Here is a 144179-nt window from a genome sequence, read left to right on the forward strand (position 1 = left end):
TGTTGTGTTTTTTTTTTAATAAACTACAATGAATAAAAATGATTTGGTCACAAGACTGTGTCTAAGAATGTTTTATTAGAATTTTTCAGCAATAAAATATAAGAATGTGATAACAAATGGTAAATGCTCACACCAAATCATTTTATAAATGTTATGTAGTAGAAAACCTAAGAAAAGGTTGATCATGACTGACTGTTCATTAAAATGTTTTTTTTCTTGCTTTCTTTTTTATTTAAGTTGCTACTTTTATATCTAAATTGTAAAAATCTGTAATCATCAATTTTATACCTCTTATCCCCATATACTAAATTATGTCATGGATGAAGATCCCATACAGATATTTACTAATAAATGATAAATAAGTTTACTAGTAGATTAATCAAGGATTTCATTTATCAAAATAAATTTAAAGGTTAAATATATTTTTAGTTTCTAAATTTTGATGTGAATCTGAAATTAGTCTCTGCTTGAAATTACGATATTGTTTAGTCTCCAAACTTTAAAAATAAATTAATATAGTTTTTTTTTAATTCAACAACATTAATTTTTTTATGTATCAAATGACATTTTAGATTGGTTTTTGAAATGTAGACATGTTCCTTGTACTCGTGAAAATTAGTTACTGACCCCAATATACAAGGAAGTTTGTGAATCAAATTACTTTTTTTTTTAAACATGCACTAGTTTGAAATGTTTCACTAAAATCGAAAGTTGTTGAATCTTCAGTTTTACTAAAGTTGAAACATGTTGAATCATGATGTAAGTAAAGATGTTGGTGAGGCTATAAATAAGGATCAAGAGCGTAATGATGATAATGATGGTGGAATTGAGGATGATGAGGAACATATTGTTACTAATGATGATGAGTCAGATGAAGACGTACAACTTGATGATAGTGAAGAAGAAAGATATGTAACCAAAGATGATGAATTTGGTATGGAAGATACATACCATATAAAGATGCAAGATGTACTAAAACGATGGTAATAATTGACCCAGAGAAGGAACAAAAGGAAAAAATTAGCGCGTGAAGATATTGGTGTTGGTTCCTCTTACACAAACCAAAATGTTGGCAACCATGAAATAGATGAAAACTACAGTACCAATGATTTGAATAGTGATGTGGATAGTGATGGTCATGGTGTGCAAAAATGGCTAATGTTTAGTGTTGAAGATACACTAGTGCACATATGGGATTTTACAATAGGCATTATGCCTCGGTTCCCTCCAAAACGGTGCATATCAAAACACGGTGGCATTTTTCAAATTTTTGTAAACTTTTATGCCTCGGTTATTGAGGGAAACGGGGAATATAACGTTATATGCCTCTGTTGGCGACAACCTGAGGCCTAATGCCTCTTAAAAATTTTAAAATTCCTGCACATTTAATTTTTTTTAAAATAGAAGAGGGTTTTATGCCCCAGATATTTGCAGACCTAAGGCCTAATGCTTCTTGAAAATTTTAAAATTTCCACACATTTAAATTTTTTTAAATACATTTCTGCATAAGGGGACTTCATGCCCCGATTGTTTGCATACCTGAGGCAAAAAGTTTTTTATGCCTTGGACAATTTATAACTGAGGCAAAATGGTTATTTTAGGGCACAAATTGGGACAAATCTTCTTCTTCCTCGTGTTTCAGCATTTCGAACTTCCTCCACGAGCCTCCGCGAGCTTCCCCTGCATCCTTCATTGCCCACCAATCTGCTGCGCTACTGCTACTGTTCTGGGACGAAGGAGGTTGTTGCTACTGTTCGAAACCACAACTGCTTCCCTATAGTTCGAAACCCATACTGTTCGAAACCACAACTGGGTGCAGATCTAGTTTTCTGGTGGTCTACGTTTCGCAACGGCATGCCTGTTGCGTAGCATTGGTGTTCTGGAGGTGCTCGCGGTGGTCTGTAGTGGTGTCGTAGGTCATTAGTGGAGTTGGGTTGGTTCCGTTCGTGTTAGGTTGTTTGCCCATGGTGGTTGTCGCTACTATTGTGGTGGTTGTAACATCCTGATAGGATATTACTTAGAGAAAATAAAAATAAACAACTTAATGAAATAAATACCTCATTTATTGTCAAATCATTTTCCCCAAAAAGCGAGAAATGTTTTTTAAACTTAAACATATGTTCGCGATATAAGATAAATAGTTCTTACAATTTCAAAAGCCAAAAGCAGTAAAACTAATAATTAGATTACATTAAAATTTTATATATGAAACAAAGAAAATCTTTATAAATTCCCATGTAATCTGCTCCCGCTCTCTGTCGCTAAGCATCTTCTGGCTCACTTGTGACATCATCTGCTCCCGGATAACAAGTTACATGATCATCGCCACACATAAATAGATAGGGTGAGCTATGCACATAGATAAGATAAAAATAATTATGAAAGAAACCCCACCCATTTATCTCCTAATTATTTATCTTTTAAAACCAAGAAAACACCCACTTTCCCACACTCATAACCTTTATGAGCTTATGCATGTATTCTTGATCATGGGACTTTCATGTGCTTCCATGAACCTCCTCGCTCGTAGTCCTACCTACGAGCCTATCCCGCTCGTAGTCATGCTTCACGGACTCCCTTGCCCGTCATCCGAACTCCTTGCTTGGACTCGGACGCGCATACCCGCCTTTCCTACTATGAACTCCCTCGCTCATAGCATTATCAAGTTGAGCATGAAATGAACTCCCTCGCTCACTCATCCCAACAAGAGTACCTTTGGTGAACTAAATCGGTCACGTTCCGCATGCGGTCCATCCAACATGAACTCCTCGCTCGTGACTCACAAAGCACATCTCATATGACCTATGGACTTAGTCCGTCAAGCCCAACATCACAACCAAAGTTTTCAGTCGCAGTCGTATCCGCACGGTGCTGCCAAAGCGTCGTCGGGCGAAACCCAAGCAAACAACTTAGCGCATCATTCCGCGCTGTCAGGCGCCAAGTGAGATCAGTGGCCACTGCCATTGGTTTAGATGTCTACCGCCTAGCGGCTCACCCTACGCCGCCAGGAGCCATACCAGTAGCGCAATGCTATTGGTTTTTGGCACATTAAATAGGTTTTAACGGACCCCAAGCCACTCATACACATATTATCATACAATTATACTTAAATAGACCCCAAATCATACTCCCATAACAGAATTTCAAAGCATCATCATTCATCATTTCACAATCCAAGCTATGCTTATACTTAAATATAATGCAAGTAATCATGAATTCATTCATTGTCCATTAATACTTGTTAACTCCTTTTGTGCTCAACATCCCAAGGAATACATAATTATATTACAGATATACAATTTACCATATTCAAATAAGTAACCCTCTAATTCTTTCATGCATTTGACTTCCTACGACTCACCATTATACATACTACATTTAACTTCATCCCATGTTCAAATTAATACGCCCTTTGATAGCTATCCCAATTCACGAACAACAGATTCTCGAGCCAGAACCCCAAAGAACGCAAGTCACAAAACCACTCAAAATGCCACTATTCTGACGTGTCGCCAGGCGGTGCATGGCCATCTGGTTTCTGCCAGGTTTCTCCCGCATCTAGTATGACTTGCAACACCACAATTTCAATGTCCACATTCAGTCCGACATGCTTTCACATGCACACTACATCCAGGGTTCATAATATAATTATGTTATCATTAATTCCACACAAACATTGCGCCACTCATAAACATCATCCATCCACCAACGTGAACCCTAAGTCCCAAATTCATTCATAGGTTCATGCAATTTTCCACCAATTAAGCAATTGCAGATAGTACACATCACCTCCATCACACACGCATCCAAGAAAACCAAAACCAAACCTCACATTAACACCAAAAATCCAAAACACGAAAGAACTGGGCAAGTCAACTTGCGTTGTCTGGCAGACAGCACCTAGCCGCCAGGCGGTGTATGGAGAAACCCTGAAAATTGGGTTCTGAACGCATGAGTCGCCTGGCGGGCCTTCAACTCTGCCAGGCGGTTTCTGGAATTTTCCAGAAACGCGACAAGATTCAACGAAAACGCCGAAAAACACACCTCATTCATCAAGTATAGCACGAAATCATATAATTGGCATACATAACACAAAATTAAACTTCCCTAACCAGAAATCCTTGCTTAAAGTTTGAGAAATTGGTTGTTCCTTTGATCACCAATGACTTGCCTCAAGCTTTCTCCCAATTCAGCCTCTTATTGCACTCAAATCTCACAATAAGGTTTGAACACACAACCATTCAATTACCAAGTATATGCACAACCATCAAGCCAAATCATGTTTCTTACTAATTCATATAATCCTAACATTAAGTGGTCACGCATCATGATCCATCACATTATAAAAAAATAATACAAATAAAAACACATAAATGGCATGCATAGGACTTGAACCCAAGTCCTCTCCCACAACCAAAGTACTCTCAACCACTTGACCTAGTACTTTTCCACGTCACCCAACTCAATATTTAATGCCATAAATGCTCTCACCACCTTCATTTATTAATTAATTATGTATCTAATTGATTAAATTTCACGGGTCTTACAATGGTGATGGCAACATTCAGGTGCAACTCTCGATTTGGTTGCGTTTGTGGGAGTTGCGGTGTTGTTTGGGTCGTAGTCACGGTGGTGGGCTTGCTCGTAGTGGTGGTTGTCACTTGTTCGCAACCACATGTTTCTACCTCGATTATAGCCAGACCTGGGGCAAAAATATCATTTCTAGATGTGAATCATGCCTCGGTTAGGAATCGGAACATAAAGGTAACCTTTTTTCCTTGATAATATATGCCCCGGTTCTTCAACCGAGGCCAAATGACCAAAATAACCAGGGTAGATACTCTTTTTTGCACTGGTTATGTGCAAGAATTTCAAATTAAAGTTGGGGATGGCGTTTTGTTTGTTGAAGGAGTTCAAACAAGCTATTGTGGAACATTCAATTTTAAATGATAGAGAAATTCAGTTTGTGAAGAATGACCATATCAAAGTGATGATGGTTTGCAAAGGAAGTGTGAGTTTGTTATTTTAGTGAATAAAGTAGGAGACAATCATACTTTTTGAGTTAAAACACTAATTGATATGCATAAATGTGGGAAAGTGTTTGGGAACAAGAATGCAAATAAAGATTGGATGTCAAAAGTATTGATGAACAAATTTAGAAATTTTGGAAAGATGACAACAAATAAGATAATTGATGATATAAAAAAGTTGTATAATATTGGGATCACAACTTGGGGTGCTTTACAAGCAAAAGAAATGGCCATGGAAATACTTTAGGTAGATGGTTAGAAATAATATCCATTGCCTTATGATTAGGTGGCATAATTGAGAAGAGTTTGTTCAAGAGCAACAAGTAAGATCAAAGTGAATCAACCCAATCCCATTTTGCAACCAAGGTTGAGAAGTTTTCATGTGTCTAGATGGGTACATGAAAAGGTTCTTGGGTGGTTGTAGGCCCTTTATAGGTGTTAATGGCTACCACCTAAAAAAATTATGGTGGGTAGTTGTTAGTGACAATTAGAAAAGATCCAAATGATCAATATTTTTCCCTTGCATTTGTTGTGAAGGAAAATGAGAGCAAAGAGATTTGGATATGGTTTTTGACATTGTTATTGAATGACATTAGGGATATCCAAACCAATTGTTGGTTTTAATTTTATGATCAGCAAAAGGTACACATAGTTACACTTAATTGCAATGTGATATATAACATACAAAAAAAATCATCTTCATTGTTTGTTCTAATACAATTTGTTCTTACCGTAGATTTGGTGGGAAGCCTTTGATGTGGATGAATGATCTTCAACATTTAAACCTTTAGTGCATAGTGATGGTGTAACATCCCGACTGAATATTTCTAATTTAAATAAAATAAAGTAAAGTAATATTAAATATGTCATTATTATTCAAAGTTCTTTCCCAAAACGTGGAAAAATTAAAACCTTACTCAAATGTCTCGAAATTCAAAACCATAAAGTAAACTCCATGTTTACATAGTTCAAAAATGATCAACTAAATGTTTATAAAATAGCCAAATATAGTTTATAAAACTTCCCAAGCTGACCCCTCTCTGGCTTTAAGCGTCACCAGCTCCATCTGAAACCATGTCTGCTCTCGTGTAACGAATTACACGATCATTGTCAAACACATACAAAAAGAGTGAGCTCGTGTAACAATATAAACGTATAATTTAATACATAGAAGTTCACCCCAAATTACTTTATTTCAGTCGATGCTTAACCAAGAAACCTTATTGCCCTAAGGTTTCCAACCCACAATTTCATGACCATGGACCCAACATATATATATGCTTCCACGAACCTGCCCACTTGTGGTCCTACCTCTATGAACCTCCCCGCTCGTAGTCCAACTCTACGGACCTTCCCGCTCGTAGTCCAACACACGTGATATAACATTTACGAACCTCCCTGCTCGCAGCAACCCTCAAGTGTGAGCACAGAACATACGAACCTCCCCGCTCGTATCCTCACATGAGAATATCATAATATGAACCTCCTCGTTCATATTATCACGTGTTCACCACCAGCCATGAACCTACCCGCTCATGACACAGTCAAGCACCTCTTGGTCCAAGCCCACATCGTAACACATTAAAACGAAATTAAAAAAAAAAAAAACACACTGCCTTATACAAGATACACATTCAAGATGGTCTTAGGGATTCCAATGCTTCCACGAACCTACCCGCCCGTGGTTCAACTCTACGAACCTTCTCGCTCGCAACCACCCTCAAGTTTAAGTACAGAACATACGAACCTCCCCACTCGTATCCTCACACGAGAACATCATAATATGAACCTCCCTGCTCATATTATCACGTGTTCATCACCAGTCATGAACCTACCCGCTCATGACAATATCAAGCATATCCCAGACTAGGACCAACACAACAAGTCATGCAAAACATATCACAAACACACCCTACCATTGCACCATCGCCTGGCGTAACTAAAGCGCCACCAGGCGAAATGGAAGTGCAGACCGCTTGGCGGTTCCACAACACCGTCGGGCATCACGACACACAAAACTTCCCTATTTCTGGTTATTGCCTAGTTGTTCACTCTGCACCTTCAGGAGCTACACCAATAATGTGATACTACTTGTTTTAGGTACTCTAACTCAATTTCTAGCATCCAACAATATACAAACCAGGAAAAACACATAACCATTACCCCAAAATATCGCACGGACAATAAAATAGTAATAATAATAATAGTAAAATAAATTAATTATAATAATAATATCAAGGACAATAATAATAATAATGATAAGAATAATAATAACAACAATAGTAGTAAAATAAAATAATAATAATAATAATAATAATAATAATAATAAATGTGTTGTGTTTAGAATAAGAACTCTAAACACGCACCCTAGAGGTCGAATGCAACTAAAGCCAATTAATTAAATACCAACCTAAATTAATAAAATTACCTATGCAATCCCCATTTATAAACCACTTTCTATAACTATTCCCTTCCCCTATTATATAATATATTAAAAATTACTAATTATATCACATCATAATTTCTATAAGAAAATACTACCAAAGAAAATTATTAATTATTCTAAAACCTTAACTACAGCATACCAAAAGTTTAGTCACTACCAAATCTTAATACCCAAAAGCTACAAGTCATATATAATATCAAATACAACAAAAAATAAAGAAAGTAAGTCCCACTTCTAACCTTCTTTATATATATATATATATATATATATATATATATATATATATGTATATTTATATTAAAACAAACTATTTAATGTAATTGATACTCTGCACCAAAGTTCATAATTTGTTTTTTTTTTTCCTTTTAATATTATATAAATTACTATATGATGAATGTTGTAAAATGTCCTCCTATAATATTATAACATACCATAACACCACATTTATCTACTTTTCATATAACTAAAAAAAATGAAAGTTCTAGAATGCAACCCCAAGTCACGCTACTGTAAAAGAAAAACATAAACCTTAACCTTTCCTTTGCATCATTCACTCACAAATCAAGAAAACCTCAATGCATTCATGCTATATTAGATTTCGTATCACTAAAATTCATTAATCACATACTAAACATTCAAATGAAAATTTAATGATACTATATCACCATTACAATCAAAATTTCTAAAATATAAAACAAATGCATCACATATTTTTTTATTGTAAACAATAATTCAATCAAACAAAACTTAAAATTTTCTTTCATGGGAAGAGATTAAACTAGTCAGCTCTCTTTACCTGGAATTCCCGCTCCAATTGCGCTCCTAACATTCCTTTTTGCCCATAATTGATCTACCTTTAGCTTCTCCCACTTGGCACTCTTTATAACCTTTTCACTCTCTCTTTTGCTCCATTTTCAGTGCTCTCACATTCTCCATTGGCAGTTGTACCAAAAATCCCTCCAATTTTCACTAACTCTACTTCTAAATTTCATTTTTCAGCCCTTAAAATATTTTATTAACATTAAAATATGAAAATTAAAACAAAAGTAAAGGCGATCAAATGCCATTAACATGGTGGTTTCTCAACCCTTCTAGCTTCTCTCTATGATGGCTAAGGCCTCTATGGCAGCTAGGATTTTCTGACCATTCTCCCTCATGCCAAAAAAAATAATTGGCAAAAAGAACCTATCTCACATCCCCCAAGATTCAAACCCACAACCATATAATTTCAAAATTTATTAAAAATAATAAACAATTAAATTAACACATAATTGGCATACACATGACTCAAACCCAAGTTCTCTCAACACAACCAAGTACTCTTAACCACTTGAGCTAGTACTATTTCTTGTCTTATTTCTCCACATTAATTAACTTAAGGATTTCTATCGTCGTATTTATTAAATAAATATTTATTTATTTATTTTTCCCGGGTCTTACATTCCCCTCAACTTATAAGATTTTCGTCCTCGAAAATTGCACATACCAAGAAACAGTTGGGAATAGGATTGCCTCATGCGATCCTCCATTTCCCATGTCGCCTCTTACGTAGCTTCGTCCCAAAGAACTTTCACTGTCCAAATCTCATTCCGCCTCATTCGCCTCTCACGTAGCTTGGTCTCGCTGGTGGAAGTAAAGGAAAAATCCACGTACAAAAACTATCTAACGCTCAATAAGAGTAAATGTATAATATAAAAATATAAAGTACTATTAAATATTTCTTGTGACAAAAGGATATATTTATAGACCTTTGGAGTCCATGAATATATAAAAATATTAATGAGTTCCTATAATAACATCCTTACAAATAATAACTGATAGACATTTATAAAAGCACATATTTTCAATATTTCAATATTTCAGGGATTATTGTTATTATAATGGGTCTTTTACTATTAATCTATTAAATGGTGTTAAGTTAGTTTTTAAGCAAATAATATTAGTTATGCTTTTTATATCATGTTTATATAATCCAAATTATAAATATTATTTCACACCTCATCAACTTAAGTACAACAATAAAAAACTTGTATGTAAAAAAGAAGAAGTAAAGATTGAAATGGAAAATAAAATTAACTTTAACATGAAAACTAAATAAAAAATAAAAAATAAAATGTGAAGATTGAGATGTAAATTACAATAAAATTAGATAATCGTGCGTGTATTTTACAAGAGAAATCAGTTAGTTTCCTTTATTTTATATTCTCATTCCCTAAAACAATGATTTCAAATTTTTGTAAAAGATGAATGTAAGTTATAATATATTTAATACACACTTTTATTTGCAAAAAATTAAGTTGAGTTCGTTAAAAGCTAAAAATAAAACTTATACTTGAAGTGAATTTTGAAATGAATACATTCCATATAAACTACTTTATTTAATCTACCTTGAGTACTAAATTAAAATCTAAACATATTTTTACTGTGAAAAAATTGTTCTAAAATGTTTAAATATTCATCCTCACTAAAATTTTACAAAATATCAACAAAAGTTTTCAAAGTAGCTAGAAGAAGTTTGAGTTTCGCTTTACAGAATTATTAACTGCTTCATCTCAACACTCGAGTGAAAATCATAGGAAGAGCCAATTCGACGTTGGTAAATAATCAAATCAATTTCACTTCTATAATATGATGAAGTTAAAGTAGACACATTAGTTGAAATAAAGTCAATTTTTAGATACTTACAAATATGTCCTAGCAGCATCCATTTCTCGGTCAAACTTGATTGAAAAGAGGCTACTTGAGAATGCTCTTCATTTGGTCCTAGTGATCTGAATCAATAAATGTTTTTCTCATATTAAGATGATCTTGTTCATCTATAGCATTAATATGAAGAAAAGGAGAGTAATAAAGTCTATATTAACCATTTTGCCAGAAAAAGAGACATGACCCTGTAACTTAAGAATAACACTGATCTACTCAATATAGCAAGCTTTGATTGCAATACTCAAAAATACAATAGCCACAACATCATTGTCTACTAACAGAGAGATTAAAGAGTGGCTATACACTTATGAAAGGTAGATAAATGCATACTGTTCCAGAGCATGCAATCCCATTTGTATACTTGATTAGTATGCCAGTAAACATAAGCATTGTCACTAAAACATGGTAGAGTTCAGTATAAATTTGAAGAAAATAAAGAATCAGAAGTCTTGATCAAGAAGTTGCAAAATAAAAATACCATAATTAAAAAGCTACACTTTTAAGAGAACCCTCAAAATCAAAAACTACATTTTCATTATCTGCAACACTTGAAAATATGAATAAAGAGCAAGCCAAAAAGTATATTAGATTTTTATCTGCTAAATTACTGATTACTTAATCCAAAGATAGCAAATATTGGTCATCTAATAGAGCAAACATTTAAGGAGTGTCAAACTTTCAATTCAAATTTCAAATATGAAGAGTAATGAGTTAATGTCGTGGATTTTCTTCTTTTGTTCAAAAGAAAAAAAAAGGTGCCAGCTTAAAAATCTGATCCATAACATATGCTATCACTTTGAGGTTTATAAGACGATTCCTATTCCCTAGTTGAAGCTCATCAACAAAGAAGCCAACAAAAAATGGGTGTTTCACCATTGGAGCCTTGCATTCAGAGACAACATTAACCTACAATTAAAATCACAGTTGCATTTAGAGACCACGTTAACCTACAATTAAAATCCACACTTGCATTACATTTATCCTACCCAAAAAGAATAATCAGACATAGTGGAACATAATAGAAGCAGAAAAAAAAATATCCCTTCTAGGAAGCATGCCAAGCAGGAAAATAATATTGTAGGATTCTAGCAAAACCCTTGACAACAATGGCACTCAAAATAACAGAAAAATGTCCCAAGATCAATTGTTATGGCACCCAACCTTCATATGCAATTCCTCCTTCTCCGACCCTTTCTATGAATCCTTTTGGTAAAGCTCTTCCATAGACTCAAATCCATTAGGAGGCTTATTGATGAAAGAAACAAAAAACTTGTTAGTTCCAAACCAAGCAACAATTCTTTTAACTGATTATGTGGTAACGAGCTTTCGCTTCGGTATGCACAGAAAGCAACAAAACCGTGTTTGAAACCCCCAAGCCATGTAACCCATTTTCCCTCCAATGTAGAGTTTGGTGGCTTAGTCAAAAGAGACACTGGAAGCAAAACAAACTTTTAGGAAAGAAAAATAAGACAATAAAAAAGTTAAAATTGGAATTTTTTTTTTCATATAACTTCTTTAAATTTTAATAGCTACAAAAAAAAACTCTCATTGAAAGCAATAAAAGATTAGTGTGATGAGAGTGCCTTGGTTTTGGGAATGACTATCTTGGTGTAATAGGTCCTTGGTGGCCTTCACCTAAAGCTCCATCGCAATCCACCACATCCATCACCAAGAGATATGTGGTACTGCTCGTAGGTTACACTATAATTAATGTGCACAATAAAACCCTTGGAATAAACAAGTGTTAGAGCACCAACAAAGGCCAAAGTGCATATCTTACCGATTATGGAACGAATTAAAAAAATAGTTTGCATAAAAAATCCCTAACACCTGTTTTGCAAGAAATCCCCAACTTTTGAAGAATGAATAAAAGATTAGTGGTCAAGAAAAATTAGATAGTACAGTCTCATATGGTGGAAATTAGATTAGGATTTCAAAAGCATCAAACCATTTTACATAAAAATCAAATCTTTAAAAACTAGGAAAATAATAAAAATCAAAGAGTTTAAAATTCAAACGTAACAAAAACAATGTTGGTTCTTCTACTTGAGACCCTCCTCTTCGACTTTTAAGAGCTCTTTGAACTTTTCTTCTTCTCTTTCTCAAACATTTTATGCATCTCAAAATGAAAATCATTAAGGCAAATCTAATAATAACTACATTTGTTGAAGAAAGAAATCAAATTTTTGAAATGATGAAAAGGCATATAGATTTCTGAATTGTGAAAAAGCATATTTGAGAGAAAAGTATATAGGAAAGAAGCGAGAAGAGGATGAGGTTTTCATGTATGTTGGATATGGTGTGCAATAGGGTTTGTGATAATAAATAATGTCACAATTAGAAAAAGATGAAGATTTTGCATTTGGAGAATGGGAGAGGTGTGTGTGCACAGAGAAATGCACATGATGAGAGAAATAAATGTAAGGCGTTGAAAATTTCAAAATTCAAATTTTGAAATTGTAAAAGTTTTATTTGTAGAGAAATAAATGTAAGGCGCTGAAAATTTCAAAATTCAAATTTTAAAATTGCAAAAGTTTTATTTGTAGAGAAAAGATAAAGATCTGGTTCTTGCCAAAAGCTTTATGCTTTAAGCTTGTTGAGGAAGACAAATACTTTGGTAGAAGACCACGTGTAAGAAGGATCTTTTACCGGATGTTGCATTGAGAGGTGAGGAGGAAAATGAGTGCTGCGTGTCATAAAATAAGAGTGAGTAGAAATTTCTACTTATAGTTAAATACTTGTGTTTTGATTTTTGTTGTTGTTTGAGGTGAATTTTTTTGCCTTTTATGATGGTTTCAATTGTAATATGTATAGATTCAAAAAATAATGTAAACATGGTCAAATAAAAAAATAAAGTTACAAAGGATGAATTAAGTTCAAGTGTGTAAAATTAAATAAATGAATGAACAACAAAGTTTAGTTTAAATATATGATTACAAGAACATGAATGAGACATAAAAGATTGAAATTGAAGAAATGTAAAAAATATAAATGACTTGTAGAGAGAAACAAGAGATAAAAAAAACATGATTTATTCTTATTTATAATTTTTTTCACCTTTACACCTTAGATGAATATATATATATATATATATATATATATATATATATATATATATATATATATATTCTCTGATAGAATATGAAGTGCACTTATACAAATTATGTCTTGAATTGTTTTTCTTAAATAAGTTTGTTTCCTAAGAAAAAATATATATAATTTAATATATAGCTAAATTTTTAATATATATCTGAATTTTAATGTTCTTTTTTAAATCTCGGTATTCAAACTAAATTTATAATAATATATGAAGAATTTTTTTTTTCTGTTCATATTTTATAATATTAGTTTTACCCTTAATTATTTTAAAAATAATTTATTTTTAATTATTATTCTAAAACATCTTTTACTTTAAATTATTATTTTAATTTTTTTTTTACATATCTTACTTTTTAATTTTATATTTAATAACTATTTTAAAAATTAATTATATATTTATTAATGATGTTAACTATTTTTTTTTGAAAATAAAAAAATCAAATATGTATATGTTCGCTGATTGTTACTAATGAATGTTATTTTTAATTTGCACTCGGACACGTGCAATCTATTATATTATTATTTATTTATTATTTATAAAAACAGGTTTGAGTTGTGACTGGGAAATTTGAAAAGTATTTGTCACCTACCGATCCCCGCCTCTTGTAGAGTTCGCGTTTTTGTCTCATTCAAATTTATACCCTCTCTCCCTCCTCCTTCAGCTATCGGTATCACTCACCTCAATTGTTCACAAATCAACCTAAACTAAATTATCACTCACACAAATTTGCTATTCCTCTTTCCCTTTTTAAATCCAATCGATCCACCTCTCTCTTTCTCTCTCTCTCTGAATTGACAATGAGCAAAGGAACTAAGAGGAACGCGAAACAGACTGAAGAGCCCAAGCAACGCAAGAAGCGATCCCCTAAAATTAAGCCTCCCAAGCAAGACGAGTACTTCGAAGACAAGCGCAATTTAGTACTGCTACATCCTAATATTTCAATTTATACTTTTTCTTTTTTAAGTTGATTATGTGTCTTTGTCGAGGGTTTGAACTGTAGCTTATGGTTCTAGATCCAATTTAGTGGTGGTGATATTTGTTTCAGACTGTAAAATTGTTCGGCTAATGATTTTTGCATTTTGGTAATAAATATTTGTTGTAGGAGGACTTGTGGAGGGAAACGTTCCCTGTAGGAACAGAGGTTTGTTTGTTTATTTCCTAGATCTTCTTCTCTCACAACATCATTTCTGTCACGTTTTTTTTCCTCTTCTGAATGCCTCTTATGTGATGCCAGTGGGATCAATTGGATTCCGTGTATCAATACAAGTGGAATTTCTCTAACCTGGAAGTGAGTATTGTTGTGAACCTAAACTTTCGCTTTAGATTATGGTGAATTTACTTAAGCTTTTGAGATTAAATATTTAATTTGGTCAAAAATTGAGTTCAGAATGCATTTGAAGAGGGTGGTGTGCTGCATGGAAAAAGGGTGTATCTCTTTGGCTGCACCGAGCGTAAGTAGCATGCAAACTTTAGTGTTTTGTTATTTTGCTAGGGCACCGCTTGAGCTTGATTTGTTGCCAATTTCCTTTTATTTGCTGTTTCATCTTACTGATTATCGTTCTTGATGTTTCCAGCTCAACTTGTGTGGTTCAAAGATGAAAGCAAAGTTGTCTGCATACCTGTTGTTGTAGCTGTAAGTTGTCAAACTTGGTTCTGTTATCTGTTGGCTAAATTGATTGGGGCTTAATTTTTTTTTTTGTTTGGACGAAAATTAGATTGTGAAAATCAGGAATAGTCATTTGTGTCTAAACCGTGTTGTTCCTTATGCAATGTAGGAAGTTTTATATTAGTCTTGCTGTATTTTTATTTTGTATCTTTATAAATAAATAAATATAATGTATCTCATAAATAATGTCTCACAAATTATTCCTAAAATTGAGATGTGGTACCAGTGCTCCTGTTCTTTAGGAGCCTCTAATCTCAACCCTAAGGTTCAACCTTCATTGCTACGAGACAACCTAACTGTAAGGTGCAGCTTACACTGCTGTGGGACTCAGATCGTCATTGCTGCCTTCGTTGTTGCGTGATTCTCATCTTCTCGTCGTGCCTTGACCGCACCTACTTGTGATGTTTGAATCGTTAACAACCCTTCCCTGGAAGTCAGAGACAACAAGTCTCAAAATGTTGGAGAATTGCGAAATTTTCATTCTGCTTATCGGTTAAATGGAAAGAATTAAATGGTCGGAACTCATTAAGATCATCTTGAAAGGAAAAGGAAAGGTTGGTCCTTGAAAAGGAGAAAGTCGTAGGGCTTGAAGTAAAGAAAGCAATAGAGAGCCGATGCTGAAAACTCCAACTAACAAGAGTTCAACAATGGTGATCGAAGAGGAACAACCATGGTTACTAATTACAGGAAAAGGTGGATTTCCCAATAAAGAAAAAAGGAATGAAGGGATTTGGTGTATCTACTACAATAAACCGCACCACACAAGAGAGAACTGCTAGAAAATTACACGTAAAACCCCTAAGCCGAGAGTGAGGGTGAAAAGGAGGAAAGAATATGTCCAATTGAATCATGAGGAGATAGAAAGGGTAAGATATCTCCTCAGTAAATAGGAGAAGCCCACGTAGACGTGGTCCTTAACATTTTGTGGCAAGTTTCCTAGTTCTCTTGGATTTCATATTTCTTATACACCCTTTTGACCATTATTTGATGGTGGATTCTGAAGCCAATGACCATGACATCACTCCCTACATACTTCACATATTCTCCATTCTTCATAGATGATTATACACGAGTGACTTGGATTTTCTTATTGAAACAAAATGTGTTTAGCTTTGTTTTCTTACGATTTGTCTAATGATTAAAATCAATTTGGGATTATTATAACATAATTAAGTCTTAAATCTGATAATGCAAAAGACTATTTTAATTTTGTGATCTATCTTTATGTCAAAAGGAAAGGATAATTCATGAATCTTCATGTGTTCACAAACCCAAACAAAATGGAATTGTAAAAAGAAAGAATGGGAACTTAGCTGACCAAACTAAAGGTCTTCTTTTTCGAAACAATATTCCAAAAATTTTTGAACGGAAGCTATACTTATTGCTACCTAAGAAATAGGTTATCTTCTAAAACCTTAGCCTCTAGAGAGTCTCATGAAAATCTTCTCCTCATTTTACCCACATTTAGCAATAAACTCCAACCTAGAATATTTGGTTGTATCCTTTGTACAAGTTTTCAAAGTAATGCAAGGGGGAAATATGATATTGTGGAAGTGTGTATTTGGAGGTACTCAATCACAAAAAAAGGATATGAATTTTTCACCTCATAAAACAAATTGTCCCCGTTGAAACTAGCTTCTAAATGGGCTAACATGATTGATGAGAGGAAAGATTCTAATACTGAATAGGATGATGAGCCAATTCAGACCATAAGGAAACCTGGTCGGAGTAGAGCAAAGAAAATTAATACTAAATCATTCAAAACAAGGATTTCTAGAAAATGAGTTTTAAAGGCCTTTTTTGGAATGTGAGAAGTTTGGCTAATGTTCAATTTATCAATTTGCTGAGGAATTTTCCTTTTTCATGGTATATGGAGTTCAAAGTATCATGGGCTTATTATTAACCATCCACGTTTTTACTTTGTTTATGTAATAGGTATTTTTTTGCCTATGTGTGTGATGTAATTTTATCATGAGTTTAGTATGGCCTCCCCATGTTCTTCTTTTCTGTTTTTTTTTTCTTTCTTAATAAAATCTTCATGTAATGGCAGTGATGCCTAGCATGAGCCTATTTAGAGATGTCACCTTCAAACGAACAAGAAAACCACTTCAAGCAACCAAATCTTCTGGGAGAGAAAGTAAGAAAGGAAGACGAGTTGTTGCTCTTACTTCCAAGTTTTGAACCAGAAATTGGAACAAACATTAGCACTAGCATAGTTGTCCTTGAAGATGTAAAAGAAATTGGAACCAACACCTGCAGAATTAGCTTCAACAATAGAACTTGCACCTGATGATAGGAAATTTGGGAACAATCTAGAATTCAAGAAGAGAAAAGGTCATTCTAGGATCTTTCTATTCCTAAGAATCCAACCCAATATTATTACCATTGTGTTTGTTTCAAACAATGAAAACATAAAGAGAAGTCCGAAAAACAAAACCTTAAAACAAACAATGAGACATGTTTCTTTAACTTTTCTTGAAGAAAGTTACACATGGTCAATTATGTCATAAATATTTTAATAAATTTTATGCTGGAAAATAAGGTGGAATGAACCTAAGGTTAACCTGGTACGACATTATAGAATTATAGAACAAAACATATCAAGGTGAATAGTCACTTTATCAAACAAAAAAGTTAGACAATGACTTAATTTGCATTCTATATGTGTCCACTTAGAGTCAACTTGCATATATACTTATAAAGGGGCTGAAATGCAATAGCTTTGAAAGAATTATATCCAAATTGGGATTGACAAACATTTATTTCACCAATTTGAGGGGAGTGTTAAAACTATGATCGTTCCTGATGCATTTTAGGAAGTTTTATATTAGCCTTGCTGTAATTTTAGTTAATACTAGGGTTGGATATATAAAAACAATCCCATAGTCACAAGGATTTGTTCCTAGAACAAGCTTTCTCTATTTCCCAAAATTGTCAACAGACTCCTATACATAAATCTAATGTATCAGTTGAAATGAATCAACAGTATCTATAAACTAATATCTCACAGATTATTCCTATACTTAAGAATTTGTGTTTTCCAGCAGTGAATGTGTTGTGCGTCACTCCTTGTGGGGCATGGCCCTGAGCATATACATATGGTTGGAAATTCCATTTTACAGACTTTGAGGCGTAAATGTTGTTGGAATCAGTTTTATGAGATTTATATCGATTTTGACTATTGTATTTTTTTTTTCAATTTTATTTAAATGTAAGATATTTCACTTCCTTTTGAATTCAGGTAGTTTCACCTTTCCCACCATCAGATAAAATCGGGATTAACTCCGTTCAGAGAGAATCTGAAGAAATAATACCCATGACACAAATGAAAATGGACTGGGTTCCATATATCCCCCTGGAGGACCGGTATTTTTCTAAATTTTTGCAATTTTGGAGGTTTCGTTTACATATTACTTCATAATCATCTCTGAATATCAATATAATTTTGTTGTCTTACAACAGAGCAAGCCAAGTTGACAGATTAAAATCTCAAATATTTATCTTAAGTTGCACCCAGAGAAGGTATGACGCTCTCTGTCCTTTCCTTCAGTCTGTATCAATATCCTGTTTCAGTTCAGTCTTTTTTTACTTTTCAAGATCAGTAATGCACTATTATTAAAGATGTTTGATTTGTTAAAAGTTCCAATTTAATAGATTTACTTTGAGAAGTTATGTTTCTTATAAGAAACATTGCCTCTTGCAACTTTATATGTTTGAGTATCTGAATCCCCTGCCACCTTTTTTCCTTTGTTTTTGTTGTCTCTGTACTTGTTTGTTAGTTTCTATTGCTTTCCATTTTGAAGGTAAATTTGGTTACCTAGAACTAATCATTTTATTTCTGTTTGATTTTGCATCCATTATATTATTTTTTAACTTTATGTAATTCCTTGGTGCTTTCTTAAGTGATTGATGTAGAGTTAAGCCCGCTCTTTATGTCAAGAAGAGTACCCCCACCTCAAACTGGAGTCTTGTGTCTCATTTGATAATGAACTTCTACTTATGTGTCAATCCCGCTGAATTGGAAAAGGTGGTCCTTCCTCATTTTCCTCATTGGAGGAGATACTACTCTTTAAAGCCAGGCCTTTAAAACAAGGGTCGTGCTTCTGATTAAAGTAGTAGTTGTGTGTCTTAAACAGTAAACATGGAAAGCATGCTCTCTCACTGGTGCAACTGTGCTTGTATTTGTTGGATTGAACACTACCACTAAACTAAAAGTTATAACTGATAGTCAGGACACAACTCTTTTTACTTAAGTATAGCAGTCTAAACACCATAATTCAATTATGACTCAGCTTACTTGACTTGCGTTACGTGACAATTGCTGTCATTTGCAATAGTGTTGTGTGACAAAACATTATTCAAAAGTCTGTTCTTGATATGATAGGTTCTGTTGCCAAGTTTTTCGGACTTTATATAATTATTCTAGATTCAGCTATATGCATGTAAATATTATAAAATAAATAAATGAGTATGCGATTTCAGTTGAATGGACACAAAGTAAAGTTAGTTGGGAAAACTGAAAGTCCAGTGCTTTAATATTTTGTGCCATTTTCACTGCTCTATATCTATGTGCAAGTTGTCCTCTATTGTAGCAACTAGCTGCTAGTTGAAACTTTAGATCAATAAGTGTAGCATGTTTGCTCATGACTGGCTTTTGTCTTGTGATATGGATCTTTGTGATACAGGGCTGCATTGAAACATCTGAAGTTGGATCGTGTGAAGAAATACGAGTACTGCTTGCCTTGTGAGTTTCTAACTCTAGAATAAAATTTGTCACATATGTATACTAGGTGTAACTTGTATACAATAGTTAGTGGACGGAACATATAGATAGTTATATCTTTTTACGGTTATGATTTGATTTGTTATATCCTTTATTTGTTATTTATGCAACAGATTTCTACCAGCCGTTTAAGGAAGATGAACTTGAACAAAGCACTGAAGTTCAAATAATGTTTCCAGTAGAGCCAAAGCCGGTAATTATGAGTGAGATAATTTCTGCAAATACATGTTTATTGACATGTTTACATGAGTGAGGCAGGTTAATATTATATACTGAGTTTTCTACCTGTTTACTTATCTACCACTTTTCTTCTTTTCTTGCAGGTTTTCTGTGAATTTGATTGGGAATTAGACGAGCTTGAGGTATTGAATTATCTATCTGATGTTTGTTGTTTAGGATAAACTTAAGTACTTTTTAATCAATCTAAAATTTAAAATCACTACTTTTAATCTATAATATTGTGGGTCTATTTGTTTAAATTTTTTTAGAAATTGTTATTTTTATTAAATAAAATAATCACTTATTAGGATTTTTAACATGTTTGGATAAACTTAGTTAGAAAAAAAAGAAGCAGAAAAGAAAAAAGACCCGTATGGTAGAATAGATAGAAGTCACTTTGAATTACAAAGGTACTTTTCTCTTTGCGTAAACAAACACATGAAATTTTCTTATCTAAGAATCACTTAAAATAAATTACGTCAGAAATCACTTACTTTTTCATATAGCGTCATATAGATCCTGTATGACAGTAATTGATATTTTATGTGTCGAGAAAAATGTTAAGTGATTGACACATACTTACTAGTACTGTGATATAATGAATATAATAGATAATAATTGACAAAGTTCTAATTCATAAATTTGTTCTATATTTCACAGGAGTTCACAGATAAGCTTATAGAGGAGGAGGAGTTATCGGAAGATCAAAAAGATACTTTTAAGGTATTGAGTAATGGGAAATCATGAAGCGATTCAAGTTTCCAATTCTTTCAAGTAGCAGTTTGACTGATCATTTTATTGTTTCAGGAATTTGTCAAAGAAAAAGTACGCGAAGCAAAGAAAGCTAACAGAGAGGTACTTTTACTTTTGGTTCTGCCCATAGTGTGTTGTTTTATACATTTTTACCTATTATGTCTCCTGTAGGCCAGTGAGTCTCGAAGAAAAGCCATTGCAGAAATGAGTGAAGAAACTAAAGCTGCATTTGAGACTATGAGATTTTGTAAGTTTTACCCCATGCAAAGTCCAGATGCACCTGATGTATCAAATGTTAAGGTAAGCGCTTGCGCATTCTAACGCATATTTTTGGAGTTCCAATTCTTATGTTAACATCTTAGTACAACATTAAGCATCAATTACTTCCCTTAAAAATGGAAATGCTTCCGTAAATTATCCAACACTACTTGTAACGAACGTCGTGGAAGATTTGAAATGCAATTTTAGTTCTCACACACACTTGCATGTGTCTACAGCACATATAATATAAATTTGACAGGGAAGGGCCCAAGCTGCCAAAGAACATTGATTGAAAGAAGTGTTTGATTTTTCTTTCATCTTTGGTTGGAAATATGCTGTGCTTGTTGTATGAATGCAACTAGCTGGTCCCAATCAGATGTGGAAAATCGTAAAATTGTTAAGCCACTCTATTTCTGTCGTGTTCTTACTAATTAAAACAGTATTCATTTAGAAGGATTTGCCCGATATTATAGCTAGTTGATTAATCGATGCATTCACAATACATTTTTCATGTATGTCTAATGTATCGTGTACATACCATTCTGTGCTGGCAGTCTCCATTTATAAACAGGTATTACGGAAAGGCTCATGAGGTTCTGTAACTGGATTCAAGACGATGACAAGTTCATTTGCAGGCTTGTTGCCAACAGATATCTAGTCATCTTTGACGATCAAGGGGCAACCACTTGGTGCCTCGTCAGAAGTGTAGCTGCATGAAGGAATATATTGGACGAGTTTCTGATTTTCAATTTGTGGAGAATTACATGTATTCAGGAGCTTCAATTTTTTGGCTCTTGCTTTGGTTTCGACTTTCGGATTCTTTAACCATTGATGAGTTGTATGGCTTTGATTAGAAGTTAAATGAAAATAAATTACTTGTTATTTTAACATCGAAGGATGATTTGTTGAAAGGACAAATTTTGTGGAATTCCGTGAATTCTGTTGAGGTTATTATGTGTTATGTTACCACCATCAAGGAAAGTTCCGAAGGCTTTGAATGAGAGGTTGAGAGTGGAAGGTGATCTTAACTGTTTGTAAATTTGGAGGTTGGTAATGGTTTACAGAGAAATTGTTGTAATAGGACTGGACAGTGCAAATCAGAGACACGACCATGACCATGAGTACTAAATTATAATTTGAGCTTTATTACTAACCAATTGAACATGTTTCTCAATTCGTACAATTTGCTTCATTTCTGGCATACATTAAATTGCTAAAAATGATATGTACTAAATGGTGATTATCAACTTTATTTACTAACCAACTGAACGGGCTCTTTCTCTTTGAAAGTGTGCATTTATAATGTTTCCTAAAGAATTTGTAAATTCTTAGATTAAACTATCTAAAGTTAAATTAATGCATTTTTTAAATTATATATTGAAACTAAAGTATAAAAAAGAAAAGAAAAATCGTGCTTAAGCTTGAAAATGAACTCTAGCCACGGGATTCAAACTAAATACTGGTTCTACTTTCAATCCCCATTCTTTACGTTTTGTTTTATAATTTTTTGAAAAATATTATTTAGAAAATAATATATTTTTAATTTGTAAAGTTCTAGAATTTATCCGTAAAAATTCAGATTATATTAAGTACATGTTCATTTTCAATTTTTTACAGAACATTTTTTAAAAAATATAAATACATGAAAACTAGAACCAACATCTTTTAGAATATTAAACTCAGTGAAACTCAAGGTTAACAACAACCTAAATCAACTCAAGTTCGCTTAGACTCGATTCCATAGTTGACTTGTAATACAAACTAATTAAATTTAACTTAGAGTTAAAATTTTAGTTTACTACATACCAAAACTCAACTTTTTATCAATCACATTTAAACCTGTTCCAAGTTAATAGTCTAGCATCATACTAACCTTAAAGCATAAAAAACTACAATTTCTAAAACAGTTTCATATTCTTTACTATTTATTGAAATTTATTAAAATTTACATTTCTTTTATGTCTCACTTTATATATTACGATTTGCTCTCAATTTTACAGATTTCTATAAATTTTTACCATATTTTGAATACATTATGCCCCTGTTCATTTTAATGCTTGCATTTTCTCTAATAAAAACACAATAGTTTTGTATTAAAATAGAGTGACTTCCCCTGCCGTCTCATCCCTAGGTTTGTTAAAAGAGTTCCTCATTTCTTCAAAACTATACTCTCAATCTACCTAAAAACATTGAGATGATGTTCCAATATATACAAGTCCCAAGCAAGATTTTATTGTAATAAATAAAATTGAACAAAAATTGAGCAATTATTGGGAGATTATATTCCAAAAATTGAGCAATATAATCTACAATCTATAACATGATTCCAAATTACATAATTAGAACCAATATTTTAAACTGGGTAATCCAGAAAAGTTACATAAATATAAAATATAGTTATAGATTATATAATTCAAATCAAATCCAGATATTTTCCAGATTATAAATTGCAAAATGTATTTCTAAATTAATTATTAAGTGTTGTTATATGAAATATGTTGGTCACATCTTATATTACGAGAGGGAAGATAAGAAATTATGGGATAAAAGAAGGAAAACACTCCTTCAAATGAAAAAGACATCTAATATTCAAATTTCTCCCACTGAAAAATATTCCCAATCTAAATTCCAAGAAATTTGACTCCAACCATGAAATTATAAAATGTAACATTCTGTTTACAACTTTAAAATAATTGTTACAAAAAAATGATAATTAACTGTCATACATTTACATCATTCTACATAAATTTATACCTCCAAAAAATTACATCTCCCTCAGTAAGAACTCATGAACAGTCTTAAATCCACGACCAAACAGTGCTTTACCATTCCGATCCGTTAAAATCTGACCCCTTCAATGTAAAATGGTCTTTCCATTGACCTAGGGTAGCAAATGGCATGAGACCACAGAACAGTGGTAGAAACACTAGCAAGATGGTATAGAAGAGAACTCTGCGAATCCAATACTGAAAAATTGTTTTTTTATGCGTTGTTTGCCATGCAGTGACTGGTCCATGAAGGATTTGGAACAATGCAGGGGTCCAGCATAGGGAAAAGAAATGAAGCAAGCATAGGATCTCCCAGTATAAGAGCCACACATTACCACTACCACCTAGTGTCTCCACACACAGCTTGCCACAATAGCCACAACCAATTCCCAACATTAAAAGGATGAAAGTAACAGGCATAGTCTGTGATGATGATGTTGTTGATCGCTGCAAGAGCAAATATGCAACTGCAAAAATCATCAAGACACCAAACACCATTCGGCTCATAACTTGAACCTGGCACCACAAAATATGAAACTTTGAATTGAATGAGGTCACTGACTTGGGAGTCCACCAGTAGGAAGATTCCTAAAATGGAAAGAAAAAACATCATTAATACCTTTCAATTGGGCCAAGGCAATCCTGGAGTAATATGCATATGAAATCACTGAAGTACAGTGAGAAAAACATCTTACTATACATGGTGTGCATCTTATCTTAAATTAGAGTACAGACAAAGGAAAGACGATGCGTGGATCTTTGATCATGCATGACAAAGACTTACTTTTAAGAAAAACATGGAAATCTTAACAAAGATCAGTTTTTTCACTGAATAAAATTTCAGCAATATGCTCACTGTTAGTTATTTTTCACCGAACACTTTTTGAACAGGGCTACAGTGACTAAAAATACTACTAATGTAGCTACTACAAACAACAGAAAAACAATCTGCAGCATCCAAAAAAAGGTTCCTGATAAGAATCATAGAACCAAAGACACAAGGCAAAAACTCTGATTAAGTTTTTCTGCAAAACCAGAGCATGATGCAGTAGCCTCAATATTTCACGTGCACCAAAAACATGTAACCAGCGAAAAACAAAAGATTACACTTGCCTGGGTTGACGGTGTACATGATTCAGTAGCTTCAGCAATCCGTTCATAGGAATAGACATAAGCACCATAGAATAGTGAGGATGACATAATGAGCAAACCAGTGATAAGACAGTCTATGCACTTCTTTTTGAGTTCACCATGCCTGGTATCTTCTAACTCGGTCTTAAACTTTTCAGCCTTGAAAGATGCCTTTGATTCTCCCATGGCTAATTTCGATCTGCTTAGACTATTCAAATCACGGTTGAGAGCCAATTCATCCTTTTTCATGTTCAATTCTTCCATTTTAAGGCCAATTTCAAGTGCCTTGAGGTCATTAGAACGACACTGCTCTGTGACAGACTTCTCAAAAATACTAACCATAGGATTATTTACAGATCCAAAAGATATTTGAGAAAAAGAAACCATTTGGTTTGATTGTCCATACAATGCGAGATCCCGACTAACTGAATCCATAAGAATTTTATCTCTGCTGCCCTCTTCAGGAGAATCATGAAAGTTATCCCTTCCCCTGTCATCTTCAGGATAATCACGACTGACTGAGTCAGTATGAAAGTTATCCCTGACCTCTTCAACAAGATCACGACTTATTGATGGATGGATTTCAGTATCATATGGTCTTGAAGGACCACTCTCTCTAAAAGTATCACCTGAGCATTCTCCTTTGTCAAGAGTCAATCTAGAACTCAGAATTTCCATCTTCATATTATTCAATTTATTTCCTTCATTGCACTTGGATGATTCATAAACTGATTGCAGAGTAGTTAATGTGCTACTAAAAGATTGCTCAAAGTTCCTTGTCAAACCATCTAGCTTATCTCCAAAAACCTGAAACCGAGTAGGAAAATGTCAAATCAAGAGCTGCTTAATGCTGTTGATATGAACGGCTGTAGAAACAACATAGTAAAACTGCAATTGAATGATGAATCACCAATTGATCTGGCTTACACTGGCAAGAGATTCCTTGATAGCTGATGTACACATCTGCATGCAGGATAGCATTTGTAAATTTTTCAATCATCAAAACAAGCATAACAAATATCTCCATGAGTCATTTCATAAAATGTTTTGCGTATAAATGGTACACACATTGGCATCAAATAGGAAAAATTACACTTCCTCCTACTGAAGTTCCATCAAATCTCCCAAATACCCATTTCATTTCTACTTACACTAACCTCCTTCAATTATTTGAAAAATTTTACATTGATGTCCTTGCACATTATACTCACAAGCACAGTACCCCTTCCTCTTTACCCTTACACCATTGTAATTTAATTAATTGTAAGAACATGTGATTGTACATTAAATGAATACCCCAACATACTAATTGTTCGAAAAGAAAGTATTAGACAGTATCAACCTGTAGATGAAGTTATTGTTATCAATAAAAATGAAGAGAGTCATGTGCAAAGTACGATCTAAAAAATCTAAAAAGGAGTTAGTGTGATATGCTTTATCAAATATTATTCAAGTTTGCTTCTAAAACAGGGAAGAAAATTACCATTGAAAGATGACTTGGAGATGTACTCTCAGCAGCTACATCTTTTCTATACAACACCTTCAAAATTAATAATAAATTAAAAAAGTTTCTCATACACAATATCAAGCAATAATATTAACAGATCAAAGCAATAATTAACCGAAAAACTTAAAAACACTAACTCATTAACCCTCACCTATGGTTAAATGAGTCAATGCTCATACAAGACACGAGTCATCAGTTTCGAATGAAAAAATCATATAATTAAAACCAATGTTGAGTAATGATAACCAAAATTAGAACCAAGAAAACTTCAAGAAGCAAACTTTAAAAGGAACAAAGAAAACTTCAAGAAACAAACTTTAAGATGAGCCTTTACCTGAGCCATAACTGCTGCAAATGACATTCCAAGAGGAAGGCCAATAGTGTCCACATTATTAGCCCTATGACGTCGAACAACCACGCTAGGGTTCCGTCTCTTGAATGATACCTTCTTACCTTTACCTTTTCTTTTCCGTGAAGAATTGGAGGAGGTTTCAGACATGTCTGAACTTTGCATTCCATTGTTCATCGAAATTTGACTCTGAAATTGGTTGATTGTTGTTGGTTCAGAGGAACAATTCTCAATCTCAGCCATGAGGGGTCCTCGTCTTTCCTAACAAATCCAGTGAAAGACCACACATTCATGAAATTTAGTATGATAAAAACCACAAAATTCCTCAAATTTTGAAGTGTAAAATATTGTACTGCAATGATTAGGGCGCTAGAGAGTGATTCTTTCTCTCACTTTTGGAATATTATGAAACTTTGCCGCCTTCCTTCCCTTATTCTCTTTCAGATCCAGCCCATGTGGCAAAAATAATTTTTACTATCTACACTACCCCACAAATACAATTATATCCTACATACATCTTAATCTTATCCTATAAAATAAAAAAATCAAATTTAAATACATATATATATATATATATGTGTGTAATTTTGTAAAAATAACATTAAAAAAAATTATGTAGCCTGTTATTTAAAAAACACATTTATATATTTTGTAAAAAATATTCAATTATTGATTTTATTAAATAAATTATTCTATAAATGATTTATAATGTATTGTACATTCTATAAAATATTTATAATACACCATGTAAAATATTCGTAATATATTATGTATTCTATATGATATATTTATAAAAGTATATTATAATTTAGAATATAATTTATACCTTATTTGTAATTAAAATCAGGAGCAACATAATGATAATGATAAAGTAAGTAAAATATTCATTTTATGCCTTTAATTAAAAATCTAAAAAAATGTACAAAAATTTTTCGACTAAAATAATTATTAAATTATGTTTAGAAAAAATAAAAATAAAACCTATTTTAGGAATAATATATTTCGATTAAATTAATTATAAAATTATGTTTAGAAAAAAAATTAATTTAATTATTATTAATGTTTGTTAATTTTTATTGGCATTATAAATTATATTTAATAAGTTAAAATATATATTTTTAAATTATATTTTTAGGAAGATGAAAATGATTAATTATTTTTATTTTCTTATAATTAATTTTGATTATATTTTCTTATTTCATTTATATTATATGATTTCAGTTTTGATTATATTTTCTTCTTTTATATCCATGTGACTTTAACTTTGATTCTATTTTCTTTTATTATATTTATGATTTCAATTTCCTTTAATTTTTATTCTTTTATCTCTATGATTTCAATTCTGATTTAATTTTATTATTTTATCTCTTTGTGACTTCTCATCTACTTATTTTACTTCTTTCTCCTCTTTGATCTTTTATTCTATAGTTCTTCTTTTGAGGATTTTAACAATTTTCATTTTTTGAAATTCATAGTGCAGGTGTATATAATTTTTTTTTCATTTATGGTTTATATGTTTTTTTTTCTATTCGTGTTGATATTCTTTTTATTTTATTTAATAAATTTATATTAGTATTAGAAATGTTATTTTTTTTGCCTGGTTTTGTTTAGGAATTAGGATTTAGAGTTCAAATCGAGAAAAATAATATGTTTTTTAACTGTTTATATTAATGATTAATCAATCTAAAAAAACATTGTAGATTTACACTTTGCATATTTACAAGTAAGTTGAGACTTGAGAAAAAAAAAAGATATTTTAAAATATTACAAATATATTCTAGAGTTTATTTCCTTAACAGCTCAAACTATGTTTTATTGTTTTAACTAATTCCTTTTATATATTTATTTTTTAGTAGTATTTTATATATTATATTTTTTATTTTATATAAAAATATATAGATATGTATATGTTAACTAAAAAGTTAGAATAAACTATTCAAACATCTAGAAGAGAAAAATTAAGACTTTAATTGCATGACAAACAAGAGTTATGAATAAATTTATAAAAATATATAAGAAAAGTGAATTAGAAAATACAAGTGGGGTGTCCTTTGAATTAAAAATATAAATATTATGGTGAAAACCGTAATAGAGAAAGAGAAATCTATAACAATATATAAAGAGAATCTTCTTTTGTGTCCACATTTCATAATACCAATTATATCCTTTACAATATAATTATTTATTAAATTTTTTAAAATTAATGGTTATTATTACTTATTTTCTATAAAATTATTTTTCTTTTTTTATTTTTTTATTCATCAACAATTAATTTTTCTATTCATTTCACTTTATTTTTAATATTTCACTTTATTTTTAATAAATATAAATTTATTTTATATATTAACTTAATAACATTACACTATTATCACCAACTAATAAGAAAATATTATTCATATTTTAAAAAAATGCGTATACACAGACGTCTGTATGTATACTAGTAGTTACTAACGAGAATAAGTTTGATTCTCAACCTCGTAATAACATGTCAAAATATATAAAAAAGATTAGACAAATCAATCTTATTATTTATTTAAAAAAAATATTAAATAAAATTAATTTCGACAATTTAATAAATAATTTTATATAAAAAATTTTGAAAAATAAATTTTAAATAAAATACATCTTAAGTTTGTTTTAAGTTTTCAAAATTTTGGATCAGTCTTCTATAATTTATTTTATTGCATTTTCAATGTCGTATAAGTTGTAATTTATTTGAAAAATATTTTATTATTTTCTGGAATATTTATAAAAACAAAGAAAAATATGATGATTGTTTCTTACATTAAATATTTACTATTTATAAAAAAAATAGAAAATGTCCTAAGGAGATAAGTGTCTTTGCAAAATTACTTGTCCCTCTTTCACATTCTTTAATTTGAAACAGATGAAAAATATTCTTTCTTTCTGTCATTTATATTTTTATTTGAATTCTTTTTTCTATTTTTCTATTAAAAGTGACAAAATCGCATTTCCTAAAGAAAGTTAATACATTTATTTACATCATGAGATTATTTGGTAAGTATTAAGACTTCGTCATGTCATAATTTAATGACTAAATAAAAGCAAAAACATCTAAAAAAATCCATTTTATACATTTAAAAAGATATCAACCATTAAAGTATTTATATGAAAAATAGTAAAAATTATTATAATTCAAATAAGACAATAGAAGTAAATAGTATAATACAGAGCCATGTTTATTTTAATGAAAGACATAAATACATGAATTTATAAAAGATGAAAAAGATAAAGAAAACAAACAATGGGAACAAATTAAACTTATATTAAAGAAAATAACACCTATCCAAGAGGTTAACCAAATCATAAATTTTGAAAGAAAATAACACTTATCCAAGAGTTCATTAATAATAACTTACCATCGATTGATAATAAGATATTGACTAAAATATATGATAATAAAAATGTGAAATTTCATAAATTAATAATTTTTATTTTCAAAGCACATAAAAATTAATCAAGAGAAAAATTTTTTTTTTTCTCTATTTCATAAAATTGGAAATGGTTTGAGTCAAAATTGTGTCACTATTTGCTCTCTGTATATTTAAAGACATTGTTGACTTTGGTCCTTATTTTTCAATGATATTAAAATTTATCTTCCATGAAAAGTAATGTTTCAATTCATTATTAGAGATTGTAACACGGGTGATGACACTTATACACCACGTGTTGTTTTATTTTTTTAATTAAATATTTTTTTCCAGAAAACATCATTATTTCGTTTTACTCATGTATTTTTTGAGAGTTTTTATTTTGGTGAAATTGAATGGCAAAGAAGGTGAGTAATCACTATAAACATTCTGATTCAATTCTAATTGACAAAAAGAGGATGATAAAAATTGTAAATGAAAATAATGATAACCAACGGTTCTATTTAAAAGAGGTTAGTTTGTTGAATGAAAAGATTGAGATTTAGGGTGTATTTCATGAACAAAGGTGAAAGTGAATTTTGGAGATTAAGGTTTTATGTTGTTGTACCTTTCGAAATATGATGGGGCTGTGGATCCAAGTGGTCGATGTCATCATCTTCATCTTTACAATTAGGATGTCACAATTTAGATCAAAATTTTCTGGATTTAGAGAAATATCATTGCTTTTGAAAACCATTACCCAGAAGAACAATTGAATATTTCTTTAAAGATGTGGAAATTGGGCAATTAGTAACAAAGTTATTTGTACTTATTAGATTTGGGGTACTTCTTTTTGACAATTTTTTTTTTTATTGTAAAGTGAAATACATTGTAGCTTCTTCTAATAGGTTAATGAGGTGGAACCTCAAAGGGGAGGACTAACAGAGAAGGAAAGAAGAAGAAATTGTTTGTGTTAATGAAAGAATGCTTCTAAAAGTGCCTTAAAAGTTGAAGAAGAAGTTGATGGAAGAGAAAAATGGGTCAAATTAAGATGTGATTTTTTGTAGTATCATGAACGTTTACTGTTATATTTTGTGAATTGTAAAAGGTAGTTACATCACAGGTAGTGTGTAATGAATGTTATCAATTACATTAGGTCTATTATAATACATGTGTTATATATTTTCTCAAAAATATGAAGTTGTTGTTAGTCCCTCTATTGTTGAAGTCAGTTCTATTTGGTGTAAGTTTAAGTTGTTATTTGTCCTTCTTATCGTGTAAGTTGGAGTTGTTATCCATTCTTGTGTTATTAATTTTAGTTGTAATTAATCTCTCTATTATGATGAATAAGTCACATATATCTCTATAACTTTGACGTGTGTATTAGTCCTTGTGATGCAATTCTCATTCATCATATTGAAACGTCACAAACACATATATTAACAACAACATCACAAAAAAGATTTCATATTATATATAATTCAATCATAAAGATAACAAGTGACCCAAACAAATTGGCCATATTTGTCCCATAAAGTCTAAACAAAAATTGATACAAAGTTGAGTACAACAAAATAACATAACTCTAAAAATTACAATTCAAAGTAAAGGTGAAATATCTCTTTCTACAACAAAACAATGCAGGTCCAATATAGGTCATATGGGTTGTCCAAGGGGTTGTTGAAAGTGGCTTGAGAGCCTAAAACTGTTGTGGTCGCTACTACTTTCTTAGATCTTCTTCCTCCCTTACTTGTTGATGCATGTGATGTGGTGGTTGTGGTAGATCTGAACCTGATTTTCCTTGTCATCCCAAATGCATTAGTACCTTCATTTGCAACATTCTTTTTTTTTTTGGTTTCCCCCCTTCAAATACAATGTACACAGTAGAGATTTTATACTTTGTCGGTTTTTGTAGTTCTACAACCTCTAATGTTGTGTCCATATTGGTTACATTTATTGCACTTCATCTTAAGTGACTTTTTCCTTGCTTTGGAGTGACCTACATTTTCATTAACCTCTCTTCTTCTTGATTTCTTAGGCCTCCCTAGGGGAGTTATATGTTGGAGGAAGGAGTGAGGTTGCATTTGTATTTGGCCATCATTGTTATCCAATAATGGGTGAAATTTATGGCCGATAACAAGCTTCATAGGCCTTTCTTTTATAAAAGGGATGCATACATCTTAAGATTGTTCTAATCTATTATTAATTACAGGCATGTCTACAAGGTATTCTTACTAAATCCCATAAATAACATGAACACCTATGGTTTGTAAGGTCAACAACAAATTTTTCCATTGTAAATTGTTGAGTCACTTCAAATATACCATCTCCAATCCAAACAACAATCCAATTCCTACCTTTTTCAACTTCCTTAGCCTTTTGCTTGGCTTAGGCATCACAACTTCAGAATATGCAACAAACTTTTCTTTTAAATGAGCAAATGTACTAATCAAATAACACCTAATCTACTTTATCATAGTAATTATAGGTTTATCCATAGCCAACAATGCAGTGCTATTAAATGATTGTGACAAGTTATTCATTACCACATCACACCTAATATATACATTAAATGCATGTTTACACCATGATTGACGTGAAATACCAACTAACCACTCATATGCCGTGAGATTGGCCTGCTTCAATTCCTCTATTTTTTCTTCCCAACCTTGGTAGTAGGTTGCTTTGACAACTCCCATCATCAGGTTTTGAGTGAGTGTCCCTCTTCCTAATTTTTTGTTGTAATTGTTGTATAAGTGTCTTAAACAAAACCTATATTCAACTCTATTACAATTTCATCAGAGACTTGCATTAGTCCATACAAAGAATGGGAAACAATTATTTTGACATACAAATACTACTCACCAAAAAATTCCTTTCTTTATCGTAATTTCAGTAATTTTCTCATTCAGATGGATCTTCACAATTTCTTACTTTCTCTATCCTTCAATTTCACCATTGGAAAAACCCCCAAAAAAAACATGAGTAAAATGCACATTTTACAATGACTTTTGAAAAAAAAATTAGAAAACAAAGCAACACATATCACACATGTGTTAACACACGTGTTATTATCTCTGATACTAAGTTAAAACATTATTTATCACGATTGACGCAGTTGAAATATAGAAACAAAAATTAATATTTTTGAAAATATAAAAAACCAAATGGTAAGAAAATTTTGACCAAAGAACATTTCCAAATACATTTTTCCCAAAAATCAATATTCTCATTTTTCTCCATCCTCCATTTGTACCAAACCCATGCATACTTTCATATCCACGACATTAATAAATTAATAAATAAGCAAAAATAAAATAAGATTATGGCTCATCTTTCTTTCATAATGCCACGTGTTCCCTTCCTCTCCACCCCTTTCCCTCCTTTGTCTGTGTTCCACTCCACTCTTCCTTTGTCTCCATCTACTTCCGTTTTCCACTGTCACATTGGTTCTTCACTCCCCACGCCATGAAAATCACGCTCAGACTATAATCCTTACCAATTCTCTCTCTACAAACTTCCATTCATAGCTATGTCTTCTCCTCTCCATTTGCCCGAACTCCATTTTCTCTCTCCTCAAATCACCCACAAACGCCGTATTTCCCTCTCTAAACTCCCCTCCTCAGCTTATTCCTTTTCCCGCCACGCCGCCTCCAACGTCACTCTCCGCGCCGCGCGAATCCGCGCCTCCAGAGATGATTCAGCGGTGGCTGAGCGAGTGGATGACGTCAAATGGAGCGGAAACGGCGCTCCTGCCGCTAATGGAAAGGACCGAGATGTTGCCGACGGCAATGGCGCTGTCGAGCGATTCGCTAACGGCGCCAGTAATGGGAGCTTGGTGACGTACGGTTACGAAAACGGAAACGGAGTTGCTACGGAGGTGGTGGTGGAGGTTGAAGCGTCCAAGCGGAACGAGGATGGGAGGAAGAAAAGGTTGGAGGAAATTGGGAAAGAAGACGCGTGGTTTAAACAGACCGGGAGCGAACAAGTCGAGGTTTGTCGTTATGATCATTTTGATTGCTTATGAGTAGGTTCTTTGTGTTGCAATGAAATGAAGTATGGGCGTTTGTTTTTTCGCAGGTGGCAGTTGCGCCTGGGGGTCGTTGGAGCAGGTTCAAGACTTACTCTACAATACAAAGAACTTTGGAAATTTGGGGATTTGTTGCCACGTTCGTTTTTAAGGCTTGGCTGAACAGCCAGAAGTTCTCTTACAAAGGTTTGTCCACTCAAGAGTTCAGAAATTATTTCGATCCACTGGAATTTGTTTTTATCATCACCATATTTTGGTTATGGTGGTGTTGTATTTTTTGTTTAACTTCATTCGACTAAGCTTGTAGGAGCTTTGGTCCTTCTGTAAACAAATTTCCTCATACAATACTGTGTATGAAGTGCTCAAAAATCTGTTGGGTTCCTGGAATTTAGTTTACTTATTAGACAGATACAATCAACCATGACTCCTTACTGGCTGAATTTCTAATATTATGTTAATCAAGTAGTGATTGCAATCATAAACCAAGTTTATTGGGATGTTAACATGTTATGTTATAGTTGGAACATTTATAGTCATATGAAAACTAATTTAATGACTTGAGTATAGAATATGTGAGGTCTGTGTGATTTGTTGTATTATTTTTCACCACTAACACCTTTGTTTTTTTATTTAATGTTGGTATGGTCTATATGCCTTTGTAACTACTTTAGAATATGTGCAAAATTATGTTATTGAAGTGTAGAAATTGGAGTGCATGTCATGGTAGGTTAGTTGTGTTAGCAGTGTTGATGATTAATACCAAGTGTCATTATCATTTTTAGAAGGACAACGTATTAAGATATTGCTCATATTACGTGTTGATGAGATCTTAATGCACCCTGTCACGTTTTGGATCAGACATTTAGATTGCTGACAAATGCAGACGACCCAATAAAAGTCCCCTTACACTTCAGAACAAACATCTATTCTAGAGTGTAAAAATATAGGGGACCCAATAACAAATTTTGGATAGACTCTTATATTACCTTTAAGAATTTGGACCTAGGGTAGAATTCAACCATATATACACTAATGAGGCGAGGATTGGCAAGCTTTTTAAGAACTTCTTTAGAGACTTTCCGAAACATCCCTTCACGCCCATGGCTTCAAGTGTATTAATGTGGTTGGCCGAACAACGAATCTAAGATATACTTTGATATATCTTTGAATTTGGATTCAGGGCCTAATTCAACTCTACTAAACTAGTTTATGAGGTGAGAAATACCTAAGCCTAGTGAGAAAAGAAATACATTAGCCACATCTCTGGTCAATGTGAGATCGCAACACAATCCCTTACACCCAAGATTGGACATCTAGATCGAGGAAAAATGTGGGTCATCTAATAACATGCCCTCAAGCATATGACTTGACATATAGAGCGTAGGCAAATATGATGACCAATAATTGATTTATGATAGGCTTTGATATTATTATCATTCGAGTTTAAGGCATAAATCCTACAAAAGTGACTTATATTGTGAGTGTTGCCCAAGCTTTGCAAAGACTACTTTGGCCCTATATCTTAGTTTTTGTGGGACTCATCATCCCCTCTCACATCCAACACAATGAAAGGGGTTCAAAGAGGCTGCACTTAAGTTGAACTAGGGGTGATTGGCAAGGAAAAGTTTCAACACACCCTTATGCATTGGGCTATGAGCCTGAGTCATGGTAATATAGGTGGGCTAATAATGGATCAAGGATAAACTCTAATACAACTTAAAATTTAGATTTAAGGCCTGACATAACTCCCAAAATGAAGTCGTAAGGTGAGAATTGCCTAAACCTTATAAGGAATACATTAATGGTCATATCTCTTATAAATGTGAGATCTCAACACACCTCTTCACATCTAGGATTGAACATTGAAGCATGGTGGTTCAATAAGAACAGGCGTATGTTCAGGATTTAATATCTAGTAGTGTGTGTGTACATACATGTAACTTAGTTACAAATTTAATATAGGCTTTTATACCATCTTAGAATTTGGGTTTAAGGCATAATGGAACCCATAAAATTGGGTTATAAGGTGAGGATTGCTCAAGCTTCGTAAGAGCTAAATGAGCTAGAGGTTACTGCAATTAAGGCAACCTTTGAGAAAACAACTTTTGTTATTGGTCTTTACAATGTTAATTTATTGTATTTATGATCAACATGTGTTTAATAGCCTACTCCTAACTACAACCGAAAGATCTATTAATCTATGTAGTGTTTCTGTGTTGAATTTGTTGGATATCAGTTTCTGTTTTCATTCTGAAGGTATTATTTGCAGGAGGAATGACTGAGGAGAAGCAAACCTTAAGGCGGAAGGCCCTTGCCAAATGGCTGAAGGAAAGCATCCTGAGATTAGGTCCTACATTCATCAAAATTGGCCAGCAGTTCTCCACGAGGGTGGACATTCTTCCTCAAGAATACGTTGACCAGTTGTCCGAACTTCAGGTAAATTAGAGTGTTGAGCATGATTTATGAGATTATTTCCCTGCATTGAGATCTTTGAATTAGTTTTTGTTACTGGTCGTATTTATTGTTTAAAAACAATATGAAAGACTAAAAGTGTCACATATAGAGTTTCTTAACACTTGTTTCTGTATGCAAGGGACATGGCTTTCTAATTGTATTTGAGCATTCTGTTGACTGTTCCTTATTCTACTATGGTCTCTTTTTGTGTCTCACAGAGTATAAGATTATCAGTAAAGTTGGGGGTGATTATGTGACCTCCCATAAGGTTAAAAAATACACTTACACCTTTTCTGATTGAAAAATTATACCTCCCTCCATTGCACATCCCTTGCTTTTGTTATTTTTAAAGATACTGCGATATAATTTATATATAAAAAGGGGGAAATATATGTACTTTAAAAAATGGGTAAGCAAGACTTTAATATAAAATAAAGGAGGAGGTTGGTGTAATTTTTCAATCAAGAAAGATGCTTTATTATGATTTGCGCATATAATGGGGGAAACATGTTTAATTTTTTTTAATAAAACATGTGCGTGAACAAGCAAGACTTTGATTTATAGGAAGGTAAGTCAGTGCAATTTTTTAATCAAGAAGGATGTAAGTGTAATTAGTGCTAGCTACTGAACTTAAGGAAGTTCAATGTTTTAATTTTGTAAATCTTGAAATGAACTTTCAACCTAGTCAAGAGTAATTCTAGATTGAAGTTACATCTACACTTTATTATGCAAAAGTACATTTTCATTTCTTATCTTAAGTTGTGCCTACTCAACCTATGTTCATAAACGGAATGACAAATGATCTAGACACATTTTGATGTAATTTATTATACGAGAAACAAATTTTCTTGTTATAATAAGATTGAATGGTTTGTTTGTAATTCTTGTATTCTTGTGGTCCAAGATTTGCATCTTGCTGATGTACTTTGGCAGCAAGTGGTAAAAGAACTGTTGAAAATGTTTCCCTTTAGTTCTGAATCTGATGACAAGATGATCTTGACATAAATCTACGTGTAAAAAAGGCATAAAATTAAATGGAAACAAATTAGAGAGGGTTGTATTTTGGTGCCTTAGTCACTTTGTATTTTGGGTTCAGGATCAAGTTCCTCCATTCCCTTCAGAGACCTCTGTAGCTATTGTTGAAGAAGAGCTTGGATCTCCTATAGGTGATATATTTGATCAGTTTGACTATGAACCAATAGCTGCTGCTAGTCTTGGTAATCAATTTTTTACTTTGCCCATCCTTGTATTTAATGTATCATATTTGATGAGAAGATGGGAATAGGCAACTCTTCTATTTTTACTAATACAGGTCAGGTTCATCGTGCAAGATTAAAGGGACAGGAGGTTGTTATTAAAGTGCAAAGGCCTGGTCTGAAGGATCTTTTTGATATTGATCTTAAAAACCTGAGGGTCAGTGTAATAACATAAGGCTTTCCTGTTATGCTTATGGTGTTTTTCGAAAATCTGATTTTACTTTTTGATAATTCTGTTATTTTATCTCAAATTTATCCTCTTAATAATTTTTTTTAACACTTCAAAACTACCAAGTCCTCTTAAAATTTTTCCCCTTTTCCTTGCGTAGTGACTTTCTTGTTTGCATATATATGAACCCATATATTTTTATTCTTTAGGGAAAATTTCACTTACTTATTCTGTGGTTATGCTTAGTGACACTTGCATCTCCTCTAGTTTTAAAATAAACATTCATCTCTTTTATGTTTTAATAACATAACATTCACTTGTCCTCTAGTTTTTAAAGAGACACTCATTCACCTCCCTTTTGTATTTACTAACTGACACCCATCTCCCTTATATTTTTAAAAATATCATACGATGAAAAATTATGAAACTAAAAATTAAAGATCTAGAATATCAAAATCAAAGAATTTATAAACAAAATAATTATAAATAAGATAAGGGAGGTTAGTGTCACTTTTTTAAAAACATAGAGAGAGGTGAGTGTCACTATTTATAAAAACATAAGAGAGGTGAGTGTCACTATTGAAAACATGAAGGAAGTGAGTGTCATTTAGAAGTCTAGTTGAAAGTTATAAGAAGTAAACATAAGCGAGTGTAAGCGCAATTTTCCCTATACTTTATGGAAGTTACTGGTAGCAGCACTTCCATCCTCGTTTTTTTTACCACTGCATATAGAACACCGTTACCAATATCTTTTCTTGAACCCCAGGTTATTGCTGAATATCTTCAAAAGCTTGATCCAAAATCAGATGGTGCAAAGAGGGATTGGGTTGCTATTTATGATGAGTGTGCCTCTGTCTTATATCAGGTGATGATTTCTGGAATTGCTTCCTTCTTATGTTATTTGAGTTTACTGAACTGAAATAAGTAATTTGTCTAGCTCTCCATTATCTTGGTCTAATACTGTTAGAAAGTGAGGTCCAATAATAAGGTTGTAGAGAAACGCTTCTTTTTTAGAGCTTAAGATTTGTCCAAGGCTTGTAAGTGTTATGTCCTATGGAATTGCATGTGAGAAAACTGAAGAAGTTCCTCTAGTTCATGGGAGGTTTTCATAACAAAGATCCTAGAGTTCTGCAGGGTGTAAGTTGTCAGAGACAAAAGATATAACTATATTTCATTTGCTTGGAGAGAAGGGATTAGGTAGCTTGCAATGATACTTTGTTATGACCTGCAGCTGTAATCCTTCAAAAAAGAGGCATACTTTTTGGTTGTCCCAGATTTCATATTTCATTAGATGTTTTCAAAATTTCAAACAGTAATAGCGTTACTGTGCTACATTCTAGTTGATGTCATTGATGCCAAGATTGGGAAGACATAAAGAAGTTTTAGAGAATTGAATGCTTGCATGTTTACCAGAAGTTAGATCATAGTTTTGCATTATCATAGTACGTATGAAAAAAAAATTGGTGTAAGAACTAAAAAACCCATTTAAATAATACAAACCTGAACTTAGATCATACATAAGAGTGGTCATTCCGGTCACTTGAGTTGCCTATCTGTTCTTGTTTTGGTATGATGTATGCATGGTTCTCAGCAAATTGCATTCTCTGACCCTTCTACTGCAACATGAATTAATAATTTTCAGGAGATTGATTACACGAAGGAGGCTGCTAATGCAGAATTGTTTGGTAGTAACTTTAAGAACATGGATTATGTGAAAGTTCCTACAATATACTGGGATTATACAACACCACAGGTTTAACCTTCATTACTCTTGTGATGTTGTAATACACATTTCCCATTTTAGGTCTGCTAACTTATTCATCTGTAATCTATGTTGCCAATGCAGATTCTGACAATGGAATATGTTCCAGGAATTAAAATAAACAAAATACAAGCTTTAGATCAATTGGGTGTTGACCGCAAAAGTTTAGTAGAATCTTTATTTATATATGCTGGCAAAATCACTATGAACCTATTGTTATATTTTACTTTTGTGCATCTCTGTTGAGGATGGCACCTAACTTGATTCAAATTGTTATTTGTTATGTTCTACAGGATAGGAAGATATGCCGTTGAGTCATACTTGGAACAAATTTTATCACACGGTTTCTTCCATGCTGACCCTGTGAGTTTTTATTTTTAGAATTGATATCATAAATTTCTATATATTATGTTATATATGGATTGACTGTCTGGTAAATTGTATTGTAAAGCCAAATGGTTAACTGTCTTTGGACTTGTTCTTATACTGCAACAATAGCATCTATTTGTTGAGAAATGAGATTGGTGCTACCTGTTTTACAATTAATATTCATATCTATGAGATGAATCCGTTGTATTCCTCTCAGGTGATTTTTGTGTTTAACCAATAGATGTTTACATTGTCCTTGCAGCATCCTGGAAATATTGCAGTTGATGATGTCAATGGTGGAAGATTGATCTTCTATGATTTTGGAATGATGGGGAGGTAAGTTCTTTGTCTTTTGTGGCTATTTTATTTATGAAGTCACCAGCAGCACATACTTAAAGTTGTGAGATGAGATGGTTTTCCTTTACAAATATGTCTGGTATTGTGCCTTACAGTATCAGTCCAAACATTCGAGAAGGTTTGCTTGAAGCATTTTATGGGGTTTATGAGAAAGATCCAGACAAGGTAAATTCTTTTCATGATTGGTGCCTATTCGAATACCAGATCATATCACATTATATACTCAGATACTTACCAAATGAAGCTTGTGTTCTGGTATATTAGGTTCTACAAGCAATGATTCAAATGGGAGTTCTTGTCCCTACTGGAGATATGACTGCTGTTAGAAGAACAGCACAATTTTTCCTTAACAGGTATTTATAGGCCAATTTAGGGGGAATTTGTCATAGATGAAACACCTCCAGTACTTAAACAATGATATTACCTCAATTTAATATTATTATATAGAGAAGTACAAGGGTTGTACTGTAACTTGTGAATTGTTGATTGTAATACACATTACAATTCAGAAACCACCTAAAAGTGTTTTAAATTGGAGATCTAAGTCAAAACTTTTCATCTTGAAAAAGACAGGTTTTTGAAGATTCAATATATTTTCTTTAGATAGTTCTTTGGTTTGTTTCATTTATGACAGTAATGTCAGAGGCTGAAATTCATTGCATCTTGAATGGGGTTTGTGCAGAAACACCTTGTATACTGATTTATTATGATTTTAGAAATAAAACAACTTCTACCTGAACTTTTTTACGGCATATTTATGATCAGTTTTAGATTTATCAGGTTATCTTTTTGTTGCTCACTGATAATCTTATTTGGGCGGAGAGGAAGGAGAAGTTTGTAAGGAACAGTCAGAGTAATTAGCTGGGGACAGTTTGAGCAACTAAAGGGGGTTTAGTTAGACAAATAAATAAGAGGATGTATGGGATGTGACTATTCTGTTTTGTGTTGTTTGAGAGACTGAGCATTAGCTCTAATGTAGAAAGGGAAAGTCCTTTGGAAAGGGGAAAAAGTTTTAAAAAAGCTCTTTCATTTATCATTCTCTCTGCCATAAAAGTCAACCAACTTCTTCATTCCTAGCATTTTTTTAGCTCAAAAACAGCTTAGGGTACTGATTAGTTATGTTTATTTAACCTTGAATGAATTCTCTTCTACAGTTTTGAAGAGCGCCTCGCTGCACAGAGGCTTGAGAGAGAAGCAGCAACAACTGAACTTGGATTCAAAAAACCATTAAGCAAGGAGGAAAAAATTAAGAAGAGGAAACAACGTCTGGCTGCTATTGGTAATGCACCTGATGTAACTTAATACATATAATAAGTTGGGTTAAATATGTTTTTGATCCCTTAACTTTAAGTGAATTTTGGAATTAGTCCATTTTGAAACTTTGGACCAATTTAGTCCTTCATCTTTCGAAATACGTGAATTTACTCATTTTAATCAAATTTTATTAAATTTATTTGACATTTCAAGTGCGTTTCATAATAGTATTTGACTTAACATTAAAATATAAATGTGTCAAACAGTATAAACAACTAAAATGCAACCCCTGAAATACGTATGAAACATCAAATAAACCTAACAAAATTAGATTAAAATGGCTAAATTCACATATTTCGAAAGATGAATGACTAAATTGATCCAAAGTTTTGAAATGGACTAATTCCAAAATTCACTTAAAGTTACGGGACCAAAAACATATTTAACTCTAATAAGTTTAGGCTATATAAATGCCCTTACAAGTATTGCTGTTGATTTATCCCCCATATGTGAAGATAAAATATTAATTTGGTCAGAATATATAATATGTGGGCTATCTCCTACCCAGCTAAAATAATTTTAATTACAATTAAAACTTTATGACTGTTGGATCAATAACACTTGAAGATTATTATGCAGTAGCATACAAGTAGGTGAAAATTGAAAAGTCCATGCTGAATTGCTTATACTTTGGTTTTATATATGCATTTTTATCATTTATTTGTTTTAAGTTTGGTTGGTTTTTCCTTATTTGTTATAATGGTTTTTGTTTTTGAAATTTGGCTTTCACTTGCCTCAAATAAAAGAATTATGCATCCAAACATCCAGTACTTAAAATTATTGAATATTGTTGTCCATTAATTTAATAACATTATGCAACCCGTGGCCTTATTGCTTGTTTATTTTGAAAAAGGGAGGGATTATGATACCAGCTGTCTTGCTTTAAACAGGTGAAGATTTATTATCTATTGCGGCAGACCAGCCATTCCGGTTTCCTGCTACATTCACATTTGTTGTTAGAGCCTTCTCAGGTAAATGTAATTAATGCATAAATTTGAATATCCTATGTGCGTGGTTGTAAGGCAATAAGTCAACTTTTGTCTCTGCAGTGTTGGATGGCATTGGAAAGGGACTCGACCCACGCTTTGACATTACTGAGATTGCCAAACCGTAAATATTGTCTTCAAAACTATTAACTTTTGAATTATTTTCAATTGTTTGTCAAATTTATGTTTTATGTATCTGACAACTAGCCGTCCTGACCATGTAGTTACGCCCTGGAGTTGCTGAGGTTCCGTGAAGCTGGGGTTGAGGTTGTCCTGAAGGTAGTCACAAACATGTTCTACTGTAAGTTAGTAAATATGATGATTACTTTCTCTCATATCTGTCTTATGACGTACAGGACTTCAGGAAGAGATGGGATAGACAATCTCAAGCATTTTACAATTTGTTCAGACAGGCTGATAGAATTGACAAGCTTGCTGAAATTATCCAAAGACTGGTATTTTCCCTGATTTTCGTAAATATAATTGAAGTTGACATGATTCATACCTGTTGTTTGTTTTGAACTTTTTCTATTCTAAATCACTTACACAGGAGCAAGGTGATCTAAAACTCCGAGTTAGAACTTTGGAATCTGAGAGGGCATTCCAACGAGTCGCTGCAGTCCAGAAGACTATAGGAAATGTGAGTTGAGCTAACACGTGACTTATTTGAATTATAAAGAAAATAGGGTTTGAGACTAATCTCTCTTGTATAGAAAATACACATAGGGGCTGTATTTATAATAAAAAACATATGAACTAAGCCCAAAATATATATGAAGAATAATAACAATAGAAACAGAAAATAAGATATTAAAGATATCTTAACAGTTTCATCCTTTGGTTAAAGTTTGTTTTACTGCTGTAAAACATTGTCATTCTTTGTGGATAGGATAGGACCTCAATATCTACTATAAGCAGCTCTAGGCTCCCTTGTTGTATGGTAGCTCTTGCAAAATCTAAGTTTTCTGGAAATGAGAACAGCTATTTTCATGTGGTTGCAATACAGTACTATATTAAATGGAGTTGTATATGCGCTTGTAAATGTATGTAACTCATTTATCAGTGTTTTTATACTTTTCTTCCTGTAAAATAAGATGAAAAAGAGGTTTTGGGATTAATCTCCCTTGTGTAAACACTACACAAAGGATAGTTTATTTATAACGATAATGGGCCAAGTCCAGAAATACATAATGGGCTAAGCCCAACTACTAAACAAAATACTATATCATCTAACAGTTCCAAAAGTTTCTGAGTGCCCAACTGCCCATGCTTCCAGTAAATATTGCAAAGGTGTAACTGTATGGTGTCTACCTTATAACATACTGGTAATCAACATCTTAATATTTCTATTTCTCCCATGGCTTTTAAATGTTTGATGGATAATATTACTGGAGGAGACATTTGGAAAACCTGTTGGGATGATATGGGTTCTGTATGTTTCTTGGTTTTGAAAACTGTTTTCTGTTCTTTTTCTTAAATAACCTATTTTTACGAGTGGGTTTTGAAAGATGTTTTCAAATTTTTTATTTCGTTTTTAGTTTTAGAAATTTGAAACTAAAAATCAAGAACATCTCAAAGTTGCTTTGATTTTCAAATTTCAGTTTTCTATTGTTCATGTTCTTCATTTTGCTTTCATATCTTCCTTCGTATTCCTACTATCAAAAAATCAATTTTTAAAAACTGTTTTACGAATAATTTTTAAATATTAAAAAAGGAACTATGAAAGACATTCTTATATTCATGTTACCCTTTTGTCAATTAACAGGCAGTGGCTGCTGGGAGCCTAATCAATCTTGCAACTGTTTTGTATCTGAATTCAATTCGTGTAAGCTTTTCCCCATCTTACATCTCTTTTTTATCTGGTGTGATATCACTACTCAGTCACGGGTTGTCTTTTTCAGGTGCCTGCCATTGTAGCATATATCTTCTGTGCAATCTTTGGTTTTCAAGTGCTCTTTGGCATTGTAAAGGTCAAGAAGCTAGATGAACGGGAACGATTGATAACAGGAACTGCATAAACAGCTACATGGTGAATCTTGCTTTATTTTTTCTTGAAAAAGTGCTATACGTAGTGTGTTCTATTTATCATGTCATGAAAGAATGTTTACGAGGTGGTGAAATAGATCATTTACCAATTTTATGGCATAAAAGTTTTTTCCCACAAATTGCTATACAGGTTTTGACAATAAGCATGCACGCTGTAACCTTTAAGAGCTGAGAAATGTGACATGATGGCATCACCCAAGTACTATAGTATTTAGTCCGTCTTCCAACAGGGCCTAGTCTTTTGCTAATGTGATCATCATTTTCTTGTGTGTACTATTCTGGTATTTTTTAAAAAAGAACTACGGAAAATATGTAACTAGTTATAGAAAGCACTTTTTACCCAATCCTCTATATCTTCCCTTTTTCTATTAAATTTTGGTGTCATGAAATTCTTTGACACTATTGTTATCATGGAATACAGGTTCTCTATGCCATGCTGGAGGGAAATGAAATGATATTAATTTAGTAAATGTTGAATATTGCTAATATTGATATAATAAATGCTAATTCTAATTTATTCAAGGTTTAGGATTACTGTTCCATCCATTGTAGTGTCTGTATCATAGATTCATAGCACATTAGGGGGCTTTTGGTTTGTTGGTGTACTTTCTCCTTGGTATCTAAGAAACCTTGTGTTCGATATGATAATTAACTTACGTTCCTAGGCATCATACAATTTCGTGTCCTATGATGGTTTCATACAAGTATCTGGTATGCTAGCATCCCAGACTAATCTTAAATTCTAACGTGAAAGTACTGATGTGTAGAGTTAATTATATATAACTGAAATGCAAGATAGGGTATTCGGGGTACTTAAAGCTATGGATGGTTTGCTATTTTAAAGTAATACTATGCTGTGCCTGCAGGTCTTTGCCATGTCCTTTATTTATCGGGTTTTTGCTTGGGCTTATCATTGCAGATTAACGACCGAGAAATAGCTCATGTTCATTCATGATTACAACCTCAACAACCAGAGCATGAAAAGATGAAATGATCCGGAGAGATGATAGAAAGCAATACCAGTATTTCGAAAGACTTTCAGTAAGTACACAAATTTGAATTAGCAAGCGATGGGGTGTAACTCCACCTAAATTACCAAGGCTCTTATAACCAGGAAGTACTTTAAGGAAGAAGAGCACCCTGTTGATTAACAGCGAGTGCGATTAAGTAGAGAAATATCACAAGTACTTAGAGCCACATTTTTGTCATTACACCCAACCTCACTCCCAAAACAAAATAATAAATTTCATGTAATAGCCGTATAGTAACTTGTATAGGCATGATACAAACTTCGCATATATTCACAGTTACATTCCACTCCCGCATTGAACCGAAATTTGTCAAAGTTTAGCTATTTTCTATATAGCATGACTGTTGTAATAACTATAGTGTATGATGCAGCTTCCAACAAAAGTTGTAGAGGAAGCTTTGCCCGAAATTGACTTCCATGGATTTGTTCAATGAAAAATGTCTGCATGTGTCATCGTTGTGCGTGTTAGATTTAAATTGCAGATAAACCGATATACTTTTTTGTAGGTGGTTATGCACGTAATTAACGAATTTCATATCCGAGCACCTTACTGCAAGGTCATCATTGTGTGCAGAGTGTATTGAATTCACCTTGTCTGTTTCACAGCTTCCAAGGTCTTTATTTTCCGCTGTTGCTATTTAGCATTCTGAGTGTTGTCCATGGCATGAAATTAATAATTTTCTTTTGTCTACGCTCGTGCTTTTCATCTACGTCCTTCTCCACAATATCAATACGCCAAAATCATATACTGTATACCAATAAAATTGATAAGGATATGGCGCAATATGTCAAGGAATCCCATATGGTAGATGGCTTCCAACCTTTCATAAAGGACGGCAATTTATTATGACATATCATCACATGGGCATGTTCTGTTATCTTCCTCTCTCTCCCTTTCTCTCTCTAAACGAGGACCTTCAGTGTCCTAATAATAAATAAACTCATTTGACTCTGGTATCTGGAACCTGGGTAATTGGGTTGCACTCGTCTATTCTTCATTAATACAATTTTCAAATCCAGATTCTCCTTACAGTGGTTTTGCTACTGTAAACAGAACACACCCCAAGTGGGAAGGCGCATGTCGTATTATTATATACATAAAATAAATCTTAACCTCAACAAGTATGTCTGTAATAAATTCTATTTCATGTCCCATTCACCCAAAATGTAAACTACCTTCTATGGATCCTGAAGACAAGCAAGTAGCGGTCAAAGAGACACATTCATTCCTTTCAAGATGATTACTACGCATGAATGAATAAGAGGGAGAAAAAAACATGGAAACAATAGGCATGTTAATAAAAGAATCGAAAGACAGATTGTCGGTTTATTTTTTATATAATAAAACCTTGCAATAATTTTTGTACAATTTTTTTGGTAACGGTTAGAAGTGGACTTTAAGCCTAATTCAATTTCACAAAACCGGCTTATAAGGTGAGGATTGTACTCACTTATTTATTTATTTATTTATTTATATATATATATATATATATATATATATATATATATATATATATTGTGAAATTGACCTTATCTATTGTTGACGTGAGATTTCTAACCCTAATTATAACAAATTATAACACAAATAAAAAGAAAATAGGAAAAGACAAATACTATTTTGCTTTAGAGCTAGCGTGACTCCGATGGTGGAGGGATAATCATCGTCACTTTTCTGAGTTAAGTGGCTTGTTAGAATTAAAAATGGGTCAGATAGATGGCTTTAATTAAAGATTTCTACAAATGAAATAATTACTTTTTTTATATCAGAATATTATTTAAAGAAAAACATATACTGTTTTTAAAAAATTTCAAGAGCACGCAATCAAGATTTTAGCTATAAATTGTACAAAGCAAGGAAAGAAGAAAAATACAAGAGATAGTTAGATTCAGCTGTTTAATCACTTCAATGAGATCACACCTTTAAAAATATTTTATTTAGTGTGTGAATTTAACTTTATACCAATTTATATAATTATTTTAAGTCTACACTTGTTTTTTACAATTTTATCTTTATTCTTACAATATTTGGATAACTATTTTTTTATGAAAACTGTTGTATTAAATGTTATTTTATTTTGACAGTTGTTTTTAGTACGTCAGACTAGTATGGACATTTATGCACCACAGTCACTATGTTTCTACAAGTTAACATAAAGGGGATTATATTATAAACTAACTAAAAACTATATCGCAAATATAAATTTTAAAATAATTACATAAAAATCGATAATTTTGTTTATTAATGAGAGCTGGCTGAATGATACTGTAAGTAAAAATCACTTATACTACCCGTGCATTTAAATTAAATAACCATTTTTTTTCACTTTTAAACTTAAGATAGTTATATAAACTTTTATTCCTGCAAAATCTTAGTGTTGTACACTTTTTTTTTCATGTTTGTTATACTGTAAAAATTAAATTCAAGAAGTGAAATCTGAAAAGCTGCTTGCCCAACAATAAACAAAAGACGATGTAGATTTCAGTATTTTGTTCTGTGACGACAATTGGCATATGTTACATGAAAAAATAATAATGGAACATTGAGTATTTGTCCTCGCCATTCTGGCATGTTTCTGCATAGAGTCAACGCACAATAATTTCCAGAAAGTTTTGGACAAACAAAAAGTTCCGTACGCTACACTGTGCATAAACTTTTTATAGAAACTATGATAACTAATCTGAAAAACACTTTTTCCTTTACATAGTTTTTGCAATTGACGGATATTGGATAACATAATTTAACTGCACAATTTGCAGAAAACACAGCAAGGAAATAAGCATATATTTCTAGTTTCAGACAAAGCACGAATCATTACAACTTACAACTACAGCACACTGTTGAGGAAAGAAACAAATTAGTGAGAGATGAATGACTTCACAACACAAACAATGAAGCAAAGTGTGTGATCATGTCTAAGGCAAAGAGTTGGTGTAGATGTAGTCTTCATTCTCCGAAACACTTTCTTCCAACCCACCATTTTTTCCTTCCTTGCACTCAAAATCTTCTTTTTCACTGCACCCACCTTCTCCCCTCTACACAAATAAACATGATAACATTAATTTTACTTTAAAAGACCTTAAGAAGTGAATCTTAATTTTAATTTACTCTTGTAAAATTGATTTATAAGACGAGAGTCATATTTACTAATAGATTGTAAATCCGGCTTATTTTCGGTTGATGTGAGATCTCTAATGCATTCTATTTATATTGAGACATATACATCTTAAACTAAATATTTAAACTGAGACATATACTTAAAGTTTTGGGTTGAGAGTGATGTTACTGTCTTATATAATTAGGTTCAAGTTTGATTGGTGTTGTATCTTTCCAGTAAAAATCTCCTCTGTAAATCTAATAAGTGGTATCAATTAGTAAACCTAACACCTGCAACCACTTATATAGTTGAAAATTTATCTTAAACGATTTGATTTGAGATCTCTCCCTTATAAGCTTTTTCATTTCTTAAAAATGCACAAGCTTAATGAATTACATTCAAGAAATAAAAGAAAAAACAGCCGATGTATATATATACATATGAAGAGTGGTAAAACTCACAACAGTGGTAGAACTCTGAGAACCCAGAAGTCGTCCGTTGGTAAGTTGTTGTCCTTGAACAACAGTGAAGATGAAAAGCAGGAAGAGAAGCAATGCTGGTTTGAAGAGTCTCATTTTCATTATTCTAACTTTGGAACCTTTAAAATGAAACTATGAAAGGTTAGAACTTGCTCAGATTAAAAGCATGATTCATCAAAAAAACAAAAAACAAAAAAAACAAAGAACTATAAAAGATTAGCTTGTTCTTATCACCATGTACGGTTACTTCAAAATTAGCGAATTATCTGTCTTATACAAATACATGAAACCACTCTTAGTATTATATCTTTAAACCTAGGAAGAAGAGCCTTTTAATCTATTAACTTTGCTCTTTATACCTTAAACTTTAATTTTATTTTTATTAGTACTTAAATCTTAATTTTTTTTAAGTTTAATACTTTTTTATCATTGCTTTTGTTTAAAAATGTCAAATTGGTCTTCTAATTTTTTTAAATTTCAATTTAGTCTCAAATTTTAAAAAATTGATACTATTTGATCATTTTCGTTAATTTTTTTGAAACGGATCAATAATTTTTTTATCAAAATTGAAATTGTTAATAAGGATAATTTGTTTTATTAGCATAATTAACATAATTATAGTGTCAATTTTGATAAAAAAAATTATTGATTCGCTTCAAAAAATTTAACGAAAGAGACCAAATTGCATTATTTTTTTAAAAATCGGGACCAAATTGAAACTTAAAAAAATTAGAGAACCAATTTGACATTTTTGAACAAAAACAGGGACAAAAAATAACTAAACCTTTTTTAAATAAGCATTTTGAAATTTTATTTTATTCTAATTATTTTTTAACATTAATTAACCTTTTATAAATAGTTTTTTTGCTATCATGAGTTAAATATTTCCATTGAAGATCAATAATTTTCTTCTATTTATTAATTTTTTTACCTATTAATATATAATAAAGTAGGATTTTGTAAATAAAAAAAAACCAGAAACTAATTAAATACGTGATTCGTCTGAATTTTTTTTTCTTTCAAGAGTTTATTTTTGTTGTGTACTTCTTGGGGATATTTTACCATGCATTCAATTCAATCAAGAGAAACACAATCTTAGAATAGACTTACAAAATAAAATATTATTATTTTTTAATGTAATAGTATAATATACTAAATAGTATAATAAAAGTAAAATAAATTTAAATTTTCTTAAAATGTCACTAAAAATAAAAAAATAAAGTCATATATGAAAATAAATAAATAAATCTAATACATAGCATATTTAAGTTCAACCACTATACTGGTTCACGCTCATATGGACAAAACCAATCTCCCCGATTAACAAGTTTGATTATTAAAACATAAAGACAAAGACAAACTTTAACAATAAAAAAATTTAAGGAATCTATAATAAATTTTGTTCTTAAAAGCACAATAGATTAATGATAGGTATTTTATCTATTAATAAAAATTTAAGTTTTAATGTGGGAATCTTGTTACTTTTGAGTGAGGCATACAACTCATTAAACTAAAAGATAAATAATAAGAGTTAAGGAAAAATCAAGAAAATATTATCAATTCGGATATATTTAAGTTGCTAACTTGGGCCTCCATCCATACTTGAACGTCTTCACTATTAAAGCCCAATTTAGTCTATTGCCATGCACTGTGTTAAAAATTAAAATATAGTTATCTACGACAAAAAATTGTTTGGTCATATTTGTTATATATCCTAATTTTCCTTATAATTTTACCAATACTTTAAATCCTAATACACAAATTATTTTGTATCTGCTAATTTGCTAAATATTACAAATTTTTCTACCTCGTTTTTTTTTTCTTCACAAGCCTGCTTCGATGAGTTTTTGCATATGTTATGTTTGTTGAAGTATTAATTGAAGTCGTAAACTTGAAATTGATAATATTATTTGCTGTAGCGGTGTTCCAATGTTAGTACAGATAACACTAAGGTAAATTATTAATGTTGTAATATTAGTAAATTTCATTTTCCTTTCATTTTCAAAACTTTGTATATTTTTAAAATTTGAAAAAGTTATGCATAGTATACAAGGTTAAGTGTCCTGATTTAATTGCTATTTATCCTAAGACAATTCATGTTATTTTTAAATTTATTGATGCATTTTTTTTTTGGATTTTTGAATTAAAATTAAAGTTACTTAAAAAAATATCATCTCATGATAAAAGAAAAAATTGTAAGAAATTTAATTATTAAAAAATTATTTTTCTTTTAAATTATTCTTTTGTTACGCAAATTTTCTTTTCTCTCAAATGACTGGTGTACTTTCCCCTCGAATCATTTGCAAAAGTAATAGATATTTAATTGTCATATAATTTCAATTATAATTTGATACTATATTCTATAAATATTTATACAGTTATAATTTTTCTTTAAAATTTGACTTAAAATTATGTAATTTTTCAATTAAATTTTTATTTTATTATAATATTCTTTGAAAACAAATTATTTAATTAATATTTAAAATAATGTAAATACAAACACAAATATAAATATATCTATTACCCAATACAACAGTAATAAGTACGATTTTTTCATGAATAAAAAAAAAATCAAATTCACTAATAAATATCAACTATTATCAATTATAATTTTAAATATTTACTTCTCAAATAAAATTACATTAAACATCACTATAAATACTTACTTTACATTTTCCTTACATAATCTTTGAAATTAAACACAATATTAACTATAAATATTTACTTTACATCTGCCTCACATGATCTTTGAAATCAGACAACATCGACAACGTTACCCTTAAATTTCTTCCAATCATGCAAGAGGTTATAGATATCAACATGGACATAACATCACGAAAACAAAATACAAATACGAAAAGAATAAACAGCATTGACTTATATTGTCTTATCAACTTTTTATCTTGATAAACAATTTTTTTTTTTTTAGAATGAAGTATTGAATTTACTATTCAAGCTTTGCGTAGTTAATATGATCACCTACATGCTTATGCCTGATAATAAAATAATAAAGATCAAAATATGGAGTAGATAAATAATTTAAATGTTATGTTAATAAAGTTCGTTACATACACAAAAAGACAAAAAAGAAAGTGTGGAATTGTATATTTTAAACAAATTTGTACTTGATTGTTTTTCTTCTTTTTCTTACAATATTTTAAAGATCCTTTCCTTAAATGAGTAAAAGAAATAGAAAGATAATAAATTTTATATGGATTTGTCTCAATCACCGAGCACTTGTCACAAAAAAATAAAAAAAATAAAATCGTATTATTCTTTTTAGTTGGTTTCCAAGCATATACTCTAAGTTAAAGTATTTTTAGTAGTCTCTCTATACACTCCCAATAAATAAAGAGAAAGTGTTAAAACCCAAACTTTAAAAATAGACAAATATAACATATAAGTTCAAAGTTTTCGGTTAAAACAATTGGAGAGAGAATAATATAGAACTTTTGTAAAACTTGAGTAGTGAATATATTAAGTGGGATTTTATTCTTTATTCTCATAAGTCCAGATTTTTTATTGATTTTTTTTTATGTTATTCTCTGTTGATCATTAAATATACACTGTGTTGATATTTTAAATATTTTTTAATATATTTTAAAACGTCAAAATTAACGTTAAATAATAGATTTGTTTCGCACAATAAAAAAACAACACATAAAAAAATCAACAAAGAATCCAAATTCACCATTTTTAGTCTAGGATATTTAAAATAGTAAATGTTAAATAATTAATAGATTTAAGATATAAATATTTATTGATAATTGATTTTTGAATGTCAGTTCGTATCTACCTAAAATATAACAAGGATAACGTTAATTAATATCTTACAATAACTTCTGAAAGATAAAGAAACAATTGATTAAAATGCTTTTACATTTTTTTTTTTAATGAAAACTTATATTTTTACATAACTCATATGGTGATAAATTGGGTAATATTGATATAGACTAGAAACTTAACGTCATGAAATGAGTTATTTAATTGCGTACCTGACATTTTTTTTAAGGAACATATTGAGTTAATGAATTTTCAGTTTTTATAAACTTATTATCAGGTTTGGATGTTTCCCAATAAGTGGCTTATTATGTTTTCTTTTTACACATATTAGATATATTATTTTTAATGAGCTTACAAGTATCTTAATTTCATTTTATTTTTGTAATAATACTTGATATGAAAATGCTTATTTTTATATAAAAAATATCAATGCTTATATGATATTAACTTGCTAACGAATGTTTGAAGACACTTGCAGATAATTTACAAAAGAGGGGTTATATCTAATAAATTCCACATCGCATAGGAGTTGAGGTCAAGTGAAGTTTAAATACTTCTTCCTTCCTCTATCTTTCGAGGTGTCTTTTAAAGACAAAATCGTGACAAAACTCCATACAAAAAAATGGACAATACCTCAAGAATGCAGTTGTTATTCTTAACAATGCTGCTGGACTTGTTGTCTGTTCCGGTACGCTCCAAAGCGGACGGGAACACGTTGGTTGAACCTAACGATGCTGCTGGACGTGACGAAGTTCCAGGCTCCAAAGCGAATAATACCTCGGAAACATAATGGTTGAACGATGGATGTTTTGATAGGTGGAAGGTCCTATTGATCATGCAATTAAGCAGGTGGATTGACTTCCTCATACCGAGCCATCCAACAGACAATTTGGTTGTCTTAGCAAGCTGGTTTTATCAGGGTTTGGGCCCGAGGTTAGTTTGTCCCTTTGAGAGAATGTCAGACTGGGCTTAAGGCTGATCCATTTTGTCTAAACGGTAACAATTTCTGGCGAAGGGTCGCGTCACATTTATCAAGGGCTCTACACTCCCTTACACATGAGTGATGATGATGAAAAGTCTTTTCTCTCCCTTCGCAAGGGTGACATGGCGCGATCGCGTCAGTGGATACGCGACTAAGGAGCGTTGGTAGCTATTAGAGCAAAATGTCATCAAGTGAAGCGTTTTGACTTTCAAGTCGTCTAAATATTGAGTGCTTTGTCCTCTTATTCACTTTTCCAAGTTTCTCTTCATGCCTTTCTTTCGTCTTTCGACTTTTGCCTCCGTCTCTCTGCTTGTGTCCTGTGCTCCCTCACTTTTGCGTCTCTATTCTTCTCTTTCTCTAGGTATGTCATTTGATTCATCTTCTGGGAGTGATGAGGGTAGGTCCCCGCTAGACAGGGAGATTACCCCTATATATGAGGGCTCTACTACCGAGACCTCTTCCTCTTTTGATAAGAGTGTTCCTCATTGGAACACCTTTATGTAGTTCCTCCCTTTACGAGGGCTTTATCGGGGGGTCATGTTCGCATCTCCTTTTTCGAGGAAGAAGGTGGTGACCTCTGCTCAAAAGGGTAAGGTTGCCGTAGTCGGGCGTCCTGCAAAAGGGTTTTGTTACCCTTTACTCCTGGGTGGCAGACGATGCTTTCAAGTATGACTCCGAGTACTTGATAGAGGATAGAGTGGAAACTTTCTTGGCCACCTTCCCTCTTTGCCTGGTTGGGCTTGAGGTCGTCCCATGTACCCCTAAAGATGGGGTTTACCATCGGCCTGGAAAGTAGGAGGACAACTTTGTTTTTGCGTACGAGTTCTTCAAGACCCTTGGGGTTTCCTTCTCGTTGTTTGTGTTTTAATGCGACCTTCTTTCCAGTCATTTAGTGGCCCCAAGCCAACTTCATCATAATAGTTGGGGCTTAGCGCCAAAAGAAAGTTGTGAGGGAGAACCCACAACAATAATAGATTTCATCCCCTCTACACAGCTATTTGTACCATCTCCTTCTGCCAATCATTGAGGAGCACCCTCTAGGCTTTCGCCTGAGTTCTCCCTCATTGTTAGATCCATAAAATCCTGCTCACCTATCGCAACCTCAACCGTTAAGGACTCTTGTAGGGGCTCTTCAAAAGGAATCCCCTTCCCCTAAGGAGGAGGTTCGGGGGTAAGCCTCGTTGTCGGGACAACGATCTCACCAATCACAACTTTCTCATATAATGAGTGCCACCCCTGAGGGACCCCTGTTGCTCCACCTTAACGGCCTCTCCAACAACCTTGACAATAGAGCTCGGATCCGATTAAATCTCTTCCTTTGTCTTCTTGGCAATAAGGAGTTTCACCATAGGAGGAGAATAAGCATGTTTAGCAAAAGCGTGCCTGACTTGTCCCGAGCTCACATGACCCTGGTTCATCCTAGCCTGGTCTGTCTCTAGACCTTGACATTAAAGATTTTAGATGTCATGATCCTGCAAAACATATAAGATCAAATCAATATACAAGCAGAGAAGAATGAAGATGCAAAAGCGAGGGAACAGAGGCAGTGGCGAAACCTTGAGAAAAAATTTTAGGGGGGCCAAATTATATTTGTTATATATAAATTATTTTCAATAATTGAATCAGAACTAAAGCTTGGTGCAATATCCTTTCAATATAGATTATCATAGTGATTGCTAAAAATCTAGTCTCCATCTTATTTTCCAACCTGTTCTTGATTATTTTCATTGCAAAAAAAAAGATCTTTAGCTATAGATTTTTCGGTTGTAGATGTAGAATTTTTTGTTCAAGTTCTATCACTGATGACGTAGACACATTTTCTTCATCTTCATTACAAGCCCTCCTCTTGAAAAAAGAATTTTTTTTCTCTTTACCCATAATTTTTCTAATATAAATTTGTCACCTCTCACCTATTTAGAAAAAGATAAAATTATGAATACCCCAAATTAAATCTTAAAATTAAGACTCGATATTTTAAGAAAACTAATAGCTTCTAAATTATTAATTTCCCTTACCTTATAGTAGATTCCTAATCTTGCTTTTCCCTTATACAACTTCAAAACCTAAAATAGTTCTATTTACACAAAGAAGAGTTTGATCAACAATTAGAACATGATTTTATGATCTTTGACAAATATAGATATGCCTAGAGTGTAAAAAAGTCACAAACAAGAGAAAAACATACTGGTTCAAAAAAAAATGGTAAAAAAAGAACTTACTCAAAAGAAGAAATTGTTTGGTCTAAAATGTTTCTTAACTCCTCAATTTTGTCGTGGTACAATTTGATTTTGAAAATATAAAAAAATGATGGTGAAAATTGAGATAGAAATAAGAGAAGAGAAAGAGATAAAGACACGAAAGAGAGAGAAATCAAATATAAAAGTAGAAGAAATTATAATAGAGAAAGAAAATATAATTTTTAAGTTTTAAATTTTTTTTAAACTAAATTAATATAAATAAAATAATAATATATAAATATATTTTTAAAAAATATATATAAAATATAATAAAATAAAAAATTGTGGGGGAGACATGGCTCCCCTCTGTCAACATAATGGTCCGCCCCTGAGCGGAGGATGCAAGCGGAGAGAGGAAGGCAAAAGTCGAAAGACGAGAGAAAGGCGCGAAGAGAAACTTATAAAATTGAATGAGAGGACAAAACACTCAATATTTAGACGATTTGAAACGTCAAAACACTTCACTTAACGTTTTCCTCCAACCACTACCAATGTTCCTTAGTCACGTATCCACCAACGTGATCATGCCACGTCATCCTTGCGAAAGCAAAGAAAAGACTTTTCACCATCATCACACATGCTCAAGGGGGATAAAGCTCTTGATAAATCAACGCAACCCTTTGCCAATAAGTGTTATCGTTTGGGCAAAAGGGATCAACCTTGAGCCTAGCCTAACGTTCTCTCACAGGGAAGGATTGGCCTCGAGCCCAAACCAAGCTAGCTCGGTGCAATCACCAAAAGCTCAGCTTGAGAAAACCAGCTTGTTAAGACAACCAGATTGTTTGTTAGATGGCCCGGTCTGAGAAAGTCGATCCACCTATAGAGTTTCAGGCTAACCATGAGACCCGTCGTGATCACGATCAACACCACACCCCTACATATCAAACTTTTGAGCTAAGGGGCTTATGTGCATTCCCAACTTAATTTGGCATGAAAATAGGTCCATTAATCATAATTAAGTACCCATTAAGTCTCCCCCTCATCAATTAGGATTGTGCATTAATTGGCCATATCTCGACAATTTAGATATGCCTTAATGACAGGTAAATAATTATTGTGATCAGTCCAACTTAATTGCAGGACCAACAGGTAGACCCTATTTATATTGGCTCCACTTTATGACACAAGGCATTGATCTTTTAAACACATAACATCCCTTGCATGTCATAATTCACAACTCTTACTAACTTGAGCATTGGAGAGTTTTCTGCAAGTGGATTCCCTCTCAGTGGCATCATCACGTGAAACACTTGAAGCAATCAGGACCTTCCACCTATCAAAACATCCACCTCAAGATTTGGGTAAGAACATTTTTCATATTACCGATTTAGATTCGCTTTTAAAAAAATTACGGATGGGATGAAATACTCAACTATAATTAAAGTTGTCAACGCCATTGGTAACTTCATATTGAAGTCGTAAATGTCATTGGACAATTCAATTTTAAAAATACTGAAATTGTATGTAACATATTTAACATTGACGACTTCAATATAATGAAGTTACGTACACGAAAAATAACTTAACCCCATCCGTAATTTTTTTAAAAATGAAATAGATCAATAATACAAAAAAAAATTTAACCCTTTTGTAAATTAACCCACACTTGCTGAAGTGTTAGTATGCAAACATAAAGTTGATACTAGGAAAGTGTTTATAAAAATTATCGATTACAAAATATTTATACAAAATATTAAAAAAATTAAACTTTTACATAAATACATTTTTGTCTTTTTCATCAACATATATTATTATCTTTATGATTGAGCTGGTTTTATTTTATTTTATTTTTTCATTTTCCGTTTTCTAATTTAAATAGTCAACTTATTATTTTTATTATAGAATTAAAATAAGTTTTGAAAAAAAAGAATCTTTAAGAACTAAACGTATATTATTTTTAAATCAGAATACAAAAATAGTAAGTTTTAATTTGAAAGGAGAAGAAAAACCGCCTAAATTGAAGGGAAAAAGATAACTAAGATTGAAATTTATTTTAATATCTTTTGTGAAAACTTATTTAAAATTTTTAAACGATATAACTATTTAATATAATATGAATAATATTTAATTAACCATTGAGTGTTTCGATAAAAGAAGAACTTTATTGTGTACACTGGTACTGTTAGAATAATAATAAAAATGTAAATAAATTTTTTATAATAATACCTTTTTAGGGTATTTTTTCAGTTAGTCTTTTCTAAATATTGGTCCTTGCCCGTGACATTGGATAAAACTAATTAATTAATTTTATTAAAGGTTTCAAATGAATTTATAAATAAATAGTACACAAATTAGTTTAATAAATATATTCTTTTAATGTTTAACTAGTAAAAGTACTTATAATGTAATGTGTGTTTAGTTTTTTTTATAATAATAACAAATAATTATTGTTATTGTTAGTAATATAATGTAAGATTAAATACAAATAATTTTTATAATCTATAACAATATATAAAGAGATTCTCTTCTTTTGTGTCTACATTTCAAAATACCAATTTTATCCTTTAAAATATAATTATTTATTAAATTTTTCAAAATTGATCAAAATTTTTACAAACTTTTTTTATAAAATCGTCTATATCTGCTTTCTCTTTTTCTCTATTTATCAACTGTCATTCTCTCATTTCTTCTTATATATTTCACTTTATTTTTAATAAATATAATTTTATTTTATATATTTTATATATTAACTTAATAACATTACATTATCATCACCTTTACTAATATAATATTACGTATATTTAAAAATTGTGTACACACATGCGCAACAGCGCTTGGGTGTGCGCTAGTTTTATTATAAATAACTTTTTATTATTATTTTGTAGGTAATTCTTTAGAAAAGAAATCTTCTTTTTATATAAATATAGATATTTCTTTCTCCAAAGTTTATGAGTATTTTTATTGTAAATTTGTGAAAAACTAAATTTAAAATCATCTTATAAAAATTAATCAATTAATTTGATTTGTATTTTTTTTTGTAAAATATTAGGGTGTAGGATTTTAATAAATTTATTTTTATTTAATTAAATTAGTAAAAATAATAATTTTTATAAGTGAATTTCTTAAAATAACTAATATATATAATTTTTAAATTTTTAAATTTTAAATACAAAATAGAAATGACATGACTCTGAACAGAAAAAAAAACATGAAAAAGAAAATGAAGGAGAGAGCTACTTTTGGATGAATTGGATGCGAATAAATGAACTACTCAAGATTAAATAGAAAAAAAAATATGAATAAACAAGTTCTTTAAAAGAAACATACACAACATGTAGTATCATTATTGAATTTTGGAAATTGAAATTAACAAGGACTATGGATTATGCGGGGTGACCAACTAAAATACTCAATTATGTCACGTTTTTTTGACTTACAAACTGATTCGTATGATCCACCCCACACTATTATCCTTAAATTTTTTTCTTATGATGATTTTTTTAATGCATAATTAATTAATTTTAATAAAGATATAAAGTAATTTTTTATCAAAAGAAAGTTTAAAAAATAAATTAATTTTGATTTAATGTAATTAACGTGGAAGTTCATGACACATGATATTCGAAAGTCAAATGATTTTATTAGAAAAAAAGACATGATGTAGTTTCAAGGAAAGATGGAATAATATTTTAGTGCGGATAATCTGTAAGACACTTTAAACTTTAATAATTCAATTCAAGCTCATTGAAATTATTCAAGGAAGCAAAGTTCCTTTATTCATTTTTTTTTTCCATTCACAATGAATTTTATTTTTCTCAATTTTATTTACGTTTTTTATCCTAAATATTGTTATTGTTATTTTTTTGGGTGACATGCAAATTCAAAACTACAAAAGTTGACAACTAATCAACGTGGTTTAATAAATAATAAATCTTAAATAGTGATACCCAAAGATACACCAATGTCATTTTCTTTATTAAGGAAGTGGTAGCAATGAATAGGAAAGAGTATATAGCAATGACTTTTAGGATCTGTTGATGGAGAATGAGATGATTGATCATTGAAATCAATGGTCGAAGATACAAACCCCATAACATGTGTTAATGGAAGATAAGATAGGAATATAATATAATAGAATAGGTGTGTCATTATTCTATTTGCACCCTCCCACTCCTTATCTGTCACTTAACGCCGTTTCTTTTCATCTTCTCCCGTCGTCAAGTCCCTCTCTGTATTTAACTTCATTCTTTACCGTTTCAACCCTTATGCTTTTGGCCTTTTCTGTATATTCATTATTCATAAAAGCCACCATCAGAATAAATAATTTTAATTATTTAATATAAATGTAATTAGGCAATTACCCAATCAGTGCACTGTGTGGTGAATCAAGTTGACATAATTAAATTGAACAATTTTGTATTAATTGATTGACATTTATTATAATATTATTGTAAAGGATAGTTTGTGTAGGAGTTAGCGAAAGACTAAAGAAATAAAATATTTGGCAACAAGCTGTCATTACCTGTAGAGTATAAGTATAAAAAATGTTGATTTGTTAATAAATAACGAAGACATTGATTCAGCAATGAATGAGTAATGCGCTGGTATAGAAAGTGTGTGAAACTTAAAAAAAGGGAAGCATTAAACAGTTATTAATTTTGTATTGAGAAGTTAATTAATTAATTAATTAAATTTGAGATTTACCTTTGGAAGAAGGACCACAGAGTATTAAGAGAAGAGGGATAAAAAGGGAAAGGAAGAAGAAGATGGTTAGGCGGTTGGGTTTTTATTGAGGATGATTCGTAGTGAAGTGTAACCACTGACTCTGTTCGGAAAAAGACGAAAAACATAAGCACAACCCACGCCCACAAACCTACATAACAAACACAACAAATTATTAAGGCCAGACACACGGTGACGCCGTTAATTGCATGTGACACCAGACATACATGGACGGAGAAACGGAACAGAAAGTTGCCGTTGGTAACCGAAGAGAGAGGACGAAGAGGTTGTCCTTTACAGACTGTAGTTACTCGGTCGCCCCCACCAACCAACACTCTCCACCTGACCCCTCCCATTCTCATATTTCTCTATCTTTCTTTTATTTTTTAAATTTTTAAATCAAATATCAAATATCTATAATAATAATAATAATAATAATTAAAAGAAAAACCAAACCCTACTCCTGCTACTACACTACACTTTCTCTCTGCTCTTCTTCCTCCATCTATCATCCAATGTTAATGTTGTTGATGTTAACTTCTTACCCCTAGGGTTCCTCTTTCTCTCTCTACCCTCTCTCTCTTTCTCTCTCTCTCTCTCTTTCTCTTTCTCTCTGTAGATGAATAATTAAGGTGTCTCTGTCTCTCTTTCTCTTTCTCTTTCTGCTTCCATCCACATTGACTCCGATGAATTCCCCACCCAACCTCTTCATCCCGCTTCTTCTTCTTCTTCTTCTCTTCTTCACTGTCTTTTCCGCTTCTTCCTCCGCCTCACTCCCGGAGCTTCGATCTCTCATGGAATTCAAGAAGGGGATAACTCATGATCCGCAGAACCTTCTAGAATCGTGGGCTCCGGCGGCGGTGGCCGAGGCCAACGCCGCCTGTCCTTCTACTTGGCAGGGCATTGTTTGCGACGAGGAGTCCGGCAACGTTACCGGAATCGTCCTCGACCACCTTCGCCTCGGCGGTGAGCTCAAGTTTCACACTCTCCTCGACCTCAAGATGCTCAGAAACCTCTCACTCTCCGGCAACGATTTCACCGGAAGGTTGCCTCCTTCCCTGGGGTCGCTCTCCTCCCTCCAGCATTTGGATCTTTCGCTGAACAAGTTCTACGGCCCCATCCCCGCGCGGATCAACGACCTTTGGGGTCTTAATTACCTCAATTTGTCCAACAACCAGTTCAAGGGCGGCTTCCCCAGTGGCCTCTCCAACCTTCAGCAGCTCCGAGTTCTCGATTTGCATGCCAACGCTCTCTGGGCGGAAATTGGGGACATCCTCTCTACGCTCCGGAATGTGGAGCGCGTGGATTTGAGTCTTAACCAGTTCTTTGGCGGACTTTCCCTCACTGTGGAGAATATTTCTGGATTGGCCAACACAGTACATTTTCTTAACCTCAGTAACAACAACTTGAACGGTCACTTCTTTAAGAACTCCACCATTGGCCTGTTTCGCAACTTGCAAGTTTTGGACTTGAGTAATAATTCCATCACTGGGGAGCTTCCTTCTTTTGGCTCATTACCCGCACTTCGCGTTCTTAGGCTTCCACGGAACCAACTGTTTGGCTCCGTGCCCGAGGAGTTGTTGCAAACTTCAGTGCCACTGGAAGAATTGGATCTTAGCGTCAACGGGTTTACCGGTAACAAAATCTCTTTCAAGTTTTTGTGGAGGCAGAATTGCCACCATTTAAAGCTCTGGTTATGGGAATTAGATTCTTGAAATTTTATTATTATTATCTTTTGTTATATTCCGCCCTCTTACTGCTTGAACCTACATGGGAAACTGGTAAGGTGAAACTTGCGCGGGTGTGCATTTGATTGGTTGTTTGTGTGCATGCGCATGCAGTGTTGTAATGTTAGATGCCCGAGAACCGGAGACCTTTATTTTTATCTTAGAATTTCTTTTGCCGAAGAGGCGACTGGCTGTGAGTGGAAGGGGACAGTTTTTTTAGTGAAAGTTCATGATGTTTTGCATGTGCTTGAGTGGAAACCATGATGCATGCAGCTAGAATCAGTATGTGTTTGTTAGTAGGGCGAGAGAAGGGAGGTCCGGTAGGAGATGGGGGCAGAGAGAGAGAGAGAATACTATATAAAAGGAGAAATGGTGCTTAACTCAATTACGTTTCTTTTTATGAAACGTTCTTTATGGATGGTCTTCCTTATCTCCAGTAAGGAACAGTTAGTTTGACTTCTCTGCATACCTGGTGTTTGGCTTTTTTATCACATTTGCTAGTGCAGTGATGACTTATGGTTTTAGAATTCGCGTGCTATATTTTCTCTCTCTATGAATTTATAGTGTTTACTCTTGGCTTTTGCAAGTGCCTTTATTCTACTGACTATATATCTTTTAAGGCTACTGTTTTTTCATTTTGCAATTGAATTTACTTGTTTCAAGTGTATACCAATTTGGTTCCACAGTTGTCGGGAAATTTTGCTTGAGTATCTTTTAACTAATTAAATAAATGATAATTTATCATGGTTTATGAAGAATTTGAGAGAAATAAGACGGTAAATTCAGTACTCCGTTAATTTATTTGCGTTTCTTTTTGTGTACAGGCTCAATAGATGCAATCAACTCTACAAGTTTAAATATTTTGAATCTTTCATCCAATAGTTTGTCAGGATCCTTGCCAACTTCTTTGAGAAGATGTACTGTCATTGACATTAGCAGAAATATGTTATCTGGTGACATTTCTGTCATACAGAACTGGGAAGCCCCACTGGAGGTTATTAATTTGAGTTCAAACAAGCTGTCAGGATCCTTGCCCCCTACTTTAGGAACCTATTCAAAATTGTCTACAGTTGATTTAAGTTTAAATGAGCTCAAGGGATCCATTCCACGAGGTTTAGTTACTTCACCATCAGTGACAAGACTGAATCTTTCTGGAAATCAACTTACAGGGCAACTTCTGCTTCAAGGTTCAGGAGCCAGTGAGTTACTCCTTATGCCTCCTTATCAACTAATGGAATATCTTGATGTATCTAACAACTCCTTAGAAGGCGCCTTGCCTTCTGAAATAGATAGGATGAGTGTCCTCAAACTGCTGAATGTGGCTAGGAATGAGTTTTCCGGACCACTGCCTAGTGAATTGAACAAACTTCTTTATTTGGAGCACCTTGATTTGTCTAACAACAAATTTTCTGGAAATATTCCTGATAAGCTTTCATCCAGCTTAACTGTATTTAACGTGTCCAATAATGATCTATCTGGTCGAGTTCCAGAAAATTTGCGGCAGTTCTCTCCTTCATCCTTTCGCCCTGGAAATGCAAAGTTGGTGTTACCAAATGATTCTCCTGAGACTTCTTCGGTGCCTGATAACATTCCAGATAAAGGTAGACGTCATAGTTCAAAGGGTAATATCAGGATAGCAATTATTCTTGCCTCTGTAGGTGCTGCTATTATGATTGCTTTTGTTTTATTGGCTTATCATCGAACACAACTAAAAGAATTTCATGGAAGAAGTGAGTTCACTGGTCAAAATACCAGAAGAGACGTCAAGTTAGGAGGACTTTCGAGGTCTTCCCTCTTCAAGTTCAATACAAATGTTCAACCCCCAACAACCTCATTGAGCTTTTCTAATGACCACCTCCTGACTTCCAATTCGAGGTCACTCTCTGGTGGACAGTCAGAGTTTGTAACTGAAATTTCTGAGCATGGCTTAATGCAGGGAATGGTGGCTACTAGTTCAGCATCTGTAAATCCTAATTTGATGGATAACCCTCCCACTTCATCTGGAAGGAAGTCTTCTCCTGGTTCCCCATTGTCATCCTCACCCCGTTTCATAGAGGCTTGTGAAAAGCCAGTGATGTTGGATGTTTACTCACCGGATCGGTTGGCTGGGGAATTGTTTTTCCTGGACTCTTCCCTGGCATTCACTGCAGAGGAATTATCTCGAGCACCAGCTGAAGTTCTTGGTAGAAGTAGCCATGGCACTTTATATAAAGCAACTTTGGACAGTGGTCATATGTTGACTGTAAAATGGTTACGGGTGGGATTGGTGAAACATAAAAAGGAATTTGCTAGAGAAGTTAAAAGGATTGGTTCTATGAGGCATCCAAACATTGTTCCATTGCTAGCATACTATTGGGGGCCTAGGGAACAAGAAAGGCTTCTTTTAGCTGACTATATACATGGGGACAATTTGGCCCTTCATCTCTATGGTAATAGTTTGCTTTTCTGTCAACATATCTAAATTCCATCCCATACATTTTCAATTTTGTGCCTTTTTCATGGATATTTTTCTTTGCTTGCGTTTGTCATGTCCTATGGTCTTTCGTTGTGCTATACTTATTATTTTTGGACGTTTTCCGTTTAGAAATTAGAAGTACTTTCTGGACAGAACTTGGGTTTAGTTAGTACCTTAGGTTCTTTTAGTTTTTTTTTTTTAATCAAAATTGGAGTATTACCTCAGTATCCGTGCAATAAAGGTTGGCATTACTTATTGGCATTGATTGTCTTGGTGAAGCTTTAATTTTAGTTAGAGAACATCAAGACTCAATAGCACTTAAGACGAAGCTTTAATATCCTTATACCTAAGCATCCAATTATATTTCTTGAATTGTGTATAAGAATCATTGTGTGGATTTTGTGGCCTTGACTTTCATTGCCTCTTCATGCTGCTCTGGGTGTAGATATCATATAGCTTGTTCAAATTGGACCTGCTATAACGTCTTGTTTCTTTTTTCATTTGAAATAAAAAAAAAATGTTAAACAGCATGATGCTGCCTTCAATCTTATGTCATTTGTCAATTTTCACCTGCCTTCTCCCAATAGCTGGCAGACAAAGGGTCATCTCGGATAGTGGTTTGTAAGTCTTGCTGCTGTACAGGCTCCATGGCTCTATCTAGGTGTATTGTAGAGTTTTCCTTGGCTATTTCTTGGTCTATTGCAGAGTTTCAGCCTTCAGCCTGTGTCTGTCTAAGTGTTGGGGGTATTTTTTTGTCATGGTATCTTTGAGGTACAGCTTGTCAGACAGTTAGCATAAATCATATTTAAAGCTCTCGAATTCTCTGCTCAGGATTTTTTTGACACGATATGAGCTTTTTGTTAGCTGAATGTAATATCAATGTATCTGTTTGCACAGAGAGCACACCCCGAAGGTACTCCCCATTATCATTCAGCCAGAGAATAAAAGTTGCTGTTGATGTTGCACGATGTCTTCTATACCTTCATGACCGAGGACTTCCCCATGGAAATCTGAAGCCCACAAATATAGTTTTAGCAGGCCCTGATTTCAGTGCTCGTCTTACGGACTATGGTCTGCACCGGCTGATGACACCGGCTGGAATTGCAGAACAGATACTCAACCTTGGAGCACTTGGATACCGTGCTCCGGAACTTGCTGCTGCATCCAAACCGGTTCCATCGTTTAAGGCGGATGTGTATGCTCTTGGTGTGATCCTAATGGAATTGTTGACAAGAAAAAGTGCAGGTGACATAATATCAGGGCAGTCAGGTGCTGTTGATCTTACAGATTGGGTTAGGCTGTGTGAGCGAGAAGGAAGGGTAATGGACTGTATCGACAGAGACATTGCAGGTGGAGAAGAATCCTCCAAAGAGATGGATGAATTGCTTGGAATATCTCTCAGGTGTATTCTCCCTGTAAATGAGAGGCCTAACATCAGACAAGTTTTTGACGATCTGTGTTCAATATCCGTTTGAAATTTTTGTACATGCGTCTGGGAATTAGTTTTTATTTTTGGTTCCTCGACCCATTGTTGTTATTTGCTCATTCTTTGTATCCATCTTGTCTCTCCTCTTAATTGGTTTCTTGCCTTATTTTGGGCTCATCATTATATTCTTTTCTCCTATTTTTCTCTTTTATTAGAAAAACAAAACAGTATTTCTTGTAAAGCGACAATCATTGATTAATCGACAGTGTTTGTGTTTTGATTTGAAACGGATTTGTTTCAATTCTTTTTCTCTTTACCTCCAGTGTGTACTCTACTTTTTTGGACCTTTTCTTTTATGTTTTCTCGTTGAAATCTTCGAAAAGTAAATATTCGTTGTTAAATTCTCAGTCGATCGGATAATGGTGAATCAGGCGTTTCCTGACCAATACGGCCGAACAGATAAGCTTTGTCTTTATTTATTTGATCATAAGAATCATAGCATGTGCGGTTAGTTATGTAAAGTCTTCGGTGACAATTTCAGGAATTGATTTTTCAACATTGTGTATGTTTTCTTTAGACCATAATTTACGCATATTACAGCCAATCACGCCTAATTCAAATATTGATGGCTGAATATGTATTCAATTTTTCTAACAATCATCGATTAAAAACGGTAGTCAAAATAGATTACTATTAGTATTTGGTCTTAATATAGTAGACTACATTTTATATATTTCATTTAGTACAAAAGATGGAACTGATTGATAGGATTTATGACCCTAGTTTGTTAGTTGTTAACATTTTTTCTGCTGTCTAAGACCTACAGAATTGTTGAATAAAAGTGAAATTACGCAATTCATATTTCGCAGTTTTTTCTAGCTTTTATATTTTTAAATACTTAACAAATTAATGTCAATAGTACTTATCCGTTACTTGTCGTTTTTAAATGTTGTTTGGATAAAAATACGTTGTCATCTGCTACCCGCTATTTTAAATATAGTTTTTTTTTTTTAAAAAAAAAACATCAATCCCATTTGAAAATAACATTTTGGTCACACAAAATATTGATTAAAATTTTAAAAAATTAACTAAACTTAATATAATATAGCTAAATCATATCAAATCTTACAAGGATGTAATTGTAAGAACATATTCGTTACTAAATATTATTCTCTAAAAAAAATAGTAAAGAAAGTTAGTTTATATGACAATGGATTAATAATTATAAAATAAAGTAATAAAAGTAAATTAAAACAAAATAATGAAAATTTAAATAATTTTTTTTTTAATAATAAAATAAAAGAGTTATAAATAACTTGAAGCAAAATAATAAAACGTTGGCTAATAAATAACGGTTACACAAACCATGGTTATCACTGAGAACTCTTTAAAGAAGTTGAAAAACCTACATTTTCTAAGGTAGAATTGGTAGTGGAGTATATTGCAATAAAAGGAAAAGGAATAGTGGTAATTGAAGGTCAAACTAGTTTGAAATTGATTTTAGATGTTTTATATGTTCCTTAAATTAACCAAAACCTTTTTTAGTGTTCCTCAATTGTTTGAAAAAGATTATAGGTGTTGGTTGAAGACAACTGCATGATTAAAGATTCAAAAGGCATAAAAGTATTTAAAGTTTGAATAAAAGGCAAAACCTTTGCCTTGGACTTCATGAGCGAAGAATAAGTTGCATTGCACAAAGAGCTCAGCAGTACAATATTTTGGCATAAAAGATTGGACCATTTTCATAATATTGTTCTAATATTCATGAAGAAGAATAATATGGTGAAAGACATGCTCGATATAGAAGAAGAACTCCCTACATGTATTGCCTGCCAATATAGAAAGCAAATAAGACTCCCATTTCCACAAAATAAGACTTGGAAAGGCCAAACAAAAACTACAATTGGTACACACAGATGTTGGATGTCCTGCGACACATTATCATTGAATGGTAGTAAGTACTATATTTTTTCATTGATAAAACAAAAATGTGTTGGATTTATTTATGAAGCTTAAATATGAAGTTGTTGACATTATTTGGAAGTTTAAAACTTGGGTGGAAATTCAATCATATCTGACAATAAAACTAAATATACCTCTAAGAAAGATGCATGTGTAAAACACCAACTAATAACCCTTTATTCACCTCAACAAAATGACATTGCAAAAAGGAAAAATAAAAAATTATGGAGATGACTAAGTGCTTGCTTCACAACAAAGTGTTGCCAAAAAATTCTGGGCGGAAGCTATAAATAGGACAATATTTTTATTCAATAGGTTACGACAAAAGCTTTACAACAAAGAATTCATTTTGAAGCATGGTATGATTACAAAGTTGAGCTAGTTAATTAAAGACATTTAGTTGCTTGTGTTTCTTTTATATTCCTCATATTAAGAGAGACAAATTGGACAGGAAAGAAAAACCTGAAATTTTTGTGGACTATAACTTAATTTCAAAGGCCTACAAAATCTATATCCCACACAACAACAAAGTAATTGTTAGTAAGGATGTAAAAGTCTTGGACTTTGATTGTTTGAGCTAGGAAGGCAACAATAAGCTTGAACTTCAGGTGGAGAATGAAGATGTGGATGATGAACATGTTAGAGGAACAATATTACTTTCTTACATCTATTAAAGGTATGTAATGTTGTTATCATGAAACTTGTTGGATATGAAGAGGCTTCGACTAACTAGAGGTTGATAAATGTTATGAAAGTGGAGCTCAACATGATTGAAAAAAATAAAATCAGATGTGGGAGTTGGTGGTCAAACCTAATTATAAAAAAACCATTGGAGTAAAGTGGATTTATAGAACCAAGTTTAATCATGACAATTCTATGAAGAAGTATAAGGCACGACTTGTTGTCAAGGGATATGCCTAAATGTTTGATTTAGATTTCTCTAAAGATGAGGTTCTTGCTATCCCACTCCTAGAGGTTGGAATGTTCTTATTAATGTACTTCATGAAGGAGATAAAGCTAATGAAGATCCTTTTTTTTTTTTTTAATTTGAATAATTTATATTACATGAATTAAGTTTGATGAATTATTTAGAAATTGATTAATTTTGTAAACTTAAAATTTGATTAAGTATTGTCAATGAATTAATTTTATTTTCATGGATGTGTGTTTGGTGATATTATATTTGTATAAAAAATAAAATCTACGATTTGTGTTACAATTTCACGATTTACGATTGAGATCTTCACGATCCTAAACATAATCTTGATTTTAATTACCTTGCTTGAAAGGCAGTGACAATGGAATTCATAAGTCTCCTAAGATATGTAGCCATGAATCCACATCACCTTTCCATTGGTAACATCTGTTAAGTTCTTTACTTTTTCATTGCAAAGCTATGATCATCATGCTCTACCTTGATGGTAGTGTTCTTTGCTACATGTCTATGTGGAGTGACCGTCTTGGTCATGATCTATCTAATTGTAAAAAATTACAATAGGATGCCACTGTAATTTCTAGTAGGAAGAAAGCAATTGGTACAAAAATACAACAACATTATCGTCCTAAGGTAGTGGACCCTATTGTGGGGAAGATATTAGCACCACACAATGTTCGTCTAAGATGACTTCCTTCAATTAAGTGAACAAAATAAAAGTAAATTTTTAATATATTTGTTTTCCCTAAAAATTAAAACAAAACCATGCAAATGGTGAAGAGAAAAAATATTTATTTGGAATCAGAACTCAAATTCGCATATTAAAAAGCACTAACAAAGGACAATAGCAATTGATATGGTGATTAAGTGATTAAGCAAGTTCAAGGAATATTCCCACTGAACATTAAGATAACCAAGGTTATTTAGATGTAAAATGTCCATAGATTTATATTTTAATAATTTTTTTTGTTATTTAAAAATATTAATACATATATACATACATACACACATGCATGATGGTTCAAGAAATGACAGTTAAAACCATCATATTTTGCATATAAAATATTGCAGTTATGTAACTATCGTATTATGCTGTAAAAATTGACGATTTTAAACAACAACCATATTAAGACTACTACAATTTACATTATTTTTTTAATGAAACCTGAACAATAGCAAACATATTGTTTAGAGGAAAAGTAAAAAGCTTGAAGAAACTATTGTATAAAAAATAAAAAGAATACTAATATAAATATTAAAAATGACTATCATCCATTGTAGTTGGTAAAAAGTCGACAATTTTCAAGAATTAAAAATAGTCTCAAATGTTAAGATGAGTTGGTATCAAGATTATCTATGCAATCTATCTTTTCTTTTTATCATGTAAAGTTGTTTTCATAAAATATTGTTTCAGATAGAAAAAATAAATCCTTTATGACTAACTTAATTAACTTTATAAAATCGGTTATTTTTTAAGATAAGATTTACATCTACCTATAGATGGTAAATTTATTTTATCTTTAATCGATATGAGATTTCAATATAGTCTCTCCACTTTGAAACATAATTGAGTAAGAGAAATATTTATGAGTGATTCAATAACGGTCTGATAGCTGATAGTATGATAATCCAACAAGTACTAAGTTCTCATAGGATATGTTTTAAACAACTTTTATACTATTTTAAATCGTAAACCTAATTTAATCTTATAAAATTGATTTATGTACCGTGATTTGCACCTATTTATTTTCTGAATTCAATGAGAGAATTGGTCTTCAACCTCAATTTTGGCATCGTTGTTACCTTCCTTCAAACTTCACTCACTTCTTGCTGAATGAATAATGCTTACAACACTGCTGGTGTGACAGACATGTAAGGAAACTGTCATCCTTTATACAATTTCTAGGTTCTAAATGTTAAAGTGGTCCACTTCATTTACGACAATTACAAAATAAGTCCAACAATTTTTGCCAAACTAGTTACCACAATTGGGCCTCAAGTTATCTTTTTGGCCCAGTTATACAACATTGTTTTAGTATGCTTTATCTATTTTGGGACTTCAAATTTAGGTTAGGAACAGATAAAGGTGTAGCGTTTGTCTTTTTTCTTTTTTTTTTTAAATCTTTTATATGTTATGAAGAGGGTAAGTTATAAAAAAATAATTGTTTCTATTCTATCTTTTTATACTTCCATTAGAAGAAATCAAGTTCCTAAACCAACAAAATCTGCATCTCTCAACTATATGTTACTAAATTTTAATGGCTAAACTAATACTTTCAACACATAATTTTGAAAATAATAAAATAAAATAAAATTGTACCAATGTATAAATATTACATATTACTAGCGTAAACACAGGCGCTATCGCACCTGTATGTACGCATTTTTTGAATTATGTTTATAATTGATGATATTGTAATGTTATTAAGTTAATAATTGATGATATCGTAATGTTATTAAGTTAATGAACAAAATAAAAGTATATTTATAAAAATTAAAGTGAAATGTATGGAGAAAATATGAGAAAAATAATTGTTGATGAATAGTAGAAGAAAAAAGAAGAAGGAGATAAGTAAATAATTTTATAAAAACTTGTAAAATTAACCATTCATTTTTAAAAATTTAATAAATAATTAAATTGTAAAGGGTAAAGTTAAAATTATGAAATGTGGATACAAAAGAGGGAATCCCCTTTATATATAGTTATAGATAATATTATTTGGGCTTCTTACTAGTTTTACTCATCTATATTGACTAATTTTTTCAGTAGCTTCATACCTTCTTTCCTTGTTTGAAAACATTATGGACTGCATTATTTGGAAATTTATTTTAGTTTGTACAAAATTTAAAAATATATTATACATTGTATAATTTTGAAACGTATTATAAATTAACAATTTAAATGAATTTATAGAATTAATAGTATATTTTGGAGTACACAATTTATAACATATTTTGGAGCGCATAATTTAGAATATGTTTTTGGGTTGTGTAATTTGAAAAAAAATTGCATTTTACAATTTATAATAAATTTTCAAATTGCATAATCTAAAATTACATGTATAATAATTTAATTAAACTTTATTTTCAAATATAATTTTACACTTAATTTAATAAAAATATATTACACTAATAAATTGTTTTTTGGAGATTATTTTAGTTGACCCAAAACTAAGATTTAACCTATTTAGACCTTAAATTGACGTGACCTAACCTAAGTATCTTAATTGTGGTAAACAGTAACAAACAAAATCTCTCAAATATAAATTTTTATACCTTCAAAAGTTAACTTTAAAGTCTGTATTGTCAATTTTAAAATTTGGCATAATTGTCCCTTTTTTTCCTTCCATTTTACTTATATAGTTTAAGTTTGGTTCCTTAAATTTAGAATATTTCATTTTCAATCCATAAAATGTCTCTATTATACAAAGTTGATTTTGTGGTCGCTCAGTGAAATAACAATCCCAAGAGCTTAGAAAAATAAAAGGCATAAATTAGTGTTCAAATGTTATTTATCAATTAATCGATTAAAACAGAATTGAATATATTAAATTGGGTAATTTAATATATTAAGCTTAGTTTAATTAAATTGCTCCTTGATGTTTATCAGAACTCCAGAATAAATTTATAAAAAAAAAATTGATTTATCACAGATCAATGCCTGAAAGTTGGAACTCTGTTTCTCTTATTAACGAAAACAGTTTTACGAGAAAGTCTGGTAGAAGCAAGATTTTTTTATTAGTAAATCAATATAAAAATATGGGTGTTTTTTTTTCTCTCTCTTAAACTCAAGTATATCGAAAATTGTAATTTATCTCGAAATGTTGATGAAAAAATATCAATTGTTTTTTTTTTAATTTAAAAGAATTTGTTGATTTTACTATCCCATTCCTTTCAATTTTTAAAAGAAAAGAGTTACCTTGTTAAGAAAATAATTTATTTTAACAATTTTTTCCTTGAAATTTTTGGAAAAATTCAATCCTCTTGAACCAACCAACTAATTATATCATGGAGTATAAATCTATTAACCATGCCTATGTATAATTAAGTAAAGGATCAATGACATTTTGATTCAATAAAAATTTTGTCATTTTATTCAAACAACAAATGTGGTCCTCGGGTCAATTAAAATGTCAAGTTGAATTAAAACCTTCGGCACACAATTGAAGTGTATTTATTGGTTCTTGTTTAGGGGAAACATGCAAACATTACTAAACCAAAATAAAAGAGATGTGAAAATGTAATAGTTTTGGGTTAGGGTGTGATAGCAACATCCATAGGTACACTTATTATTTTCGTCTTAATTACGTGTGTGTTCCTATTTTGATTTGTTTTAATACTTCTGCTACCATAAAAATGAGTGTGAAGCCAATGTTGTTTTGATTGTTTGTTTCAACATTGTTATTTAGTAGATTTTATGTTTTTGTTGGCAGTCCCATACAGGGGTGGCAATGCGGGCAGACCCGGCCCGTTTAGGCTCGTCCGCATAAGGTCCGCACAACGCGGGCTGGTCCGTCTTGTTCTGCACACTTTCTGCGGACTGCAAACACTGATTTGCCCTGCATATTTTTTGGCCCGCGGGCTGGCCCACTTATTTTTATTTTTTTATTTTTTTTTAATTTTTATGATAAAACTTTCAATGTTTAAAAATTAGGAAACTTTAAGAAGTTCACAAAATTAAGTAAAGACTTTGGGGTATTGGATGATAAATTGATAATTCAACATTTTCATCATATTCATACTATGACATACACAATGTATTCTTTAAATTTTAGCACATTAAAAAAATACATAATACTTGTCTTTTCCAGTTATACAAGAATTTGAAACGTTAATGCAAGAGTCCATAAAAAAAGTAATTAATATACACAAATGCAAGTTTTTTTTTTTAATTTTATGCGGACTTGCGTCCAGCCTGCGCGGGGCTGCAGACTTATGCGGGCCGGGCCACTGCGGTCCTGCGGGTTCACTACCCTGGTCCGCCCCGCGTTTTTTCGCGGTCCTGCGGGCCAGGCCCTAATTGCCACCCCTAATCCCATATCAACTAGATATAAGATTAATTTAGAATATATAAGCGGGTGCAAACCTGATCTTTCAAACCAATTTTTTAGAATTAAATTAGGCTTAAAGTCCAATTCTTAACATGGTATTAGAACCATTATTAGAGCTTATCCTAACAAGATTTGTCGAGCATATGGTTCCACTCACCATCGCAGACCACTCATTAATGTTTTGAGTTAGGTGTAAAGTCCAATTCTTAACATTTTGAATCATGATTTTTTTCATATAGGGTGATGAAGGTCTTTTTAGTGGTGTTTAAAATGTACCTCACAATGTTTTAATTAAATCCAAATTGATTTAATCGGATAAAATTAGTTATAATATAGTTTAAATTTGAATTTAAATTTGAATTTATTTAACTTTTATAAAACTATCAATAAAACTAAGGTTATTGTATCTGATAAATTTAGTTGTCATATATTATTTTTATTAAATAATAATTAAAATTTGTTTTAAGAATAAATTATTAAATTTGGAAGATGAGTGAGAGTATGTATTTACTAATAAGAGGATGATTAAAGAACCAATGATTTAAATTGGAACTTTTCCATTTTTTTATGTATTGTTTTTTCTTGCTCTTAATACTTTTGTTTAAACATTTTCTCATTTTTTTTATCACGTGATAATATGAACACCTATGCATGCTTCATATATTTGTCTACTTTGAATAAGACTTATTGTCCTTTTAGGCTAGTTGTCCTAGTTAAGTTTTTTAACTTGTCATAAGTTTTTTTTATAAACCAAACTTCTTCATAAGTTTTTCTAGACGAAAAAATAAGAGGGTGTTTAATGTCAACAACTATTTCTATCCTTGTCAATGAGAGCCCCATAGATGAACTCAGTCCAACGAAAGATCTTAAACAAGGCAATCCACTTGCATCTTTCTTATTTTTGATAGTGGCCGAAAGATTAGCAGGGCTAGCAAGACAAACTACAAAATTGTATGTCTTACAATATATTATGGTGGTAAGTAATACCACTGAAATAAATTTGTTACAATTTGTTGATGATACCCTCTTTCATATGTGAGAATACAATGCAAGATGTGATGATAATAAAATGTATTTTAAGGAGTTTTGAATTAGTTTCATGACTAAAAGTTAATTTCTTTAAAAGCAAACGGGGAGGGATAAAGGTGGATACCACTGAGTTAAGCCACTATGATGCCATATTTAACTGCATTAAGATGACAATACCATTCATGTATTTAGGAATCCCAATAGGGGGTAATTCTAGAAAGAGGAAGATGTGGAAAAGTATGATTCTTAAAATCGAGAAAAAACTAGCAAGGTGGAAAGCTAAAAAATTATCGTTTGCAGGAAGAGTTACCATGATTAAATCTATAATTATCGTGTTTCCTCCTTCTTTCTTTTAATATTTTTCAAAGCACCAAATTGATGATTAAAGAAATCACAAATATTCAAGGACAAATTTTATGGGGTGAGGATCAAAGGGAAAGAAAATATCATGGGTGAAATGGACAAACATTTGCAAACCAAAAGATAAAGGAGGATTAGGAATAAAAGACATACAATTATTTAATGAGGCACTCTTAAAAAAATGGAAATGGAGGCTTGCAACTGAAATCCCCGGTGTGTGGATGGATACATTATTGTCAAAGTACAACGAATGGAGAGAGCTTAATAAGGAAATTATAACAAAAAATGAATCAATGTGTGGAGGGATTTAAAGAGTGTAACATGATTAGAGTTATGTCCAAATTGGTTTGACAATAATATAACATGAAGATTATGAAAGGGGACAAAAATTAAATTTTGGCATGATAAGTGGAATGGAGGATTATTGTTGGCACAAAAATATCCTAGAATGTATAACAATTCAATTGATAAGCATCTTTTGGTCTTAGTGATGGGCAATTGGAATAATATGATATGGGAATGGAAATTTAGATGGAGAAGGGAATGGTTTGAGTGGGAATTAGATTAAGTTAATGGATTTAGGGAAGAAATCTCACAATATAGATCATTGACTCAAGAACAAGACACATGAGAATGGAAAGTAGAAGAGACCAAAATTTTTACTATTAAGTCAACTTATAATATCATACAAAATAATTACAATACAGAACAAATTGATTTTTTTAGAATAATTTAGGAATTAAAAGCAATTCCTAGTGCATTACACTTTGTTTAACGAGTAGATTTGAATTGCATAGCCACAAAAGATAATTTAGGTAAGAGAGTGGTGCAATTGTCTTACAATTTATGTGTCTTGTGTGGTGTATGTGAAGAATCAATTCAACATTTTTTCTTTAAGTGTATGATATCTAACTTTGTTTAGAATCTTTGTTTTAAATGGTTTGGGGTCTTAACAACACAACATAATCAAACTTTACAACATTTTGGTCAATATTGTATGCCTGGTTTGAATATAAAACGAAATATGTTTTGGAAGGTGATGTAGGTGATTATGATTAAAAGTATATGGGACCATAGGAATTCCCTTGTATGTAGAAATGAAAATAGGAATGGTAAGAAAATTTTTGGTATAACACACTTAAAAGCTTGGACATGGTTGAGAAACAAAAATATTAAAGGCAAAATTTTCACTCTCAGATTGGTGTCTATGTCCAAAAACATATATTCAATCTATTATAAATTAGTTCAGAAATGAGATAAAGTTAAGGGTCTCATCCGCAATAATGTTATTATCTTTCATTCTAACCCCTTGTTGCCATCACCTATACTATGTGTTATTTTTTTGTTAAGGTTTTTAGGTAACTTATTGCAAAGGAGGTGGTTGTCTTGAAATTATTAGAAACAAACTATCTTGGAAAAGAAATCATCTCTTGTTGACTTTAGTAGAAAAGATGATTTACTGAAATTTGTTTAGCCTTAGTATTTTTCAAATGTATTATATGTTACATATAGGTTGTTAGATTTATCTTGGTATGAGACGATCCTATAATACAATTGTATAAATAGATTTTGTTTGTGGATTTTGAATGTTGAAAAGGAAACGTAGTATTCATAGGTTTCAATTTATCATTTCTTATGTTTTTATTGATATTGTACATGAGTTGATGCATCTAATATCTCATTTTTTTTATTTATATATTAGTTATTGTTAATAAAAAAAAGAGAAAATAAGAAAAGAAAAATCAAATTAAATTATTCATTTGTTAGAATTAACATACGTACGGGTTCAAAAATAAAAATTGAAGAATCTATATGAGAACTCATATAAATTAATTCATGCAAAAGTTAATTTTAGCTTATTCAAAAATAATTTTAATTTGTTTTCTCTCTCAGAACAAACTTAAGGAGAAACTTAATAAGCGCCACGTTAAAGTGAAAAAAAAAAATCTTTTAGTTTAGATGCAACTTTTGAAACATACACTACTTAGACTTAAGAAGAGGTATGCAAATCTTAATCACAGATTTCTTGAGAAAGTTCATTTTGATTTTTTCAAATTCAAAAACATAACTTATTGAAATTCAATTAATTAATTTAGTTTTAAAATAAAAAATATGGATCGAATTTAAAACGACACTACAAAAACAGTTTTAAACATGATAATTTTAATTTGACAGTTTTTTAAAATTGTTACTATTTATAATAATAAGATAGTTGTAGAATTGTCATTTTTGCCATGAGAAATATAACATTTATAACAAATGTTTTTTTTTAAATGTCATACCTTTCTTGAAAATTATGACATTTGAACAGCAATTTTTTTAACAATTTTTTAGTTTTGTTGTTGGACCAATTTTTTATCTTATTCGCTGCACCCCACATTTAACACCAACATCTAACATTTTTTGTTTATTGGACCCCGTGCTTTACCACCCGCACTTTTCATTTTGGGTTTTACTGATGAACCCTATACATTTTATTACTTCACCTCCACTTCTTTTAATTTATTTTTGGGCTTTTGCTGATTACATGTCAAGGTTTACTTACCCATCCTTATTTTTAATATTCTCACCATCTAAAGATTTGGGTTTCTCTTTTACTCTTTACGATACTTATTTAACTATTCATAGTTCCACCCTTTTTTTATTATCCCATATTTTGAAATACACACCAAACTTTTTATTAAAATAAAAAATATTTTTTAAAATTATAATAAAAACAACATTCTTTAATAAAAAAATACAATAAAATATACAAATTAAAAAAATATAAAATAATTGTTAGATACATATATGGTTGTTCACATTGTTTTGTATTCAATGTATTCAATATTTTTCTTCAAAAAATGTTTTTTTTTTGGTATTTTTTCTTTTTAAGGTTTGTATAATCTTTTGTATTCGCAACGACGTTTGATATCCCAACATAAAAGTATGAATACCCATGTGACTGGACGTATCATCCTAGTACTTGGTACATTTATTTTTTTTATCATCACAAAAATACCAAACAATATAAAAGTTTTATAGTTAAATTTTTTTCATCAACATTCAAAAAGTTCTTTTTTAGAACTACATAAACTCTGATTTTTCATTGAGAATGAAAATATGTAAAAATAATGATTAATCCTTGTTGTGTCATTTTTAAAAAAAATGTCTTTTTTGTTTCTTTTATATAGTCTTTTCTTTTTTAATTTTAGGAAAAAAAATAAGTATTTTAAAAAAAGTACATTGTTTTGTACATTTAATTAAAGGTATTGTATTCAGATGAATATTATAGGGTACCGATACATCCTTTACATGTAACCAATTTTTTAACACAAAATCAAACTTTTATAGATCACATATTTATCTCATGGCCTTTCCATAGTTTTTCAAAATAAACTATGGTGACAACTCTAAATCTTAATTTTATCTAAACTTATTTTTGATTCAAAGTCCGATTGCGATTCCGGTTGTGACAAGCGTGAAAGTTTTCACTTTGGACTTTGATAATGTTGTGGTAAGATTCGTTGGTAAATCCATCACTTATGGATTTTCCTTTAAAATTCATTGGTAAATCTATCGATAATTGAATTTTTTGAAAATCCATTGGTAAATCTATTGATATTTGAATTTTTTGAAAATCCTTCGGTAAATCCATCGATAATTCTATTTTTGAAAAATTCACTCGTTATTGTATTTTTTTTTTCAAATCCATTAGTAAATTCGTTAGTAATTCCATTAATAAATTAGTCGACAATTCCATTTGTAAATTTGTCAGTGAAATGGGTACCATTGTTATAAATTAATTAGAAGTGGGTGAAAAGAAGAAGAAAACAAGAAGATGAGAAAGAGAAAAGAAGAAGTAGGAGGTGGCACTTTAGACATGTGATTTTCTTCTTCCTCTGTCTGAGAAGATTGCCTTTTTGAGAACTTTAAGTGAGTTCCCAAAGGTGTATTCCTGGTTTTAGCATTTCCAACATTGAACCTGCTAAGCAATTTTTCTATATATTTTTCCTGAGATAAATTTAGAATACCTTTAGATCTATCCCTAAAATTCTCATACTAAGAATTTTCTTGGCTGGACCAAGATCCTTCATTTCAAAATTTTCTGACAATTGTTTCTTCAACCTGTCAATTTCTGCCATATTAGCACCAGCAATCAACATGTCATCAACATACAAGGCAAGAATGATATAACTATCAACATATTTCTTCACGTAACAACAATGATCTTCTTCACATCTGTGAAATCCTGAGTTTCTCATAAACTCATTAAACTTCTTATACCATTGTCGCGGTGCTTGTTTCAACCCATACAAACTTTTATGAAGCTTGCATACAAGATTCTCTTTGCCTTGTACTTCAAAACCTTTTGGTTGTGCCATAAAGATTTCTTCCTCAAGATCTCCATGTAGGAATGCAGTTTTCACATCTAACTGCTCCAGATGAAGATTTTCTGCAGCTACTATACTCAAGATAACTCTGATGGTAGTCATCTTGACAACAGGAGAGAAAATTTCTGTGAAGTCAATTCCTTGTCTCTGTTGGAACCCTTTCACTACGAGTCTGGCCTTATATCGTTTGCTGCCATCTGGTTCTTCTTTTAACCGATAGACCCACCTGTTTTGCAAAACCTTCTTGCCTTCTGGAAGCTTGGTTAAAGACCATGTCTTATTCTTCTGAATAGACTTTATCTCATCTTCCATAGCTAGCTCCCACTTAATAGATTCACCTCCCTGCATAGCCTCAGCAAAATGCTCTGGCTCACCAGCATCAGTCAACAACAAGTAATGCAATGAAGGGGAGTACCTTTGTGGTGCTACAATTGTTCTGCTAGACCTTCTAGTCGGTAATTCAGGAGTTACTGACTCTTCTATCTGTTCAGATTCTGACCCAAACTCTGACTCGGGCTCTAACTCAGGCTCTACTTCTGTATTCTGCCTTCTGTTGGCTATATCACTTTCTGAAACTTCTTCTAATGATACCTGCTCTGGCTTTTTATTTGCATTTGAAAATTCTGCAGTCCTGTCCTTATAGAACATGTTTTCATTAAAAGTAACATTTCTACTTTTGATAATTTTCTTGTTTTGGTCATCCCAAAACCTGTAGCCATACATGTCAGATCCATAGCCAATGAAATAACATCGCTTTGCCTTAGGGTCCAATTTATCTCTACTATTAGAGTTCAACAAAATATATGAAGCACAACCAAAAACTTTCAGATGTGAAAGGTTTACCTCATTTCCAGACCATACTTCTTCGGGTAATTGATAGCCTAAAGGAACTGATGGTCCTCTGTTTATGAGATAGACTACTGTGCTTATTGCATCTGCCCAAAATACCTTGGGTAATCCTGACTGGATTCTCATACATCTTGCTCTTTCATTCAAGGTTCTGTTCATTCTTTCTGCCACACCGTTTTGTTTTGGTGTTCCTGGAACCGTCTTGATCATTCTGATCCCATTCTCTGAACAAAACTCCTTGAATTGATTACTGTCATATTCTCCACCATTATCAGACTTCAAACATTTAATCTTTAAACCTGTTTGAGTCTCAACCTCCTGTTTCCACCTTTTAAACACAGAAAACACATCAGATTTATTTTTAAGAAAATAAACCCATACCTTTCTTGTAGAGTCATCAATGAAGGTTACGTAATATTGTGAACCTCCAAGAGATTTCACTGGAGCTGGCCCCCAAACATCTGTATGCACTAGTGCTAGTCTTTCAACTTTAGACGACTTACTTGTTTTGGAGAAGCTAACCTTTTTCTGCTTTCCAAAGATACAATGTTTGCAAGGTCCAACGTCAACATGCTTCAAGTTAGGTATTTTACCTTTTGAGACCATGAGCTTCATTCCTTTCTCACTCATATGCCCAAGCCTCTGATGCCACAAAGAGGAACTGTTGCAAACTTTTGCAACTGATATCATATCCTCATCTGCAATCATGTAAAGAGATCATCGCTTCTTCCCACGAGCAACAACAAGATTACCTTTCATTACTTTCCAGTGTCCATCTCCAAAGGTGGTGTAATGACCTTCATCATCCAACTGCCCTATAGATATTAAGTTTCTCTTTAAGGCAGGAATATGTCTGACATTATTCAAAGTCCACACACTTCCATTAGAGGTTCTGATATTAATATCACCTCTTCCTATAATATCAAGAGATTTCCCATCTGCAAGGTAGACCTTCCCAAACTTTCCTGGAACATAGTTAGATAATAGTTCTAAGGAAGGTGTAGTATGAAATGACGCACCTGAGTCCATAATCCATGAATCAATAGAACTATCTAGACTACATAATAGTGCATCTTCAATTTCATCAGTTGCTGTATTTGCTGATTGATCATCATCTTGCCTCTTGTTGTTGTTCTTCCTTGGAGCCCTACATTGATTTGTAAAGTGACCCCTTTTCTGACAATTCCAACAAGTGATATCATTCCGAAATTTTGGTTTTGATTTCTCTCTAGACTTTGATCTGCCTCGGCCTTGATTACGACCTTTCTGGCTACTTCTTCCTCTAGTTTCAGTACTCAATGCTGAACCGGAACTAGAACTGGAAGATTCCCCTGAACCTTTCCTGCGAACATCTTCGCTTAAGATCAAGTCACGAATGTTATCAAGCTTCAACTTACTATTACTTGTAAAATTACTAACTGCAGTAACAGTTGCACTCCAACTTTCCGGAAGAGATGATAATAAAATTAATGCTTTCACCTCATCATCAAATGTTATCTGCACTGATGTCAACTGCGCAATAATTGTATTGAATTCACTAATATGATTAGTAATCGAGTTACCTTCACCCATTTTTAGGTTGACTAGCCTGTGAATTAAATACACTTTATTGGCTGCAGATGGCTTCTCATACATATTTGACAATGCCTTCATCAAATCTACGGTTGTGTTCTCGTTCATGATGTTGAACGCAACATTCTTGGCTAATGTCAACTGGATCACACCGAGTGTTTGCCGATCTAACAAATCCTATTCCGCCTGCTCCATGTCAGTTGGCTTCTGCCCTGTTAAGGGTAGATACAACTTCTTCTGATACAGGTAGTCCTCTATCTGCATCTTCCAGAACCCGAAGTCACTGCCATCAAACTTCTCAATCCTCACCTTCCCTTCTTCCAATGCCATTGCTCTTGCTGCTTTGACGAAAGCTCCTGCTGCTTTTGACCAAAGCTCCTGCTGCGGCTTTTGACCAAAGCTCCTGCTGCCTTTGACCAAAGTTCCTGCTGTCTTTGACCAAAGCTCCTGCTGTCTTTGACCAAAGCTCCTGCTGCGGCTTTTGACCAAAGCTCCCACTACTTCTCTAAACTAAGATCCCCAAGAAGAAAAAATAGAAACCAAATCTTTTCTGATGTGGAAGATCAGACAATGCTGCAACCACAGAGCATACTAAGAAAAATGACTCTTGATACCAATTGTTAGGAACAAGGCAATAAAGGAAAGAATAAAGGAGAGAAAAATAGACACAGAGAATTTAACGTGGTTCGGCGTACAATGTGTATGCCTACGTCCACGACTACACTAGGAAGTATTTGTATTTCTGGTGTATCTTAAAGCTTTACATAGAGTCTCTTATATAGTAAAATAGAGAACCACATCTCAATATTCTAAGCGATGTGGGACTAAATCAAGCACCATAATTCTAACAGATTGTAGCCACAAAGGTGACCATTGTCAGAGCCCTAAAGGCAACAATGACAACAATGGAGGTAGTGGTTGTTGATGGAGGAGTAGGAGGAGGAAAATGAGAAGGAAGAAGAGGAGGGGGAGAAAGAGGAGGAAGAGTTGGCGATGATGTCAGCGAATGCGATGACGACAATGACGATGAAGGTAAGGAAGTAAAAAAACGAGAGGAAGAAAACAAATATTTATCGACAACTTTTACTGATGACCAAAATTTGTTAGTAATTACCGATGAATAATTATCGACGGATGTTTCAGTATAATTACTAGTGAATTTTCTTATTCGTCGGTAAAATTTTTGACAACAATGACAATTTTTTTATTAGTAATTTTCATTTATTTACAGATTTTGGTGATTTCTGACAAGTTGTCTCAGTAATTTTATTTTTTTAATGAGATCAAAACTAATACATCATAATATAACCTTTGCCTATTCAAAACTAGCTAGTGGTCTTAGTTTCTGTTCCAAACCAATCTCACAAGCACTCCTTTGCCACACCTGCATTATCATCTACTCACATGAATTATCATGATCACGACAGGCATATACCATCATAAAATACGCAAGGTAAACTAGAGATGATTTAAAACTTATAAATTTTAAATAAAAATAGAACAAAGCTAATAATTCATAAATTTGGCTATTCATAAACAATGTCAAACCATCTATCATCCATATTCATGTTACCAAAATTTTATGAATCATTTAACATATATCATTACTAACACAACTTTCGAAGGACTGACGTATTGACTAACACCCTACGATTTTGCACCTGTCATTGCTTAGTCATTATTGCTTCACAAGAGCTATAACTATAACAGGTTTAGGCTTCTCCCTATCCATAGAGTATGTCAGCGTGAATTTTACGCCTATCAAGCTCGACTTCTACAAACACTCTAGACAAGAACTTGTTTCGACTCTCACCTCTAACCATTTTCTTCTATTTGATTTTAACGATTAGTAGAGTCAAGATAATCTTATTTAAGTCCCTATCGGAAATTCATCTCACACAAACCACAAACCACACGCTAACATGAAAGTATTCCCCCTTGGGAATAACTAACTTCACAACCCTTACATACAATCATTTGTAGTAAAATCTCAGATTTAATCAATTGGTCCCTTTTGGTAGCTGTCAATCTATCATAAATTATTAATTGACATAAAAATATGCATTTAAATTGCACCAATAAGGACTAATTGCTCAAACATCAATATCTTCAAATAATTTCTCATAAATTACCCGAATTTAACAAATCAAACAACCACGAACCAAAAATCTCCAATTTTACATATTTAACACAATGGACTTCATCAATTGTAGTTACAAATTCAAAATTAGTAATGTCTAACCAAAACTAATTTGCTTAAACAATTATACAATGTCAAATCAAACTAACTTCCCTTACCTCTAGTTGAGTTCTCAACGAAACCTTCACCTTTACGTCCTACATATATTCTTCCAATGGTTTTAAAGACACAAATATGAGTTTTGATTTAATGATCTAAACACACCTTTGAATTTATAGAGGATAATTTTTTTAAGGAGTTTGTTACAGACACATGAAACACCCTTAGAGTCACATGATGGTCAAACACAAATTATCTTGAGGAATAAAGCAAAAATAGAACTTACTCTATAATTGAAATTGATCGGTTAGAATGATTGCTCTTGTTGGTAGATCACAAGATGTGTTCAAATCTACAAGAAGATGAGAAACACAATCAGGATTTTAGGATTTTAGAGATAGGTAAGTGTTAGGTTTTACAAGGAGGGGGTTTCACTAGGGAGAACAACACCAATGAGATCTGAGCCTAACCACATAAGACACTGACACCACTCTCAACCCAAAACCTTAAGGCAATGGGTTTATGGGCCTTGATCCTTATATGGTGCTCTACTTTCTCAATTCTGGTCAATGTGGGACTTAGACTCACACTTAGATTCCTAACATTCTCCCCCTCAAGGGTGAGTCCCTTCAACCACATTGGTACACTCCCCCTCCAGCGGAAGCATTCCCAACCACGAGTACCCCTTCTCGTACCGCCGTTCATCTTAACGGGACACGCTTACCTGGAACCCTTGCCAGGAAGACTTTCGATACAGGGACCATACTGTACTCGTCTGAGCCGGTTTTCAACCATCGGCTCTGCTACCACTCTGATGGGGAAAACAACAACAAACAATATACCAGAGAATGCAGCGGATATAATTTCCCCTAACTTGCAAGAATCTATGAGGAGCAATAATCAAAGAGCAGCAATAATAAATCACCAAAAGCACAAATAAAGGCACCAAGATTTTTAACGTGGAAAACCCCTCAAATCAAGAGTAAAAACCACGAGTCGTCCAGACCAAAGAAATAGCTCCACTATGATCAACAAGAGTACAAAAGAGTCTCAATCAATAGCACAAATTAGTGCCAACACCCAACCTAATAACAAAGCAACAAAGCTTTCAAATAGAGAAGAACAAGAGAGGAAAACCTCTAAAATCACTGCTGCAGTGCGAAATTAATATCTCCCAACTCAGACCTCGTATAAAAGATCCGACCGGTCAGAATGAAGAGCAATGAGTTCCGAACCTGCTGTAAAAATTTCAGCCCGATCCAACGGTGAACGAATCCGCCGCGCCGAATTTACTGCGACAGCTCTATGAAAAACGTGAACCATGAAGATACCTCAAAATCCATTTCACAGCATTCCAATGCTCTCTACCTGGGTTTGACAAAAATCGACTAACTGTACCAACAGCATGTGCAATATCTGGTCTTGTACACACCATCGCATACATCAAACTGCCCACCGCAGATGCATAGGAACTCTACTCATATTGGTCTTCTCAACTTCATTTGAAGGACTCTGTTTAACACTCAGTTTAAAATGAGTAGCAAGAGGAGTACTCACAGCTTTAGCATTTTCCATCTGGAATCTCTGCAACACCTTCCTAATGTATTGCTCTTGTGATAGATAAATCTTCTTTTCTCTCCTATCACGTGAGATATGTATGTCAAGAATCCTTTTAGCAGCTCCTAAGTCTTTCATGGCAAAAGACTCGCCAAGTGTCTTCTTTAACCTGTCAATTTTGGAAATATCTTTTCCAACAATAAGCATGTCATCAACATATAATAACAGGATAATAAAGTCATCATTAGAAAAACTTTTAACAAAGACACAATGATCAGAAGTAGTCTTCTTGTAACCTTGCTCACACATAAAAGACTCAAACTTCTTATACCACTGCCTTGGGGCCTGCTTCAAACCGTATAGACTCTTCCTTAGTCTACACACATAATCTTCCTTGCCTTTAACAAGAAAACCATCAGGTTGCTTCATGTATATCTCTTCCTCCAAATTACCATGAAGGAAAGCTGTCTTCACATCCATCTGCTCAACCTCCAAATCAAGAGTAGCAGCTAAACTTAGCACAGTTCTGATGGATGACATTTTCACCACAGGTGAGAAAATCTCATTGAAATCAACACCCTTTTTCTGTCTGAAACCTTTTACCACTAATCTGGCCTTGTACCTTGGAAGCGTAGAATTTGAATCTTGTTTCACCCTGAAAATCCACCTAGTTTCCAATGCCCTTTTGCCCTTAGGCAATTTCACCAAGTCGTAAGTGTGATTATCATGCAAAGATTTCATCTCATCTTGCATTGCATCCAGCCATTGTTTCTTCTCTTCACTATCCAAACTGTTAATCATCAACATCACCATGTTGCTCATTGTCTTGAGCTTCCGTTTCAACATTCTCCAAATTGTGAGCGGGCAACTTCATCGGATTACCATCAGTGAGATTACTGTCTTTCTCGGGTGTGGTCTTCTCCACCTTATCAATGTCTTCAATGGTCTGGTCTTCCATGAATTGTACATCACGGCTTCTAACAAGCTTCTTCTCAACAGGATCATAAAACCTGTAGCCAAATTCATCCTCACCATAGCCAATAAAGATACATTGCCTTGTCTTTTTATCTAACTTGGATCTTTCATCCTTAGGAACATGAACAAATGCCCTGCAACCAAAGACACGCAAATGATCATATCTAACATTCTTACCAAACCAAATTTTGTCTGGCACCTCAGTATTCAAAGCAACTGCGGGACTGAGATTAATAACATGCACAGCTGCAAGCAATGCCTCTCCCCAAAAGTGCTTAGGCAACTTTGCTTCTGAAAGCATACATGTAACCCTTTCAACCAAGGTCCTGTTCATCCTCTCCGCTAGACCATTCAACTGAGGAGTTTTAGGAGGAGTTTTCTCGTGTTTAATACCATGCTGCCTGCAATAAACATCAAAAGGTCCACGGTACTCACCACCATTATCACTACGGATGCATTTCAGCTTCTTGCCTGATTGCCTCTCAACCATAGCATGAAATTCCTTGAACTTTTCAAGTACTTGACCTTTCCACTGAAGAGCATAAACCCATAGCTTCCTGGAACAATCATCAATAAAAGTAACAAAGTAAAGTGCACCACTAAATGACTTTACCTTTAATGGGCCACAAACGTCAGAATGCACCAATTCAAGCAATTCTGACTTCCTTGAGGGTGGATGCTTCTTAAAAGATACTCCGGTTTGTTTACCAGCCATGCAATGAGAACATTTCTCCAATTCTGCATTTCTCAATCCCATAAGCACATCCTTTTTAGCTAAGCAGTTAAGCCCTTTCTCACTTATATGACCAAGCCTCCGGTGCCACAAAGATGCCTCCATATACATAGCATTCACACTGTCTTTAGCAACCAAAGCTTTAGTCCAATACAATTTAGATTGTTTCTCCCCTCTGGCCATAACCAAGTTACCTTTAGTGAGCTTCCATTTACTAGAACCAAAGTGATTGTCATAACCACAATCATCAAGCAACTGCACAGAGATTAGATTAAAAAGAACATCTGGAGCATGTTTGACTCCTTTAAGCAACAACTGCACTCCCATGTTGGTTTGCAGGCAAACATCACCAACACCAATCACTTTAGACTCACCATCATTACCCATCTTCAACACTCCAAAATCACCAGAAGTGTAAGATGTGAAGAACTCCTTCCTAGGTGTAACATGCAGTGTAGCACCACTATCAATAATCCACATGCTCTCATCAGATACAAGATTAACGGACTCAAAGTCACGAAGAAGAACAAGATCACCATCTGTAGCAGTAGTGACACGATCATCATCAGCATGGTCATTCTCTCTCTGTTTGCCCTTCTTGTCTTTGTTCTCCTTTTTCCACTTAAAACAGTATTTCTGAATGTGCCCAGTTTTATGACAAAAATGACACTCTAAATTCTTGTATCTTGACTTGGACTTGCTCCTACTCTTTTCTCTACCACCTTTATGTTCCTTTTTCTGACTTCTCCCCCTAGCTTCTGTAACAAGCATCTCAGACTGAGATGAAGAACCATGTGCCTTCCTCCTCATCTCTTCATTAAGAGCACCGCTCTTTGCCATCTGAAAAGAAACAACACCATTCGAGGCAGAGTTCGTAATTGAAACCCGAAATACCTCCCAAGACTCTGGTAGAGTATTAAGCAACCATAATCCCATAACTTTATGCCCATTCCTGACAATTGATCTAGGAGCCCTTGAAACTCATTTAAGTGATCAGAAATAGAAGAATTCTCCCTGTACCTCAAATTCATCAAGCAATTTAACAAATACAATTTATTATTGCCCGACTTAGAAGCATACAAAGACTCAATCTTCTCCCACAAAGCTCTGGCATGTGTCTCATTAGCAATATGATTATAAACATTATCTTCAACATATTGTCGAATAAAACCACATACCTGTTGGTGCTCAAAGTCCCATTCTTCTTCAGACATAGAATCTGGCTTCTGTGTAGCAAAGACCGGAAGATGCAATTTCTTGACAAATAATAAATCTTTCATCTTGCCCTTCCACAAATGATAATTTGTACCATTCAAAGCAACCATCTTTGCATTTGCCTCCATCATTCAAGCAAGTAAATATAGCCCAACCAAGAGCTCTGATGCCACTTGTTAGGTTTTACAAGGAGGGGGTTTCACTAGGGAGAACAACACCAATGAGATCTGAGCCTAACCACATAAGACACTGACACCACTCTCAACCCAAAACCTTAAGGCAATGGGTTTATGGGCCTTGATCCTTATATGGTGCTCTACTTTCTCAATTCTGGTCAATGTGGGACTTAGACTCACACTTGGATTCCTAACAGTAAGATGTTATCAAAGAATTATACTAAGGAGTTAGAAACTTTATAAAAAATGTGAGTGACTATGCTGAAAATCTCTATTTATACCTTTGCTTGCTTTTATTACTTATTGATAATAGTATATGCATACACATTTTATAAAACCATTTTCTCTTCTAATTATTTTATTTATTTATATTTTGTTTAGGGTCTCATAGTAGTTAGTGAAAGTTATAACTCACATAATTTTCCTTTTTTATATTATCAGTCACATTTAACCTATTTTTTTTTATATTGTATATATCTATTAAAATAGACATATGTAAATTGATGAATTGAATTTGAATATTTATTTATTTTTAACTCCTTTAAATCCTGTACTTTAAAACCAAAAGAAACTCTATTGCAATATTAACCCTTTTAAATGATAACCAAACAACTAAAGGAAATAGGAAAACACATAATAGTTTTATCAACCATATGCCTAGTTCTGAGCAAAATTTAACGAATAGAATTACCAAAAATTGCCAAACGGTCTTTCTTTTCAAGCCATTTTATGAGTTCGGACAAGTATATTAGTTCTTTCCTCCTCTGTATGAAATAATCGTCAATGTTGTAAGACTAGGACCACTCATTAATTTAGTTAGAATAATACAGGAATAATTTAATCAATGAATCACTAATTGACCAACATGAACATGAATTATTATATTATCAAATATATAACTTTGTATTCCCCATTTCAAATTTTAGTCGTCTATAAGGCCATAAAAACAATGTAAATTTTGGGGATGAAATTTACAATGGTTCATAAGACCCCTAGCTAACCTAACTCTGCGTATTGAGGGAAGAAGTTTATATATATATATATATATATATATATATATATATATATATATATATATATATATATATATATATATATATTATTTATTTATTTATTGTGGAAAATGATTTTGGGTGTGTGTGAGGTCATGTTAGATGGGTGTTTGTTGCGTAAGACAAAGAATAGACCAAACTGAAATTAAATAATAAGACGAAAGGACCATATGAATATTTTATCCTTAAAATTTTAATAGATATGAAACCATATTTTAAATATTGTGACTCCCTCAATCATTTTTTTTCTTCTACAACTTTAAATTTGGTCTCAAATAGTAACTTAAATCTAATTGCTAATGGTACGTAATAGTTTTGGGAAATAAAACATTTAACCCTAAAGTTCATTTACATTAAAATAAGAGTTAATTATGATAGTTCGTACAGTTCTAAATGAGACAGACGGAGTTGGAATTAATACAGGAGATATGAAAAAAGAAAAACATAGATGGACAAAATAATAAATATAATAAATAACTTGATCGAACAAGTGGAGTGTGATAGAAATAAATATTGGAGAAAAAAAATAAAATTTAAATGAAACAAACTAAATATATTTAAATAAGGAAATGTAAATTTAAAATAAAAGAAAAAAAAAACAATTTAAGTATTTTCAAAGAAAGGAGAATATAATTTAACAATGTTTCAAGTCACTAATGCATCCTTTAGACATGGAATCAATTTCCAAGTGCTGATTCTGCTTTGACTAAAAATATTCTTAAGGAGTCCATATTCATGCGGCAGCAGAAGGAAGAAATTTTATATTCCTCTTAAAATTCACGACTGAAGGAAAATTGTGATGAACTAATTGCGAACACATATATTATACATGGATGGTGTATCATTAGCTGCATGTATCGAAGCTACACACGTGACATTCTTCAAACATTGTGAAAAAAAAGAAGAAAATTTCATAGCAACCTGAAGAAAATATAGAGAGGGAAGAGAAAGAAAGCAATAGTAGAATAATGTCCTAAGACTGAAGGTGTTTGACAGGGTGAGTGAGGGTTAGGGCCAGTATTCCTTTGACAAGAGTTTGATGTGTGTATGATTATTGAGCCTTTTAAGCTTTGAATTTTAAAACGAATGAATGTTCTGTAGATGTTGGGTTGGTGCATATTAAATGTTAGAAAAAGATGTTAAGAAGAGAGAATCTGTGTGGTTGGAAGGCCAAGCTGAATATGGTAGTGGGGTGGTGGGTTCTGGGTTTTGGTGCAGTGATGCAGAATGAAGATGGAGTTTTTTAGTATTGTGAAGTTAGGTTGGCGGTGAGAGAACAACGGGGCGAATTCTAAGCCTCAAAATACGGGTCAAACAAGAATGGATGGTGCCACTCCCTTAGACTCTAAGCATTCCTTTTACGTAATTTAATACCACCACTCCAAATACACTCTTCTCTTCTCTCTTTCCCTCTCTTTCACCACCCACTTTGATACAACATTTCTCAAAATCCTAAATTATTACTCACTCTAATCATCCTCTCATTACACAAAATACACATTTAATTATGTATCTGCATAATCTAACTCAACTTCCTTTCTGTGGTATTAATTACTGCTATGTGGACTATAAGTGACTCTTTCATCTCACATGATTGTTATCTCAAGTTAATGATTCTAGACTTTACATCCAATGTATGCTGTTGAGAGGTGAGTTTTTGGTTTCTTTGTATTAAGTTAAGGTGTGGTTCAAGGGAAAATTCATATATATGTCATTTGGGTGAAGGACAAATTTAGTTAAGCAGTTAACTGTCTCAGTCATCCACAAGGAATTAAAATGTTAGATTGTTAAATGAGAAAATGATCTTCCCATATGGAAAAGCTTGGGTGAAATGTCCTATATCATCATACCTCTACATCAAATTATGAATCACACAATTGAAACAAGTCATTTTCTTCTCAAGATTATCAACTTATCTTGAAAGGTGTCCAATCTTTTTCCTTATTGCACTGACATAATATTAATTCAGGAGGATTCCTTTTCAGCTGAGTTCAAAGTTTGGAAGCAATTTCATAATCCTGAAATTAAGGAATGAATAAGTGTAGGTTTCTAATAAATCTGATCATGGTTGCTGTATATGTGTTTCCTTTAAAGATTGCCCTTACTTTCTTCATGCTGAATGTAATGTGCGTTAGCTAGGGTTATATCTATATATACTTTATTTGTCACACACATTTTCCCAACATAATAACCAGCAAATAAAAGAAGAAACTTCAAGTTTTTCGACCTATACAATAAACAAAAGATCAGCAGAAAATTATATGTTTATGTATAGTATAGATCTCCATTAATAAGAATATAACAAGAGGTGTAGTTGTTGAGGACTACTATAATAGGGTGAGTGATGATATAAATAAATAAATATATATATATATATATATATATATATATATATATATATATATATATATATATATATATATATATAGTCTGCACTGTCATGTTAAGAGTCAGCTTGCGGTTTCTACACGGTGATTGGATGCAATCTTTGATAATAATACAGTTTTTGTTCAAAAGAAGAGTAACTATATAGCATATTCCGATCTGAATGAGGGGTGTTTTGAATTTGACAAGATACGAAGATTTTAAATTGTGGAAGTGCAACTCTGGTTTAATGTTTGTTTAACGTGTAATCAATTACTTGTGTAAACAATGTATATATGGAGTCATTTTTTGGCAGTCAATAAGATGATATTAACACAAACATACTCAAATTACAGATAATATTAATTATATGTGAGCTTAAAAAGAATGGCACTTTGGTGGACCTGCCCTCAATAAGAAGCAAGAACCACATGCATGGCGGCAATTGAATCAGAAAGTTGATTAAGAAAGTCAAACACATTTAAGAACTCACACGTGAGCAAGCACTCAATGAGCTGGCATTTGTACAACATAAACAATATATTCTCCTCTTAATCAAACTTTTTCATTCTTTTTTTTTTCCTGAAATCCTCGATTGTTCATAAACCAAGAGAGGTTTAAAGCATTAGCAACAAACAAAACAAGCTTCTTCGTTCCATGTAATTGAAATAACTCTTGTTTGTTTTTTGTTTTAAATAAATATAGGTGGAGTTGTCCTTGTGTATACCTTGCCTTTTAAGCACACTCATTTTCTACCTCTATTTTCCTTTCTTCTCCACTTTCTGAACTCTGCAACCAGCACCTCTCTCTATATTCTCTCCCTAAGCCTAAGGTGAATCCTACTTCATTATCAGAGGGCATGCCTGAATGTCCAGAGAAAGGTAAGACACATAAATCTCTTTTCTATCTCTGAACTCTTATACTATTATCTTCTTTATTAGTAATACAAAATATGGTTTCTCAATTACCTAAATTGAGTCCCTTGAAAGAAAAATGATATCTGATGATTAATTAGTTGCGAAAGGAGGTGTGGTAAGTGTATGGTTTGTGGTGCAGGGAGAGATTTGATGAGATAGGGAAGAAGATCAAAAGGGAAGGAGATGTTTCTTCTCAAATGGGAAGAAGACACATGTTAGGTCCTCCTGGAACCCTAAATACCATCACCCCTTGTGCAGCATGTAAGTTGTTGAGAAGAAGATGTGCCCAAGAATGTCCCTTTTCACCATATTTCTCTCCCCATGAGCCTCAAAAGTTTGCTTCAGTCCACAAAGTTTTTGGTGCCAGCAACGTCTCAAAGATGCTCATGGTAATGGCTAACTAATTATCTATCTCATTAATAATATGTATATGTATTAGATTTTAACGATATATTACAATGTGTTGTTATATATATATAGGAAGTACCAGAGTGTCAGAGAGCTGATGCAGCAAATAGTCTAGTTTATGAAGCTAATGTTCGGCTAAGAGACCCTGTGTATGGATGCATGGGTGCAATTTCTGGTTTGCAGCAACAAGTTCAATCTTTACAAGCAGAACTTAATGTAGTGAGGGCTGAAATACTTAAATACAAACTCAGGGAAGCTCACATGATACCACCCTCTTCTCATCATGTTCCAATGCTTCCTTCATCTGGGGCTGTTTCAATCGCTGCTCCACCTCCACCACCTCCTCCACCACCACCACTTCCACCTCCTAATTCTATTCCTCAAACTTCTTCCTCTTCTTCCATCTACATCCAACACAGAGATCCCACCACCACTTACACCACAATTTCAACTGATAATATCTCCTATTTTGGTTAAACTTTTGCAGCCTCATCAAAACAATTATTCCATTTATTTCCCTCTTAATTATCATCATCATGCATCAGGCTGGAATAAACTGAGTCAAGAGAAAGGAGAGTATTCATACTGAATGTTGTTAATTACGATGACACCCCCCTTTTATTATCTTAATCCATATCATTAATATACCCGAAATTATGGCTGCTTAAACTTTGATTTCTTCTACACCTTCTTAATTAAGCCAATTAAAGCTACTACCGGATTGAAAATTAATTGCTCCTTGTTACTGTGATTAACTGTTTTTCTTCCCCAACCGATGTAGACACAATGCCAACTTGATATATACTTGAGCCCATTTTTCCTTCGTTATTTTATGATGCAAAGGACAATAAAGGGGAAGGAAACTTGGTTTATATTGCATTATATTGCATTGATGGTATTTGAGTTTGGTTTGGGAAACATTGCAATAATATTATTGTTGGTAGAATTAATTTTGCACGTGATGACTGGTTCGTGACTATAACCTTTCTTAGACATGTTAATCTGTGCCACTGAGTATCTGAGTTTGCTGTCTGAAGTTGCGGGAGACAAAAGGTATGCTTGTGATCTTCACCATGTTCAGTTGAGTCACACTTCACTTCTCAGAAATTTGGTTTATATATATATATATAAGCAAATTGGGAAGCATAATTTTACGTCAAGTTATCTACCATTTGTATTATACAGTAAAAACTATATTATATTAATTACTGTCCCTTGTAGCAGTCGCATATATATGTTCCTAGTTAGCTTCAGAATTGAGTTTACTGTATGTAGATATTACTTTTTTTTTTCTCCCTCTCAGTTTCCTTTTACCTTGGATGATTGATAGAGGAAAGTTTTAAAGATTTTAACCTATATCAAATTAAGCGAACTTTATATATCAAGGGACACCAACATAGGAGAAGAAAATGGATTAACGAGGATTTTAATGTGAGATTCATAATGCATTAACTGCATAAAAAAAATGGATTAGGAGAGGCACCACCAATATGCGAAGACATTCTTATTTTATGTTTTAGTATGGGTTTTGAATATATGATGCGACTCTTCCTAAAAGAATGAACATTTTAATTTTCATTTCACATTGTGCATTAAAATTTGATAATAAAAAAAATGGTTAAAATAAATAGGTGAAATTAAGGTAGATATTGGTTACGTATTTGTTGGATGGTCATACTCCAGTGCCAGCTATTTAATTTGTGAAGAGTTGAGTTTCCTTGGCGTGAGGTTTTGATATAGTCGAAAAGGGAGAGAAAGGGAAACTCTTAGTCGTATAAGCAAGAAATATGAAGAAAAAGACTGCCACTTTCTTTTTCTGCATGATGCCCAAAACCATTCATGTATACATATTATTGCTTTCCAAACTCATTTAAAACTTATAGATATATAGGGATGTGACATGTATTGGTCCCATGTCATGATTGCTTCAACTCGTGGCATCTTCCTTGTGTTGGCATAGCCCAATCATCACTACTTTTACCATTTCAAAACCTTAATTAAGGTGAGGTTTTGGCCTGATTCAAATTAGTGATTACTGTGGCCAATTTAATAGTAGAGAGATGCATTATGTTATCTGGGTGCATCATTTATTTGTGTGTTCTCGAATTCATAATCGATGCATGTGTGGGAGAAGGAATGCATATGCATCCTTGGATCTCACTCAACTAATGCAATTGCCAACATCATATCTATACTATAATAATATTATTTTTATTTTATCAATGCCGATTACCACATTTTTCACTCTTAACTTTTCCTTTAAACAAAACAAATTTCAACAAATATTTGAATTTCGGACCACTACGTAAAACTCTCATAATTGCAATTTTTTTTATACCATGAGAGTAATAAGAAATTAAACCTAAAACTTCATGTAATTCATCTAACTCTTGTCACTAAACTGATTTTATGACTTAAAATTGAAATTTGTCCCTGTTTGAAACTTTGATACGTAATGATTTTTAAACTTTTCAAATGAATAAATATAATTATTTTAACTCAAGTACGTTGATATTAAAGTAAAAAGATGTCAAATGTTACAAACAACTCAAATATTAGTATGAAATGTGTTTGACACATATTTTTTCTTTAACGTAAATGGACTAAAAGAACTATATCTATCTATTTTTAAAGTTTGGAAATAAAAATATCAAAATTTTAATATAAAGACAAATTTTAATTTTACGTCAAAAAATTCAGAAATTTAAACTATATTCAATCTGTAACATCCCATTTAATAGTTTTTCATACTATCAAACAAAACATTATATTATGATCAAACATAGCAGATAGTAGGGACAAACATACAGACGTAGAATAAACATATCTAGTACAGTCCTCCACACTGATACATCTATGAACTCATATACATCAGGTAAGAGTGGGTAGAAGGGATGCTAGACTACACCCAGGACCGCAAAAAAAAAAAACAGTAAAAGTTTAACTATAGTGGCACTCCTTGCCAAACTCCAACTTCTACTCAAGAGGAAGCGTCTCCATCTGGTTTCAGCTCTACTCCCACCAAACATAGGTGATCATTGCAAAAGGGGTATTATGCAAAAGCAGACACACAACAAAAAGGGTAAGCTAACTGAAAGAACAAATATCAACACATTTCGCAATTTAAGATGTCATTTATAGCATGTAATTCAATCATAAATCAAAGACTCGATATCCGGATTGTGTAAGTGACGTTGGAGCTCTTGGTGGCTTGCACCTGTAACGGTTCCCAGACTCTGCAGAGTCTGGACACATGGGTATTCACCCGACCGTTCCCAGGGTAAGTCCCCTCCACGTCTAAGACTTGATCGAGTCAGACGACGAGGACCTCCTGCTACTCCTCATGACATAATCCATTCTACTCTATCTGAGCTTGAACGATTATTGGAGTTTCAGGATACCAACCAGTATAGATTCCTTACATCCTTACACACACTACAATTTCTACTTGGATTTCCCTTGAAATTCCATTCCAAACTTCATCTCTTCATACTTACATTCATCCAATTAAATCATTCTATACATCAATGGTAGCATTCCAATCATACAGAGTCTAAATTGCACAAAGATGCTTTAAAACATATAGTTGTACCAAGGAAAACAGATTTGAAACACTACTACTGCAGTACCTCTCGCTCAGGCTAGAAAGTTTAGCTTAGGCGAGAGGTTATCTCGCTCAGGCGAGTCAGTCTCGCCTAGGCGAGACACCAACAGTGGCAAAAAGAGAAAACTGGGCAAATCCTCGCTCAGGCTAGGCTGGTTAGCCCAGACAAGATCGTGATCTCGCTCAGGCGACCCCAGCTCGCCTAGGCGAGGCTTCGCGCAGGAACAGAGGTGCGTTTCATGGCATTTTCGCTCAGGCGAGCGTCACTCGCCTAGGCGAAAATATCAGGACACGAACCTGTTCCTTCATGCAGCAAGTCAGTTTCCTTTTAACATCATTCAATTACTCACCAAAAATCACACAATCCATGCGTCAATTCATACATTTAAACATGCAATTCAAGCTTATTCACGGATCATCTAGAAAATTTAAAGAAAGGGTTAGCTTCCCTTACCTCTATAGGGTTTTTAACTAGTTAGAATTCCTTTCAACCAAGAGCTCCTCAATTGTACAACCTAATGAACTGGAAATGCAGGTTCAGAGAATGAGAATGATTGTTGGTTCTCAAAATTGACTCAACAGCAAGGGAATCTTTACAAATTTCGAATTGAAGAAGAAAAAGATGAAAAGGTTAGGTACAACTTACATGGAGGAGGGGAATTGTAGTTGGGATAGAGGATCATGAGATAGCCTCAGGTCTGGACTCTGAAATGGATGAAGAGTAAGTTCAGACTTCTCCTTTTGGTAGAGAGAAGGTAGAGGAAAAGAAGAGAGAAGGGGATGCTGTGAGGAGTAATGGAGTTCAGTGGAGTGGGTGGCAGAGAGTGAGAAGATAATAGGGGTTGAGAATTTTGGGTTCCCACAATCTCCCCAACAACAAAAATTTTCGTCCCGAAAATTAAGACTTACCAGAAAACAGGTGTGGATACGATTCCCTCACTTCCTTTTCTAGTTCCCATGTAGAATCCCCTGTTCTCCTATCCCAAAGGACCTGAACTAGGCTGACCGACTTCCCCTTGCGTTGTCTAGTCTGTCTATCACCAATACTAACCGGTTGAACCTCCACTGAGAGATCTCCTCTAATTTGTAGATCTTCTGACTCTAGCACATGAGAGGGATCAGATACATATTTTCTGAGCTGAGAGACATGAAATAAAGAGTGAAGGTTAGACAGCTGAGGAGGTAGAGCGATCTCATAAGCCACTGGCCCAATCTTCTTCAGGATCTGATATGGACCGATGAACTTAGGAGATAGCTTTCTTGAGCGAATAGCCCTCCCCACACCAGTGGTTGGGGTAATCCTCAAGAAAACGTGATCTCCCACTGCAAACTCTAAAGGTCTTCTCCTCTGATCAGCATAGGATTTCTGTCTGCTCTGAGATGCCTTCATCCTTCCTTGTATCTGCTTGACCTTTTCTGTAGTTTGCCTCAACAATTCTGGCCCCACAACAGCCGACTCTCCGTCTTGGTACCAGCACAAAGGGGTCCTGCATCTCCGGCCATAGAGAGCTTCATATGGCGCCATGCCAATGCTTGCATGGAAACTGTTATTATAGGTAAACTCCACCAGAGGCAGGATTTCATCCCACGTGCCATGGTGATCTAGCACACACGTCCGCAAGAGGTCCTCAAGAGACTGTATTGTCCTCTCGGACTGGCCATCCGTCTGAGGGTGGTAAGCTGAGCTCATGGTTAGTCTGCTACCCAAGGCATTCTGCAACGTCTGCCAGAAACGGAAGGTGAAACGTGGATCCCTATCAGAGACTATGCTCAACGGCACTCCGTGCAGTCTCACAATCTCATTGATATACATTTGTGCCAACTTCGTCATGGACATTCTTAGGTTCACTGCGAGGAAATGGGCACTCTTGGTCAGACGATCTACGATAACCCATATAGCATCATGGTTCCTCACCGTCTGTGGTAAATGGGTAACAAAATCCATAGCAATGTTATCCCACTTCCACTCTGGAATCTCCAACTGTTGCAGCATCCCTCCAGGCCTCTGATGTTCTGTCTTAGCCTTTTGACAGGTCAAACAGGATGACACATACCGAGCAATGTCTGACTTCATGCCCGTCCACCAGAACGATTCCCTCAGATCGTGATACATTTTAGTCATGCCTGGGTGCATGCTAAAACGACTTTTGTGCCCCTCTTCAAGAATCATGCCCTTCACCTCCAAATCCTTAGGTATGCAGACCCTTCCCCTGAATCTCAATACTCCATCACCTCCCATCCCAAAGTCCTTGGCTTTCTCTGTACCAAGACATTCCGCTGTCTCTCGTAATTTGGGATCAGATAACTGTCTCTCCTTTATCAGGACGAGGAAATCACTAGATATGATTAGGCGGTTGCATCTAATGATGCCCTCTCCCAAAGTCACCTGTAACTGCATGTCTCTGAACTGTTCCACCAATTCCAACTCTCTGGCCATCATATAAGAGGCATGAACTATTTTTCTGCTTAGAGCGTCCGCCACCACATTCGCTTTCCCCGGGTGGTACAACTGTTCAAAATCAAAGTCTTAAAAACTCCATCCATCGTCTTTGCCTCATGTTCAATTCTTTCTGGTCGAACAGGTACTTCAGGCTCTTGTGGTCACTGAAAACTTGGAACTGAGCACCATACAGATAATGTCTCCAGATTTTCAGTGCAAACACCACCGCCGCTAACTCGAGATCGTGTGTGGGGTAGTTCTTCTCATGACTCTTAAGTTGCCTGGAGGCATAGGCAACCACTCTCCTTTCTTGCATCAGAACACACCCTAACCCCTGATGGGAGGCATCACAGTATACTTCAAAGGGTCTACTGGTATCAGGGATCACCAATACAGGAGCACTGGTCAGCTTTTGCTTCAACTCTTGGAAACTATTTTCACACCGGTCAGTCCAAGCAAAAGGTTGATCCTTACGGGTCAGCTGACTTAAAGGCGCCACAATCTTAGAAAACCCTTCAATGAACCTCCGGTAGTATCCTGCCAGTCCCACAAAGCTTCTAATCTCCGTCGCTGATCTAGGGCGCTCCCATTTTAAAACAGCCTCGACTTTGGATGGGTCCACTGATATGCCCTGGGCTGTGATCACATGTCCCAAGAATTGGACCGTGGTCATCCAAAACTCGCACTTAGACAGCTTTGCATAAAGCTGCTTCTCTCTCAAGATGCCCAGAACTGTTCTCAGATGCTCCGCATGTTCTTCGTGAGTTCGAGAGTATATCAAGATGTCGTCGATGAAAACCACTACGAACTTGTCTAAGAAAGGCCTGAAGATGCGGTTCATATAGTCCATGAACAAGGCAGGGGCGTTGGTCACACTGAAGGGCATCACCACATACTCGTAGTGCCCATATCTAGACCTGAAAGCAGTCTTCTGCACGTCACCAGACTTAACTCTAATTTGATGGTATCCTGATCTCAAGTCGATTTTTGAAAACACTGCAGCGCCGTGCAACTGATCCATTAAGTCATCTATCCTTGGCAGAGGATATTTGTTCTTGATGGTTAGCTTGTTGAGTTGCCGGTAATCCACACAAAGCCTGGAGCTGCCATCCTTTTTCTTAACTAGCAGCACCGGCGCTCCCCAAGGTGACACACTGGGCCTGATGAATTGTTTCTCTAGCAGTTCCTCAATCTGCTTTTTCAACTCTGCCAGTTCAGCAGGAGCCATCCTGTAAGGTGCTATTGATATTGGCCCCGCCCCAGGTACCAGATCAATAGAGAATTCGATTTCTCGGGATGGGGGCAAGCCGGGTATCTCATCAGGGAAAACATTAGAGAATTCCCTCACCACAGCCGTCTTAAGGTGTCCGCCCTCCTTCTCAACAGATAGTTAAGTTAAAATCAAGAAACACTGAGACCCCTCTTGGATGGCTTGATCCACCTGCTGTGAGGACATCAACACACCATAATCCTCTGAGCTGGGAAACATCACCCTCTTCTCTTTGCAATCGATGAGAATGTGATTAGCAGATAGCCAATCCATTCCCAAGATCACATCCAAGCCCTCCAAAGGTAAACAGATCAGGTTTGCCCGGTATTGGCGTCCCTCAACCTCAACCCAGCACCTAGCAACACGGTCGAGGTTCTGATCAACCCAGAAGCAGGCATGGATACCACCAGGTCATACTGGAGCTCCTTCGCCGGAAGACCCAACTCCAACACTATAGACTCCGACACAAAAGAGTGTGTCGCTCCTGAATCGTATAGTACACATAGGCTCTTACCATCAATCATGCAAGACCCAAAGACGAGGTTACCTGCTCTGTTCGCCTCTGTGCCCGTCATGGCATATACTCGGCCAGCTGCCTGAGGTCTAACACTTCCTCGTGTCTGCTGTGGCTGTGACTGCGCCGAAAGTCTTGGCACTGTGCTCCTGCCAGTGGGGCAATCCCTGATAATGTGACCTTCCTGGCCACATTTATAACACGCCCGCCTACTACCAAGATGAGGACAAGCGCTCCTCATGTGGGGCCCTCCGCACTGAAAACACCGAGGTCTGGGAGAAAGGTGCTGAGGGGACTGATGCTGAGGAGACTGATGTGACTGCGGTGAGAATCTCCTGGACCCCTGAGGCGGAGGTCTGGAGTAGGGTTTCCTCCTATCATCCTGTCGGCTCGTGGACCCAGATGGTCCTCCCACCTTCTGTTGAGACCGCTGCTGAGCCTCTACTTCCGCTTTCAGCTTCTCCATTACTCTTGCTTTTTCTACCAAAGCGGGGAACTCCTTTATAGAGAGTGGAGCCACCATGAGTTTGAGATCACCTCTCAACCCATTCTCAAACTTCCTACACTGCCAGTCTTCTGCCATCCTCAAGGTGTGGAATCTGCCCAAGTGCTTGAACTTTTCTGCATACTCGGATACAGACATCTCCCCTTGCATCAACTGTAAAAACTCCACTTCCTTGGCATACCTCACACTGTCTGGGAAGTACTCAGCATAGAACTTCTTCTTGAATAGCTCCCAAGTGATGGCCTCCCTACTGTCTTCTAACATCATCTTCATGCTAGACCACCAATGAACAGCCTCTCCGGCTAGCAAGTACTCAGAATATGCCAGTCTACTCTCTGATGGGCATCTTTTGGCCTCAAAAATCCTCTCCATATCTCGCATCCACTGATCTGCCTCATCTGGAGTGGTCTTGCCGTTAAAGCGGGATGGATGATGCTTGAGAAAGTCCTCCAAACTCCACTCTTGCACTCGTGGTGGTGGAGCTTGGGAAGATCCAGCCGCAGATCGATTCTCCCCTAGTTGATGTAAGGCTTCCAAGTGCCTCTGTTGGGTGGTCTCTGCTGCGAGTCTAGCAGACTCCATCTGCTGCAAGGCCAAGTTGTGTTGGTTCACCATGTTAGCATTCTGCTGCTGCATGGCTGCCAACATCGCCTCAATAGTCCCCACCAAGTGAGAGCTATCCGGGTTAGGAATAGTAGGAGGAGGAGGTCTAGGTGCCATAGCTCTAACCACACAAAGAGAGAGTCATCAGTTTCTCTAACAAGCGCCACAACTGTACCAAAACACTATAAGAAACACACAACAGAAACTAGGCAAGCTCACACCTATAGACCCTAAAGGAACTACTGCTCTGATACCAAAAATGTAACATCCCATTTAATAGTTTTCCATACTATCAAACAAAACATTATATTATGATCAAACATAGCAGATAGTAGGGGCAAACATACAGACGTAGAATAAACATATCTAGTACAGTCCTCCACACTGATACATCTATGAACTCATATACATCAGGTAAGAGTGGGTAGAAGGGATGCTAGACTACACCCAGGACCGCAAAAAAAAAACAGTAAAAGTCTAACTATAGTGGCACTCCTTGCCAAACTCCAACTTCTACTCAAGAGGAAGCGTCTCCATCTGGTTTCAGCTCTACTCCCACCAAACATAGGTGATCATTGCAAAAGGGGTATTATGCAAAAGCAGACACACAACAAAAAGGGTAAGCTAACTGAAAGAACAAATATCAACACATTTCGCAATTTAAGATGTCATTTATAGCATGTAATTCAATCATAAATCATAGACTCGATATCCGGATTGTGTAAGTGACGTTGGAGCTCTTGGTGGCTTGCACCTGTAACGGTTCCCAGACTCTGCAGAGTCTGGACACATGGGTATTCACCCGACCGTTCCCAGGGTAAGTCCCCTCCACGTCTAAGACTTGATCGAGTCAGACGACGAGGACCTCCTGCTACTCCTCACGACATAATCCATTCTACTCTATCTGAGCTTGAACGATTATTGGAGTTTCAGGATACCAACCAGTATAGATTCCTTACATCCTTACACACACTACAATTTCTACTTGGATTTCCCTTGAAATTCCATTCCAAACTTCATCTCTTCATACTTACATTCATCCAATTAAATCATTCTATACATCAATGGTAGCATTCCAATCATACAGAGTCTAAATTGCACAAAGATGCTTTAAAACATATAGTTGTACCAAGGAAAACAGATTTGAAACACTACTACTGCAGTACCTCTCGCTCAGGCTAGAAAGTTTAGCTTAGGCGAGAGGTTATCTCGCTCAGGCGAGTCAGTCTCGCCTAGGCGAGACACTAACAGTGGCAAAAAGAGAAAACTGGGCAAATCCTCGCTCAGGCTAGGCTGGTTAGCCCAGACAAGATCGTGATCTCGCTCAGGCGACCCCAGCTCGCCTAGGCGAGGCTTCGCGCAGGAACAGAGGTGCGTTTCATGGCATTTTCGCTCAGGCGAGCGTCACTCGCCTAGGCGAAAATATCAGGACACGAACCTGTTCCTTCATGCAGCAAGTCAGTTTCCTTTTAACATCATTCAATTACTCACCAAAAATCACACAATCCATGCGTCAATTCATACATTTAAACATGCAATTCAAGCTTATTCACGGATCATCTAGAAAATTTAAAGAAAGGGTTAGCTTCCCTTACCTCTATAGGGTTTTTAACTAGTTAGAATTCCTTTCAACCAAGAGCTCCTCAATTGTACAACCTAATGAACTGGAAATGCAGGTTCAGAGAATGAGAATGATTGTTGGTTCTCAAAATTGACTCAACAGCAAGGGAATCTTTACAAATTTCGAATTGAAGAAGAAAAAGATGAAAAGGTTAGGTACAACTTACATGGAGGAGGGGAATTGTAGTTGGGATAGAGGATCATGAGATAGCCTCAGGTCTGGACTCTGAAATGGATGAAGAGTAAGTTCAGACTTCTCCTTTTGGTAGAGAGAAGGTAGAGGAAAAGAAGAGAGAAGGGTATGCTGTGAGGAGTAATGGAGTTCAATGGAGTGGGTGACAGAGAGTGAGAAGATAATAGGGGTTGAGAATTTTGGGTTCCCACACAATCCAACTATAAAATAGTAATAAGTTTTCCTATAACTCTTGTTTACTTTTGTTTCGGAACTATGTATGAAAAAATCAATCTAGATTACAGGTTTCTTTAAAAACAATCTCTTAATATAGCCTAATCTAATTGTAGTTTTGATCGATTTCCTCAATATTAAATATATATATATATATATATATATATATATATATATATATTCAGTAAAAATATAAAAAACAAAAAGTATTATTTTAAGAAAAATAATAGGTTGGATTGATATTAACTTAAAAGTATGTTTCTATTTATTCATGATAAAAACATTTGTATATCTCTTTCTAATTCAACATGCTATTTGCGTAACCAATATTTAATCAGAGTAAATATGTTTTCAATTAACTTTTCAGATTCAAACATATTTTTAATTTAAAATAAACATTTTTTATTATATAGTCTCTGAAAAAAAAACTGTGCTTTAGACTTTGAGAATTGAAAAAAAGAAAAATTTGTTATACTCATTAGTATCTATTGAATAAAAAATATTAGATAATCATCGCACTAGTGTTTACCAAACAAAAACGATATTTTATAACTATTTGATAAGAAATTTTAAATGAAAAATGATATTTTAACCCACTTTTTTGACCCATTTTTAATTCATTGCTTTAATCACCATTAGATCATCTTTTTTTTATTTTTTTAGTGATGTGATGTGATGATCTAATGGTGATTGAAGTGGTGAGTTAAAAGTAGATAAAAAAAAGTGGGTTAAAGTATCATTGTCCATTTTAAATTTTAGAAAGATGACAAATAAAGTAAATATTTTACCGCCTTTTTTATAAATTTTAAGAATTATAAAGTTTAAATTTTTGAGAGATAAAAATTAAATAAGAATAAAAATAAACTTAAAAGTTATAATAACATTCATGTTTGTAGGATCAATGATACTCTACAAATATCTTCACCAGCCATTATTCCTTCGCCCTCCAATCCTCAATCTTTCACAAGGTAACCACTCATATGTCATCCTCTCGTATCCTTAAATAAACACCATGTGACATTATGTGCCATTAGCATGAACAAGATATATATGCCAAATACATTAACTAAAACGACTAATCCAAATAATTCTATGATTTGGCAAATATGCATATACGGAAAATAGGTAGCACTTTTTTTTTATATCCAAATTTAACTATACAAATGCCCATCAAATGATGTATTAAAGGATTTTTAACATCTTAATCATTCTTTCACTAAATCACATACTATTATGGTGTCAAGTATTACTTAATTGTTAAAAATTATAACGGTTAATATTGTTGACAACCTTCAACCCAACTAATATGGGTATATAATTGATTCATGGATTAATAAGGTTTATTTTAATACTAAAAATAATATCATCATCGATTGATTTATCGATCACTTAAGATATATAAATATGCTTGAAACTACAATTTAGTGAATGGGATTTAAAATCCAACCAACATGTATGTATATATACTTCATACAAAACTATTTAACATTACTTCTATCTAGAGCTACCATGGGCCGGCCACATAGTGAATTAACCATGGATTGACCACTTATTTAAAATCTGGCTCGATCAACCATGGGTTGACCATCTAATAAACTAATTCAACTCGACTCACTTATTAGTAAGTTAAAAAAATTCGAACTCAGTCCGATTCAGCATGGGTTGGTGGATTAAACGGGTTGGCTCACCGACTCACTTAATTAAAAAAAATATAATTTTTTTCTTCAATCTCAAAAAAACTAAATTATAATTCTGACTAAAATTTAAATAAACTTCAATAGAATCCAAATGCAATCCAAAAGGATGTTAAACTCCAACTAAAAACCAAAATAAAAAAAATACCAATGTGTTGGCTTGAAAAAACAACCTAACCCGACCCAAATGAAAAGCCCAACATAATAAAAACACTTATGTAACCTTTTATTTGTGGGTTGGCTCACCAACCCGGCTCACCAACCCGGCTCACCACGAGTTCAACTCGAATGAGCCAGGTTTTAGGTGGGCCGAGTCAAAAATTAATCCATATTAAAATTTATAAAACATTTTCAATCCAACCCGGCCTGAACCCGTGGTGGGCCAGGTTGGCTCGCGGGTTCCAACCTATTTTGACAGCTCTAATTATTTTTAGGGATGACAAAGTGGGATGGGCCAGCCTGTAGGCCCACTTGTAAAAGCATAGGGTGGGCTGACATTTTGAGCTCATTGGTCTATTGAAGCCTGACCCACATAACCTATAGCCCGAGTGGGCTTAGAGCGAGGCAGGCTAACCCACTAGTCTGTTTATGATGTTAATGAATGAGTGAATGCGTGATTTTGTTTTAGTGAAACATATAGCAACACAACAATGAAACCCCTTTTCCTTTTCTTTCTAAAATCGAAACATGGAATGCCTCTTCACTCCTCAACCTTCTAACCGGGCACCTCCTCCCTTCTAGCCAGTAGTGACACCTCCTCCCTCCCAGCTAACGATGGCACATCCTCATTCCCTCTCAGCCAGCAATGACGTATCCTCCCTCTCTTCCATCGACAATGCACCCCAACCCTCTAGAGGTTGCTGTAGAAAAGTTTTTTTTTTCTTGCTTTGGGGGGTGTCATTATTACAGGAAGAAGTATTGGTAATACTTTATTGTTGTAGAAAGCAGAGAGGAGCACTGAAGATATAGTGGACTTGCGATTTGAGGGTTTGGATTATGGAATGGATTTAAGCAGGGGCGGATCTTGACCAACATTGTTGGGGTGCCCAAATAATATATTCAAAATTTATACATTTTATTATTGTCACTAACACAATAAAGAATGAACTATAAGAAGAAAATTGAGAGACATAAATACCAAAAATGATTTATCAATATACCTATTTAAATAATCTATTCTTTTATTCTTCATCAATATACCTATTTTTTTTAAAAAATACTAAAAAATGATTTATCATAATCTAATAAAAAATTGAGAGACATAAATACCAAAAGAAAATTCGATGATAATCAAACCACACTTAAAATTCAATTATAAAAAACACACAGTACAATCATTTTTCTTCTATGTTGATAAAATAAAAAATTAATATAAAAGAGGCTCATTAAATAAATTATTAAACTAATATTTCACTATCAAGTGAGACAAAAGAGAATTACATTCTTCTTTATTTCTTCGAGGATGGAAGAGAATAGTTGAGAGATGAAAGCAAAAGTAATTGATCTTTTCTCTTCCGAAAAAAAAGAAAATAGGTAAGAATGGAAGATGAGAACAATTTGTAAGAAATTCAAGGCATAAACATATAAAAGAGGCTCATTAAATAAATTATTGAATTAATATGTCACTATCAAGTGAGACGAAAGAATTATCTTCTTCTTTTCTTCCTCGAGGATGGAAGAGAATAAAGGAGAGATAAAAGAAAAAATAATAGAACTTTTCTTTTCAGAAACAAAAGAAAACATGAGAATTAAATATGAGAACAATTTATGAAAAACACAATCTATAATAAAAACAAATAATAAAAAATATCTTGATAAATATTTTTAATCTTTATTCTTTATTATATTTGATTTTATATTTTATTATTTATTAGTATTAATTATTATGTTTATAAAAGAAATAAAATATTTGATTTAATATTTATAACAAAATAAAATCAAAATACATAATATTTATAATAAAAAAAATAAAATATCTATTGTAAAAAAAATTTCAAAATTTTGGGGGGCGGCAAGGCCCCTCCCTGCACCCATAATCATCCGCCGCCGGATTTAAGGGTTTGGATCTTGGAGTGGTGGTGTTGATGATTAAAATGGTTTATGGGTTTTGGGTCTTCTCCATTTGATGTATTTTTCCGTCGTATGTTTTGTTATGCTTATAGGTCTTTTCCATTTCAGTGTAGTCATTTTAATTAGGAAAAGCATGCTAACCTGCAGGCCTAAACATATGCGAGGCAGCTCATGAAATTCAATCTGCTTTCCAAATGCGATCGGCTTAGCCTGACTTGTATTTTGTGGGCTAAATACGGGACAAGTCTAAATGGGTCGGGCCAGCCTACATTGTTACTAGGGATGTTAACGGGACAGGTAAGGTATGGGTAGTAGCTCTCCTGTACCCTATCCGTTGGATAAATATTCGTCCCGTGCCCGTATCCATATCCGTCGGGTATCCATTACACGGGTACCAGTTTATTTTTTGCATATCCGCGGGTATCCACGGGTACCCGCAAGTATTTACAAAATTATTTTAAAAATAAATATTTGATGATAAATTCAAATACAATAAAATAAAATATATCACTGTCATAAATTTTAAATAAAGTTCAAAAAAACTCAAGTCTATACAAGTCGAAATAATTATAAAAATAAATATAAAATGACGTTCAACACAATGAAAATTCTTTAATTAGTGTTTTCATCAACAAGCCCACTTTCTCTAATTGATTCCTGAAAAATAATCACATAATAAACCTCAATTGCATCGTGCCAAGTATTCTTATTTTGATTCCATCATTTGACAACAAACATACCATAAACGTCATTATCTATATAGGGTTTGATGTATATGCCCAATTTCAAAGAAGGGAAAGAGAATAATGTCAAGGGGTGTACTTGGAAGAAGACAATGTACCAATACTTGAAGCTGGAAGAATGAAGATAGAAGACAAGATGTGTAGCTTAGAAAAAATTAAGTCAGAATGTTTTTTACTAATATATATATATATATATATATATATATATATATAAGGGTATTTTTGTGAATTAAAGTTTAGCGGGTACGAGTGTCCACGGATACGGATACTATGATTCTCGTACCCGTCCCGTTAACATGCGAGTATAAAAAATACCCGTACCCACGAGTAGTGGGTACCCATTTTTAATATTCGTTTTCTACCCATTGCGGGTTTTATCCGCGGATATCGGGTACATATATTTTTGACATCCCTAATTGCCACCTCTAATTACTTCCATAGCAACTTATATTAATATTTAAGATATTAAAACTTGTTGCCCTTCGTCTTTGCACATGTCGCTTCATATGTCCTACATATGCCAAATGGTTTTATTAAGATAATTGAAGTGCCTATGAACCCTACCTTTTCAAATTCCTCATGGTCGTTGTTTTACTACGTTATTTCGAACATTCTGTATTTCTTTCTCCTTAGTCGCAAAAACTAGTCAGGTATTAATTCCTCTTTTATCTTTATTTTTCCTTTTGGACCATACTTACACTATTGCTTTACAACTCTTGTGTCTTTGCTTTAATTTCTATTTCGCTTTTGACATATGGATTATTATATTGTGAACCCTTGGGCCAAGTTGGATATTCTTAGAGAAACCTCAATATATACTTCTGTCGAAAAGGTTCGAGCTTTGCGACATGTCCAGAGTTTTAGTAAAGTCTACAAAGAGAACCTAGTGATTGTTGAACCTTGTAAACCAGAAGGCCCTATATGTGAAAGTCAAGAAGACGAAACACCCTTTTGCTTTATATATACCACTGTCGTTATGAAATTAGGGTTAGTTTCCTTTCGAACACTTTTGAAAAAGAAATTTTGACCCTGATGAACATTTCCCTATCAACTACATCCAAATAGTTGAGCATTCATTATGGCCTTTTCCATTTTGTGTACACATTTAGGTATAGTTGCCATTGCCAATACATTTTGTGAGCCTTTCTTAGCGGTGTACCTAGGCGGAGCCCTCTTTTCCCTTATATGACTTTGTATAAGAGTTTTATAGGAAAATTCATCAAAATCCAACCATCACCTACTGGATCCAACATTTTAGAAGGATTCTCCTTTATTGGTCTAACTCTCCCCGCGGTCAACAATCTTGAGAAATATAAGATTTGAGTGAGGATGAAGAAATACTATGATCAATTATCCCGATTAGGGGCTATCTTCGATCTTTTTCATCTTCTTCTATATGAATACCGCTTGTTTGACAGTAAAATCTACATTGGCATATTTTGAGCTTGGTATCTATTTTCTATTTTCCCAACTATCATTCATATACTTTATAGGTACTTATTTTATTTTGTATAAAAAACCATGAATCTCTTACACAAAGTGTTGGTTGCACCAGCTAATATCTCTTGTCATGGCATAAACGCATCACAATCCCTACTGCAAACTTCAGTTGTTCCAAAACAGACAAATTTGCAAACCCATAAAAAACGAGACAAGGTTGTTAAAAAGGTAGCCAATGGTGGAAGTCAGATACCACAAACCTTTAGTCAAGACTTTACTTCCCACGATCCAACTAACAAAAATGAAACCCCATGGATCCTCTTGTTGAAGAAATTACTATTGATGAAAACAACATTTTTGAAAGTTTTAAAACGCTTGCCCGCACAACAAAGAAGTGTTGTGAAGATCATACCCAGGCCAAGCTCATATTTTGAACAAAAAAAGTTTTTCAAAAGCTACACAGGACTTAGCAAATTTGAAGAGTTAGAAAAAAATCGCCAAGAAAATGATGAACATTACACAAAGTTGCTATCTACTACAGAAGATTATGAGCGATGCAGGAAAAATAAGTTGGATGATTAACAAGAGTGGAAAAAAGAAAAGGATATTTTTGTTGAACTCAAATTTTGGCACATTTGAATTGCTTTGGTTTTAGTATCAGATTTTTTCCTTCCATCTTGTGTTTGATTTGATTATTTTAATATTGTAGGTGGCGAATGAGCTTTTTGCTGAATTTTTTTATCCAACCAATAGTGAATTAACCCCCGATCAGGTTGTCTCTTCACCACAATATAAATTTCAATGTTATATGTAGTTAATAAATTGAAGATTTAAATGAGTATTGTTGACTTATTTTTCGGGATGAAGATTTTTTAGCAACAATGTAATGATTTAAAATTTTTTGAATTGCTTGGTTGATATACTTTGAATTCAATTTTGTTTATTTATTGTACATTGTGATGTTGTTGACAGATGTTGACATTTTCTTCTCACATATTATACCATTTCTGCCTAAGGACTTGCATTACTTTGTTGACTAACAAACATGAAGAAAGAAAAGGGAAAAAGCTTCACATAAAAGAAGACAATTATTGGTTGCATAAGTGTAAAATATTAGATCGGTTATGGGTCTTAATCGATATAATATGTCTTTCAAAAATCTTTTTTTTTCCTTTTTTTTAAAGGTATTAGATTGATTTTTTAAAATCGATCTAATATGAGTATATATTAGATCGGTTATGCAATTAACCTAATATGTCTTCAACATATTCATCAGTGTATATTAGACCGGTGGTGACACAAATCTAATATCAACTCCAGAACTAATTTAATATATCTATTTTGCACCGGTGTATCTAGTTCTCTAAAACACAAATAATCTATAATCTCTTATATATACAAATGAAACCTAACAAATTAAAGATTTTGACACGTGTTTCACTCACTTTTTTATCATAAAATAATTCAAAAATAAATAAAAATAATGTTACTAATGTTACGGTTTTTTATTTTAGAGAAAGGATACGAAAGCAACATGTTACAAGAGATTTTGGCAAAGTATAAGTTCTTTATTCATTGTTCCCCGCTATCAAAAGCATGCATATGCGTTATGTATGTGAGTGAGTGAATGATGAATAAAGATATTAAAGAAGAAGAAATGTTGATTATTAACAGAGTAATATTTTTTTAAGATATATACACACCTAATACAAATTCTTTGAACACTGTGGCATCAAAATCAGTAGCACCACTTGTTCACTGCATTATATATTGGACATTAGCCATAGCCATGTTATGATATTTATTGTGTCACTAATTCGTTGATTACATGTGTTTCTAAACTCCGTGTTCGTACATTGGAGACATATATTACGCTTTTCGATGAAAATACAAAACAAATGTTTTTTTTTCGGTATATCTAATTCGTGATTTGAATATAATCGTGAATTAAGTTCGTATTGAATAAAGTTAAATAATATATAAGAAAAAATTCATAAAATTATTATTTTAAAGTTGGAGTTAGAGATGGTGTAAAATATATATCTAAAATTTATCTAAATTTCAATTTCTGTAATGAATCAAACTTCCTCTTCTTTATATTTTAAAGTTGTCATATATGAAAATTAAAAAAAAATATATATATTGAGATCTTATATAGAGAGTTTATTCATACTAGAGACTAATATCTTAATCCAGTTTAAAATATGTTCAAGTATTATATTATAATAAAATTAATATTTATATTAACATGTTAAAGTATAAAAATAATGACAAAAATAAGACAAGAAATAAAGAAATAGTAATAGAGAGAATCTTATCAATCTGTGTCTCAAAATTTAAAGTTATCAGCCCCTTGCAAAATGTTAATAGTAACTAGTCTTTGATTAATTTTGAAAATATTATAATTAAAATCAATATAAGCTTTTCAATACATGGAGATATATATTAGGTGAAAACTGAACATTTGATATACGCAACCATAGATGTCGGCGGTGTCTTTCATTTATTGGTCACACAAGAAGAAAATGGGTTTCAAAGACCCTCTAAAGTGTAAAGGGTTTTTCTTCCTGTACCCCCAATTTTTCTTCCTGCACCTCCAAGTTTCATTGTGACTACTATTATATCTTTAAAAAAATAAAAATAAATTATAAACTAAATATCTCTATTATATCCTTTAAAAAATAAAAATAAATTATAAACTAAATATCTCCTTAGCCCGCACTCTCAAGAATGAAATTCGGTACCCCGATTTCTAAAGGTCGGTAACACCGATTTCTGAAAGCCAATAACGTTGGATTCTGAAAGTCAGTAAATTTATGATTTATGTATCTTAAATTTATGATTCTCCTATGATATTTCTTCCAAGTCAAGTTTTACCTAAATTAGTATGAATCTTAATTATGATTTTAAGAATTCTTTTATCAAATTGGCATTAACCTTAATTATATTTTTACCCAAATTAGTACAATCTTGAATTATGAAATTTAAAGGTTGTTGTGTTTTCTGCCGAAATGGTAAAATTTATGGATATATCTTGGGTTGCATTACAAATTCTACCACACATAATGAATTAGTTGAATAATCTTGATTTGGAATAGAAATTAGAATACCTCTGTTGCGTGAATTCAATAATTTAGAAATATTAGAAATTGAAAAGTGCATACGTGAATCACTCTATTAAAATGGTTTAAGTAAAGAAAATGAATAATTTTTTATTTAATTAGAAAATTAATTTATATAAAAAAAAATTAAATTTGGCACCCCTAAAATTTTATTCATGTTTCGCCACTGTTCGTATCTTGAAAATCGGTAATACGGGTTTCTGGAAACCGGTAACACCGGATTCTGAAAGCCGGTAACACCGAGTTCTGAAAGTCGATAACTCTGGTTTCTGAAAGCCGGTAACTACAAACTAAAAGGGTAGCAGTGAAATTATAAAAAAGTTGGGGTGTAGGAAGAAAAATTGGGGGTGCAGGAAGAAAAACCCAAGTGTAAAACTTTTCAGTGAGTTATTTCTTTAGGTCCGTTTTGTAGTGGGCCACTTCTTGAACCAAAATAAAACAAAAAAGCTAGAATGACTAATTTCTAAAATTGAAAATTCAAGATGCACCTAATTAAAACGAATTATTAGCATTTTGGCATTAAAGAAATAGAAAAAACTGTAAATGTTCCGCAACACAATTTTTTGAAAGAAGTTCATAAGCTAGAAAAGGTGCATAAAAGCAACAAGAAAACTGAATTCGGATGGAATATGTTTCCTATATGTTTATAAAGGGAAAATCAAAAGTAAACTTGTACATCATACCAATCATCGTTCTTGAGCCTTGATAAAGGCTTTTTTCCCTACGACTTAGTAAAGGAAAAGTAAAAAGAAACAAAAATAGAGGGAAGTAGAACACACCAAAGTACACACTGAATCCAAAATACGACCTAAACGTGTTTTAGCAACTTATTACACACATATCTCAAACACAATATTCAATTGGTTGCGTGTGTGTAGTACCCTTAATATTCAAACTCAGTTAATCCTTCTGCAGTTCTTTCTGATTTCTCCTTTGGAGCCAGTGAGGGGACTAATGTCTCCCATCTTGATAATGGCGGAGACAAAATCAGAGGAAAAGGAGCTTGGGTTGGTGCTGTAGCCACGCACTATGGAGTCAGTGGAGCCACCATTGAAGAGTTGCTGGTCAGAGTGGAGAAGACCCTTCTTCTGAACCAGGTTCCTGAAGTAGTAGTTGTCGAATGTGGTCGGAGTCTGAAGATCAAGCGGTGCCAGATTGTTGTCCCCTGACCCTGATGTTCTGGGGCAGCTTGATTGTCTTGTCCTGGCAAATGAGGTATCTATGTTGCTCTCGTTGTAGATGCGGGCTCTGAAATTTGTGCACCTTGCTTGTCCAATTGTGTGCCCACCTAACCAAGATGCGACTCATAATTAGTGAAGATAAGAAATTTATGACCATATGATTGCAATGTAATTAATTGGTAAATTATTGTACCCGACAAGGCGACCAAGTCCTTGGTGGAAAGTCCTAGAGCACTGAATCTAGAGATGAGTTGGTTAAGGTTTGAAGAAGGTGCAGGAATGCCATTGTTGGCAGCAGATTGGCTAGCAGTTCTAGCATCTCTTCTTCCAAGTTTAACATTCCAACTAGGGCCTCCAAGCTAATGCCATCAAAATCAACAACATATTAATTCAGATACATGTAATTAATTAATTAATGATTTAGTTTAATTTGAGGTTGTTGGTTCTTTGACCACTTACGATTTGAACAGAGTCTCTGGCAGCAATGGCAAGGATATCCGCACAGGAAACAACTCCTGGACACACTTTCTCCACGGCTGATTTTATGCTGTCAATGACTTCATATCCACGAGCAGAATTTCTGTTGGGGTTTGCGTTCTTCTCCCCGGTGAAGCTTGACGTGTCATCCAAAAGAATCGAACCGTCACATCCCTGTATTTATTTGTTCATGAGTTAGAGACAAAAAATAGTTGCATGCGACAAAATTGTGTGAAATATGCGTTGTTCCAAACAAAGTTATACTGGATGCATGCATGGAAATTACATTGACAAAGCAATCGTGGAAGAACAAGCGGAGGAGAGAAGCACCCATGCGGGTCTCCTTTGATATGGCAGATTGCACTGTGGATCTCACAGTGGAGAGGAGTTTTGGGCAAGAACTGTAGTAGAAGTCAGTAGAAAGTTGTGCATTGACACAACCCAGTACGAGGACAAACAGAACCAAACTGATAGTTAATCTAGAACAAAACGAAGCCATGTTTTGCTGAAACACACTAAGTCACTTGAAGTGTTTGTGTTTGTATGTGTGAGGGTGTGGCTTATTGGTTAATGGAAGTTGTGTATTTATAATGGTTTGTGGATTGAATGTGTCTCAACTCAACTCAAGGCAATTTGTCTCGGCAGGTAGCCTAACCTAACACGTAGAAAATGGAGAGTCGTATGTGCATGGGAAATTTGGGAATATTGAGTTTTCAAAAGGTGTTATGGGAACTAATTCAAAAACTCATTTATGAATTTTGATTATAAGGGATTAGAAAAGTGGTGAGAGATTCGATTTTTAATGAATTCAAAGATCAGGAAGTGAAAACCCGCGTCATTGTGCTGCTTTGTCAAATTATTACAATTGTTTGGTAAACTATTTTCCTCTGGAGGGGCCCATCGTATAACGCTTTGATGTGAGACATTTTTTATGCTTTATATCCAATGCAAGCAACACAGAGACAAATTTGACTGTTTGGTTAAATTAAATATTTCAAAAAAGAATAGAACGAGTTTTATATGTAATCTTATTTTAGTCATGCTTAATTGACTGGTTGAGAATATTTGTTTGGTAAGGCCACCTTTTGCACCTTCACTCAACCAAAATAAGAATACGAATCATAGTAATAATGTAGATATCGTATTTTTTTCATATTTTTGGTTCAGACAAACACAATAAATAATTTGTATCAACTACTTGTGCGATTGAAGTATTTTATGACCTCTGTGGTGTTCTGAGGCGGGTTTTACCAAGTGGTGTAAAGGGCACAGTGATAAGAGAAAGCTCCTAAAGGTTTTATTGGTGATTTTTCAGACTTTGCGGGCTGAATGTTCCCTACAGCAATCATATATAGCGTTCAAGGGAAGTAAGAAAGTAAGAAACTTCTTGGCATCATTTGGGTAAGATTAGGTCAGAAGCTTTACTTAACTCTACATAGCCTCACAATGTATAATAATGCTGCCTACATGACTATTAAACACACCTTAATCTTTAAAAAATCTAGTAGTGTAACTATCACTTCACTATATATACTATTCATTATTTAAAACACTAAAATAAAAATATTTTTCTTATATTTTTTATACTAATGGTATTCACATAAAAAAATTTAATAAAAAATATTAGTTCTTAAAGCCAACTTTGTTTCACAGTATAATTTTATATTTTCAAAAGTTATTTTCAAAAGTAAAAACGAAGAAAAAAAACATAAAAAGTAAATTGAGAACTGTTTCTCTAAGGTCGGGATGTCAGCAAATGTTTTATCATAGTGATCTCAGTCTCGAATAAGCAGATTTATTTTCAAAATTATCAATAGACTGATTTAGAAAATGTTACTAAAATTAGGTAAGTAGTGAAAACAATTTTGACCGAAGTCGTATTCCAGATGTGCGAATTTAAAAAATATATGATATCGTGTTCAGAGTAAATGACTTAATTTTCTTTCTCAGAAATTTAAAGTTGTTTAATAAAGAAGCACTTTTAATTGACATAGATAATTGAAGTCATTGATAGAAAAAAAAAATTAAATTTATCTAGTCAAAATTCGTAGATAATAACAAAATTCATGGGTAATCCAATTTTACCTACAAATTACTAACGACTTAAGATTTGTATGTAATAGTGACATTGGTAATTTTTTATGGATGTTTTGTTCGTGAAAAAGTCGATCTGTGAGTAATATATATGAATCACTATAGTAAATAATTTCTCACCCTTAAATTTCGTAGGTAATACATACAGTTTACTTTCCGTCAATGATTTTTCACCACTAAAAGTTCATGGGTAAACTTTTTTACAATCTATCATCTGTGGATAACTTCTCATATGACTAAATTCTCGTGGATAATTAATATGCATTTGTTAAAAAAATCTATATATTAATTAGAAATGTCTAATAACACATATTAAATGAGTTTGTCAATGTATTAATTAGAGGAGCATACCAATATTATCACATCTCTTTGTTTATATACTAATTTATATTTTTAATGAGTAAACTCTACATATTTTTGCATATGTTTTATATTTTTAGAGAGTCGATTCTATTTTTGCATATATTTTATTCTTTGTATTTTTACAAAGTTTACTATTTATATTTCTATAAATATATTGATTTTCTAAACCTATAAATTAATTTGAAGGTTGATTCTATTCAAAATTTAATTATAAACTTAAAAATATTCATTATTTATTTTCTTAATTTTTAAATCTCTTTTGACAATCACACAAACAAACATCAACTTCCGGGTAAGCACAAGTTTAACACTAATTTCTTAAAAATATTATTTTCGTAAATACAAAAATTATTTAATTTTTTTGTCTGTAACCTTTGAAATTTAACTTAAAAAATATAATTATTGTTTTTCATCAACTTTAAGCTCTCTTCTTTAATACTATAAAAATATGTTATTACATCATTTATATAGTTAAAATATAAAATACTAATACACCATTAATATAATTTTTAGACGCAAAAGTATAAGTAAACCTGACAAATTTAACATGTATTTTATTAATCACAATTAATTAACCCTAAGAAAATCACATGTCAATGTGATTTCAAAGCTTATGCTATAAATATAAACCAACCTGATGTGATAAGTTTTCCTTTACCTAACAAGTGCTGAACAGAAAAATAATCATAAGTTAAAAGTTACAAATTTAGAAAAACTATTCAAAAGATTTTCCGTAAAATTAGTTAAGTTTAACTAATAAAAAAATATTTTATTATTTCTATTTTTCTTTAGGGTTAAGTATGTTTTTAGTCCTTGAACTTTGACCCAAAATTGGAATTCGTCTCTAGTCGAAACTTTAATAAATTTTGGTCCCTAAACTTTAAAAATGAATGAATATAGTCCTTTTAACCCAATTGTGTTAACATTTTTTTTAGGTTTCAAACACATTTCTCAGTAAATATTGAGTCGAGAATGTGTCAAACGACATAAACAACTCCAATACTAACATGAAACACATTCCACAGGTTGAAAAAGTCAACTTAATTGATTGGGTTAAAAATGACTATATTCATTCATTTTTAGAGTTTAAGGACCAAAATTTATCAAAATTTAAACATACTTAACCCTCTATTTATTATATGTTTGTTCATAGATACCTTAACTGTATATGAATTCAAATTCGAACTTTAAATATAATATCATAATAATTTTATTTTCTTAAATATAACCGTCTTTAACTCGTGACAAGAAAGAAAAAGAAAAAACGCGTGGTCTTAAACGCACAAAAATAAGCTGCTTACGGTCTCTAAAACAAAACAAAGAAATACTAGTTAATGTGCCTTTTGCTCTAACTTTTCTTTAAGGAACCGTTTTGCCCAAAAGTTCTTAGACGTTATTAATAAAATAACTTTGACTGATAAATTACATGGTTTGCTTTTGCTTAATATTTAAGGTTCATCGTTTGAAAAATTCAACCTCGATTTGGGCAATTTTTTTTCTCTTTTTAAATAATTATCAAACAAAGAATAGTAAGTATATTGAATTTATATTGGTCTTTTCAAATTTATATTAGATTTGGTTGTTCAATGCATTATTCCATACGATTGTGATTTTGGTTATAACTGTTATTATATTGTTCTTAGTAGGCTAAATGGAATGTAGTTAATTAGTGATTCTTGATATAAGCTTTATGGAAATCACATTTGAGACGTGATCAAATGATAAGTTGAGCAATGGAGTGTGAAAGAGCTAGAATTAGAAATATTGACAACCATCTTAAAAATTAGGAGTTTAAATAATTGATCGCATTTTTTTTATTAATTACTATTTGATATTGAAATTACGGAATAATTTAATGACCAAGATATAACAAGTGATATCTAATGTCATAATTAATTGAGAAGCTATTGAGTCACCTAATTATTAGTATGATCATTTATATATTTGATAAACAATAAATATGTACGAAATTTTTTTAATTAAGTTAATTTTGGTAATTATATGTTAATGTATTCTATATTAGATAATTACTGCAAATATATGAATTAATGATCAAATAAACTATGGTTATAAAAGAAAACGTAATGACTGTGACATTTTTGAAAATACAATCAAAGTATAGGTTATGGTTCAGATAAAACCATAATATATATTAATATTTGGTACGGTTCTTTAGAAAAATTATAGTCTAAAGTGTGACCGTCTCACAATATATGTTACAATTTTATCTAAACCATAGCCTATACCTCTTTGAATAGGGTTAACTTTTTCAATTTTTTACTTATGCACAAAAGCTTTTGTTATCTCCCATCGCTACAAAACTTATTGTTTTCCTCCTTCACCGTGAAGATAAGTTTTTCTTCTTTTTTTTTTTGGTTTTTATTTGGAAGAACCCATAAATAGTTGCGTTTAAATTCGTAATTGTCTTCCCAATTGTTTTTCTCTTCTTTTTGTTTTTAGCCTATTGTTTCAACATTATAGTCCGGTCATTAAAATAGTGATGCATTTAGAACTTCTCAATGACCTACTTTACCACTGTGACCATCTTTATTTATAATTATGATAGTTTTCATAATGTAAGTAAAAGGTTAATAATTGTATATGAAAAACTTTTACTCTCAATCTTTTATATGTACTTATAAATTAAAAATATTTAAACAATATTATTTTCCTTTTTGGTAGAAACAACAGCTATTATTGAGTTTATATATAGAAAGAGAGGAATGTAAAAAAATAAGGTTTCCACACGATGTTGACTTAGTTTTGTGTTTGTCCTGTAGGTTAATTTTGTCGGTTGGCGATAGTGGACTTGTATGAAGGTCTCTGTCGTGTAGACAAAGTCTGGGAACAGAACATAGCATAACAGTGTCCTTTTGGAAAACTAGAAGCCTTTAGTTTAGTTGCATGTTCTTTTGACCCTCACAAAGTGAAAGCTTGATACTTTAAAAAACCTATTTTTCTCATTTTGACAGTGTGTAACGAATCCCCCACTACTTTTACATACGATTTTTTTTTTATTATTTGCAGCAAGAATATAGTCAACAGCTTTTGAAGCTTAAAAATAATTAAAATAAATTTTAATTCTATCTCAATAAGTTTTACACATGGGTGACAAAAGATTATTTTTTTAATATCCAATCAATTTAAAATTTATTTTATAAATTTGGATCTTAATTTGATTTACAATTTATAATTTTTTTATTAGATATCCATTCTTTTATTTAGATTTTCAAATATGAAAAATTCAAATTTTCAATCTAAAATTTCGGTCTAAGTTTTTAGTTGAGTCGAGTTGAAACTCGAGATTGATTGGCCTAGGTCAAAGGTTGAGAGGGGTCAGCCTGAGTCAAATGTCGAGATGGACCAATTTAGGTTAAAGATCAAGACGGTCGATCTAGACAAAGGTCAAGATGGGTCGACCAAGACTAAAGGTCGAGATGGATCGGGTCGGGTTGAAGGTCAACATAGGCTGAATGTCAAGATGGATCGGCTCAGGTCGAATGTCAAGACAGTCTAGCTTACGCCAAAGATAGGTTTCCCTAGGCAAAAGATCAAGATGAGTCAACCTGTGTCGAAGATCAAGTAGAGCCGGCCTGACCCGAAGATCAAGAATGGTTCGGTAGAGCCTGTTTTGGCCGAATTTTGGTCAGGTTAGTCTCGAAAAAATTTCAACCAAGTCGTCCCCAACCGAAATTTGGATAAATTCGGCCGAGTCAGCACCAATATAAATTTGGCCGAATTTAAGAGAGGTTGCGCTAGCAAAAATTTGATCGAATCGGCCCCAACCCAAATTGGACCCCACTCTTAGTCAAAGGTCAAGACGAATAGGCCTAGGTCAAAGGTCAAGGCAGGCTGAATAAGTTCAAAGGCTCGAGCCAAAGGTCAAGACGACTAGCTTTGGCGGAAGGTTAAGACTGGTGAAACTTGGGTCGAAGGTCAAGACTGGTGAGCCTAACTTAGGTGGAAGGTAAACTCGTGCCCACTCCTAATTTTATATACCATTAGATATTTATTAATGCAAATTCTACTTTTTTAAACATAAAAATCACTAACATTTCCAATTGATGAAATTTATTTAATAAAATTATATTAGGTTTACAAACAAATATAGACTTAAATGTTTTAGGATTGATTTTTTTAATATGTCATATATATATATATATATATATATATATATATATATATATTGTAAATTACACAAATTAAAATATTATTTAGGGTTGAATTGGTTCCTTAACTTTTAGTGAAAATTGAAATCAGTTCCTCTTCAAAACATTGAACCAATTTTGTATCTCATCTTCAGAAATGTGTGGATTTAGTCTTTTTAAGCAAATTTTGATAAGTTTATTTGACATTTCAAATGTATTTCTTAACTAACATTGAAGTGGAAATGTGTCAAACGGTATAAACAACTCAAATATTATCATGAAACGTGTTTGAAACGTCAAATAAATTTAACAAAATTTAGTTAAAAAAACTAAATCCACGCATTTCTAGAATTCAGGGACTAAAATAAGCCAAAGTTTTAAAGAGAAATTAACTTCAATTTTTACTCAAAGTTAAGAGACAAAAATATATTTAACTCTATTATTTAATACTTTAGTTAATTTTAAAAATTTTACTATTATATGTAAAGTATTAGATAAAATTTAGTTAAATTCTTATATTTTGAAGTAATATTCAAATAAACACATAAGATATGAAAACAAATATTTTGAAAGTTGAACTACATTAACTAAAGTTTTATTAAATGAGACACAATCTAAGCACACTTAACTGTTTTATAACTATAAATATTATTTCTTATTGTTTTTCAGTTTCATTTTTTTAACTGTTAGGAAAAGAAAACCGCATTGCAAAAGTTGAGAAAAGAAATATTGGATCAAACCTCACAAAAAAAAGTGTGCTTTTTAAGAGATATTGTGTCTAGCAAAGTTAACAACAAAATAAATATACTGTATTATCTTATTGTTTTTTGAAAATTTAGTTTCGATTTATTACCTACTGTTGTTCACAACTAAATCTCCGGTGAGTTCTTTTTCACAAGTTCAACAAACACTCACTTTTCAATTTAACTTAAGTGTTTGGTTTAATTATGTCTTTGGTCCCCATTTTGGAGTCAAAATCTCAAAATGGTACCCAAATTTTTAAAAGTCTCAAAATGGTCCCCTTTTTTGTTGAAACGTCTTACATTTGCCCTTCCCGTTAAGTCAAGGTTGACGCAGTTAGAGGGAGTGCCACGTGTCAGTTCCTCAATTTTTTGAATTTTTTTATTTTTATTTTTTTGAATTTTTTTTTTATTTTTAATTTTTTTTTTGAATTTTTTTAAAAAAATCAAAAAATTGCCACGTGTCAAGTTGTCATCATGTCACGTGGCAGTGATAGTGACACGTGTCAGTATTACGCCACGTGTCATTTTGTTAATCTCAATTTGGTCCCTTTATTTTAATTTGTCTCAATTTAGTCCCAATTTTTGTAAAAATTCAGCAATTTTGTCCCTCTCCAAATTGAAATCAAATTTAATTTATGTATAAATGTACACAAATATTTCCATCAAAATTGATATTTCAAGTAAATATTTTTAACCAAATTAAGTTCATTTAATTAATATTTTACATTGAACTTTATTTAAAATGGTTTAAAAGTTGTTAATAGAAAATAATGTTAATAGAAAAAAAATCATAAATTACCTAGTTCATGTTACAATAAAACACATATAAATTTAAAATTTGAAAACAATTTTAAGTAAAGTTGAATGTGAAACATAATTTTAACTAAACTTAGCTATGTTAAAAATATATAATAAAAATATCAATTTGAATAAAAATATCAAATTTAATAAAAATATTTGTATAACATTTATATAAAATTAATTTTTTTTTCAATTTGAAGGGGGACAAAATTGCTCATTTTTACAAAAAATGGGACTAAATTGAGACAAATTAAAATAAAGGGACCAAATTGAGACTAACAAAATGACACGTGGCGTAATACTGACACGTGTCACTGTCACTGCCATGTGGCACGATGACAGCTTGACACGTGGCAATTTTTTTGATTTTTTTAAAAAAATTCAAAAAAAAATTCAAAAATAAAAAAAATTCAAAAAAAATTAATAAAAAATTCAAAAAATTGAGGAACTGACACGTGGCACTCCCTCTAACGGCGTCAACCTTGACTTAACGGGAAGGGCAAACGTGAGACGTTTCAACAAAAAAGGGGACCATTTTGAGACTTTTAAAAATTTGGGTACCATTTTGAGATTTTGACTCCAAAATGGGGACCAAAGGCATAATTAAACCTAAGTGTTTTTACGTCTCGATGTCGATGAAAGGGATTAATTAGATGTATATACTCTTGGTTTCGTGAATCAATTTCACCCGCATACACTTAATGAATTCGATCTCTTTCTTATTTGAATTTTGTAAGATTCAAGAAATTTAGATAATTAAATAAATGATTATTTAATAAATGAGGATAGTGAGAACCTTTATGACATTTAATATTGGGATTTAAGATGTAGAATATTACTAGCTCAATTGGTTAAGATTATTTGGTTATGTTGGGAAGACTTGGGTTCAAGTCTTGTGTATGTCATTATTGTGTTAATTTAATTGTTTACTTCTTTTTAATAATATGCTTGATTGTGGTTAGTGATAATACGATCCTACAAGTATAGGAATGATCACCTTAGCTTATGCGAATTAAGGTTCCTTTTTGCTAAAATAAATCATCCAATAATGGTCCTTGAATGGAAATTATGCTTATGGTTTTAGTGAGAGAGAGATAGAGTTGAACAGAGGGGAGAGCAAAGAAGGCTTCATGGATCCAAGAGCTAACTTAAGTTTTGCAATCGGAGCACATGTTATCAGGTTAGGGGAGCTCCTTTATGTGCATACTTATTTTGTGTGATTTTTTTTTTCGTAGTGTAATGCGTGACTATGATTCTTGTGCTTGATCAAAATGTAATATGTCTTCAAATTTATGGAATTTTTCTAGAAACCGTCTGGCAGCATTGAAGGCCTGTCAGGCGATGCATAAATCTTTTGCTGTTTTTCTGGGTTGGTGATGAATCGCCTGGCGGTAGGGTCAAAACCGCTAGGCGACGCGAACTGAACTTTCCCAATTTTGCAATTGTGGTTGATTTTTTTGAAATGTTTTGGTCTTTTGAGGAGTTATGTAATCTCTTTGTATGTGTTGTAGATCACATAGTTGGATGCTTTAGAGGTGTGGAATAACTATCTTTTCATGAAAACGTTGTTTTTCGGATTTTTTCATGCAACAATGATCATCAGGCGGTGGTTTCCTACTGCCAGGCGCCAAGTCTCTAGTCTTGTTTCGTTGGGCGACAAGATCTCGTTGTCAGGCGACTACGATTTTTTTGATATGTGTAGTTTTCGTAAAACTGCATTTCACAGTTCGTTAACCGTCTGATTTAGTTGAATTTTTGACAGAGGGTTCCTAACAAGTGATTCCTTACTTTGAACGGTGGACATTTTAATTGGAGGTCTGTAGCTAGATATATATGTTTCTCATGATTGTTTATTTGAATTCCCTAAGAGTATGATTAGTAATGGATGCTTAAGTGTTGGTATGTGTAAGACCCGAGAAAATTAAATAGTTAATTAAATAATTATTTAATAAATGCGGGTAATAGAAGCCTTTAAGGCATTTAATGCAGAGTGCTATGACGTGGAAAAGTACTAGCTCAATTGGTTAAGAGTACTTTAATTGTGTGAGCGGACTTGGGTTCATGAATTTATGCATTTTTGTATATATATATATATGTATATATTTGAATGTGAGACATGATAAGGTAATGCTAAAATTATAGGAATTATCACGAAAACATGATTGGTTGAATTGGTTGTGCATTTGATTTGATAATTGACGGGTTGTGGGTTCAAACCTTGTTGGGAAAGAAACTAGAACTTTATTTTTTTTGCTAATTTTTATTGTGGCATGGGAATGAATAGGCATGAAAACCCTAGCTACCAAGAGGGGCAGCTTAAGGGGGCTGGAAACAACCGAATTGGGGTCATGATTAACCATTAAACATGAAACTTAATAGCAATTTTTGTTTTAGTGTTAATTGCACATAATTAGGGTAGTAAGTGAGAGATAGAAGGTCACTAGAGGAGAAAGAGAGTATTGTAATTCCGTATTCAGTTTAGGCAAGGGTTTCCAGAGGGTTGGTGCTGATTGAAAAGAGTAGTGAGACTGAAATCACGTAGGTTGGAGTGGAAAGCAAAGACTAGGAAGGTTTTGGTGAAGGAAAACGCATACCAATTCGAGTTTAGCAAGGAATCCAAGTAAGGGGAGCTTTCACTTATGCTTTTATTTCGTGTTCGAATAACTATGCGATGCCATGAGACAATGTATGATTTTCCCATGTTGTTTCTTCACTATTTTGAGGGTTTCTGGGTTTTTACCAGAAACCGCCTGGCGGCTCAACCCCTGCCGCCAGGCGACACATCAGAGGTTAGTGTTGTTCTTGATTCTGGCTTGAACCGCTTGGCGGCGATGAGTATCTGCCAGGCGGCGCGACACGATTCGCGTTTTTTTTTTTATTGTTTTGATGCTGGTTGTGTGAAATGTCAATTGATTTTTGGAATTCAATTTGTGTATACCCCATTGGGTGCTTTGCTGATATGAAACTGATTAGAATTGGGTTATGGTAGCTTGTTAGACAACCGCGTGCATGATAAGCCATGATCATATGGGCAAGGGTGGAAGGAAACAAAAATTTGATTAATTCAAGAGAGGAAAAGATCAATAAAATCTTATGAATTGAATTAAGAACAGGAAGTTAGTCTCTTATATTATGAATAGTCCCATTTTGGTGTGTTTAGCATTAGGGATGGATACTGGTTATGGGCTGACATACTCGCAGGTATGGAGAAGCCTAGGTTTAGGCTGGTTCTGGTGTACCGCCTGGTGGCGCTAGGCTTGCCGCCAGGCAATGGCGAGGCACAAGTGTTGTTTTATGAGTTTAGGTAGTGGAAAATGAAAAGAAGGACCCAGGTAAGTGAGTGGTACTAGAAAATGATTGATGAAACTGTAAGGAACGATATAATTATAGTATTGAATTGTGGGAATTGGAATAAGTGTGAAGGTATGAGCATAGTATGGTGTGGTTGTAGGAAAGTTAAATTCAAAAAAGGGAGAATAAAGGTTTTAATTCAAAGCTTCAGGTCTAGAATGTATAGCTTTATTTGATGGTGTATAATTGGGACATGAGATAGTGTGTAGTCGTGAGATAAGGTATGAGCTATGAATTGTGTATTATGGATTGAAAGCTAAATGAGTAGAAGGTGTATTACTATTGTAATGCGATCTAGGTTGGTAATGTGCTATAAGATATTGTGTGGTGTGGCCTCACTCCGAGTTAGGTTGGATCATTGGCTAATGATTGAAGAACTTGGTAAACCCTAGATTTTGTTGTGAGATTGGGAATGGAAAAATTATAGGTAATGGGTTCACTTGTGGGGTGCCAAGGAATCAAGAATGAGATTAGGATGATTGGGAGTGCTTACACCCTTGAGTGGGTTAAGAGAGTGAGAGATAATCTGATTGAGGTGCAAAAAATAGCAACTGGTATGTTGCTGATACAACGCCTGGTGGTTGGAGCGTCTGCGCCAGGCGAGAGGAGCTTCAGGGAGGGTTCTGCAACGATGGGCGTCTAACGGTAGGAATGGACCCGCCAGGCGGTAGCGGAGAAGCAGTATAGCTGTTCGTGGACCTGACGCCTGGCGATGGGGCTTGAACCGCTAGGCGGTCTGAACTGATTTTGCCTGGCGGCGCTTGGGGCTACGCCAGGCGATTGTGCTGCAGATTATGACTTATGTGTGTTGCTTTTTAGTGACAATGATGTTATGCTTGGATCGGGAGATGTTGTGCCATGAGCGGGGAGGTTCATGGATGGTGGTTAACATGTGATGGTATGAGCGTGGAAGTTCATATCCAGATACTCTCGCATGGGGATACGAGCGAGGTAGGTTCGTATGTTCCGTGCTCACGCTTGAGAGATGCTGTGTGCGGGGAGGTACGTGGCTGGTGGATCACATGTGTTGGACTACGGGCGGGTAGGTCCATAGAGCAGGACTACGAGTGGGGAGGTTCGTAGAGTAGGACTACGAGCGGAGAGGTTCGTAGAGGCAGGACCACGAGCGAGTAGGTTCGTGTGAGCATCATATTCCCGAGTCCAAGGCTAACCATTTGTGTGATTTGAAGACTGAGAAGTCTTGGGGTTAAGGTCTTGGCCAAGAACTAAGTAGATTGAATGAGATGGATGTATGACTTATCTTGTGTATTATATATGTGATTTTTATTTTATCAGCTCACCCTTTCTGTTTGTGTATGGCGATGATCGTGTGATTCGTTACACGGGAGCAGATGTTGATACAGCTGATGTTGAGGATGCTGAGTCGACGGAATGAGGGCTAGCGCTTGGGGATTAGAGCTAGGATATTTTTACTATAGTTTGTTATGTTTTCAATTATGAATAAGAATTTTGGAACTTGTAATACTCTAGTTATTTATGTTTTATAAATTTTGGCGCGTGTTTTCACATTTTAAATTTTCTCGCATTTCGGAATAATAATATTGCGACTTTTGAGATTCAATTTTCTATTTTAATTAGTTATTTAAGAATATTCTTTAGGGATGTTACAGTATGGCCTTGATTGGTGAATGTATATATATATATATATATATATATATATATATATATATATATATATATATATATATATATATATATATATGCGTGATTGATGAATATGTTTTTGGTAGCACTTGCTAAGCCATGTTGAATATATAAATCTATATATGTTAGTCTGAATGTATGATGTTATAAGCGTGTGAAAAAGACCACTATTGATGATATCACTATAACCAAGTGTTGCATGATCATGATGGGTTTGGGCAAGTACGAGAACATGATGATTTTGGTTTCATTTAAGTGTTGGCATGGGAGTACATGGTTGTGAGACTGTGAATTTATATTATTGAACTATATAATATGTTGGAGTGTAATCTTGAGTTAAGTTGCTAAATATAGACTTGTAAAATAGTAAACTAGACTTATGCATGGACTGTTTGAGGATATAAATTTTTTTTTGGGTGCTAAACCAGTAGCTGGCACATTACTGGTATAGCGCCTAGCGGTGCAGGGAATGCCGCTAGGTGATAGAAGTACCAGGGATGTCCCTGAAGCGAGTGGCGCTTGGCGGTGAGGTGCAAACCCGCCAAGTGATAGCCTTTAAACAATGGCTCTGGAATCTATCTGGCGCTTGGCGACGAGAGAGTTCCGCTAGGCAATCTACGCTGAGATGTCGCTTGGCAACGTTTAGGCAAAGCCAAGTGGTACCGCGAAGAGCAATATGTTATGTTGGCTTGTGTTTTGCGTGTTTGTGATGTTGAGCTTGAACCAGGAGATACTTGATTGTGCCATGAGCGGGGAGGTTCGTATATTTTGTGCTTACACTTGAGGGTTACTACGAGCGAGGAGGTTCGTAGTTGTTGGATCACGTGTGTTGAACTAGGGGCGAAGAGGTCCGTAGAGTTGGACTATGAGCGGGAAGGTTCGTAGAGGCGGCACCACAAGCAGGCAGGTTTGTGGAAGCATGTGTATCCTGGGTCCATGGTCAAGTATTTGTATGGTGTGCTTGAAATAGTGGTTTTATGTGCAAAAAGAGAGTTAGAGTTTTACACGACATGTGGCTTGTGTGCTTTGGATATGCGTGGTCTACAAGGCTTTGGGTGATACCTTAAGGATGGACTTTGCTAGAGCATTCCTTAAGTTGTGGCTCTGAATGGTATCCCTTGAGTTGTGGCTCGGGATAGAGGGTAAACATGTGACATTCCTTGAGTTGTGGCTCGGAATGGCGCATCCCTTAAGTTATGGCTCGGGATGGAGGATGAACATTAGACATTCCTTGAGTTGTGGCTCGGAATGGTGTGTTACCGGTGTGAGTGTGCGAGTTGTGGCTCGTACGGAGGGTCTCCACTCCATTGAGCAATCACAGGTTGTGGCCAATGATGTGTTAATCTTGTGTCGAGAGTACGAATTGTGGTTCGTATTGAGAACTCCACCTAGCATTACGGAGTCTGGTCCGTAGCATGATTTCCCTCACGTGTTCTATAAGTTGTGGCTTTTTGGTGGTGCTAGCATAGAATATCTTAAGGTTATCATTTCAAAGACGTAGAATTGGATAAACATGGTGGTGACCATGGTTTATGGAATCAGAGGATAGTGTTCTCTGATGAGTGTGTGTGTGTGTGTACATTAATTTGTAATCATATATATTTTTATATGTTAGCTCGCCCTATCTACTTGTGTTTGACAATGATCGTGTAATTCATTATACGTGAGCAAATGATGTTGCAGGTGGTGCTGGTGAGGCATAGAGTTGGAGATGGGCTATATTGGGAAGGCTTTTATTTGAGGATTTTCTTTTATGTTTTTTTGTAAACAATATTTAAATTGGTTTATGAACTTGTAATGAGTAATGGAAATTATATACGAGTTTAATAAATGTTTAATTTTTCCCGCGTTTTGAGAAAGACAGTTTAAATTAATGCAATCTTATTATTTATTCTATATTATTTCATTAAAATTAGTAATATCCGACAAAGATGTTACGTATTTCAATGAGAATCTCGTGTATAACCAATTTATATATATATATATATATATATATATATATATATATATATATATATATATATATATATATATATATATATATATCTTTTCTTTTTCTATTTTGGTTTTTTTGATAAAGATGAAAATGGAAATGCACTAACAACGGATGAAGTGTAAAAGTGGTGAAACTGAAAAAGATAGATATGGTGATAAAGAAATTGAAATAAAATAGCAAGAACACCAAAGTAAATTGAAAAAAAGTAAATTACCAAGAAAAGTAAAGAAACTTATAACATAAATCAACATAAGCGGTGAACCAAATTGAGACAATCAACATTAAATTAGTCATTTTTCTGTGGAGAACCTTTTAATCTTGTAAATTTTTTTGACCCAATCCCCATATGGGTCAATACCAAGTCTTGTAAGGCGGATCAAATTGAAACTCTACTCACAAGTTACATGATAACCATTATTTATGAATAAGAAATCTTATGGCAGAACCTCACCATGACACAGGGGGTCGTGACTCCCCCTAAAATTTTAACTTTAATTTTTATATATTTTATATATTTTTAAATTACATTTATATATTATTATATTATTTATAATAAATTTAAAATAATTTTTCATCATTATATATATATATATATCTTTATTGTTTAAAAAATAAAATAAAAACTAATTTTATGGACGTTGGTTACAAAATAGATTATAATTTTGTCTCTAACCATAAGTTTTTTTTTAATAATTCATCAAGAAAGTATGATAATCAGAAAAAAAAAAGGTAAAAAGATAATTCGAGTTACGAAGATTGGAGAACAGTGATACCGAAAACGCATTATCACAATATCTCTCATGAATCAAGATTAGTACTCTATTATGATTTATATGTGTTAAATTTATGATTCTCTCTTTCCAATTTAAGTTTTTCCTATATTAGTATGAATCGTAATTATGAATTTGAGATTCTTTTATGAAATTGGCATGAACCTTAATTATATTTCTCCCCAAATTAATATAACCTTTAAATTATAAAATTTAGGAATTTTGTGTTTTTCGCTACATACAATAAAGTTTGTAAAATTTTATAAATGTATTTTGGGTTACATTACAAATTATGTTGCATATAATGAATAACCTTGAATTGGAATACTCATCATATGTGAATTCAATGAATTAGAAAGATTAGAAATCAAAATATATGTAAACTACTGTATGAAAATAGTTTAAATTAAGGAAATGAATTTTTTTATTTAATTAAAATAATAATAATTTATATATAAAAAAATATAATTTGGCACCCTAAATATTTTGTCCAAGATCTGCCGATATATATAAAAGTATTATCCATAAAGTCGAAGTGTATTATTTTATAATACCTTTTAATGTATTTGGAAGACATTAAAGAATAAATACTTAGATGATTAGTTGGAAATGGCTATAAAGAATACTTGCATTTAAATTAAAGTAAATTTTGAAATTTAAAAAAGGAAATTAGGCATAGTATTATAAATTTGTTGAATCGAACTAACAGAAAAAAACATATATCATTTTATTGTGATTTTTTTTTCATCATTTAAAATATCTTTAAAAGAAATAGAAAAAGTTTAGGTTAAATTATTTTATTGGTCTCAACTTTGTAGAGAAATCTCAAATAGGTTTTCTTCTTTTTTGTCTCAGTTAGGTTCCTAATTGGAAAATTCGGTACAATTAGGTTTTTTCCGTTAGTAGTACATTAACAAAGATAATTATATGTCACGTGTCAGCAAGTGGTTTATTTTATTTTATTTTTTAATTTTTTAGTTTTTTTTTAAATAAAAATTGTCACGTGTGTCACGTGACAGAGGCAGTGTGATGTAGCAGTGGCAACATGTCACTTTTGAATGTGAAAATTCTCAATTTAATCCATGTACTTGTTATTTTGTTTCAATTTGATTCTAATTTTTGTAAAACTGATGCAATTTCATTCGTATTCAAATTGAGACAAAATTTAACCTTTATATAAATATCACAATGATATTTCTAACAAGATTAAGTTTTTATTTCACATTGAACTTTATTTAAATATTGCTTCAAATATTTATACATTTATAATTTATAGACAAATGTTAGAGTTGATTTAAAAATAACAACTTTATAAATTGAATTGTAAAATTTTAAATAAATATATTTATTTTACATTTTTATAAAATTGTTTTAAAATTTTATATTTGAATTTATAAAGTTGTTATTTTTTAAACAATTCAAACATTTATCTATAAATTACAGATGTAAGGCCCATTAAAAATTGGCTAAAAACTTTCTGCCCTAAAGTTTGTGGGCTGCCCTTGTAAGTGGGCTTAAGGTCGGCCCAACAGATAAAGTCACTAGGTTTGTCCTAAACCTAACATTCTTCCCATTTTCAGAAAACTATTGTCCTTGCCTTAAGCCGTAACCGCCTTTTACTTATGCTAGGGTTCCAACGTTCTTCAGATTCACGTTTAGCTTGGCCATTGTTCTGCTCACGTAAGTACTCTTACACCTTATCGCCTCTGTCTAGTATAGTTTCGTAGCCACAGTGGGAAACTCTGTATTAACACGTTTAACCCGCTGTTCTAGTTTGCGAGTCGGGTTCTGGAGCTGCTGTGCTCCTTGATTCAGTGTTGAAGTCCCGTACAAACCCATTTCCAGGTAGGGAAGCTAAGGCCCTTCTCTTATATTCGGTTGTTCTATGTTGTTTGGCTGTCGTTTCCGTTTTTGTGTGGTTGGTATGATGCTATGTTGGTTTGGAATGCATAAGTCTGTTGTTTGGAGTGGTGGGTGTCACTGTTGCAGGAAAACAGTGGCGAGACCTGCATATCTCGCCCAAGCGAGCCAGTCTCGCCTAGGCGAGATGAGCAGGGGCTCGCCCAACCCCTTTTACGCGAGAGGTCGCCCAGGCGACCCGTTCAATATTTTTGAGCGAGCGAGCGTCTCGCCCAGGCGAGAGGGGTCTCACCTAAGCGAGATCCCGTGTTGGTTTCTGGATGTTCTTCGAGCCGTCGCCTAGGCGAAGTGGGGCTCGCCTGAGCGAGCTCGTCTCGCCTGAGCGAGCTCGTCTCGCCTGAGCGAGCTCGTCTCGCCTGAGCGAGACCTTCCAGCCTGAGCGAGGGGCTGGGCGAGGCAGTGTGCTGTTTGGATGCTGGTTTGTTCTTGAATGATTAGTATTGGTTTGGAAATGAATGTTATGATGAGAAACATGTATATAATGGAATATTATGTATGCTTGGCATGATTCATGAATTGTAGATGACGGGTTTGGTATGGACTTGGCATGTGAAATAAATGAGGTGGTTATTATTAACGAGGCATGATAACGAGATGGGTTGAAATTCGATGTGCATGGATCGGTTATGATGAGTTGGATTGAGTTGGAATTGGAAACATGAAAGGTTTTGGTTCGGAAGGTTGACATAATGAATGTATAACTGCATGACGTATACTATTTGACTATATTATCATGTTTTGTCTATGTTAGTGCGTAATACCTTGAGGTCTCTAGGTGAGACTTTCAGGGTCGCGCTTCAGTGGTCGGGACGTAATTCCATGGCCCCTGTTAGTGGGTGCCCATGGTGGTGCCCCATCTGTATGACTAGGTAAGGATTCAAGGTAAGGTCACATCCTGACACTCTAAGGGGTCAGTTAGTCTCACCTAGAGCGGACTGACTCCTGTGGTGAGAGTAACAGGAGGCCCGAAATTCACTAAGGACTAACCTTGTGGTGAGGGAATATTGATCCATTATAACACTTGTAACACATAGCTCGGGGGTGAGCAGCTCGGGGGTGAGCAGAGGTATCCACCACAAGTGCAAGTGTCCGCTGAATCCGACCAAGTTATACGTATCCGGATGAGTCGAGTCGAGTCGTAGTGTATTGTTTGGATGGTCGTAACATGCTTGTGTGATGTATGTGCGATGGACTGTGAATATGTATCTGACTCCATTGACGAAATGATTTTTGTGCTCTAGCTTACCCTACTTTCTTTGTTGTGTGATCTGCTGTGTGGTACTCTCTTTTGCGATGATCATCAACTTGTTGGTGTGAGCAGATGCGAGGAACACTTGTAGGCAACAGGGGGATGGAGATTCTGCTGCAAAGTCCGCGTGGACTAGTTTATATTTTCGTATGAGTTTATCTAGAGCTGCGACCCACGTGATTGTTCGCCTTTATATTTATGTACCTTGGTTATCTTATCTTCTAGTTTTCTCTTGGGCACCGTGGTGTGCCATGGATTGTATGGAGTCGAGTTTAAGACTTCCAGACTGCGCTTTTATGTTATCTTCTCGTAACATTCCTTTTAATTTGGTTTATTAATTAAATGGGACGTTACAACAGATCTATAAATATTTAAAACAAAATTTAAATAAAGTTCAATGCAAAATATATATTTAAATAAACTTAATTTTGTTAAAAGTATCAATTATAATAAAAATATCATTGTAAAATTTAGATAAAAATTAAATTTGGTATAGGAATTAAATTGATTCAATTTTTAAAAATTGGGACCAAATTGAGACAAAACAACAAATTCAAGGACTATATTGAGACTTTTCACATCAATAGTGACACGTGGCACTGCTATTGCCACATCACACTACCTCTGCCACATCGCACAACGTCAGCTTGACATGTGACAATTTTTTAAAAAAAAAAAATATTTAAAATAAATAATAAATAAATAAATAAAATCATGTGCTGACACATGACATAAAGTTAACGCGGTTAGTATACTACAAATAGAAATAACCTAATTGCAACAAATTTTCTAAAATAGAGACTTAATTGAGATGAAAAAGAATGTAAACTACTTGAGATTTTTCTAATAGAAACGAAGAGAATGATTTAACCAAAAGTTTTTAAAATAACTATGTTTTATGTTTTTTCGCTACCATAACACTTTTTATAAAAATTATATATATATATATATATATATATATATATATATATATATATATATATATATATATATATATATATATATATATATATATATTTTGTAAGACCCACTTTAATTTTGTCCTAAAACTTAAGGGTCTCTCTTAGTCAGTTGGGCCTAAGGCTGGCCCATAGGGCATCCCAAAACCCATAAACCAGCCTAACCCTCTCATGTTCTGTCCACTTTGCAAAATCAGCCATCTTACTCCTCTTTTCCCCTCAATTAGTGCTCTACTAGGGCTCGAAGCTCATTCAGATTCAAGTCAGCTCAACCTCATTCTTTGCTCCACCTCTTGAGTATGCTCCTGAAGCTGTTGGGTTCGTTGTCGTAGGTGCCTGTGCTTTCCACTAGCATCTGTCCAGGTGAGGGAAGCTAGGATTTTTCATGCTTTTATAAATAATATGTCTTTTTTGTTTCTGTTGGGTGCTCTTGATAATTTGATGTGCTTTTGATGATGTGAAAATAATCGGTGTATTGTTTCTGGATGAATTTTTGGCTTTGCATGCGTGAGCTGCTATGCTCGCCTAAGCGAGCTGTTTCTCGCCCAAACGGGAAGCTCTCGCCTAAGCGAGGAGCTCTCGCCTAAGCGAGAATGGCACTAACTCGCCCCCTTTTAGTTTCGAGTGCTCGCCTGAGCGAAGGCCTCTCGCTTGAGCGAGATGGGCTAGCTTGAGCGAGAACTCGAAGTACTCTCTGTTTTCAATCTCGCTTAAGCGAAAGTTTTTCGCTTGAGCGAGAGACCCTGTTGCCTGAGCGAGAGCTCCTTAGCTTGAGCGAGATTGACTTGATTTGTTTACTCTTTTAAAGCATGAAATATGATGCCAACGTTTTATACAACGTGCTTGTGTTTTCTTAAATTTTTGCTGTTTGGGATTTTGTGTTTTTACATGTTGAAACCATTAAAAAGTTGTCAGTTTAGCTTAAGCGAGGGATTTTAGCTTAAGCGAGATTAGTCTCGCTTAAGCGAGAATTTCTAGCTTAAGCGAGACCAGTCTAGCTTAAGCGAGATCAGTCTAGCTTAAGCGAGAATTGCTACAGAATTTTAATTCCTTTTTTAATTCCTTACTTTAACTTGAACTTGTGGATTGATTCAATTGCTTTTAAAAGCATGAATTGGGCGAATAGGTATGAGTAGAATGGTTTATGGTCTATGATTGATAAGTTTAACATGACCTTGGCATTGACTTGTATGAGATGGTTGGTAATCAAAGTGGCATGGTGTCGGTATGAATTACACTTCTATATTCATGAATTGGGAAGGATGATTTGGAATGGATTCAACATGGAACATGTATGATGATGGATTATAAAGGTTGGCATGAGATTTATAAGCATGATAAATATTACTGTTTGTTTGAACATGTATAGCATGTGGTCAGTACGTAATTCCTTGGAATCTTTAGGTGAGATTTCAGGGTCGTGCTTTAGTGGTCGGGACGTAATTCCATGGCCCCTGTTAGTGGGTGTCCATGGTGGTGTCCCATCTATATAATTTGGTAAGGATTCAAGGTAAGGATTGCATCCTGAGACTCTAAGGAGTCAGTTAGTCTCACTTAAAGCGGACTGACTCTTGTGGTGAGAGTAGTAGGAGGCCTGAAACTCATTAAGGGCTAACCTTGTGTGTGGGGGATTGATTCATTGTAACACTTGTAACACATAGCTCGGGGATGAGCAGCTCGGGGATGAGCAGAGGTATCCCCACAAGTGCAAGCATCCGCTGAATCCGACCAGGTTATATGTATCCGGATGAGTCGAGTCGAGTCTTAGTGTATTGATTGGAAGGTCATAACATGCTTGGATAATGTATGCATATTGGACTGTGAAAGTATATCTTATTGCATGATAAAATCTTTTTGGCTCTAGCTTACCCTTGCTTGTTTGATTGCCTTGTATGTTGTTCTTCTACCTTTGCGATGATCATCAATTTATTGATGGGAGCAGATGCAAGAGGTACTCGAGGTCAACAGGGAAGAGATGATTCCGCTGCATAGTCTACTTGGGCTGGACTTCATGTTTTATTTAGGCTTTTCTTTAGGGCTAAGGCTCGTGTATTGTATTACCCTTAAGGCTTTATTTCGAATACTGGCTATCTCTTACTCCTTTTGGGTTGTAGGCTTTGTAGTGAGCTTTAGTATTTCTTTTTAAGTACCTTGGATAACTGTAAGGAGTGACTTTATACTCTGCAACTTGGCTCTTTATATTATCTGGTGTAAGATTTCATTTAATTATGTTATTATTTAAATGGGATGTTATATATATATATATATATATATATATATATATATATATATATATATATATATATATATATATATATATATATATATATATATATATTAAAACACGTAGGTAGATTCTTTTAAATGTTTCATAACTTTAATATTTTCACCTAATTTATTATTAATTATTACAAGTAGCATAATAAGATATAATATGCATGGACGATTCTGTAATTCATTAATTTCATAATGCAAATATTTAATCGATATTAATTTGACCTTCTAGTCTTTTAATATTTAGTAAGTCTTTCAATCATTAAAAGTCACAGGAATAATTTTTTAATCTGAAAAAGAATTATTTAATATTTAACATATTGAACGTAAACTATAAATTTAATTTCAAATAAACATTTAAACGACAGATTAACTTATTTAATTGTTCTTATCATATATTAAAATACTTTCTTTTACATATACAAGATTAACATAAAATACCAACTTCATATTATAATTAATAATTTGTCAGTTATTAATATTACAAAATTAAAAAAAATACATACATACATACTCAAAACACCGACAGAAATATGATTCATATAAAAATTTATCGGTGACAATCATCACGATTAATAAACTAATTGACATTGACTAATGAACTTAATTTATGATAAGTAGTTGTACACTGGAGTTGAACCTTTCTCGTGTAACATGTTGTCAGAAAATTACAGAAAAAGTTTGATGGTATTTGTTGGGAATCTTTTACCGGTTATTCTTAAAAAACATTAAGAATTAAATATATTTTTGTCCCTTATTTTTTGTTAAAAATTAAATTTAGTTATTTTTTTAGATTTTGGTTTAATTTAATCTTTTAATTTTAAAAATATTTCAATTTAGTCTTTTTAATATTTTTTTAAAGTTTATTTAATATTTTAAACGTATTTCATGAGAGTATTTGAATGATTTATTCGACTTGACACATTTTCGCTTTAATATTAGTTAAGAAATTGTTTTGAAATACGTTTAAAACGTCAAATAAACTTAACAAATTTCTAATTTATAAAGTTAAATGACTAAATTGGGTCCCTATTTCTGAGAGAGACTAATTCTAATTTTCACTAAGGTTAAGGGACCAAAAACATATTTAACCCAAAAATTAATACGTTGAAATGTTAAAATTATATAAGTTTGTCACTTACTGTTTTTTTTTTTTACAAAAGGGTTTTAGTTATTTAAATTTTGATTGTACTATTAACTCGTTAACTACTAAGCACTAGTTATTAGACTAAATTTCAAAGAAATATAATTTATTAATTATTTTTTAGGTACCTTTGGCAGGTAAGGACCGAATCAAGAATAAAGTGCAGAACACATTTTTAATTATGTGCGAATACTTGGTGATGCTTTTCTCAAGAATTTTCGTATTAAAAATATGAATTCTGTTTCATTTTAATTCCTTTCGTAAATTGGACATTACTTTGGGGAGGGAACATAGATTTAAAACATTGTACTTATAAACTATGAAATTTTGATGTATACCTGGCTGTAATAAGATTAAAGTTAGTTGTTTAAATAAGATATGAGGTTGGAATTTGATGAAGATACATAATTGTGTACATACTCATCTGTTTTCACCTAATTGGTGGTGATGTTCAAAGTAGCATCTCACCCAATTGATTGGGTTCACATTGGTATGTTGGAACTTAGAAAGTGTGAAAATTCACAATGATCACGCTGCATCTTAAAGCATAAAGATGCCTTGCTACATTGCTCATCTTATAAAAACCTCTTAAGTCAAAACAAAGTTATTGCCTTTTTCTAGAACTGATTCAATTATTAACCACTTTGTTGTTGCCGTAGCCACTCTTCTTTATTAGAGGGATTAGAACATTGTAATGGACTCAAGTAGTAGTATTCAATACTTTCCCAAATCTCACCTCAATAACTTTACATATCTATAAACAATTCAATAATTTACTAGCTACCACATCACTATACATTCAAAATCACATTGCACTATGGCAAACCAAAATTTTCACCCAAAATACATTCTCAAGGCTTTTACCTTTTTATACATATACATTAAAGATATTACAATATTTTTGGAAGTCAACCCACTTATTTTATCATGACTTGAGTTTGATAAAAAAAATATATTTTTTAAAATATGAATTAAATCGAAATTAATTCATTGATTAAACAAGTTTGAAGTGGGTTAAAAAATAATTGACTCATAATTCGCTGACAATAACTTTTTATTAATTTTTTATCATCTTTATAAGTTTTTTATTATAATTATATAATATTTATAACTACATAGGTTGACAATTTAATTTTTTAAATATTAAAATATTGTTTAATAATGTTTAAATAGTTTGAATATTTAATTAATTTATTTTTTAAGTTACTAAGGTTGAACATTTAATTTTCAACTACTATCTTTGATGGGAAACAATAAAAAGATCAACATAATATCAAAGTATGCCTCAAAATAATTTTTCCTAACTTGTAAGAATCTATAAAGAGTAACAACAAAATAAAATGACAACAATAATCACAAAAGAGAACATTAATATTTTTAATGTAGGAAATCCTCTCAATATGAGAAGTAAAAATCATTGGCACAAGCCAAAAAAATGGAGCTCCATTAAGAACAAAATTATAAGTATAAGAGAGTCAAATCAAAAGCACAAAAAAGTTCCTATAACTAGCCAATACATCAAAGCAATAATGCTCTTAAATATAAAGAAGAAAGAAAGAGAAACTCAAATTAGAGCAACCATGCGAGATTGATTTCTCTAACATCAGATCTCAAATTGATAATCCCAACAGTGAAAATAAAGAACTTTATGCCTACATTTTTTTTTCTATTAGGGCTGCAAAAATAAACCTCTCTCTTATGACCTAAAGGATCTCTATCTAGCTACCTTAAATAGCGAGGACAAAATGGGTTTGACTAGGTTGGACTTTTTAGACACATAGTTGACAACTTAACTATCTCTATAAATGTTTAACAAAATAGGTGAACACTTCAATTGTAGTTCTTTAAATAAAATGAATCAAGTCAATTCACTATGTATGTACCACAATAAATATATAAAATAAATTAGAAGAACAAAATATCTTTAAGTGAGTCAATCCATTAACTCGCCAATTTATGATGGGTCGAGCTCAATTACAAGATGTCTGATTCACACAAAAATTGGGTTAGATTGAGCTGAATAAATTTTAACTCAACCTATGGTAAATCAACTTAGGTGAAACAAATTGACTCACTTCGACATTCTAATGTAGAGTTCGTGTTTACCAATGTGTTACGCAAATGCATTGTCCACAATATAATTTTATGTGATTTGTTAATTACTTCATTTAAAAGATAAGGTAAATTTACTAAAACCGTTTTTAAATCCAACAAATTTTAATTTGAATGAAAGGTACCTCCAAAATTTGAATTATGCAGGAAACATCTTCTGCACGTTTATTCATAAAGTGTTTGGACGAGAGATCTTAATAATTTTAAAAAATTAAAATATATGATATTTGAATTATTTGGAATTATTTTAAAATATTTTGTTTGGATAAGGTAATTTGAATATCTTATATTTCAATTTTCTTATTTATTAGATGAGTGATAGAATTTCTGTTTTAAGATAAAATTTTATTTTAAAAAATATTAGTCAAATTTAAAAATTTAAATAATATTTAACTATTATTTTTCAATACACATGTGTGTATAATGTGTATAAAGAGTGACTAACGGTGAGATTTCAATCTCCTTCTTTTATTATTGAATTCCAAATTTTATTGCTTTAATTGTTTGAAACTCCTTTTAAGCTTATTAAATTTCAATTATCTTTTAATTTTTTTTCATCCAAACAACTCATTTTATTTAGAAAAAAATTCAAATTCAGCTAATGAATTATTCGCTTAATTTGTTACATATACACTATTAAAGTTTTCACATTCCTTTGAAAAAATTCACAATGTTTCTTTTACAAATATTTTTATTAACAAAAAGTTATCTACAAAAGTGTTTCACGTCGATTTATATACATAGAAAATCAATAGTGTGAGAACCTAAAAAAATGGTTTGTAAATGGATGTAGTTTTAAAAAGATAATACTAGAGTATTTTAGTAATAAAAGGTTGAAACTATAAATAGGTTTTGTATAACAAAGTTCATTTTATAAAAATCATCATTTCTCTAAATTTTCTTTTTATACTTCTCCTCTACCTTCTTTTCAGATATACAAAAGTTTAATACAAATAATATTATTTTATTATTTATAGTTTCTTAAGAAAAAAAATCAAATTATATAGTTCAACAAGTCAGTGACCAGAACATTTTTAAAGTAAAAAGAAAAAAAAAATATAAATGTTACTTTCAAGATGATTTCTGTCAAAAAAACAAAAAAACAAAAAAAAAAGTCACTGTAACGTGTAAAAGTAATGACATTAGCATCGATGCTGAACTGGATGTTGAGGGCAAAATTGTTACAAAAGATCCAGGTGTACAGAGGCCCAAGAAAAGCATGAGATGGAGGAGAGATAATGTATTTCTAAGAGATTATGTGGCCTGAGGGGAGGGGAGCTATGCGTATGGTATGCTTCCTCTGCAATATTCTCATCGTTGTCTCTCTAAATTCTTTTGTTATTCTACCTAATTTCTTCTGTACCTCTAAATCAGGTGCTGGATCTGTTTCCATTCTGATGCAATTGTCAAGATGAGGAGTGAGGAGTTATGTTGCTCTGTTGAAGATTGTTTTCTTTTCTGTTCAACGATTCATTGCATTGAATTTTACATTGTTGGAATTTTATACGCGTGTCAGTCACAAAAGGATTCACAACTTTTGTTAAAAGGAATTGAAATTCGTATATATAACTATGATTTCTTTGAAAGTTGTAAAGAAATATTAGACGATTTTTTCATTTTTAAAGTCGTGCTTTCAATCACTACCCAACAGTTTCACCCATTTTCTAAATATGTCCGAAACATTGTCTTTTCCTGCCACACATCTACTATAGTAGTTGTTCATAAATTTCAGTATATACTATTGCAAAATGTGTTATTACTAAACAGCAAATGAATTATAGTATAACAGAATTCAACAACTGGATTTCCATTGTTTGCGCGCCAGATTTGATACTTGAACGTATGAAGTGGTAATATATATAAGGTTGAAGCTTTTCCTACACGTGATTATGTCTCTTCTTTCAAAATCTCAATGCCATTCACCGGAGTTTCGTTTTCTTTCTTGTAAATGTACCTCCTTTGCACCCACAGAAAGATCCCAAGATTAAGAGCAGATATCACAACAAGAATAGCATAATAGTAATCCAGGTGGCTATCATTCAAGTTGTTGCCTAACCAGCTCTTACCATTACCACTGATCTTCCTCGAAAATTTATCGATCACTGATACCACAAGACTATTGCTGTATTTGCCAGCAGCTACAGTGCTGGTGTAGAAGGCTGTGCCAAGGACTTTCATTTCTTCTGGGGATTCATCATAGAAGAATTCTAGCAATCCACCCATAATGAAAGTGTTTGCAAGACCGAGTAGAACATGTTGAGGCACGAGCCAGAAAATGCTCATAGGAACTACTTCTGCTCCAGTAGTTATGTGTTTCTCTCTTATCACGTCCATTCTTGCAAGTTCTACAACATACATCACTGCTGCGGCCAAGACTTGGATGGAAAATCCTATGGCAACTCTGTGAAGCATTTTGAGGCCTCTGT

The 144179-nt window shown here is 33.1% G+C and overlaps 7 protein-coding genes, 2 long non-coding RNA genes and 1 pseudogene across 12 annotated transcripts in view; 4 read left to right on the forward strand and 6 right to left on the reverse strand.

Moving 5' to 3' along the window:
• The first annotated feature begins 13890 nt into the window (after positions 1-13890).
• Positions 13891-21859, forward strand: LOC114196330 (protein HEAT INTOLERANT 4-like). The gene is made up of 14 exons (XM_028086942.2): positions 13891-14199; positions 14385-14423; positions 14517-14570; positions 14670-14733; positions 14857-14915; positions 18190-18314; positions 18411-18470; positions 19634-19692; positions 19845-19924; positions 20055-20093; positions 20611-20673; positions 20758-20805; positions 20875-21003; positions 21519-21859. The coding sequence occupies exons 1-14, from the start codon at positions 14080-14082 to the stop codon at positions 21564-21566; spliced, it is 987 nt and encodes a 328-aa protein (XP_027942743.1). The 5' UTR covers positions 13891-14079; the 3' UTR covers positions 21567-21859.
• A 1727-nt stretch (positions 21860-23586) lies between these two features.
• Positions 23587-27197, reverse strand: CPR5 (protein). Of its 2 annotated transcripts, XM_028086442.2 has the most exons (6): positions 27113-27197; positions 26705-26980; positions 26347-26403; positions 25791-25826; positions 24846-25670; positions 23587-24320 (listed from the first exon to the last, which is right to left on the reverse strand). In XM_028086442.2, exons 2-6 carry the CDS (start codon positions 26960-26962, stop codon positions 23787-23789), a joined length of 1710 nt encoding a protein of 569 aa, XP_027942243.1. In that variant the 5' UTR covers positions 26963-26980; positions 27113-27197; the 3' UTR covers positions 23587-23786. The 2 variants fall into 2 exon arrangements, with proteins under 2 accessions (XP_027942243.1, XP_085522310.1); XM_085666184.1 differs by lacking the exon at positions 27113-27197 and having other exon boundaries at positions 26705-27106.
• A 6289-nt stretch (positions 27198-33486) lies between these two features.
• Positions 33487-46316, forward strand: ATH13 (ABC2 homolog 13). 3 transcript variants are annotated; one of them, XM_085666513.1, is made up of 21 exons: positions 33487-34084; positions 34171-34306; positions 36390-36556; positions 37671-37791; positions 37887-37987; positions 38766-38864; positions 39642-39752; positions 39846-39923; positions 40053-40124; positions 40393-40466; positions 40583-40652; positions 40752-40840; positions 41642-41766; positions 42692-42772; positions 42851-42911; positions 43012-43066; positions 43144-43242; positions 43338-43427; positions 44553-44612; positions 44689-44816; positions 45700-46316. In XM_085666513.1, the coding sequence occupies exons 1-20, from the start codon at positions 33623-33625 to the stop codon at positions 44803-44805; spliced, it is 2268 nt and encodes a 755-aa protein (XP_085522639.1). In that variant the 5' UTR covers positions 33487-33622; the 3' UTR covers positions 44806-44816; positions 45700-46316. The 3 variants fall into 3 exon arrangements, with proteins under 3 accessions (XP_085522639.1, XP_085522640.1, XP_085522638.1); XM_085666514.1 differs by having other exon boundaries at positions 44964-45795; XM_085666512.1 differs by having other exon boundaries at positions 33488-34084; positions 45753-46316.
• LOC146883899 (uncharacterized) lies at positions 45838-47293 on the reverse strand. Its single transcript, XR_014984590.1, has 2 exons — positions 46685-47293; positions 45838-46611 (listed from the first exon to the last, which is right to left on the reverse strand). It is a non-coding gene; the product is annotated as an uncharacterized LOC146883899 (long non-coding RNA).
• Positions 47294-48320: 1027 nt separating this feature from the next.
• Positions 48321-49668, reverse strand: LOC146883900 (uncharacterized). The gene is made up of 2 exons (XR_014984377.1): positions 49420-49668; positions 48321-48896 (listed from the first exon to the last, which is right to left on the reverse strand). It is a non-coding gene; the product is annotated as an uncharacterized LOC146883900 (long non-coding RNA).
• Positions 49669-61569: 11901 nt separating this feature from the next.
• On the forward strand, positions 61570-66996 carry LOC114162752 (Leucine-rich receptor-like protein kinase family protein). The gene is made up of 3 exons (XM_028046719.2): positions 61570-62736; positions 63653-65257; positions 66181-66996. Exons 1-3 carry the CDS (start codon positions 61788-61790, stop codon positions 66756-66758), a joined length of 3132 nt encoding a protein of 1043 aa, XP_027902520.1. The 5' UTR covers positions 61570-61787; the 3' UTR covers positions 66759-66996.
• Positions 66997-93727: 26731 nt separating this feature from the next.
• LBD15 (LOB domain-containing protein 15) lies at positions 93728-95771 on the forward strand. Its single transcript, XM_028046476.2, has 3 exons — positions 93728-94031; positions 94207-94456; positions 94548-95771. The coding sequence occupies exons 1-3, from the start codon at positions 94018-94020 to the stop codon at positions 94950-94952; spliced, it is 669 nt and encodes a 222-aa protein (XP_027902277.1). The 5' UTR covers positions 93728-94017; the 3' UTR covers positions 94953-95771.
• A 1293-nt stretch (positions 95772-97064) lies between these two features.
• Positions 97065-103528, reverse strand: LOC114180831 (uncharacterized; annotated as a pseudogene).
• An 11595-nt stretch (positions 103529-115123) lies between these two features.
• On the reverse strand, positions 115124-116733 carry LOC114162473 (peroxidase P7-like). Its single transcript, XM_028046384.2, has 4 exons — positions 116451-116733; positions 116147-116338; positions 115881-116046; positions 115124-115794 (listed from the first exon to the last, which is right to left on the reverse strand). The coding sequence occupies exons 1-4, from the start codon at positions 116661-116663 to the stop codon at positions 115403-115405; spliced, it is 963 nt and encodes a 320-aa protein (XP_027902185.1). The 5' UTR covers positions 116664-116733; the 3' UTR covers positions 115124-115402.
• A 26907-nt stretch (positions 116734-143640) lies between these two features.
• The window catches only part of LOC114163631 (protein NRT1/ PTR FAMILY 5.1-like), a 2311-nt gene continuing 1772 nt past the window's right edge, over positions 143641-144179 (reverse strand). The window contains exon 4 of the mRNA XM_028047934.2: positions 143641-144179. This exon is cut by the window's right edge and continues 320 nt beyond it. Within this exon, the coding sequence (XP_027903735.2) occupies positions 143641-144179 (539 nt within the window).

Source organism: Vigna unguiculata, chromosome 9 (assembly GCF_037176805.1).
Source record: "Vigna unguiculata cultivar grain cowpea cultivar isolate G323 ecotype 2 chromosome 9, ASM3717680v1, whole genome shotgun sequence".
NCBI lineage: Eukaryota > Viridiplantae > Streptophyta > Magnoliopsida > Fabales > Fabaceae > Vigna > Vigna unguiculata.

Excerpts from the sequence above, each read along its gene's own strand:
- LBD15 (XM_028046476.2), top strand. Across the intron at positions 94,457-94,547 it reads ACGTCTCAAAGATGCTCATG|GAAGTACCAGAGTGTCAGAG; the intron begins GTAATGGCTAAC and ends ATATATATATAG.
- LOC114162752 (XM_028046719.2), top strand. The coding sequence starts at position 61,788 with ATGAATTCCCCACCCAACCTCTTCATCCCGCTTCTTCTTCTTCTTCTT. Across the intron at positions 62,737-63,652 it reads TAGCGTCAACGGGTTTACCG|GCTCAATAGATGCAATCAAC; the intron begins GTAACAAAATCT and ends TTTTGTGTACAG. Across the intron at positions 65,258-66,180 it reads TTTGGCCCTTCATCTCTATG|AGAGCACACCCCGAAGGTAC; the intron begins GTAATAGTTTGC and ends CTGTTTGCACAG.
- LOC114162473 (XM_028046384.2), bottom strand. The coding sequence starts at position 116,663 with ATGGCTTCGTTTTGTTCTAGATTAACTATCAGTTTGGTTCTGTTTGTC. Across the intron at positions 116,339-116,450 it reads TCCACGATTGCTTTGTCAAT|GGATGTGACGGTTCGATTCT; the intron begins GTAATTTCCATG and ends AAATAAATACAG. Across the intron at positions 116,047-116,146 it reads CCAGAGACTCTGTTCAAATC|CTTGGAGGCCCTAGTTGGAA; the intron begins GTAAGTGGTCAA and ends TGATGGCATTAG.
- CPR5 (XM_028086442.2), bottom strand. The coding sequence starts at position 26,962 with ATGGCTGAGATTGAGAATTGTTCCTCTGAACCAACAACAATCAACCAA. Across the intron at positions 25,827-26,346 it reads CTCCAAGTCATCTTTCAATG|ATGTGTACATCAGCTATCAA; the intron begins GTAATTTTCTTC and ends TCCTGCATGCAG. Across the intron at positions 24,321-24,845 it reads CATGTACACCGTCAACCCAG|GAATCTTCCTACTGGTGGAC; the intron begins GCAAGTGTAATC and ends TTTCCATTTTAG.
- ATH13 (XM_085666513.1), top strand. The coding sequence starts at position 33,623 with ATGTCTTCTCCTCTCCATTTGCCCGAACTCCATTTTCTCTCTCCTCAA. Across the intron at positions 38,865-39,641 it reads GTGCCTCTGTCTTATATCAG|GAGATTGATTACACGAAGGA; the intron begins GTGATGATTTCT and ends AATAATTTTCAG. Across the intron at positions 40,125-40,392 it reads GTTTCTTCCATGCTGACCCT|CATCCTGGAAATATTGCAGT; the intron begins GTGAGTTTTTAT and ends TTGTCCTTGCAG.
- LOC114196330 (XM_028086942.2), top strand. The coding sequence starts at position 14,080 with ATGAGCAAAGGAACTAAGAGGAACGCGAAACAGACTGAAGAGCCCAAG. Across the intron at positions 14,200-14,384 it reads TCGAAGACAAGCGCAATTTA|GAGGACTTGTGGAGGGAAAC; the intron begins GTACTGCTACAT and ends TATTTGTTGTAG. Across the intron at positions 20,674-20,757 it reads ATCAAAAAGATACTTTTAAG|GAATTTGTCAAAGAAAAAGT; the intron begins GTATTGAGTAAT and ends TTATTGTTTCAG.